The sequence below is a fragment of the Schistocerca cancellata genome, chromosome 10 (assembly GCF_023864275.1).
Source record: "Schistocerca cancellata isolate TAMUIC-IGC-003103 chromosome 10, iqSchCanc2.1, whole genome shotgun sequence".
Lineage (NCBI taxonomy): Eukaryota > Metazoa > Arthropoda > Insecta > Orthoptera > Acrididae > Schistocerca > Schistocerca cancellata.
In genome coordinates, this window is record NC_064635.1 from 115,492,260 (window position 1) to 115,614,155 (window position 121,896).

A 121,896-nucleotide genomic window follows, 5' to 3' on the forward strand; every position below is an offset into this window, starting at 1 on the left:
CTGTGGAGACCTCACGCCCCACGTGTTGAGCAATTCGGCGGTACGTCCACCCGGCCTCCCGCATGCCCACTATACGCCCTCGCTCAAAGTCCGTCAACTGCACATACGGTTCACGTCCACGCTGTCGCGGCATGCTACCAGTGTTAAAGACTGCGATGGAGCTCAGTATGCCACGGCAAACTGGCTGACACTGACGGCGGCGGTGCACAAACGCTGCGCAGCTAGCGCCATTCGACGGCCAACACCGCGGTTCCTGGTGTGTCCGCTGTGCCGTGCGTGTGATCATTGCTTGTACAGCCCTCTCGCAGTGTCCGGAGCTAGTATGGTGAGTCTGACACACCGGTGTCAATGTGTTCTTTTTTCCCTTTCCAGGAGTGGATGTTACTATACATCGATAAGGAGTGCTAACCTCCTTGACATGAACACATCTCAAGAAATCTTGTGCAGTTGGATGGGCAAGGACTCGGCAAGCTCCATTCATTCACGAGACGTGGAATGTAGCGGTCTACTTCTGGTCGGTTGCAGATTGAATCGGTACCAGTGCAGCAGGGTTGGTTGGTAAATGACAGTGTGAGGGGGGGGGGGTCTTTTAGTCTCCAATTTTACCCCAAGACTGCGAGAATGCTCTGAGACTCCTATCAGCATAGAGAGAGATCGTAAATTGAGCACTATGCTCGAGGTGTTAGAAATATGTAGAGCACTGATATACTTTGATGATGTATGTGTCCGAGTATTAACAATGAAGGGACATACTGCACAGTCATCTACCCACATTCGCAATGATACCCGCAAAGTGGAGAAGGGATGGTTTAGGTATGATACTGAAATTCGGAAACATGCTGGTACATCATTGGTCGACGTTGAAATTACTGTGAAACTGCTAAAATTATTTACACTACAAACTGTGATGCTTATTATTTCAGTACATCGGCCATGTCTTTTCTATCCCATCCGTCCACTGGCACACTGTTGCTTACTACATAATGATTGACTGACAGCGCTTGTTTGAGTTGAAGAAAGAGTTTTGTGGAGGGGCGACACCTTCTAGGGAAGGCTAGCACCGAAACAGTGATCGCTCACACGACTGCAATATGGAGGATAAGTCGAAACAGAATGCAGAGCCATCAGCTGTTCTGTCACAGTGACAGATGAGTTTAAATGTAGGGCTCGTGAATCACCTTGGTACTATGGTTTGTGAACTCCCCACAACGCTGCAAAACTCTTCCAATTTCCTTATGTTGTAACTGACTTTTATTTAAAAGCATCCATTGTGTGTGGTGTGTTATGATAGCAACAGTAGCAACATGATTTACACCGTGCGACGTCTAGTTTTCTGCGAGAGGCCGTGGATCAGAGTGTGTAAATGTCAGTTTATAACCTGACACAGACCTCGAAGTCGTGGCGGAAAAACAAAATGTTTGGCAGTGTACAAAGTGTGTTACAGCAGAAAAAAAACAACAATGTTTCAAACAACGGTACAGGATCAGAGGGAGCGTCTCTTGCGACACAGTATAGTTCGCAGGATACGATCATGCTCCTACAGTACAGGTGATGAAACATTAAACTGTTCTGTGCAGTCGATCCATACCCATATATATTTAATAGTATCTCCACATGTGCTCAATGCCGGCACACATGCGGTATATGTTTTCGGTATATGGGGGGAGAGAGATGTGGAAGAAATCTTATCAAGTTCTCTATCGGATGAACTTAGTGGAACTTTTATAGTTAGTAATTTTTCTGTGGTGGATGGAACGGAATAACAATGATAAAATATTGGGATGATAGACATGAATGGGCCCACAGGGATTTGGATCTATAGTACCTGCTTGTAGTTTGGAGAAGCACCACAATGCAGTAGCAAAATCCATGTCCTCCCCCAGTTCCCGCACTGTCTTTTGTACTACCTCATGTTGCAGGAGCATGCTTCGTTTCCATCGACAACAGTTTAAGAGGGTGGGTGAAAAAGACGAATGCGGAGGAAATGGCGTTCAAAAACATGTGAAATTCGAAAAATGTACCAGAAAATGATGGGAGGACATAACTAATTGGTATCAAAGGCGATACAATAGTTTAAGGAAATGGGGGTGACATGGAAAATCACTTAATAGAACTATAGGTTAAGTGCCGACAAAGGGCCGAACATTAGGTTAAGACACCCAGAGTACAGTGCCGAACATTAGGTGATGCAACGTGTTTGCCCCATGTAATTACTTCTTACAAGACCCACATGTTTCCAAACAGCAGAGAATGATGAGCAAGAGAAATCCAACCCCCACAAATTGAATTTTTTATAAATAAACAATATACCCTTGAATTTCTTGTTATGAGATCCTTCCTCTCCACCACCAGACCGCCATTTTGGATTACGTCACAGAAGGTACGACAGCGCCCTCTGGCGGCTACACTGTGTACTAGGTCAGTTGGGCTCTGAACCTCGGGGTGAATGCTTGATGGCTGTACTGCCTCTAATTGTTTAAATAAAGACTGAAAATAAAGGCTTATGTCCATCCTATCCAGCACACAATCAGTCCTTTTCCAGCCAATTCCTAGGAATGGGTGGTGGTCAGATGACTTAAGGTAGTGGAGGTAGCCATGGTATGTTGCATTGTCCTGCTAGTACCTGAACTTCCCACCATTTTCTGGGGAAGGGGGAGGGGAGGGGATTTACCAGTGGGTGAGAGGTTTATTGATTGATCAATTTAATTAAGTAGTCTACATCTACATTTAAATCCATACTCCGCAGGCCACCTGACGGTGTGTGGCGGAGGGTACCTTGAGTACCTCTATTGGTTCTCCCTTCTATTCCAATCTCGTATTGTCTGTGAAAATAAAGATTGTCTGTATGCCTCTGTGTGGGCTCTAATCTCTCTGATCTTATCCTCATGGTCTCTTCGCGAGATATACATAGGAGGGAGCAATATACTGCTTGACTCCACGGTGAAGGTATGTTCTCGAAACTTCAACAAAAGCCCGTACCGAGTTAGTGAGCATCTCTCTTGCAGAGTCTTCCACTGGAGTTTGTCTATCATTTCCATAATGTTTTCACAATTACTAAATGATCCTGTAACGATGCATGCTGCTCTCTGCTGGATCTTCTCTATATCTTCTATCAACTCCATCTGGTACAGATCCCACACCGGTGAGCACTATTCAAGCACTGGGCGAACAAGTGTACTGTAACCTACTTCCTTTGTTTTCGGACTGCATTTCCTTTGGATTCTTCCAATGAATCTCAGTCTGGCATCTGCTTTACCGACCATTGATTTTATATGGTCATTTCATTTTAACTCACTCCTAATGCCTACTCCCAGATAATTTATGGAATTAACTGCTTCCAGTTGCTGACCTGCTATATTGTAGCTAAATGATAAAGGATCTTTCTTTCTATGTATTCACAGCACATTACACTTGTCTACATTCAGATTCAATTGCCATTCCCTGCACCACACGTCGTTGCAGATCCTCCTGCATTTCAGTACAATTTTCCATTGTTACAGCCTCTCGATATACTACAGCATCACCCGCAAAAAGCCTCAGTGAACTTCTGATGTTATCCAGAAGGTCGTTTGTGTATACTGTGAAGAGCAATGTTCCTACGACACTCCCCTGCGGCACACCTGAAATCACTCTTACTTCGGAAGACTTCTCTCCATTGAGAATGACATACTGCGTTCTGTTATTTAGGAACTCTTCAATCACACAATTGGTCTGATAGTCCATATGCTCTTACTTTGTTCATTAAACGACTGTGGGGAACTGTATCGAACGCCTTGCGGAAGTCAAGAAAGACGGCCTCTACCTGGGAACCCGTGTGTATGGCCCTCAGAGTCTCGTGGACGAATAGCGCGAGCTGGGTTTCACACGATCGCCTTTTTCGAAACCCATGCTGATTCCTACAGAGTAGATTTCTAGTCTCCAGAAAAGTCATTATGCTCGAACATAATACGTGTTCCAAAATTCTACAACTGATCGACATTAGAGATATAGGTTCTGCACATCTATTAGACGTCCCTTCTTGAAAACAGGGATGATCTGTGTCCTTTTCCAATCTTTTGGAACGCTACGCTCTTCTAGAGACCTACGATAAACTGCTGCAAGAAGAGGGCAAGTTCCTTCAAGTACTCTGTGTAAAATCGAACTGGTATCCCATCAGGTCCAGCGGCCTTTCCTCTTTTGAGCGATTTTAATTGTTTCTCTATCCCTCTGTCATCTATTTCGATATCTATCATTTTGTCATCTGTGCGACAATCTAGAGAAGGAACTACAGTGCAGACTTCCTCTGTGAAACAGCTTTGGAAAAAGACATTTAGTATCTCGGCCTTTAGTCTGTCATCCTTTGTTTCAGTACCATTTTGGTCACAGAGTGTCTGGGCATTTTATTTTGATCCACCTACCGCTTTGGCATAAGACCAAAATTTCTTATGATTTTCTGCCAAGTCAGTACACTGAACTTTATTTTCGAATTCATTGAACGCCTCTCGCACAGTCCTCCTCACACTACATGTCGCTTCGTGTAATTTTTGTTTGTCTGCAAGGCTTTGGCTATGTTTGTGTTTGCTGTGAACTTTCCTTTGCCTCTGTAGCACTTTTCTAACTCGGTTGTTGTACCATGGTGGCTCTTTTCCATCTCTTACGATCTTTCTTGGCACGTACTCATCTAATGCATATTGTACGATGGTTTTGAACTTTGTCCACTGGTTTTCAACACTAACTGTACTTCAGATAAAACTTTTGTGTTGAGCCATCAAGTACTCTGAAATCTGCTTTTTGTCACTTTTGCTAAACAGAAAAATCTTCGTACCTTTTTTAATATTTCTATTTACGGCTGAAATCATCGATGCAGTAACCGCTTTGTGATCGCTGATTCCCTGTTCTGCATTAACTGTTTCAAATAGTTCGGGTCTGTTAGTCACCAGAAGGTCTAATATGTTATCGCCCCGAGTCGGTTCTCTGTTAACTGCTCAAGGTAGTTTTCTGGTAATGTACTTAAAAAAATTTCATTGGATTCTTTGTCCCTGCCACCCGTTATAAACGTTTGAGTCTCCCAGTCTATATCTGATAAATTAAAATCTCCACCCAGAACTATAAACATGGTCGGGAAATCTACTCGAAATATTTTCCAAATTTTCCTTCAGGTGCTCTGCCACAACAGCTGCTGAGCCAAGCCAGGGGGCCTATAAAGACATCCAATTACCATGTTTGAGCCTGCTTTAACCGTGACCTTCACCCAAATCATTTCACATTTTGGATCTCTGTCAATTTCCTTCGATACTATTGCACTTTTTATCGCTATAAATACGCCTCCCCCTTCACTGTCCAGCCTGTCTCCGCGGTATACATTCAAATCTGAGTTTAGAATTTCATTACTGTTTACGTCTGGTTTCAGCCAACTTTCCATCCCTAGTACTATGTGGGTATTGTGACCGTTTATTAATGAGAGTAGTTCTGGGACCTTTCTATAGACGCTCCTGCAATTTACTATTAGCACATTAATATTGTTATTCCCTGTTGTTCAAATGGTTCAAATGGCTCTGAGCACTATGGGACATAACTTCTGAGGTCATCAGTCCCCTAGAACTTAGAACTACTGAAACCTAACTAACCTAAGGACATCACACACATCCATGCCCGAGGCAGGATTCGAACCTGCGACCGTAGCGGTCGCGTGGTTCCAGACTGTAGCGCCTAGAACCGCTCGCCACACCGGCCGGCTTCCCTGTTGTGTTTTGCCTACTGCTACCTTGTCGCGTCTCAGCTGGCGTCTTGTCAGGCCTAGGGAGGGAATTCTCTAACCTGAAAAACCCACATGTGCACTCTACACATACTCCGCTACTCTTGTAGCCGCTTCCTGTGTGTAATGCGCGCCTGACCTATTCAGGGGGACCCTACATTTCTCCACCCGATAGCGGAGGTCGAGAAATTTGCACCCCAGATCTCCGCAGAATCGTCTGAGCCTCTGGTTTAAGCCTTCCACTCAGCTCCAAACCAGGGGACCGTGATCGGTTCTGGGAAAGATACTACAAATTGATAAGAGTGAGAGGAACTGTTCCAATAACTCAGACCTGAAAGTGTACCTATAGCAGCAAGGGGGAAGTCGGGGGTGGGGGGAGGGGGCGAGCAGAACAACAGATTAAGTACTTGGTCAATAAAATTCTTCTGGGTTTGAGACCACAATTGTTATCTGTAAAATTCCGACATTTCGCCGACTGTTGCAAACCACCTTCCTCAGGGTGTATTGTCAGTCAGCAATACACCCTGAGGAAGGAGCCTGAATATGCTAAGATCACATGACCTGCACTGCATTAATGAAAACCCAACAAGACAGTCTGCCTGCCTTGATAATGTAATCACAAATGTTGAGACAAATCGGTATGAACTAGGGCTATTCAATACTCATTTTTTATCAGACCATAAAGATATTTGGTTAAAATTGATAACAAAAGAGCCAGCATCTCTCTCCAATAAAATTAAGTACATTAGGCTTTTGAATGAAGAGAACATTGATAACTACAGAACACAAATAAAGATGACAAACTGGAATTAAATTCTGCTGGAAAGTAATCATATTGAAAAAGCGTTTACATTATTCATTAGTGCATTGTCAGATACATTTAAAACTTGCTGCCCTAAAGTAATGAGAAAAAATAAGGGAACTATGAGGAAACATGGTCTCACATCAGTGCATAACTGGTTCACACCTGACCTACAAAGGCTCAGAACTCTGCTAATGATTTCCTATGACAAATAAAAAAATAGTGAAGCCGAAAAAGCAAACTACATAAGTTTGAGGAACACATACAAGGCAGCAATTAGGTTAAGCAAGTGCAAGGCAAATGATGAATATATTAATAAGTCCCAAAATAAATGCAAAACAGCCTGGACTGTTATCAAGACTCATCTGGGTAGAAATAAAGATGTTAACAAAAATAATTCATGTGATGCTTCCATCGCACCAGATGATTTCAACACCTTCTTCATTAAAGCTGCCAGTATGAATAACAGTGCTGCAAATGAACATATCCATAAATGTGACAACAACCATATCTCAAATAATAGAAATTCATTTCTACAAAATTTTGAGGATATGGTTCCTGTGTTTAAATGGAAAGAAGTAAAGGTAACAGATATTAAAACTGCAATAGCAAAATGAAGTTACTCAAAATCAGAGGACATATATGGTCTCTCCAATTTTGTAATAAAAAAATAGCAGATGTAATAGCACATCCACTCTGTTCTCTTATGAACCAGATGTTTGTCAGTGGCTGTTTCCCTTCATCCTTAAAAAGGGCAGTCGTTACTCCACTGCACAAGAAAGGTGACAAGTCTTGTCCTAATAATTACTGTCCAATCTCCCTTGTACCCATCATATCAAAAGTAGTGGAATATTGCATACAGTTCCAAATCAGTCAACATCTGTCTGTGACAGATGTTCTTAGTGACTCTCAGTATGGCTTCAGGTCCAGCCTGTCAACGGCAAAAGCAGTTGAAGATGTTGTTTCATATATATTGCCATCATTCGAATCAGGATTATCAGTTAATGCCACTCTTGTGGACCTCAGCAAGGCATTTGACTCTGTCAGTCACAGGATACTACTAGAAAAACAGCATTGCTATGGTATTAGAGGCTCAGAACTACCTCTGATCAGATACTATCTGAGTGACAGAAAATAAATTGTGCATTTTAACAATATGAGGTCAAATGTCTTGGATATCATGTAGGGTGTACCACAAGGCTCTGTGTTTGGACCTTTACTTTTTATAATATATGTAAATGACATGCCCAGCACCATGTTACGTAAATCCACACTCTATGCAGATGATACAACTTTTGTTACAGCAGGGAAAGATTTAGGAAAATTAAACGAGGAAAGTGAGGCTCATCTCAGAGCAGCCATCAAGTGGTTACAACTCAATGACTTGCATAGAAATCATGATAAAACTGTAAATATTCTCTTTAGCTTGTGTGTTAAGATTGATAAGATTGATTGTGTCTCAGCTAAACTACTCGGGATCCATCTTGACTCATAATTAACATGGAAGAGTCATACCGATTATATTTGTACTAAGTTAGCACGTGTGACATACACTCCTGGAAATGGAAAAAAGAACACATTGACACCGGTGTGTCAGACCCACCATACTTGCTCCGGACACTGCGAGAGGGCTGTACAAGCAATGATCACACGCACGGCACAGCGGACACACCAGGAACCGCGGTGTTCGCTGTCGAATGGCGCTAGCTGCGCAGCATTTGTGCACCGCCGCCGTCAGTGTCAGCCAGTTTGCTGTGGCATACGGAGCTCCATCGCAGTCTTTAACACTGGTAGCATGCCGCGACAGCGTGGACGTGAACCGTATGTGCAGTTGACGGACTTTGAGCGAGGGCGTATAGTGGGCATGCGGGAGGCCGGGTGGACGTACCGCCGAATTGCCCAACACGTGGGGCGTGAGGTCTCCACAGTACATCGATGTTGTCGCCAGTGGTCGGCGGAAGGTGCACGTGCCCGTCGACCTGGGACCGGACCACAGCGACGCACGGATGCACGCCAAGACCGTAGGATCCTACGCAGTGCTGTAGGGGAACGCACCGCCACTTCCCAGCAAATTAGGGACACTGTTGCTCCTGGGGTATCGGCGAGGACCATTCGCAACCGTCTCCATGAAGCTGGGCTACGGTCCCGCACACCGTTAGGCCGTCTTCCGCTCACGCCCCAACATCGTGCAGCCCGCCTCCAGTGGTGTCGCGACAGGCGTGAATGGAGGGATGAATGGAGACGTGTCATCTTCAGCGATGAGAGTCGCTTCTGCCTTGGTGCCATTGATGGTCGTATGCGTGTTTGGCGCCGTGCAGGTGAGCACCACAATCAGGACTGCATACGACCGAGGCACACAGGGCCAACACCCGGGAGCGATCTCCTACACTGGCCGTACACCACTGGTGATCGTCGAGGGGACACTGAATAGTGCACGGTACATCCAAACCGTCATCGAACCCATCGTTCTACCATTCCTAGACCGGCAAGGGAACTTGCTGTTCCAACAGGACAATGCACGTCCGCATGTATCCCGTGCCACCCAACGTGCTCTAGAAGGTGTAAGTCAACTACCCTGGCCAGCAAGATCTCCGGATCTGTCCCCCATTGAGCATGTTTGGGACTGGATAAAACGTCGTCTCACGCGGTCTGCACGTCCAGCACGAACGCTGGTCCAACTGAGGCGCCAGATGGAAATGGCATGGCAAGCCATTCCACAGGACTACATCCAGCATCTCTACGATCGTCTCCGTGGGAGAATAGCAGCCTGCATTGCTGCGAAAGGTGGATATACACTGTACTAGTGCCGACATTGTGCATGCTCTGTTGCCTGTGTCTATGTGCCTGTGGTTCTGTCAGTGTGATCATGTGATGTATCTGACCCCAGGAATGTGTCAATAAAGTTTCCCCTTCCTGGGACAATGAATTCACGGTGTTCTTATTTCAATTTCCAGGAGTGTATGACAATCTATCCATCGCCATGACACCCGTATAAAACAGCAAATTGACATCCCAGTTGCTAGACTAAAGAAAGCTCAAGATAGTTACAGGTACATGGGAGTGAAACTATCTAACATGTTGCCAATAGAGGCACATAATGTGTCACTGAATGAGTTTAAAAGTGTCACAAAGAAATGGCTTAGAGAAAAAGCTTCTTATACAATAGAAGAGTTTATACAGTGCACTAAAGATAATCTTAAGTACCGGTACTAATATAGTTTCAATAAGATTAAACTTATACATGTAAATATAATGCAAATCCCTTGTGCAGCATCAAGGACAAATTTTTGTATCTTATTAGACAATAATGATCTACAATATATTATACCATTTCTGTTAGTTATGAAAACTGTATATGTACACAAATGCCAACATCAATTGCATTTTTAATGCCTAAAAATGGATAATAAATTAAATAAAAAAAATAAATGAATAAAAATTTGTAATTTTGAGAGAATGTTGAACTTATATTACAGGGTGTTACAAAAAGGTACGGGCAAACTTTCAGGAAACATTCCTCACACACAAAGAAAAAAATATGTTATGTGGACATGTGTCCGGAAACGCTTACTTTCCATGTTAGAGCTCATTTTATTACTTCTCTTCAAATCACATTAATCATGTAATAGAAACACACAGCAACAGAATGTACCAGCGTGACTTCAAACTCTTTGTTATCAGAAATGTTCAAAATGTCCTCCGTTAGCGAGGATACATGCTTCCACCCTCCGTCCCATGGAATCCCTGATGCACTGAAGCAGCCCCGGAGAATGGCGTATTGTATACGAGCATGAAGAGTCTCTACATTTGGTCCCGGGGTTGCGTAGACAAGAGCTTTCAAATGCCCCCACAAATGAAAGTCAAGAGGGAGTGTAGGTTGAAGAACATGGGGCCCAATCAAGACATCACCAACAACGCCTGCCCAAATGTTCACAGAAACTCTTGTGTCGATGACGTGATTGCACAATTGCGTGCGGATTCACGTCAGCCCACACGTGTTGATTGTGAAAATTTACAATTTGATCACGTTGGAATGAAGCCTCATCTGTAAAGAGAACATTTGCACTGAAATGAGGATTGACACATTGTTGGATGAACCATTCACAGAAGTGTACCGGTGGAGGCCAATCAGCTGCTAATATTGCCTGCACACGCTGTACATGATACGGAAACAACTGGTTTTCCCGTAGCACTCTCCATACAGTGACATGGTCAACGTTACCTTGTACAGCAGCAACTTCTCTGACGCTGACATTAGGGTTATCGTCAACTGCATGAAGAATTGCCTCGTCCATTGCAGGTGTCCTCATCGTTCTAGGTCTTCCCCAGTCGCGAGTCATAATAGGCTGGAATGTTCCATGCTCCCTAAGACACCGATCAATTGCTTCGAACGTCTTCCTGTCGGGACACCTTCGTTCTGGAAATCTGTCTCGATACAAATGTATCAAGCCATGGTTATTGCCCCGTGCTAATCCAAACATCAAATGGGCATTCGCCAACTCTGCATTTGTAAACATTGCACTGACTGCAAAACCACGTTCGTGATGAACACTAACCTGTTGATGCTACATACTGATGTGCTTGATGCTAGTACTGTAGAGCAATGAGTCGCATGTCAACACAAGCACCGAAGTCAACATTCCTTCCTTCAATTGGGCCAACTGGTGGTGAATCAAGGAAGTACAGTACATACTGACGAAACTAAAATGAGCTCTAACATGGAGATTGTTTCCGGACACATGTCCACATAACATCTTTTCTTTATTTGTGTGTGAGGAATGTTTCCTGAAAGTTTGGCCGTACCTTTTTGTAACACCCTGTATAGCTATGCCCCAGGGTCGGGTAACAGGACAGGAGAACGAAGATTGTAACACACTGTATATGCATCGTTTGGAAAGGGACTGTTAGTATTTCCGTCCTAGGGGTTTAATAAGTCACTGCTGCAAAATACTAACGCGAATTCTTTACACACGAATGGAAAAACTGGTAGAAGCCGACCTCGGGGAAGATCAGTTTGGATTCCGTAGAAATGCAGGAACACGTGAGGCAATAATTACCCTACGACTTATCTTAGAAAATAGATTAAGGAAAGGTAAACCTACGTTTGTAGCATTTGTAGACTTAGAGAAGGCCTTTGACAGTGTTGACTGGAATACTCTCTTTCAAATTCTGAAGGAGGCAGGGGTCCCAACATAGGGAGCGAAAGCCTATTTACAATTTGTATGGAAACCAGATGGCTGTAATAAGAGTCGAGGGGCATGAAAGGGAAGCAGTGGTTGTGAAGTGAGTGAGACAGGGTTATAGCCTATCCCCAGTGTTATTCAATCTGTATACTGAGCAAGCAGTAAAGGAAACAAAAGAAAAAATTGCAGCAGGAATTAAAATCCATGGAGAAGAAATGAAAACCTCAAGGTTTGCCAATGACATTGTAATTCTATCATAGACAGCAAAGGGACCTGGAAGAGCACTTGGATAATTCTAGTCGAATTAAATCAGGTGTTGCTGTGGGAACTAGGAAATGAGACACTTAAAGGTAGTAGATGAGTTTTGCTATTTGGGGAACAAAATAACTGATGATGGTCAAAGCAGAGAGGATATAAAATGTAGACTGGCAATGGCAAGAAAAGAATTTCTGAAGACGAGAAATTAGTTAAGATTGATTATGGGTTTAAGTGTCAGGAAGTCTTTTCTGAAAGTATTTGTATGGAGTATAGCCGTGTATGGAAGTGAAACACGGACGATAAACAGTTTACACAAGAAGAGAACAGAAGCTTTCTAAATGTGGTTCTACAGGAGAATGCTGAAGATGAGATGGGTAGATCATGTAACTAATGAGGAGGTACTTAATTGAGGAGAAGAGGAATTTGTGGCACAACTTGACCAGAAGAAGGGATCGGTTGGTAGGATATATTCTGAGGCATCAAGGGATCATCAATTTAGTATTGGAGGGAACCACGGAGGGTAAAAATTGTAGAGGAAGACCAAGGCATGAATACACTAAACAGATTCAGAAGGATGTAGATTGCAGTAGGTACTGGGAGATGAAGAAGCTTGCACAGGATAGAGTAGCATGGAGGGCTGCATCAAACCAGTCTCTGAACTGAAGACCACAACAACAAGAGGGTGAAGTAGGGGATGAAAGGTTTTTTGAAAACTATTTTCTTTGACCTTAATTAATTTAATAAAATAAGTTAATGTTGTCTGATACTGACATTTATTTCAAAATATATTACCCAAATTACTCTCAAAAATTTTTGATTTTTATGAGGGGGGAGGGGTGAAAGAAGGGGCGGCATATTCAAGCTTGCTCTCCTTCATAAAACTCCTAGATTTGGCCCTGGTTGAATAGGTGAAAGGAATGATATGGCATAAGCTAGCTTGAAATTTGTGGTGAAAAACTTTCTGCTGATTCTTGAGAAATTAAGAAAAATTATACAAGGAGAAAATCTTACTCCTGATGAACTGTATAACTGTGATGAAACAGGTCTAAATTATAAAATGCTTCCATCTAAAACTCTAGCCTTAAAAGAAGAAAAGGCTGCCCTGGGCTACAAAAACATGAAGAGAAGTTAACAGTTCTTGCTGCATCGAATGCAAATGGAGACCATAAAGTGTAGCTGTTGGTAATGGAGAAGTCTGCAAAGCCTAGAGCTTAAAAAAAGAAAAAATCACTGCTTCTGCACTGCCTGTTACTTGTGTTCACTAAAAATACCTTGGGTGGACAAAAATATTTTTAAGAAGTGGTTTTTCGAAGATTTTGTACCTAAAGGAAAATTCCTTACTTCCCAAAGCAGTCTTAACACTTGACAACGCTGGTTTACACACAGATGAGGAAGAATTACAGTGTGGTGGTATTCACACATTGTTCTTACCCCATGACATGACAAGTTTAATACAGCCTATGGAACAACGTGTTTTACAATACTTAAAAAAAAAAAAAAAGCTATCGTCATTATTTGCTTCAGATGCTTCTACAAACAACAGAAGGTGAAGGAAGTGTCAAATAATTTCTACAAAAACTGTGATAAAAAATGTAGTTACTGAATAGCTGAATCATGGTCTGAAATCTACATCTACATCCACATCCATACTCCGCAATCCACTTGACGGTGTGTGGCGGAGGGTATTTTGAGTACCTCTATCGGTTCTCCCTTCTGTTCCAGTCTCGTATTGTTCATGGAAAGAAAGATTGTCGGCATGCCACTGTGTGGGCTCAATTTTATACTCATGGTCTCTTTGCAAGATATACGTAGGAGGGAGCAATATACTGCTTGACTCCTCGGTGAAGGTATGTTCTCAAAACTTCAACAAAAGCCCGTACTGAGCTAGTGAGCATCTCTCTTGCAGAGTCTTCCACTGGAGTTTATCTATCATCTCCATAATGTTTTCACAATTACTAAATGATCCTGTGACGATGTGTGCTGCTCTCTGCTGGATCTTCTCTATATCTTCTATCAACTCCATCTGGTACGGATCGCACACCGGTGAGCACTATTCAAGCACTGGGCGAACAAGTGTACTGTAACCTACTTCCTTTGTTTTTGGAGTGCATTTCTTTTGGATTCATCCAATAAATCTCAGTCTGGCATCTGCTTTACAAACCATTGATTTTATATGGTCATTTCATTTTAAATCACTCCTAATGCCTACTCCCAGATAATTTATGGAATTAACTGCTTCCAGTTGCTGACCTGCTATATTGTAGCTAAATGATAAAGGATCTTTCTTTCTATGTATTCACAGCACATTAGACTTGTCTACATTCAGATTCAATTGCCATTCCCTGCACCATGCGTCAATTCATTGCAGATCCTCCTGCATTTCAGTACAATTTTCCATTGTTACAACCTCTCAATATACTACAGCATCATCCGCAAAAAGCCTCAGTGAACTTCCGATGTTATCCAGAAGGTCATTTGTGTATATTGTGAATAGCAACGGTCCTACAACACTCCCCTGCGGCATACCTGAAATCACTCTTACTTCAGCAGACTTCTCTCCATTGAGAATGACATGCTGCGTTCTGTTATCTAGGAAATCTTCAATCCAATCACACAATTGGTCTGATAGTCCATATGCTCTTACTTTGTTCATTAAACGACTGTGGGGAACTGTGGAAACACTGGAAATGTCTTGGAACAGTGGCGGATCATTGGTTGTAAAGGTTGGGGAGACTCCACAGTTTTATAGGGAGACAAAAAAAATACAATAAGCAATAATTTAAACAAATGAAGCAAAATGCATGAAACAAAACAACAACAACTACTACTACTGCTACTACCACTACCAAAACCACTACCACTAATAATAATAATAATAATAATAATAATAATAATAATAACTAACTAACTTGCTCAGGAAACGATGACCCATTTGGAAAACTCCAGCAGCGAGAGAAGAAGCCCTTATATTTTCTTGTACACAAGTGCAATGCGCCTGTCTTTTCTTTCCACGAAATAAGTTTATAACTCGGTCTACAAAGATCTGATCACTGGATAGCTCTCCAAGTAGTGTCTTTTCTATTGTTAACATGCTCAAACATGACAGTCGGGTGTTGGACATTGAATTCCTTAAATATTTCTTCACTCGTTTAAGAGTACTTATGCTTCGTTCAATGCTTGCTGTAGTTGCTAGGAGGGTCAAAACCTAAATGCAGGAACTCTGTTGTTTCTTCATAAACAGTGTCTAAATCATTGTTGACAATGAGGATCCTTGGAGATTTGTGTTTTTTCTCATCAGCGTTCTTTTCAAGTTGTTCTTGTTTGAAAAAAGGATACTGTTCTAATAACTGAAGCAGTTTCAACTTTGGGAATTCTTTTTGATACTTCGGAAAAACACTATTCGTTCAAAAGTTCAACAAACTGAAATTGGGGAAAGTCTTGAAATCTTCTTTCCATCTGAACAATTTGCAAATGCAGTATCTCGTAACTTAGTGCCCTCAGAGATGTCTTTTGACTGTCATAGAACAATAAGTTGCCATTTAGACACAATCTGCATTTAATGCATTCGTCAGCAAATGTTTCCCTTCTTAATTCTCGTATATTTCTCCAAACAGTTCTTATTTCGTAATGGCAAGCAGTTATACAGACAGCTTTTGACTGAGGAACATTAAAGAGATGATCAACATAAACAAAGCACGCTCGGTAGAAGCAAAGCAAGCAGACAATCGTAGGATCATCCGTCGTTTCATTCCCACAGCACAGCTCAAAGATTCTGGGTCCCTCTGAGAGTTTGTATCATCAATTATATAATTAAAAACACTATACAGCTCTGAGAAATGACTAGATGTTGTTCAAACTAACCTTGAACGAAAGTTCCAGCGAGTATTTCTTGCATGTGACAGTTTAAATCCTTCCTTAATTTGCAATACAGTTCATATTGATGATTTGCTGAAAAACGAATGGAATGTAGTAAGATCACTTACAACCATGCGTGCTTGTTGTACAGCTCGGAGACCGAGTTAACCTGTGGGCTCTCCATAAGGTATGCAAAATGTATGTGGAGTCTTTGCAACACTTGAAATATGAAGCAAAAGTAAGTTCACATTTTACTATGCCTACGGTATGGAGAGAACCCACAAACAGCACTACCTGTGCCACACAGTGAACATGTCCTCACACTGAAGTTAACTGCACTGCCTGATGAACCCTCGTCAGACAGTGACAAAATGTAATACACAAGTGGGGGCAGTGCAAGTGAATATCACAAATGCACTTCAGAAGTTCTGCCAGCAGGAACTGAACAGTCTGGTGTGAGACCTCAGTCTGTCAAAGCACGCCACCAGAGTTCTAGCTTTGAGACAAAAAGAGAAGAACCATCTAAGACCAAATGTTAAAAGAACAGCTTATCGGACAAGAGAAGAGCAACTTCTGCAACACTTCAACCAAGATGAAATTGATACTGCAATAACATTTTGGGACTTGTCCACAAATCGGTATTAGAGGAATATCAACCATAACAGAGGCATCTTTTCACATATGGGTCCACCAAAAAATTCATTTTACTGAACAACGGTAGCCATTACGCACCTATGTCAAATGCACACTCATCGCAAATTAACAGAAAATGTGAGAACATCAAACAGGTGTTCGAAAAGCTCTGTTATCAAGAGTACCAGCCGTTTGTGTGCGTTGATCTCACCTCTTGCTTGGCCAGTAAGGTGGACTCAGAAGATAGCTTTGTTTCATCTGCATGTGTGATACCAAGGTGAGTTGAGATTACTAGGAAAAGGTGACATGGTTCCCAAAGGAAAACATAACAGTGATTGCAGGGAATATAATCAATGAGCCATTGGTTGACAGAAGATATATGTCAAGCTAGGACTGACGAAGTGATTTGTTAAACCTTGGACTAAAGATGGCAGTTGCTACAGATACATTTGTTAATCATTCCCTGGTCTAAGAAAAACTAAAGATTAGTATCTCTGATGGTCCTAGAATTCAGAAACTCATCAATAATTCAAATTTCACACAATCTATGACAGATGTCGAAGTTTCTGCCTGGTGTGCTTTTGTTGCAGTTGTTAGAAACTTCTTGGGTAATTGGTTAAAGAAGCAGTTATGACGAATTGGTCCAAAACATGTTATTACACTTTAAAAATTTTGGTTATAATATGAGCATTAAAGCACTCTTTTGAGCATGAGAGGTCTCACCAGGCTGTAAATCTATGGAGGAAAGGTACCAAGGTAAGAGAAAAGACGTATGGCAGACTGCAGTAAGGGCCTACAACGTGATGAGCCACATAAAAGAAAATTTTACACATGAAGCTCTACCATGCAGTAGTTGTTACAATGCTTAACATTCTTGCACCAAGAAATTGTTCCTAATTTGGAAAAAAATGCACTGCTGCTGGATTGGACCATGCACTTTTGGATTATAGAGACCCTCCTATAGCTCAAAATCTACAGCCAGTCTGACAAAATGGATGATCTGTTCGACACTAGCAACCATAAATTACACTAAAACTGTTCAAACTTTCTGTTGGCCAGTCTTATCATTTTCTTACACACCTAAGAAATTCTGTATGGTCGTCACTTTGATAGTGTTGTAGAGATGGAGACCACTGTGAAAGTGGTTTCAGTCACAGAGACCAGACTTTTATGACATAGGAATAACTTATGTCTCCCTTCTGGTGAACAGTAGCTCAACAAGTACTATATCTATCCCAATAAATATAACGAGACAACCAATAGTTTCATTTTAGAGATGTATTCCTTAGACAACTCTCATTCTAATAAATTAGAGTTTTTTAAACCCTGCCTTCTGCAAAACACAATATATTTCTTTTTTTCCATGTTTCAGCACCTATGTGTCATTGTCTCTGGGTCTCAATATATTTTTGTAAAAATATTTTATGAAGTTTATAGTTGTTTCTCAACTTCAAAGCTAATAAATAAAATATGTGAATTTTGTATTTTGTTTTGGTAGCTCACCTGAAACTAGATTAATTGTGAAAGTTAATTTGTACAGGTTGGTTTGTTTTTATACCCTCTTAAAGCTTGACAGCACATCATTTGCAATTTAGTTGGAAGTATTTGTTTAAAGTGTTTGTATTTTTTAAAACTTTTTCTGAGAGTAGTAGTGATGTATGTGTTTCTTGAAGTCTTTCCAGCAGATACAATATTCCAACTTTCTGGTATGCATTTGGGACAAAATTATTTCTTTTTCCTATATTTCAGATGACAACTGTACAGATATCTTCAGGATGAGTTGGTGACTGAATTAATCCTTCAACACAAATGTGCTTGCTTGCTTGCTTACTAGGCTGCCCATACAAACTAGTCAGTTTCCTCAGTGTTCTTCAATGGAGTTAGTGACTCAGTTAATCACTCAACAGAAATATGCTCACTTTCTTGCTAGGTTGTCCACACAAAATATTCAGTTTCCTCAGTGTTCTTCAATCGGTGTATCCTTCTCCACTTGTCCCATTACACTCATATTCTCTCTGATCCCTTCATTCCATCACAGCCATATTCTTCCCATCAATGTGTTACCTCTATCACCATCTTCCACCACCCGCCTAATGATCTGGCCTTCTTGACATGTCACATGTCTGTACCACTTCAGTCTACTCTCTTTCATCACTGCTACAATGTCTGGTGATTAGTACAATTCCAGTAGTTGGAAGTTTTTCCTATTTCTCCAGTTGCCCTTACCATTCATTGGTACAAAAATCTGTATTGAAACAGCATTTTTAATGTCAATAGTTTTCCTTGTTTCTTTTTGCACAGAGTGCAGGTTTCTGCTCCTTATTGGTTTATGACGATAACAAGTTTGAAGGGATTAAACTAGCTCTGTACAGGATCACGGGTCATATTACAGTTCCGTAGATCCTCACGAAGCTGGGACTCAAGCAGCTTTCCGAGTGCAAATCTTGACATGTTCCCTTCTTGACTCCTTGCCATTACTTTCTGGTCTATCTCCTTTCACTGAGTACTGCTTCTAGATATCTGAACTCTTTTTATCCTTTCAAAGATTTCAGCATCCACATCTAAAGGCCTGTCATCGTTCTGCCTGCTCAGTATGAGGTATTTGGTCTTACCCATAGTCATCTTAAGACCTACTCTCATTGACTCTTCCATTAAAACACTTACTGTCTGAGCCAGATCTTGCCCATTCTGTGTTAAAGGGTATAGGGTAGGGTACCGATATTCTACCCATCTGAGCTGCTGTCTCCGGGCTTGTTACTTCTCTCAATGCTCATTATAGTGCCAGGTTAACAGAAGTGGGAGAGGCAGTCTCCCTGCTGCACTCCAGTCCTTACTTTGAACTTCTCCAAAATATTTACATTCATGGTGTGTGTTGTCTCTTGATGCAAATAAACTGTGGAGTAAATGCGCATTTGCCTGACATAAAACAGTTGGCACATGAGCTTCACTCGTAGAAACACTTTATGCCTATCTCTAAAAATAAAACATTACATGGGCTGAGTCAGCTAACCCATTGTGCTTATAAATAAGTGTGATTAATTACTAAACTGGAAACCACTCATTTCATGTCTGTGCTCTCAGCGGAATTAACGTTCTGAGTCTTCACTGTCTGTGGTCCCAACACAAACACCCTCCATTTCAATAATGAACCACTTTATTCGTAAACACTGGTCCATTTACTTTGCATTACATTTGTGTCGAGTGGGTTTTAATTCAGTCACCAACATACCTTGAAGGTGCTTTTATTGTTATCAGCCAAAATATTGGAAGGAGAAATAATTGTGCCCCAGATCCATGCTCAAATGGTGTTATATGGTCTGTACCTTTATTTAGACATTATCTGTCACATTGCACATCTTTGTTGGTTATAATTACATTCAATCCTTTTCATAGCTTTCAGACTTAACTCTCAACAAGTATCACTCACAAAAATGGGACCGGGGAGAAACTTAACTTGTACTCATTGAGAGTTGTGGTGTTACTGTTGCCACTGACTTGTTCACCACTTTGATTTTGTTCAGTGTGGCACTAATTCTGATAATTTGATGTGAGGTTTTCTGGCGCATCTGCTCGGAAAAACTTACTTGATGTGTTTGTAATTTAATTTGTAAACAGGGAGAGAAAGAAATAGTGGCAATAGGAGGTGCCAACTACAGCAAGATAATTATCTCATATTATAACTGAAACTTCTAGGTAGGTGAGGACTGTGTGTCGATCTGGGACTCCAATGCCAATCTTCACCATTCTCAGGCAACAGTCTTTACTGACTGCACTATCCGGGCACAATCGTGACTTGTCCTGCAGGCTCAATTGTGACTTGTCCTGCTGGCTCAATTGCACCTCTCCTATGTTCCAAACTCCACAATGTGGTACGCATTTCTGACCAGCCAGGGAGTTCCATATTGTTATACTCTTCACTGCAGAGTGGAAAGATGCAGGTTTGCTGCCCATCTGAAATGAATGGCTACAGTGCAGTTAAGCCACCAATCATGTGACTTAACTGCTGAGGCAAGAGCTGTATTTGCTCGAGACAGTTTTGAAATAAATTCTGCAGAGGACTTAATGCTTTTTGCTGTGGTACTGTAAAAAATATGCAGACACCAATGGTGTCAAAAAAGTATTTGATTTTTTACCTAATTTTGAATGCAATGTCATCTTTTGATGAAGTATGTATTACTTTTTACATACCTTCTCACAAGTGTTCTGATTTAAAAAAAAAAGAAAGAAACTCCCTGGTAAATGCCCTTTTATGTGTAAATGCTGTACTGACTGCTATCTGAACATGACTCGTGACCCATCCTCACAGCTTCATTTCCACTAGTATCTCATCTCCTACCTTCCAAACCTCACACGTTCTCCTGCATACCTTGCAGGACTAGTACTCATGGCTGACAGAATATTACAGAAAAATGGCTTAGCTAGAACTTAGGTGATTGCTTCTGGAATGAATTTTCACTCTGTAGTGGGATATATGCAGATTTGAAACCTCTTGGCAGATTAAAACTGTGTGCCATACAAGGATTCAAAACCAGAACCTTTGCCTTTCATAGTCAACTGCCACACTGAGCTATTCATGCATATCTTCACAGTTTTACTTGTGCCAGTGTCTCTTTCTTACCTTCCAAACTTTGCACATGTTGTTCTGTATGCCTTCCGGGTCACAATTTAGGCCTGAGTAACTCAGTCGGTAGAGCACATGGCCACAAAAGGCTAAAGCTCAGGGACTGAGTCCCAGTGTGGCAGACAGTTTTCATCTCACAGGAAAATGAAAATTTACTCTGGGAATTATGTTTAAGTTCTTATTGCTGCAGTCCTGATTTCTTGAAATTCAGGATGATGATCTGTGTCAATATTTATATGTCAGTATTCCTTTTGGCACAGAAAAGAACAAACTTTGCAAAATGACATAAAAAACACACAGTATTGACAATTTTACATTATAATATATCACTAGTACAAGTCGACAGAAATACGTCTTACTTCTGTGCATATGTGGCACAAAAACAATATATTGTACTATTGTACATGGTTATGCCAACTTAACAGATGTAACCATGTACAATGGTATATTATATTTGTGCCACATATGCACAGAAGTAAGATGTATTCCTATTGACATGTACGAGCGATATATTAGGGTGCTTTGAAGAGTTCTCGGAATCACCTCAAGTTGTTCACGTGATATTCATTGGACTGTTACCTGTAAACATGTGCCACGTCACTGCTATTGGAATAGAGCTGTGGCGGTGACGTAACTCTGCTGTAGTTCCCACATAGTGATTTGCGAAGATGGAAAAAGTAGAGTTCCAGAATACACTGGGGGACTCTGCTCCTTCATATTCAACTGTTGCCAAGTGGACAAATGAATTTAAATTTGGTTGGGAGAGCTTAGATGATGATCCGCGCAGTGGTCGGCCAAGATGTATCACTACTCCAGAAATCATTGCAAAAGTACACAAAACGGTCATGGTGGATCGCAGATTGAAAGTGCGTGAAATTGCTCACGCTTGCCAGATGTCATCAGAAAGGGTATATCACATTTTAACTCAGGAATTAGAAATGAAAAAATTATCTGCAAGATGTGAGCTGTGACTCTTGACGCGCACCCGCGCACATGTGCTGTCGCCATGGCAAAATTACACGAACTAAGGTATGAACTGTTGCTACACCCACCTTATTCACCTGATATGGCTCTGTCAGACTTCCATCTCTTCACAAAACTGAAAATTTTTCTTGGTGGACGAAGATTCACTTCAGATGAAGAATTGATAGCCAGCGTTGACAACTATTTTGCTGACCTGGAAAAACTCATTTTCAAGATGGGATCAAGGCACTTGAACATCGTTGGACCAAGTTCATTAATCTACAAGGTGACTACATTGAAAAATAGAAAAGGTTTCAGTGATGTAAGTACTTTTGTTCTATTCCGTTCTGAGAACGTTTCAAACCACCCTCATACATGTGACAGATAATGATTAAAACTACGAGGTCTAACATACCATTTCAACAAAGTAATATGTTGCACAGTGTTTATAGTACCGACAAATAATGATCTCCAAAAGTGCAATTAATTTTTATTAGTTGATTTAGTAAGTCTGGACACACATGTTAAGTGGAAAATTTTGCATTATCTGTGAAAGTAACCAAGTGTGGATGGAAGCAGCACTTTCTGCTTGCAATTCAGTCACACTTTGTAACACATGCCATTTTGGCAATTACTCCATGCAATTGTGCCCCTGCCTCAGAAACACGTTGCGTCCATGAAATAGTGCAGACCATGAGAATGCACAATGTAATGAAAGAAGGAGAAGAGGATCAGTCTGGTCTGGAGTCTGATAGAGTGTTGGCTCTGAATGGTCTATCAGTTTATACTACTTGGGAAAAAATATATCTAAAAACAAAGATGATTTGACTTACCAAACGAAAGCACTGGCACGTCGATACACACACAAACAAACACAAACATACACACAAAATTCTAGCTTTCGCAACCAACGGTTGCCTCGTCAGGAAAGAGGGAAGGAGAGGGAAAGACGAAAGGAATTGGGTTCTAAGGGAGAGGGTACGGAGTCATTCCAATCCCGGGAGCGGAAAGACTTACCTTAGGGGGAAAAAAGGACGGGTATACACTCGCACACACACACATATCCATCCACACACATATACAGGCACAAGCAGACATATACAGAGGCAAAGAGTTTGGGCAGAGATGTCAGTCGAGGCGGAAGTGCAGAGGCAAAGATGTTGTTGAATGACAGGTGAGGTATGAGTGGCGGCAACTTGAAATTAGCGGAGATTGAGACCTGGTGGATAACGGGAAGAGAGGATATATTGAAGAGCAAGTTCCCATCTCCGGAGTTCGGATAGGTTGGTGTTAGTGGGAAGTATCCAGATAACCCGGACGGTGTAACACTGTGCCAAGATGTGCTGGCCGTGCACCAAGGCATGTTTAGCCACAGGGTGATCCTCATTACCAACAAACACTGTCTGCCTGTGTCCATTCATGTGAATGGACAGTTTGTTGCTGGTCATTCCCACATAGAATGCGTCACAGTGTAGGCAGGTCAGTGGGAGGAAATCCTCCCCTCTCCACCAAGAGGGTCTTTCCGCCGTCCACCTAACCTTCGTAACCACTTAGTTCATCCCTATGAAATCCCCAGACCACCTTCCCTACCCTCTGGCTCCTACCCTTGTAATTGCCCCCAGTGTAAAACCTGTCCCATGCACCCTCCCACCACCACCTACTCCAGTCCTGTAACCCGGAAGGTGAACACGATCAAAGGCAGAGCCACGTGTGAAAGCACCCACGGGATCTACCAACTGACCTGCCTACACTGTGACGCATTCTATGTGGGAATGACCAGCAACAAACTGTCCATTCGCATGAATGGACACAGGCAGACAGTGTTTGTTGGTAATGAGGATCACCCTGTGGCTAAACATGCCTTGGTGCACGGCCAGCACATCTTGGCACAGTGTTACACCGTCCAGGTTATCTGGATACTTCCCACTAACACCAACCTATCCAAACTCCGGAGATGGGAACTTGCTCTTCAATATATCCTCTCTTCCCGTTATCCACCAGGTCTCAATCTCCGCTAATTTCAAGTTGCCGCCACTCATACCTCACCTGTCATTCAACAACATCTTTGCCTCTGCACTTCCGCCTCGACTGACATCTCTGCCCAAACTCTTTGCCTCTGTATATGCCTGCTTGTGCCTGTATATGTGTGGATGGATATGTGTGTGTGTGCGAGTGTATACCTGTCCTTTTTTCCCCCTAAGGTAAGTCTTTCCGCTCCCAGGATTGGAATGACTCCTTACCCTCTCCCTTAAAACCCAAATCCTTTCGTCTTTCCCTCTCCTTCCCTCTTTCCTGACGAGGCAACCATTGGTTGCGAAAGCTAGAATTTTGTGTGTATGTTTGTGTGTGTATCGACGTGCCAGCGCTTTCGTTTGGTAAGTCAAATCATCTTTGTTTTTAGATATATTTTTTCCCACATGGAATGTTTCCTTCTATTATATTCAGTTTATACTACTTGGTATGATTATCATATCAAAATGGCAGACAGTTACTGTACAAAAGGTTCTGAGATTGTACAAGATGGAAGAATATATGTAAGTCTTCAAAGAGCAACTTCAGTTATTTAGCAGCTTATTTGAAATAGATAAGCACAATTTCATTTCCAGCACCGCCAAACTGCACAGGAGACGAAGTCCACAAAAGGAAGAAAGAATATATTGAGAGGGGAGATATACTTCAGATAAACAAGTCCATAATTTCAGATCAGAACACATTGACATTAGAATTACTACACAAAATGCCCCTCTGAGCATCTGTCAAATACATCTGGGAGCACCCCAACTGACTAAATACTACCACATAATTAGTAGGCCTAAGAACTGCTCTTCCATAAAAACTGAAAGTGTGTTAGGAGAAGCTTAATGTGTTTACCTACTTCTTTTAAAATCAACTAGAAAATTTGTTAAAACATTTGTATCTGTCTCAAAAAGTGCTCTGGATAATTTCTGAGCTTTTGTTAGGACAGGTGAAAGTGTCTGTCTTCAATGTGGATTTCCTGCATTCAAAGGGTGCAATCCACATTCCTCCTTTCTGCTTCCCAATAACTTCCTTTTGCACCAACAAACCATTGTTATTATTGTCAGACAAGTTAGAAAATATCACTTTCATTACGTATGGGTGCAATGTGTTTGCACAACTAGCAATGTGTACTGGTGCAGGGTAAATGATCCCCGCAAGCAGGGTTGTGGTAATGGGGTAAACATACCCGAGATTCATTCTGGACATTAACCACTGTTTCAAAAAAAAACTTTTATACATGTAAATTATTGCCGAGATGACTTCACGGGCATAAGTTGATGCACAGTGTTTCTTATTCATGAATTTTTTATTTTTGTTTATTTTTCCACAAGAATTTCTCACATAGCACACTATTCAAAAGTTGTTATTTTATACTCCGGCCTAAAGCACACAATTTACCCACCTGCTGTGAGGACTTGGGGATAGAAAGATGGAGGAGGTCTAAATTCAGATGATCAGGATAGGGTGAAATGTAACAATGGATTAAAAGAAGGAGAAATGAAATGAATAGTGCAATTATGAATTAGGAGGAAAATGAGTCAATAATGTGTGGGACCCTTTAATCCTGAGTATGGAGATAACTGCCCTTTCTTTTTAATCTTCCCTGATGTATCCCTTTCCCCTCCATGAGGAAGGAAGTAATACTATTCTAGTCACTTACTGATTGCAGACTTAAGAAATTCTGTGAAGAGTCTGCTGTGGTGCAGGACACTGACTGTATTAATGTCCAGTATAAACATGATGGCTTCCAAGTAACTTAGGAAATATTCTTGTAAATGAGGACAATGTGTTGTTTAGCTCCACTGCTGATGAACTTCATCAAACATCCAAAGTGATAAATCAAGGTGGATACTCAAACTTGGGAGAGAGAGAGAAAATATATTTTGCCTGAGAATTCCAGGCAAGTATTACAAATCTCCAGGTGACTGTATTCATTAATAAATAATGGTCCTTGCCTACAAGAGAATGAAGCTTTAGTGCATAAAAAAAGTTTAAAGTATTACATATGTCTATAGTTTTACCTACAGCTTAGGGAAAAACGGTAGGCCTACTATTATAGGACGTTTATAACGAAGCCGTAAAAATAGCTGATAAAAGGCCACTCGAACAAAAACAAAATTATTAAATTGATAGAAATCTGTTTAAAATTAAGCAGGCTTAGACAAGATAACACAGTTTTCTTCCGAAAAATACTACAACAATTTCTTGAAACATTCAAGAACCAACTCTTAACACACAAAATGTCTATTTAGAAATTTCAAACAATGGAAAATCCAGTACGGATCTCTGTTATATTGCTATTTATAAATTTGGTAGAGGAGTGAAATTTTGAATTTTTGAGATAATTTCACTATTTATGAAAGAAATGCACTGTCACAGTACTGTTATCTAATTTTCTAAAGCCTCTATTTGTTCTTCAATTGCCAATGCTTCTTTTTTAGCACTTTCTAAAATTTTCAAACAATTTGTTTCCAACTCTTTCACTTCCATGTATTTTTACCGTTTTTCTAAAATGCTCTGTTCTTCTGTATGTTATTGTTCTCTGAATTGATTATGATACTCTGCGTAATGTGAGTGTGCATTCCTTGTACTGTGAATAATGGATTTTGGAATACCCAAAGTTGTCAGTGTCTCTTATATCACAGACACGATCATATATTTGCCTGTGTGTAACAACTGATTACTCCCTTATATTTTCAAAAAGGCGTTCACCTTTAACAGAAATGTCCCTTTCAATGTTAGCATATCCATGGGAAAGACTGCTAATTAATTTCATGAAAACCATCAAATTTTGGTATTTTATCACTAAGGATATCCCACCAGAAATCATCAACTCTTTTTTTCAGAATGACTGTATTCTTTAAAAGAATTAATAACATTTGGTAGAAAGTCAGGTCCTTCAATTCAAATATTACATTATCTGCTGCAGTTCAACTTACATTATTACTTTTTGGGAAAATATAAAGCAGCTTATTGAGGCGTCATTTCGCCAAACTGATGTTCGACACAATCAACCCCAGATCAAGAAACACTATGATGATTGTCAGTGGGTAGTTTGAGGGTGACCTGTTATTAAGTTTGATGACAAATGTATGAGGACTTGCCCTACATTATTGTCGAAACTTGAATGAACATATTGACTGTTCTTGCATCCAAATTGGTATTCTTTAATTCTTTGCGGGTATCAAAACCTACAACTACATTTTTTGTAGGTAACAGGTCTTTTCTTCCATGACATCAGCTAACTTGATTGAGGAGAGAGGAAGAGATTAGTGCTTAACGTCCTGTCAACAACGAGATCATTAGAGACTGATCACAAGCTCAGATTAGGGAAGGATGGAGAAGAATAGCGGCCGTGCTCTTTCAAAGGAACCATCCTAGCCTTTGCCTTAAGTGATTTAGGGAAATCACGGAAAACCTAAATCAAGCTGATTGGATGCAGATTTGAACAGTAGTCCTCCAAAATGGGGAGTCCAGTGTGCTAACCAATGCACTACCCTGCTCGGTCTAACTTGATTGACATGCTTTTCTCTAACATCTCTGGCTTCATAAAATGTTTTAATGCTGTCTGTACTATAGATACCAAAGCTGTGTGGAGACATGGAGTTAACGGATTGTCTATCGTGAACTGTGTTCGGAAAAGTTCAATATTTCAGGCTATCAACTTGAAAAAAAAGCATGTTTGGGACACAGCAATGGATCATTAATAAACTTACTCACCAACTTTCATTCTTATCTTTCTTCACAGGCTAGAGAAATTTCTTCATGTTTGGCGTTATATTAATTGCTCTTTGAGCAACTGAGGAATTCTCTAACCATCTGACACAACAAATGTTTCTTGGAAATGGTGGTGCCTGAACACTGAATATATAATTCTTTCTTGGCAGGAACATTTGTGAACAAATTATGCAAGGTTCTCAACAGTAATGAATGCCCCAATGTGTTGCATTGATTGCCTCTATGAAGGTATTATGCATATAATGAAGCCCACAGCTACCAATATCAAGCAGTTTCGACTCTTGCTAAACGTGTTTTATATTTTTTTCAGAAATGGCTAATTCAGATTTGGCCTGTCCATCGAAATCTGGAGAATATTTCCCTTTGGTATCTCTTTTGTCACATACGTGAAAGAAGATATAAGGTCAGAAACTCTGGAGCAACCAAGAAAAGAGGAAGTAATGTATCTTGTTATCTCTTTTTTCCATCTTCACCCCAAAATCTTGTATTTACATCTATTTGGGTGCCCCATACAGCTTTATTCAGTGATACATGAAAACTGAAAACAATATAACTGGCTTTCATCAGCAACCCACATAACAGTTGATTAAAGTTAGGTGCTATATCAAACATAAGAACATATCCTACCTTATCTATCTTAAGTTGTGTCTTGTTAGCTACAAAACTATTGTTACACATTCTCAAGATTACAGCAACATCATTTTTACTACCTGAAATAGCTTGTGTGTTGTAATTGTTTTAACACACCAGAGAATTTCTGCTATTGTTACAGCCTCTTTTAACATAAATTCTTCAACTCCATGTGGACAATTTGTTGTTGAAGGTAATGCAGATACTTTAGATTCTGAAGATGATGATACAAAGAAGTAAGTGGCTCAGAAGTAGTAGATGACACGGTAGCAGTTGACCTCTCTGGCTGAAAAAACACTTCGAGCTGAAATTACGTGCTCTTACTTAGTGCGTTGAGAATGCTTTTTCCCCTTCATGTGGCTAAAAAGCACCAGACATCTCATACTACTTAAAGATATTTGGCTACAGAAGTAACTGCAAAAGGCTACAGAAGGTTCACCAGGCACAGGTTCAAGCCAGTCCTTTAAATTTGGATGACTCTTCAGAATATCTTAATAAAATTTCTTTAAATTAGACATCATAGCACTACTGATCTTTAAAAGAAGAACAAAATACTTACACTTACACCACTTTACAAACCCCCCCCCCCCCCCCCCCCCCCCCCATTATTGTTGTTCTGTCCGCACTGGTGGCAAACATTTCTCGTAGTGTATTCACATCATCTGTAAGGCTGTTTGTCATATAGTTTCTGTATCATCTGCTACGTTACCTCCAGTGATGAGGGAACAGGAATGACACGTGCTACTGCACTATTAGTACTAAAAGCAGGTTCCTGCAATCAAAGTGAAAGGCTTTGCCATGACTGGTGGATGAAAACATACTAGAGAAGAAATGGCAGTAATAACTTGGTACAGCACCTAAATATAGCTCTGGTTTTCATAATTTTACTTGGATGTCATCCACCAATTTTGAATACCTGGAAATGTGGTAGCATTACTTTTTGCTAATTCAGAGCCTTGCATACCACACTATTTTCACATTTCAAAGCAAATCTCAAGTTGTACCTGAAGTTTGTGGAGCACTGGTGGAAGTCCTGAAGGCTTGTGTAATTAATCAAAAACGTCATTAGATACACATATTACCACATTTTTATTCAGTTGGTATGATTCCGCACAAATCATCAAAAACTATCGCCTCAACAATGTTGTTAGTTTCTGAATTGCTTATGAATGTGATGGGGAATGAACACCTGTTTAGCCACAGCATTTAGTTTTCTTTGGTTCATGAATATCATCACGAAACTGCGTGAATGCATAGCTGTACCATACTATGTTGTCCAACAGTGTCTGCACCACTGTTCATCACCTTCCTCTTTTCCCATCGATACTGGACGACATGCAACTATATTTATTTATTTTCAATGCAGTTGCTACTAGTACCAAACATAGCAGCAATTCTCTGCAGAGCATCTTTTCTTTGTGCTGTTCTTGTACTGCTTGATCCATACGGAACTTCAACCTGATGCAGTGATAACAACTCGACAGCCTGCTGCATTGTCTGCTCCACTCAATACTACAAATGGAAAGAAAGTATGAAACAATCTGTACAGACACTGCTAGATACTTGGTTTTGTAATTCAAAACATGTTTCGAGATGGTGTCCACGAGTAGCAACTGGAAATATATTTTGAAAACATGTTTTAAGCTCAGTGTGTACATGGCTTCACAACTCCTCATGACCATGAACCCTATCTACCACCCTTTCATTAAGGCAGAACAATAATGATCTTTTAATACAAATGATTTAAACAAAGTTTCTCAAAAACATAAATTTTTAATTACAAGCGGAGAATACACTAGGAGATAATGAACTAAAGGTTGGGAAAAAAGTATGTAAAATAAATAAGATCAGATTGAATGAGATTATACAATTTCATCAATTTTGAGATGCGTAATGCATTTTTATGTTGGCTTCAGGTCTGATGTTGAAAACACATATTTGCTAAAGTTGGCTGTGAAAACACCTTGTAAACATATAGTAATGTTATACTCAAAATGATATTTTTACCTTACTTTTCTTGTAAAATTCTAATTGTGAAAATAAAATTTAGTCACTGGCACATATCAATCTGAAGAAAACCATTATTTAACCAATCCAAATGTGAAAATAAAATTTAATCACTGGCACATATTAACCTTAATAAAATCATTATTTAACACTACACTTGTAACAACTACAAACCGTGTTGCAATTGAAGTCTCCATTACCCTTCATCCACATATTGATGTCAACATTGGTCAATATTTATGGTATAACACCTACACATTTGAGCCAATTTTCAGTTGAATTCATAGAGAGATGAAGTAAACATGTATGATCATGGATCGCAGTCAGTGCATTTGTGGAAGAAGTTGGTAGAGTATAGCACTCCAGGTACTTCGAAATTAGTTTTTAAGTACAGTATGAAAGCTTAGGCAAATATATCCATAAATGCATTTCTTCCTGGTAAAGTTCCAAAAAAACTGGAAAACTTTCATGTCACTCCACTGTTCCCAAGGCAATGTGATTTGAAGAATCCACCTTGGAAATACAAATGACATGCAGCCGATCTTAAGTTTCGAAACAAGAACCAAAATAGCATTGGAGACAATGTGTGGTCACCGTATCCATACTGGCCACAATGCCCTTTGATGTTTGATTAAAATACTGCCAAGTAACGGAGTTGTACCAAGATTCCCTGAGAATTCCAAGTTTTCCAGAAGAATTTACCTTTACTGAGTGTAATAATAATAATAATAATAATAATAATATTTTGCAAATGTATTAAGGAGAACAATGTAACGGAACAAAGTATTGCATGAGACAAAAGCCTAAGAAAAACTTGTGTGTGCGACTGTGTGAAAATGTGAACTATATAAACCAGATATATTTACAAACTTACTCAAATATCAGACTCATAAGCAGGAAAATCAATATAGATGCAAAGTAATATAGTATATAATTTATTACATCACAGTCTTGTACACATATACTAATAACATCAACAATAATGACACTGATATCTCACTCCTCTGAATGAATTTACAAAGTTGTAGACCTATAGGAACATATGAAAATAAATTCCATGCTTATGTACATATAGATACATCAGTTTTTGCAGTTCCATTTTTCTTCATTTACATTGGAACTTTCAGTGCAATCTTTAAAAAAGCTGCTAGCATTTAACGCAATGGTATTCCTCTACAGGACTAAAAAATGTCTTCCCTCACACTGACATAAAACACAAGTAAATTTTTAATAAGAAAGAAAGAAAATACCAATAAAAAGATCATTATCTTATTTCTAAGCATGCACTTTTTTATAGTTCTTCCATGTTAACTGAAGTGTGTGAGACAATGATGCCTCAAATGGTAAATTTTCCTTGATTTCTGTGTGCAAAAGCTGTCAGCAATTACACATTCAGGGGTGAAGCAGGGTCATTGTTTGTATTTCTTCCATCATTTCCATTCGTATCTCTGGCATGTCGTCCTGGGAGAACTCCAACTTAGCATCACGTGTAATGCATTCTGCATACTTGCACATGAAGACACCACAGTCACTGTTGTTGCTTTGTTTCGGGATATCCTAAACATAAAGGGAAAAAAATGTTACGAAGTTTCTAATATATGTGCAATCCAAGCATGAACCACAATTTTAGATCACACTCTGTACAGCACTGAATTTCAGAAACCACAAAAAGATCAAAAATTGTGCAGCCAACAGAAACTGTTTAACTAACACTGTCTTCAGATACTTATGGCTTCTCTGTAAACACTTATTTCTCATGCCGGACATGTTTCAGACAAAAGTCTATTTTCAACAGGTGTTCTCTCAAAGAGAAATGAAAACACAATATCACAATAAACATAATAAAAGCATTTATGTAGGTACAAATATTTGCACTATATCCAAATACTTTTATTGTATTTATTTCAATATTGTGATTTCGTTTCTCCTCAATAGGACAAGTATTGAAAATGAAAATGGACTATGGTCCAAAACATGCTCAGTATGAGAAATACAAGTTTCTAGAGCAATCTGTGTCACATGATACAGACAAAGTTATGGGAAAATCTAATATGCAAATTAGAGAGTCTATAACAAAGATGACAGTTTATGATACAGGAGGGCAGGCCAAAAGCTGAATACATGAATGTGACAAGCCACTGTAACTAGTTGACTCATTTACTTATTTAGCAAGCTAGATCACTAAAGATAGGAGACAGAAAGTAGTAATAAGAAGCAGAATTGTTCAAGCAAAAAGTGCCTTTGATAAAAAGAAGGAGATATCTTAAAAAGTAATCTTGCATGAATCAGAAAAAGGTACTGAAAGCATATATTCGGAATGAAGCAGTGTACAGCTGTGAGACTTTGACTCCTGGGACTGAGGAAAGGAAAAACAATAAATTCTTTTGACATGTAATGTTCCAGGTGCATCCTGAATATCAAACAAACTGATAATTTAGTAACACTGCTGGATATGCAACTGGAAGATATGGACATATCAATACGCGTAACACAACCTACATCTGGCGAGGGCAGTCGTGGTGAGAACAGTGCCAATATTGCCAGATACTCACGTGAAGCTCTGTATTGGGCAAATACACTGCCTGATAGCAGTTTTCTTTCTAAGCTGTCACGATCTGGCCCACCTCTACCTGCGAACTCTGACAGCTGTACTGTTTACCGTGTGTACAGTGCTACAAATTACAGATGTGTGATTTCATCTTCTGTTAAGCTTAATGGGACTTCAATTACTAAATGTGAGCTTATTGCCTTAGTGTTTGGATTGTCCATCCCTGGTAGCTGAATGGTTAGCATGAAGGATTGACAACCAGGAACCATTACTGTTTGGTTTGTGAATTAAAACACAATTTCAGTTTGGTATTACACACATTAATTATGTTCAATAAACATATTAATTATGTTCAATACACATTGCTGGTTCTAAGTGAGCATTATAACAGAGAAGTTCACAAATGAGGGCGAGTTCAGAATTCCGTGTACTGTTGACGCACGAGGGGGCTGCTAAAAACAATAACAGAGGGTTATGTCAGTGGAAGAAGAACTAGACGAACAGAAGTGAAGCCAATAGATCAAATTATAAAATACATCGACTTTAAGTCCTGCAAAGAAATGGAGGCAAGTGGATATAAAGGCTGAAGATCCTGCCAACCAATTTTCAGAAGTGAGGAGAGCTGCCTCAAGTGTCTGAAGATGGTAGCCTTTAATAAACCCAAGTTGGATTCTCACTTTGTTTTGCATTGAAGCAACTGTCTTAAGCAAAAACTACAACAGCAGCCAGTATTACAACCAAAGACAACTATTAAAAAAAGGTTTGAGGACTAATCTCTGACAATCAAGGACATTAGTGATACAGGGTGTTTCATTTTCTTGTTTTGGATTTGGCTGTTAGTTTCTAGATGTGCATATTATTGTAAAATATTGTTGAGAACCACAGGCCACAGGGATACTTAATTTGGGCTGCATGCAGCCTGCGGGTCTCCGTTCGATAACTGCCTTAGACAATTTGTCAAACAGACCTGCCATTCTTACATATGTGATAGCACAGCATTCCTTGCCTTCCATTTAACATTCATCAAGCAGAACTGGTGGTTTAAACCAGTACAATGCAATTCTTAAAACAAGTTGCTAAAGTTACCTCTGAAGATTAAAAGATTTCCAAGCACTGTTACAAATGAAACATTAGTAGTGCAGTGATCCCAGAATTTCTGTGTAAATTCTAGAGCCATTCAGCCTTCTACTGTCTCAAACACATGATATTCTAGATACAAGTGTGGGATGGTAAAACCATACCTACTGCACGTCACATTTGTGTGTGGAGGTTTAAAATCAGTTGCGGGAAGGAGGTAGATGTGGTGGTTGAACGGCACTGACAAGTACCTGTCGGGCAATCCATAGATGTGTTAGTGAGTGTATATGGAAGAAACATGGAACCTATATGCAGCTTTGTGCTTATTGTGTCACTGATTATTGTTATGTGATACAAGAACAGTTGGAAAAGTATTATTGTGGACTCTTGACTCAGCCTTGGTAGAGGCAAGACGTATTTTCCGATCATTCTAAGAAAGTCATGGTAGTCAAGCAAACTTTCTTTTAACTGTAACTCATTTTGTTTCTAATGTTCGACAGTACAAGGTACTTACAGAAAGTTACATATGTATGTTGAAAGTGTGAATTATATTGTGGATGAAAGTCAAATACATTGTAAACTGACAAAAAGGAAAGTTTGTATGTCTACTAATTTTATAAGTAGAAAGATGCTTAAAAGTTCCTGTACCTAGCGCTATTCGGCGGAGAAGTCACGAGATTTTCCAGCAGCTGACTTTCCCGTAAAGAAAAGGGGCTGCAAAATTCCAAGTAAGTCACCTCGTAAAGAAGTGGGATGTGGTTTGGGGAAATAAATCAGTATAACCCAGACCCACACTGACACTTTTATAAGTCAACAGAATGTTAAGAGTAATTCATTAATGAAGTGGTCAATAGCTCAGCATGTAATGTGTTTTGACAATAACATTACCTTATTTTGTATTGAAGAAAATGTTAAGTAACAAATGTGTTATCATATTTATTAATAAAAAAGTATAATTTTATTTTCAATTACTGGTCATATGAAAATAAATTAAATCAAACCTTATAAGCACAGACCCGAAAATGTAACATGAATTGTTTGGAAAATTTGCATTTTTTTTTTTTTAATGATTAGACAAATTTAAAAGTTGGTTTGCTTTTGCAAAAACTTCAACAGAGTTATTCTGAAGTGGCCTATGCTTGTTTTGTTCTTTGGGTTCCATTTTAGCTTTCAATGAATGGCTGCTTCTGTATTGAAAAGCAGCACCATTTTCAGCTTCTGATTTAAGGTCCCATCCACTTCAATATGAGACCCCAGTGGCGGGATTTTTGAAACCATTTATACGATGATGAAGATTAAGGTCAAGGTATTGCACACTGCAGGGGCATTCACTGTAGTGGGCCCTTGTTTGCAAGTAATGAATCGAAAAAAGGTCCAGAATTTCGCAAGATGCTCTACAGCTTTAAAAATAGCAACTGTACTGTTACCATAGCATAACAATTACTGTGCAATACTCACAGGCAAAAGACTGTGAAATGAATCTTGTCAGGTGCTTTGAAGTTTCTTTATTTTTAAATCTTTATCAAAATTACTTTGTTATTTTTATCTAATTAACTGGTATAAACGTATTTTTTTTATTTCTGTTACTTTGTCACATCATACTAAACAGCATATTAACTGTTTCATTTATTCTCACTTCTTCTTCCTTTCACTGTTTTGCTACCTGAAATCTTTGTGCATGTAAATTTAATTACAAGAGGTGTTTGAAAAGTCTGTGCAAAGGGAGATGGCATCACTGGCACATATCGAGGTCATGTTTAGTTAGTAGCATCTTTGGAAAGAATGTACACCAAGTTTCAGCCATATTGGTCTATTTCTTTGTGTTTGGCATTTGTGTGAATCAAGGAAGTCAAGTGATTGTCAAAAAATGGACGAAAAAGAATTTCGTGTGGTGATTAAACATTACTTTATGAAAGGCAAAATGCCTCAGGAGACTAAAGAGAAGCTTGATAAACATTACAGTGACCCTGCACCTTCGATTAATACAGTTTATACGTGGTTTCAAAATTTTCAGAGTGGCCATATGGGCACAAGTGATGCTGGGGTTACGACTCCAGAAATCATTGAAAGAATCCATGACATGGTGATGGATGACAGAAGAGTTGGGGTGCATGAGATTGCTATTGCTGTGGGCATCTCGAATGAATGGGTACATAATATATTTCACATACAAATTTGGACATGAGATAGCTATCTGCAAGATGGGTTCCGCGATTGCTCATGCTTGACCAAAAACGGAAGTGTTTCAAGGATGGGTTGCAGCTGTTCAGGAAGAATCCACAGGACTTTAAGTGTCGTTTTGTCACTGTGGATGAAACATAGATACATTACTATACTCCTGAGACCAAAGAACAACTTAAAAAATGGTTTACCAAGGGAGAATCTGCACCAAAAAAGGCGAAGTACATTCCTTCAGCCGGAAAGATTATGGTGACTGTCTTTTGGGATTTGCAAGGGATAATCCTCATTGACTATCTGGAAAAGGGTAAAACTATTACAGGTGCATATTATTCATCATTACTGGACCATTTGAAAACTGAGCTGCAAGAAAAACGCCAGCGATTGGACCGCAAAAAAGTCCTTGTCCATCACGACAATTCACCAGCACACGCCTTAGCAGCTGTGGTCAAAAAATTAATGGAAATAGGATTCCAACTTGTTTCACATTCCCCCTATTCTCCAGACTTGGCTCCCTCGGTCTACTATTTGTTCCCCAATTTGAAGAAATGACTGGTGGGACAAAGATTTTATTCAAACGAGGTGGTGATTGCAGCAACCAATAGCTATTTTGCAGACTTGGACAATTCCAATTATTCGGAAGGGATAAAGAAATTAGAACAGTGTTGGATGAAGTGTATATGTCTAAAAGGAGACTATGTCGACAAATAAAAAAGGTTTACCCCAAACATGTAAGTAGTTTTAATTTTTGCACGGACATTTCAAATGCACCTCCTTTGTTGTAATTTTCATAATGAATGATAGATTGCTCTCACCATACAGTTGTCATTTTCATAATGAATGATAGATTGCTACTCACCATACAGTGGAGATATTGAGTAGCATATAGACAAAACAAAAGGCTGTCAAACAAGTTACCTTACACACACACACACACACACACACACACACACACACGAGAGCACTGACTGGTTGTCGATGGCCTCAGCAGGCAGACACTGTGTGTGTGTGTGTGTGTGTGTGTGTGTGTGTGTGTGTGTGTGTGTGTGTGTCAGAGATGGTTGAAATTCATGCTGTATGAGGGCGTTGTGTGTGCAGCAAATATGCACTGGCACAGTACAGATGTAGAAACAGATTCAATTTGGAATGAGACTTGATTGTAGCCAGAAAGGCTGCAAAATAACAAAAGGTAAAAACAAACACAAATACAACATGAGAACTCTCTACATAAACATACCTTCGCACACCGTATTTGCCATATTTCTTCACTTAGTGGCTCAACTGATCTCTGTGCACATTCTTCATTCAAGTAACTCCATATGGTCTGCAATAAAATTTAAAAATTACTACATGAATGTACTTATTTAGAATTATTTTCCTGGCATTCCTGAAATTATATCTATTCATTTTCTGCATAAGCATAAGGCCGTGTAAGCCTCAGTCATACACCACACGAAATACAACTACTATGAGTGGCAAATTTTGAACATATAGTAAAGCTGTAAAGGAAAATTGTTGGTAAAACATGAAACTTCCTGGCAGATTAAAACTGTGTGCCCGACCGAGACTCAAACTCGGGACCTTTGCCTTTCGCGGGCAAGTGCTCTACCATCTGAGTTACCAAAGCACGACTCACGCCCAGCCTCACAGCTTCACTTCTGCGAGTATCTCATCTCCTACCTTCCAAACTTTACAGAAGCTCTCCTGCGAACCTTGCAGAACTAGCACTCCTGAAAGAAAGGATATTGCGGAGACATGGCTTAGCCACAGCCTGGGGAATGTTTCCAGAATGAGATATTCACTCTACAGCGGAGTGTGCGCTGATATGAATCTTCCTGGCAGATTAAAACTGTGTGCCCGACCGAGACTCGAACTCGGGACCTTTGCCTTTCGCGAAAGGTTCTCTCCTTTGCCAGTTACTCCACAGTTTATGATACATTTCCATACAATCTGTGTTTGAGATGTGCATTGTCAGTAATTCCTTTCTCAAGTTTATATCCATGTTTCATACCAGCAGTGTTATTTTCAAAAGGAATGCTGTCTTTGCCTGTGCTAGTTTGCTTCTTATGTCCTCTCTGCCTCATCCAGTATTCATTATTTTGCTACCTTCCCCCAATTCTGATGTTAAGTTTATCATTAATCTCATTTCTGTTAATCCATTCGACAGCACCTGTAATTCTCCATCTCTTTCAGTAAGTATCCTTTCCTTTCCCTCGAATTTTAATTCTACTTACAAACCTTTCTCTTAGTTCCTTCAGCACTACTTCAATACACAGTTTGAATAGTACAGGATAAGGAGTACATCCCTCCCTTATGTCTAAAACTTCTCTTAGTCTCTCATTCTTGTTGTCCCTTCTCAGCCCTGGTATATATGGTATAATATCTGTCTTTCTCCATAGTGTATACCTATTTTTCTGAGGATATCAAACATCTCGCATCATTTCACATTGCCCAGCAATACTACTAGGTCAACCGATCCCATGAAGCTGTCTTGATTTTTCTTAATCCTATGAAAATACAACCAAAAGCAATAAACACGTGGGAGTTTGGATCACATCTGCTAAGATTCATTATGGAAGCCAACAAAATTATCAGTATACAATGAAGTGAAGACAGTATCGTCAGACTGAGTCTCACATCCACTATTGAGTGCAATGTCAGAAGTGTCCGTCCAATGCCTTCACCTTTATGCTGATGTGTTGTTGTTGTGGTCTTCAGTCCTGAGAAGGGTTTTATCCAGCTCTCCATGCTACTCTATCCTGTGCAAGCTTCTTCATCTCCCAGTACCTACTGCAGCCTTCTGAATCCGCTTAGTGTATTCATCTCTTGGTCTCCCTCTACGATTTTTACCCTCCACACTGCCCTCCAATACTAAATTGGTGATCCCTCGATGCCTCAGAACATGTCCTACCAACCGATCCCTTCTTCTAGTCAAGTTGTGCCACAAACTCCTCTTCTCCCCAATTCTATTCGATACTTCGTCATTAGTTATGTGATCCACCCATCTAATCTTCAGCATTCTTCTGTAGCACCACATTTCGAAAGCTTCTATTCTCTTCTTGTCTAAACTATTTATCATCCACATTTCACTTCCATACATGGCTACACTCCATACAAATACTTTCAGAAACGACTTCCTAACACTTAAATCAATACTTGATGTTAACAAATTTCTCTTCTTCAGAAACACTTTCCTTGCCATTGCCAGTCTGCATTTTATATCCTCTCTACTTCGACCAACATCAGTTATTTTGCTCTCCAAATCTGGGTATTTCTCGTGAGGCAGGGTAGTCCTTCGGAGGCTCACTCAATTCACTAGTGAGGAATCTCTTGCGGGATTTAAGTCTGCTACGTCCACATGAAGAACCATGCAGCGGGTGGCACTAGTCGAAAATCTGTTTAAATTTTTCTGTATGTTCGTGCGCAATTCTTCGGGATTCAGGGGATGAGAATCCAGCTGCTTTGTATATTTTCCCAAGTGGAGTGGGTTTCATGCAGCCTGTTGTTAGCCTGCATGTTTCATTAAGGACTGTAGTGACTTTTTTGGCATGTGTGGATCGGGACCATACAGGGCATGCATATTCTGCCGTGGAGAAGCAAAGTCCTTGAACAGTTGTTCGTAATACAGTCGGACTAGCTCCCCATTTACTATTCGTCAGTTTTCTTAGAATATTGTTCCTGGCAGCAAGTTTTTGGCAGGTTTTTTCACAGTGATATCTGTACATCAGTGATCTATCCAGCACGACACCAAGGTATGTTGGTTTGTCCGTATGGTCCAGTTTGTTGCCATTCCAGGTGACATTCAGCTTCCTGTTTGCCTGTTTTGTGTGGAGGTGGAAAGCGCTAACCTGTGTCTTAGATGGATTTGGTTTGAGGGAGTTCTCTTTATAGTATTCAGACATTACGTGTAGCGAGCTTTCTAATTTCCCTTCTACTTCCTCAAAGCTATTTCCTTGCGTTGTAATGGCCAGATCATCGGCATACAAGAAATGGGTAGTACGTTCCGGTGTTGGTTGATCATTGGTGTATAGGTTAAATAGTAGGGGGGCCAGCACACTGCCCTGGGCGAGACCGTTCTTTTGTCGACGCCATCGGCTTTTTTTTCCGTCCAGCATTACATAGAACTGTCTGTTTTGCAGCAGAGATTCACTGATTTTTGTGAACTGATGATCCTTAAATGTGCAGTACAGTTTTTCTATGAGCTTTCTGTGGTTGACGGTGTCGTATGCAGAACTTAAGTCCACCAGTGCTACACCTGTTATTTGTTTGTTTTCAAACCCTTCCTCTATGTGTTCTGTGAGTGCTAGGATTTGACTGGTGCATGATTTCCTGGGTCTGAATCCAGCCTGTTGGGGAATGAGCTTTCAGTCTGTGATATTTGCTATGCGGTTTAGGATTATTCATTCGTACAGTTTGTACGGATGGCACAGGAGTGCTATTGGGCGGTAGTTTTTCGGCTGACCTGCGTCTTTCGGAAGGTACTCAAAAGTTGATATGTTTGTAATATTTCTATATTCTTGAATATTCAACATATAAATAAATAGTAGCACTCCCAATAGAAGAGTTCACAATAAAAGTGCTTTCAATGCCAAGTGCTGTTCTTCACTGATGACCCTGCTTTCGGATTTGGACTAGAGAGTGGTTACAACACAAAAATGTTTTCTCTTACCTTCAGACATGACTCATTCTCTCCTCCCATACTGTCGTAATACACAAGTGTCTGCTTTCGGAAATCCACAGCTGCCATACACCAATGCGTTCCCAGGTGAACCGGAATTATCAAAATGTCATGTTTGAATACATCTACCTGTAAGTGGCAAAATAACAAAACTTAGCATTTCAGATCACACAACAGAGGAATTAAATCCCATTACCAAATGATAGCATTATGTTGGGAAACAGATTTAAAATACACACACACACACACACACACACACACACAAGCACCCCTCCATGATGAAAATAAACCTGTAATAAGAATGCTATACTCAGACAATACATCTGCCCAAGACTGGTCAAGCATTTCCCACTGGTTATTTTGCATGTTAAATTCAAACAGTTGTAAAAGCTACACACAACTGCAGTGAGAATCATGGAATCTCACCAAAACAAGGATTTTTATCAAGGGTTTCATATTTGTGGACCAATCAAATGTAAAAACCCCCATCCTCTTCCATTTTCAGCTGTTAATGTAGAGTGCTGAAGATGGAACTTTTACATTTAAATGTGAAAGTTGCACGGAAAAAAAATAAAAAAGAAGAAGAAGAAGAAGAGAAGGAAGGAAGATTTAGAGTTAAATATCCCCTTGAGGAAGAAGTCATTATGGGCAAAATGGAAACAGAATCAAAGTCAAATGGCTTGAGAAAGGTGAGTTTTCTATACAATTTATTTAGATCTACATCTACAACCATACTCTGCAAAACACTATGAAGTGCATGGCAGAGGGTATGTCCCAATTTAACAGCTGTTAGGACTTTTTAGCATTCCATTAACATATGGTACAAGGGAAGAATGACTGCTTAAATACTTCTTTACATGCTGTAATTAGTCTTTGCCTCTGTGATCTCCATGGGAGTGATACAGACGGGGTTGTAATATATTACTGGATCCATCATGTAAAGATGTTTCAAGACACTTTCTAAGTACGTTTTTGGGAGACAGTTTATGTCTAGTGGCCATTTGTACCGCCCTTCTTCATAACCATCAAATATCCAAGTCAATCCTATTTGATACAGGTTCCACACCCCTGAGCAACATTCTAAGATGGGTTGCACGAATGTTTTGAATGCAGTCTCCTTTGTAGATTGATTGCACTTCCTTACTATTCTGCCTGTGAATCACTGTCTGTCACCTAATTTATGTGTAACTGAGCCTATATGGTTGTTCCATTTCACATCCCCATAAATTTTTACACTCATCTATTTTTTTGAGTTGGCTGATTCCATCTGTGACTCACTTGCAATAAACACTATTTCAGGTCACTTTTGTCCCACTGGGCATTATCAAGCAATTTGGAGGTAAGAACAACAACAAAAGTTGTGGACACTTCAATTAAAAGAAGAAGTAATAATAAAACACAGGACAGTGGCCACAAGCAGATGCAAAGTTCCTGTGACAAAGCAGAAAACTGATGATGAAAATGGCTACAAAAATATCCAACACTATGTTCAAGAATCATTTAAGCAGTACGTTAGGAAAGGCTCAAACAGCAGATCTGGTACTTCTAAAGGTAGGGTATGGTCAATAGCATATGCAAGTCTGACAAAAATCATAATACGAAAAATATACTATTGTATGCACTCACTTTTCTTATTAAGATCTCAGGACTAGCAAGCTACATTAAATCTCTCCTCTACACAGAATCTATGGCTGCCATTGGAGTTAATCAACGAGCCAGCAGGACGTTGGTGAGATACAACAATTTGTGATACTATCACAGTGTGGTGCTAACAGATTATGTCCATAATGGGCAAACTGTCATGGGAGCACACTACAGAAATCTCCTAATGCATTTACAGGAGCCTGTTAAGACAAAGGCAACTAAAGCTGTCCGAAGGAGTGGTTTTGCTGCATCACAATGCCCCAGCTCATTCTGCACAAAACACAGCCCCCTATGCTGCTTCTTTTGGCTGTCAAATGTGAACTCCCCCTCCACCTATTCTCCTGACATGGCACCCATAAACTAGTGACTTCGTCCTCTAGGATAAAGAAATCATTATGTGGTGGCAGTCATTCCAGACTGATAATGAGGAAAAAATGAAGAAGTCACTAGGTACTGGGTGCTGTGTCAGGAAAATATGGGGAGGGGAAGTCCACATTTGATAGCCCAAAGAAGCAGCACAAGTGGCTGTGTTTTGGGCAGAATGAGCTAGGAGAAAACCAAGTCACAAAAAAACTTTGGAAAAATATCAACAAAAATATCAGTGTGTCTCTACAAAATATTCCTGAAGACATATGGAGAAATGAAAGAATCTCACAATAATGGAAGAGGGCCATCAACCACCCACTCCACAAGAAAGGGTCCAAAACAGACAACAGCTACAGAGAGATCTCACTCACTTAGTAAAATACGAACAAGATATTCTCTAAAATCCTACTAAACACAGCAGAACCCAACTATATTATCAACTTGGAGATTACCAGCAAGTTTAAGGAAAGGAATATCCAGTCCAGAAAAAAAAAAAAAAAAAAACTAAACCTAAAAAACATAATGGCCCGCCAAAACTCAAGTGGAAGACAATATGTGTCCATTTTCGTGGACTTGATAGACCAGAGACAAGAAATCCCTCATTCCTGTACTAAAGGAACTAAATGTAGACAATATAACCACACCCCCAGCCAGAGAAACCGTTACCAACGTATACTCGAGAGCTATCTTTGGCTCTTTTGAGATAAAAAACTGGTGTACAGCAAGGACACAGACTCTCCCCACTGCTAATTAACTACATCCCAGAAAAAGTGACAGTGGAACACAAAGTCCTGTAGTGGAATCCTTCTAGGAACAAAACACAAAAGCATCAAAGTCAACTGCCTAGTTTTTTCAGATGATGCGGGCCTACTGACAGAGACCTGGAAAGATGCCAAAAAACAGACACCTTCAAACTACAAAAATGGACACAAAGAATAGATCTCAATAGCTTCTTCAAAAAGACCAAGATAACAAAAAATCAAAACATTTTAAGGTGAGAGAACAACAAATTTCTAGGAGAACTGATCAGCTGTAATGGTCTCGAGACAACAATGGAATCTACAAGAAATAAAGCTTAACTGGCCTTCCACCTCACCAGAAACACGTTCTCTTATGGAATGCAAAAATAAGACGTTATATAACGGTAATCAAAGTGAAATGCCTTACAGAGAGTTAAAACATTGTCCATACCAATTGTGGCCAAAAGGCTGGAGATCAAAGAAAGGAAAATAGTAAGAAAAATCCTAGCCCCTCAAGTGCCATAACAACAACCTAATCCACATTCAAAATGAAGCCTTTTACCAAATAAACCAAAATCCCTCAAACACAATGACGAAAAGAAAAAGAAGATGGATTTCATGGACATGTCCTAAGAATGAATCCCGAAGACCAACCCCTGCCCCTCCCCTTGGCTAAAAGAAAAGCAATAAATATTAAAAACTTACAAAGTGGTTGATCTAATGTACTCCAAAGTCAGGTGAAATGAAAAAGGAAGAAAGTAGTAACTAATAAAACCTCTCACAATTGCAAAATGCTGTTGTAATCAGTGTCTACACCAGGGCTTCCAAACGTGTGGTCCGCAGACCCCTTAGGGGTCCGCCGGCTCTTTCTAGGGGTCCGCGGCCCCCTTTCACCAAATCGTGTAAAATAATGAGTACAATTATTGAATAAAAATGTGAAAATCAAATCCGTCACTATTTTTTTTCGTGTGATAAACATGTGTACTTTTACTTCAGGTCGTATTCCTAAGCAGCCTTCACGGTTCCTAAGTGAGAATGCTTACTCGTTTAGTGCCGGAGAATGCGGCTTCTCTGATCGACTGTTTCGCAACAATACGGGGGTCGTTTGTGCGCCGGCTCACGACGCTAGATGCGCTGAAACCTTTTACGCATGCGCAGAGCGAGCTTTGTCGACCAATCACAGTGCTCGCTGGCACGCATGCGGCCCCGTGCATCATTAAATGTTAAACTTGCTTTGTCAGTGTACTACCTATTTCATAAGTCGATTTTTGACCATTTTATTACTTCTAACATGGATCGGTGGCTGAAGTCAGGATCATTGAAGAAGGGTGCAGTTTCTCCATCGCCTTCACAACAAGGGAAGTTTCCATTTGAAATGAAGGAGGAGGGAGGACAACCAAAGGAAGAACAATCACACGAAGCTCCACAGCCAGATTTATTATGTGAAAATGCTGCAAATACTACCAAGAAGCGTGAATACAACGAAAGCTATTTAGAAATGGGCTTTATGGAGACAAAGGAGGGTAAAGCTCAGGGTGTAATTTGTGCGCAAGTCCTTCCGAACAGTTCAATGGTTCAAGTTAAATTGCGCCGTCATTTTGAAGATACTCACCCGGATTTCCAGGCTAAAGACATCGATTTTTTTTTTCAAAAAGAAGAGACCTGAACTAGCTGTTTCTCAGCATTGCATGAAAACTCATGCAAAAACAATTAACGAAAATTCATTAAAAGCTTCTTTCTTGGTTAGTTATCGAGTGGCAAAAACAGGCAAAGCTCATACCATTGCAGAAAATCTAATAAAGCCATGTGTTAATGATATTGTTTCTTGCATGCTAGATGAAAAGGCAGTAAAGCTTGTATCTTCAGTGCCATTATCAAACAATACTACCAAGAGACGTATTGTTGACATGTCAAATGATGTGAAAGACACTCTTGTTTCTTGCATTCAACACAATTCATTTTCTCTGCAGATAGATGAATCCACTGAGGTTGCAGGATTAGTGATTTTATTGGCTTCTGTCCATTATGAATATTCTGGATGTTTTGAGGAGGACCTCTTATTGTGCAGACCACTACCGGCCAACGCAAAAGGTGCTGAAATATTCCGTCTACTGGATGATTTTTTAAGGACTAACAAAGTTTCATGGTCTGATTTCATAGATGTGTGCACAGATGGTGCAAAAGCTATGACGGGTCCTACGGTCACAGCAATAACGAAAATAAAAGAAACGCCAAGAGTTGCAGCAGCAGTCATTGTGCTCTCCACAGATATGCTTTAGCTACGAAACGAATGCCTGTTTCGTTCAAGAAAGTTTTAGACAAATCTATTCAAATCATTAACTAAATAAAATCAAGGCCATTGAAGTCAACACTTTTCACATTACTGTGCGAAGATATAGGAAGCCTTCATCGTTCCCTACTTCTCCACACAGAAGTGAGGTGGTTCTCACGTGGGAATGCACTCTCTCGGTTGTACGAATTAAGATTGGAAGTCTTAGCTTTCCTTTTGGAGCATAACACCAAATTAGCAGACCTTATTAATGACGAAAACTGGCAGTGTATACTTGCCTATTTGTCAGATATTTTCTCCAAAATGAACTAAATGAATATGTCACTCCAAGGGAAAAGTGAAACAAAGGTCACTGCTATCGACAAAGTTCGAGCATTCAAGAGGAAAATCATTTTTTGAGCAGAGAATGTTGCGGAAGGGGATGTCAAGTGTTTTCCTCTTCTCAAGGAGTTTTTGAAAAACAAAACATTGACGCTTGGAAAGAATTTGTTTCATCAAATCTTGGAATATCTCCGAAGCTTGATGTTATTGTTGGAGCATTATTTCCCAACAGCTAAAGATGAGAAGATGCAGAAATATGAATGGGTGGTCAACCCATTCACTGTATCCAAAAGCTGAACATTCTATAATCAAATGAATATGAGTTGTTGATAGAAATTGCCACAGATCCTACCTTGAAATCAAGTTTTGACATTGATGGTCACTCACACTTTAGGATCCGTTTGGATAACAAGAAATACTACCCCCTTGTTGAAGAGGTGAAACGTGTACTTCTTCCGTTTGCCACAACGTACATGTGTCAATCTGGATTCTTGATCTGTGCTGCCCACAAAAGTAAGTACCGAAGCTGTCTAGATGCGGAACAGACATCCATCTCCATTTGTCAAGAACTGAACCCAACTTTTCAAAATTGTGTCAGCAGAAGCACCCTCAACCATCACATTAGGATTCCATTATTATTCCTACAGAGTCATCTATAGTAAAGAAGAAAGCATTTTTCTTTGTAGATGCTCAGTGAACGTACCTGAACTATGACTCTGTAGGAACTTTGTTTCTGTCTTCTATCATTTACAAAATAATTATTAATTGAATTCTGTTGGCATTGATATTTTTGTTACAAAAATTAAAATGATCTCTAAAGCTAATTTCTTTTCTTTACAATATATTCCATCCTCTCAGTTACAAATATGGCCTGCCTATACTTCAGTTACAATTACTTGCTATTATTCTGACACTATATTGTGCCAACTGGCTGCGAGCGTAAACAAATGAGGACTTTTCACGTGCCACCTTGTAAAAGGTAAACCTCCTCTGCCAGAATTGTTTCCTTTGAGAAAAAAAGTCTTATGTTCTGTGAAATGCTTTGTCTTCTTATATAAAAATAAGAGAGTCTGTTTGTTTGTTTTCCTAATTTGTTTACAGTCGAGACTGACTGCCACGATATAGTGTCCAAGTAGTAGTTGAAGTTGTCAGCTGTGGCTAAACTGTTGCCATGCCGCCTGTCAGTTGCCAGCTACCAACTGACAGTACACTGTTGCAATGCCGCCTGCTTGCTGCCGGCTATGGACCGACAGCTGCCGTTCAGTAGATACGCAAAGACGTAAAAGTAACTAGACTTTTCGAGCTGTTTACATGAGTAAGAAAATCGATTGTGGAACTGGAAAACGGCTTTAAGCAGATTTCCAGAATCAATTTTGAAGTGTTTACCTGACCAACCAAAAGTGGAACTGAGACATCGGCTTATGAAATCTGGTTTCGGAAACGCATGCAAACTGGGTGACTGTATTCCCACACATTGCACAACAGATGTCATAATAGTCCTTTAAAGGCAATTCATTGGACTCTTTTCATTCGTGATGTGTTTGTATCCCGAATCATGAGTCTGCTTCTTTTCTTCACAGCCGTGCGGAATGGCCGCAGAGTCTTAGGTGCCATGTCGTCGTGGATTGCGCGGCCGCTCCCGCCGGAGGTTCGAGTCCTCCCTCGGGTGTGTGTGTGTGTGTGTGTGTGTGTGTGTGTGTGTGTTGTCCTTAGCGGAAGTTAAACTTAGGTTAATAGTGTGTAAGGCTAGGGACTGATGGCCTCTGTAGTTAAGTGCCATAGACATACATTTGAACATTTTCACGAAAAACCACACACACTCACACGTTACGAAATATGCATGCTCCTTACACAACAGTAGCGAAACAGAGGAAGTGAACAGAACACAAGTGGTAGCTTGTCAACAGCGAACAGTTTGGACGTGACGTTGATTGCTCTTGGAGGAAGGCAGCTCCAACGTGTGAGATGTCAGTTAGCAAGTAATTTTAATCAGGCTATAGTGTGTTGAACAAAGGGAGTAAATCCACTAGTAAGTGTCTGGATAGAGTGGGAATTCAAATTGGATCGTTAATTTCAAGTCGGTCATCGGAAACATGGCACTTGCATTAAGAAGCTTTCAGTTCCCATGGGTTTCGCTCTGAAATTTGAAGTTACTGTGCTCTTGACTGACTTGGGGTCCGCCATGGATTTTCGACTGAAGAAGGGGTCTGCCAGCTGAAAAGGTTGGGAAGCCCTGGTCTACACAGTTAATACTGAACATTTAATTAATAAAGTTTATGATTCTCAGTGAAAATGAAAGTGAAGCACATGCATTTGCATGTTGACTGAATAGGGACTATTATTGCAGTATATTAGAAGGACCAATGAAATTATACATACAGTGCTCATGTTCATTCCTCATAGATCAACTGAGAATTTTATAAAGCCAACATTTCAAGAGCATAATAAATGTTCAAACAAAATCTTACCACTCTAGTCCATTTCTTGACACTTTCATAGCCACATTTAATCAGTTTTGGGAAGAAAAATGTGTCATACGCATACACTTCTGGTTCCCTATTCTGTCTCCCTCTTTCTGTTAAAAGTTTCAAGTAGAAATTCACAATCTGAAAGAGAGGGAATAGTTGTAACAAGTCAGTTAACATACTGATCAAACAACAACACATCTATCTATGTAAGTGGCAATTGGAATTGTCAATACATACAATAGCAACTCTTAATGGTATTGGACGAACCAAAAAACCAATGGGCACTAACAAGTTTTTAAATTATGAAAATGGCACAAATATTAAATGACAAATGTGATTAAAAATAATACTAACATTGTGGTGAACATATATACAAATTTAATTAAAGAACATTACTTTATCATTCAGCCAGTTCGTCCCAGATAAAGTAGCTAAATCACCACGAGTTATCTGCAAGCCAAATCCTTCAGCCACCACCTCTGCATCAGTGTCCCTGCGTTCGGCATCCAAATCATCCTGCAAAGTTAAAACTGCATTACTTATCACAATTCCTTGTTCAACATAGCTCACTTTAGTAGCTGCAGAAAATTTACATCTTAGCAATTCTTTTGACAAGCAGAAGTTAAAATAACACCAAAGATAATAAAGTGGGAAAATAATAATTGGTGATATGTTTTCAGATGTCCAGTACAGTTTTCATTTCATATTTTGGACAGCTGACCTAGCCATAAGCAGTGCTTTTATATATAAACTGCCTGTCCAAGAACTTCTGCGTGTGACTTTATTCCTGTCATGTAGGGGACATTAGTGCAGTAACTACAGTGGCAGCTTCAACTACTAACTGTAAACAATGGATGTACGAAAATGAGTGTGCGAGGTTTTTCCCACATACTTTGACTCCTGAACATAAACAACGTGCGGACACCTGCTGTTGACTTGACTGAAATATAAAATGCCAACAGTTCTTTTCTGGAGAGGGAGGGTGGATTGAGAGACCATGAATAAGAAGCTATAGTGTTATCAACATAAACCAATCACACAACATCCCAAAGGAAGACTTTCCTGACATTTTTACAGGGTTGCACGAACATTCCGTACATCATACTCAAGTGGCAGAGACTACGCAGAATATCTGAAGCATTAAAACCATCATAATATTTCTCTACTTTTATTAATCCAATCTCGAAACACTTTGGGCTGACGGTGTACTTTATGTCTGAAACCCAAGAACCCTGTGAGATATTGATAGTGTCATGTTGCTACTTATATTCGGTTTGACTTACTTTGATGCACGTTTGTTTTCCAGCATGAACATACCACGAAACCCCCTTCCCCCAAATACACACACAGTGTTATTTGGCTCTAGCATTACTTACTATCTACATGCCTCTGTACAGGCTCTGATTTCTCATTTACATAGTCCTTACATGAGGTGTACATTGATGGCAATAGGTCTGTTGCCAATGCCAGTTCTCTAAATTCTTCCAATAGTATTACACAAAAAGAATATTATCTTCCGTCCAGGGATTCCCAGTCAAGTTCAAGAGGCATTTCCATTGCACTCTCACACTGATCGAAACTACTGGTAACAAATCTAGGAGCACCTCTGAATCACTTCAATGTCTTCCTTTAATCTGATCTAGTGGGAATCTCAAACACTTTGGAGCAGTATTCAAGAATGTGTCACATTCTGGATGTAGTCCTCTTTACAGATCAGTTACACTTCCCTAGAATTCTCACAATAAATTGAAGTACACCATTCACCTTCCCAACAACCGACCCAATGTGCTCACTCCGCTTCATGTTGCTTTGCCATGTTATGCCTAGATAATTAATCTACGTGACTGTGTCAACCAACATACCACTGTGAAACTTCCAGGCAGATTAAAACTGTGTGCCGGACTGAGACTCGAACTTGGGACCTTTGCCTGTGAACCTTCGCAGAAGAGCTTCTGTGAAGTTTGGAAGTTAGGAGATGAGGTACTGGCAGAATTAAAGCTGTGAGGATGGCTCACGAGTCGTGCTTGGATAGTTCACACGGTAGAGCACTTGCCCTTGAAAGGAAAAGGTCCCGAGTTCGAGTCTCGGTCCGGCGCACAGTTTTCATCTGCCAGGAAGTTTCATATCAGTGCACACTCTGCTACAGAGTGAAAATCTCATTCTGGAAACATACCACTGTTTTTGAATATGACTGGTTTTCCTACTCTTCTTCATTAATTTACATTTTCTGCATTTAGAGAAAGCTTCCATTCATCACACCGAGCTGAAGTTCTGTAAATGTCATCCGCCATCCTCCTATAGACCTTAATGATGACTTTTATGTATCCTATCCATCAGATTGTTTATGTAACCAGAGAACAAGAGCAGTCCCAAGACACTTTCCTGGCGCACTCTTAATCGTATCTTTGTCTCCGTCAAACACTCACTGTCAGGGACATCATACTGGATTCAATTGCTTAAAAAGTTGTCAACCCACTTATTTATCCAGATGCTTAGACCTTCTTTAACATTGGCACTGTAAACATTTTCCAGAAATCTACGAATATGGACTCTGCCTGTTGCCGTTCATCTGTGGTTCACAGGATAAATTCATGCTTACAACAACACACAGACTATTCTCTTCTCAGAATCTTCTGCAATTTACAAAACACGCAGGAGCCTCACAAGCTGGAATTGAGTCACTCGAGTGTTTTACAAGCCTCCAGGAGTAACTGGAGTCACTCTGTCCGCAGGGCTTTGCACTGCTGCTGATGTGGCAGAACAGGGGATTCGTGCAGTGAACACACCAGAAGTGGTCTCTCGGATGTACAAACAGAGAATTTACATACTTTCCATCTCAATTCCAATACCTTTTTCCTTGATACTTTTCAACTGATGCATTTACTCCTATAGGAGTTGGACACAAATGTGGAAACACTGCAAGAATTGCATGCTTGAACACAAATGCAGATTCTAGCCAAGCCTGCACGTTTATCTGTTCTATTTGACCACAATGGCACCTGTCTGAGTGTCAGTCTTAGTCAGAACAGTGTTCTGTGTAGTTGCAGAGTGCATTATGTCAGAGCTAAGTGGTTTTGAATGTGGGTGAACCTATCCCAGTATGTATATGCAGACAAGAATTTAAAAAATTCCCGGATTTTACTTGAATTTCACCATTGAAACTACACTTTTTACCAGGTGAAAATAAACTTCTTCCCAGGGGCTATTCCATGCCAAGTGGTCTACTTTTGGAAAAGTTCCCGTTGGTCATCAAGGATTTTGCTGAAATTTTGTGCGAAGTTTTGCACATGTTCCAAATGTACTTGCACAGATGTAGTCATTTGTTTGACCCCATAGTGCAGCCATCAACAGTGCAGCCATGAGTTTTCATCAACTTTGAGACGTAATATCTCTGGAAATATTTTTTTTTATATAAAACTGTAAATTATAAACATAATAATGTATCAACACAAGGTCTTCAAATATAAAATTTCATTCTCTTACTACTTTCCTATAGTTTACAAACTGGAGGCAAAGTTCAGGATTTTTCTAAATATGCCAAAAATGTCTATTTTTGGTATACTCTTACAAAAAAGTGTGTTCTGCAAATTCTTTTAAACCATTTTCATTAGAAAGGCCATGTTCTAAAACTCCTAAAAAACTCTATTTGGTTTTGCAATGCAAACATATAAGACCCTAAAAAAAGAACGAGAAAGGGTCCATATTCCAATGGTACTCAAATCTGGCATTTTTACTATGTTCTACATTTGTTTATCACACTCTGTGGAAATAATATCAAAAGTCCTGACAACTAGGAAATGAGCTTAAGTCAGAAAAAATACAAGTAAGTAGACTTACTTGTTGTTTTTGAAGTTGTCTACAACATTCAGCTCTACAAAACACTCTTTCTATAAAAAATGTAGTGAAATAAGGAATCCAATAAAAAGAAAAGTTTTATCTTTTTTGTGGCTCTAATAATCTGAGGTAATCACATTTGAAAAATGTAATTTTTTGGGTTCTACCTTATCAAAATTAATTCCGACATCTGGCCAACAGTATAGTTTTCTTTGAGACATTCTACAGCTAATTAATGAAACTTGTAAAAAATGCAAGTAGCTTGAAGCAAACGTAAGTTTAGGATCCTAGCTCTCCTAGCTTTGGCCTCTGGCACTTATAGAAATGTATGATCGGTTTGGGATCCTGTGTAAAGAAGCCCTTATCAGGGTTGGGAACCTATGGTGAAGAAACTCACTTTAGGCTGCTGTTGCACAGCTACTGGATGTGGCTCCTATGGTGATGGAGATGCTCGTTTTCTAACTTTTAAAGGAACCAGCAATGGTTAAGCCACCACGGACCATAGAAACACATTTATATGGTTTTTCATGTGTACACTGATATCCCATATCAACTGCAAACTAAGCTAACACGAAGTACGCTATACCATAAACCAGAATTAAAGTAGTACATCACTAGCATTACACAACAAAAAGACACAATAATTCTCTACAACATGGATCAATTCAAAAACACGTAAGGCAGACTGCTGTGAACTAGACCAAAATTTTCCACAATGTATGCTGCAGATGTTACGCAACAATTTTATTACAACAATCTCCACTGCTTTGGTAATGCACAGTTAAATTGTGAAGTTAATAACCAGTTTCATTCTGTAGCTATAGCAGAAAAACCAGATGAAATATGTCACAATGAATTGTGACAAAAACACCCCTTTCTTGGAGTTTTTAGAGTTATTCGGTATTTACTTCACTTCCTAGTCATAGAGACTTTTGATATATTCCTCGCCAGACAGTACCAAACAATTGTAGAACATAATAACAGATTTCAGATTTAATTTGAGTACCAGCCGAATTGGGACATTTTCAATGCACCTGCAACTTGTTGATGCTTTTAAGGGTCTTATATGCTCACATTTCAAATGCAAATACAGATTTTAGGTAGTTCAGAACATGGCCTTTCTTGTGAAAACTCTTTAATAGAGTTTGTAGAAGACACTTTTTTTGTAAAAGTGGGTCAAAAATAGCTTTTGTTTAAAAAATAAAAGAAAAATCATCAACTTTGCACTCAGTTTATAAACTATACAAAAGCAAAATTGCCACATCATTCAACAGATTCATAATAATGTAAAGAGCAGCGGTCTGAAAAATACCAATCTCCTGCTTACAGATGGTAAAATATAAAAACCCAATAAATTATTATTTTAGAATAATTTTATATAATGCTAATAATAATTATTATAAATATAATAATAACTTGTCTTTACAGGTCCTCTGGCAATACAAAAAAAAAAAACTATCAGGACCTCCACATTTTGAAGGAATGCTCCAACAACAAGCTAGAGTGACTTACACAAGCCTTTTACAGTAGGCTGAGAAGTGCACTTTGCGACAAAGTGATATTATATTTTTTCTTATTACCACTTTATCACCTAAAGTTCAAACAGAAAACATTAATTGTTTAATAAGAAGAAGCTTTCTTGTTTCAAACATTGATTTTCATTAAAATATATAATGACACACAATGTTTAGCAAAAAATACAGTTTTACTTGCTATCTTCTACCGCACTATATACAAGTATCACTTTTTCCTTGTAATGAATCGTATGACTTTAAATGTTATGCCAATAAAACTACAATTTAAATACACAAGGTACCTATTTATATTAAATTTAATGTATATAAAAAGTGCTCCCAAATGACTTAGGAATTCTTTAATTTTATCCATTAGTGCACTCGAAATTAAGTTTCAAACTTTAAAATTACTCTCCTAAACAATTCAGAACTGTGGACGCACCATGATCTTTTCGTGCGCTCTACAAATGTGTCAGTACAATTTAAAATAATGTCATAAATAGCTGGTTTTCTGATCCTGAAATTTTTCCAAGTTGCTGGTCCTCCAAAGTGTTTAGTTTTGCACGAAACTCAAATGCTCCTCAATTTAAGAAATCCACTGGACATTCTCACGCGTAACATAACTAGTCTTGCATAAAAGGAAATTTATTCTAAAATTAGCAGTTCTCAAACCACAATTTGCAATATTTTCCCACAATCTGTTAAAAATCTAAACAGTTGTGACACCATGCTCATCGAAAACAGTCTGTCGTTACAAAATATCGCATAGTTTTTGTCCTAATGCCTTTGACACATTTTGTTGTTGGCAGAAGCTTTTATGTATATTGTCTTTTGTTGTTGTAAATGGTACATTTTCTTTGCCACTAAAGTTTTACTTCGGAGTTATTCTCTCATATATGTGTTTTATTGCTGCAATATTATTCTGCAGTAGTGGGCTAAAGTAATATTCTCTGTTAGTGTATCAGTTCTTACCAGTCAAAATTACCACAATGAAAACTAAAATAATGAAAAATTCTTGGAATTTTAAAAAATTCCAAGGTTTTTTCCAGATTTCCCAGTTGTCCCATGGTGTATCTACCCAGCCTTAACTGAGGTAGCCAAACTGTTTGGTGTTTCGAGAGGTACGGTATCAAAAATTTATATTGCATACAGGAAAAGTGGAAAAACATCATCTGCTAGGCCACGACAAGGACGAAAGTGTGTGTCGGTCACGGTCACAGTCACGGTCACAGAAGAGGATTGTGACGAAAAGTAAGAGGGTGGCAGCTACAAAAGTTACTGCAGAAATGAATGTTGCACTGCACACACTGTCAGCAACAAAACGACACAAAGGGAGCTCCAGAAGCAGGGAATCACAGGCCGAGTTGGAATTCCAAAACCAATTGTCAGCAACGCAAATGTCCACACTAAAATGCCTCACAGTATAAAGCTTGTTCCCCAATGGTGACACTGTATTCCAAGATGATAGGGACAAAGTTCACACAGCTCGCATCATCCAGGACTAATTTTGTGAGCACAAGGATGAATCGTCAGATTCTTCACAAAGAGCTGCACTGAGGAGAAGTATCGATGTCGGTCAGTGAGGCCTAGCACAAAGTCGCCATTCCAAAACATTCCAAAGGTGTCCTATAGGATTCAGGTCAGGAAGCTGTGCAGGCCAGTCCATTACAGGGATGTTATTGTCATGTAACCACTCCTCCACAGGCCATGCATTATGAACAGGTGCTCAATCGTGTTGAAAGATACAATCGCCATCCCCGAATTGTTCTTCAACAGTGGGAAGCAAGAAGGTGCTTAAAACATCAATGTAGGCCTGTGCTGTGATAGTGCCACACAAAACAACAAGGGGTGCAAGCCCCCTCTATGAAAAACACAACCACACCATAACACCACCGGCTCCGAATTTTACTGTTGGCACACTGGCAGATGACGTTCACTGGGCATTCGCCATACCCACACCCTGCCATCGGATCGTCACATTGTATACTGTGACCCTGTCTCCACACAATATTTTTCAACTTTTCAGTCGTCCAATGTTTATGCTCCTTACACCAAGTGAGGCGTTGTTTGGTATTTACTGGCGTGATGTGTGGCTTATGAGCAGCAGGTCGACCAAGAAATCCAAGTTTTGTCACATCTCGCCTAACTGTCATAGTACTTGCAGTGGATCCTGATACAGTTTAGAATTTCTGTGTGATGGTCTGGATAGATGTCTGCCTGTTACACATTACGACCCTCTTCAACTGTCTGCGGTCTTCATCAGTCAACAGACGAGGTCGGCCTGTACGCTTTTGCGCTGTACGTTTCGCTTCATGTTTCCACTTCAGTATCACATCGGAAACAATGGACCTAGGGATGTTTAGGAGTGTGGAAATCTTGTATACAGATGTACGATACAAGTGACACTCAATTATCTGACTACGTTGGAAGTCCGTGAGTTCTGCGGAGCACCCCACTCTGCTGTCTCACTATGTCTAATGACTACTGAGGTCGCTGATATGGAGTACCTGTCAGTAGGTGGCAGCACAGTGCACCTAATATGAAGAACGTATGTTTTTGGGGGTGTCTGGATACTTTTGATCACATAGTGTATCTTATCAAATTATTCTAGTAACGATTTATCAAAGTGCTATTATTTACCCAAAATTTTGGAAGTACGGGTCAGTTACAACATTTTCCTCAACTGAACACGCCAGCACTACAGGCCGACAACTGAATAAGTGCTGATTATGTATTGTGCTTAAACCAGTTCAAGTGCAAGGATTACGAATCAGCAGACAGAATGGTACCTACCAAAAGTGAAACTCGGCAGTATTTTGATAAACTGGACAATAATGGAGTGAGGTGCAAAATGTGTTTCAAAATTTGAAGTCTTCAGGAAATACTACATGCACCAATATGGGTTTAAGGTAATGCCTCACAAGTACATCAAGGTAAAATTATTTACTTAATCAGAGTGTGAATAGAGTGTTAATTATTTGTTGCTATAAATACATAACAACACAGATGGAAGTAGTGCATAAATCAAAGACTTTACTTTGTGACAATAAAGCTTCAAAAATTTTGATAATAGAAAGCTGTCCGAGGAAATTATATCTAAGCAACGCAATGTGTCATGATAGTGATGGCCAGAAGAATTTACTTTAGAAACTTTTGGGTATCAATCAATCATTTTCCTGATTAACTGTTCCATAATTCCAAGTTTCATTTTTTTTTTTTTTAATTGTAACCTGTAATGAAAATAAAGACATTGCTCAATTTAATGCTTACACTATTCTTAAAAAAGTTGTGAAAATAGATTATCTCTCTCTACTGTATACAAGGTGAATCATCTAAAACTTGCACCACAAATATTGCAGAAATGGAAAGTGCTATTGATGCGTTGATTTTCACAGAGTGGATTAGTAGTCAGGGGCTCTTATTGTTAGCCAGTCAACAGATTGTAATAAGTAAAATGTATTTTTTTCCACAAAGATACACTTTTTTAAATGGAACAATATCTACTGACATTAACAGATTAAAAGTATGGTAAATTACAATGTCAATATTGTTTGTTGCAGGACTCTAGTGCAAGTAGTTTATGAGAAATTGTATTTTGAAAAGTTTCCATAGCGATACTTATTTGCACTGTTCAACCTGCGTAGTTGCTAGCTACTATGTTGTTCTGCTTGCTTATAATGTGCTTGTGTGTTCCTCGAGTGCACTGCAACCTGATCGTCAGTCAGTGTATAACAGTCCACGCAGCAGGTCGTCAGGAAGAGGAATTTACCAATGCAGAAATAGCCAATATTCGTGTGGTTTATGGAGAATGTAGGAAGAATGCAGTTGGTTCTTGTACCATGTATGCGGCAAGGTATCCCAATAGATCTCAACCATCTCGGCAATTATTTTTCAATCTCTTTAAACAGTTACGTGAAAGAGGTAATGTAACACCTAGGGAACATAATGAAGAAAACAAGTGACAACAGAAGAAGGATAAATTACTGTTCTTGCTGCTGTTGCAGTTGATCTGCATGTTAGCTCCCATGCTCCTCTGCAATCATATGAGGAAGTTGCATCAGTCAGGCAAGTGTTCTACACATTCTCCATTGACATAGGTTCCATCCCCATCAAATCTCTCTCCATCAACAGCTGCATGGAAACTACTATACATGGGCATTAAAACAGGATACTCCAAATGTATCACATATCTTGCTCAATGATGAAGCTGAATTTACCAATCATGGCCAGGTGAACTGCCAAAACATGCACTATTGATCTGTTGACAGTCCACGTTGGCTTCGTCAGGTGGAATGTCAGCATCTGTGGAGTGTAAACATGTGGTGTGGGATAGTGAACCATCGGTGCATAGGTCCATTTTTCATAGATAGAACACTGAACGTGCACAAATATTGCAGCCTCCTAATAGACCATCTTCCACAAATGCTAGAAGATGTTCCTCTGCAGACTAGGACACACCAGTGGTACCTATATGATGGCTGATCAGCCATAGTGCACGAAGTACTACAGCTTGTCTTCACAAATAGTTTCCAAATTGTTGGATTGGGCACATAGGATTTGTACATTGGCCAGCCTGTTCCCCCGATTTGACACCTGCAGACTTTTTCTGTAGAGAAAGCTGAAAGACGCTGTCTAAAAGCATGTACCACCTACATTCAATGATATCCAATGATGTATTACTGCAGCCTGCTCAGGCATCTCCTCTGAAATGCTAGCATGTGTGCAGCAATCGTTCCAAACCAGACAGGAAGCGGTGACCATTTTCAATGTAACCAGTAATGGTCAACTGTCTCATTACTGGTCAGAATCAACGTAACTAGTGTATGCACTTGTGTGTGCTACCACATGTATTGTTCAAGTGTCGGCGTAGTAACTTTTCAAAATATGATATCTCATAAACGGTTCGCACTAGAATCCTGCAACAAACACCACTGACATTTAAGTTTACTTTTAGTTTGTTAATGTCAATAGGCATTGTTCCATTCAAAAGAAATGTAAGTTTGCAGAAAAAAACGCTTTCTAAGAATTATTAAAATCCATTGACTGACTAACAATACGAGCCCCTGACTGCTGAGCCATTCTGTGAAAACCTCACATCAAAAGCACTTTCCATTTCCGCAATATTTGCAGAGCAAGTTTTAGGTGATTCACCCTGTATGAACTTTAAAAACAAAGACAGAGAGATTGAAGCTGATAGAAGGCATCTACTTTAATCTTTTTAGTAAAGGTATGTATTGATACCAGCAGTGTCTTGATACTTTCATTTGTGTACTACTGAAAGCCAGTCAAAAGCAGGAAAGCACAACAGAGTGAACAAAACAACAACACTCTGCAACAATTGTACATGATAAAGATGTGGTAAACACAACAAGAAAACTTTATTATACTCCAAGAGTGAAGTACATTCTGAAGAAAGTGATGAATAATTTTTATCAGAAACTGTTTGGTAAAGTATTTTAATTTTAATTCAAATATTTGTGATATTTTTCAATTGTACTAAGGTTTTCTTCTAGTGTTCTGTAGAGGCTTTTGCTACTAATTCAAATAGACATTAGTCAAGATGATAAGATTAAATACGTATAAATACAGAATGTGTTTTTGAAGACAGTGCTAAACATATTTTCTGGTTCTGGACCCTACTTAGAGATCAGTATCTTGTGTGTTGTCAAAAAAAAAGAGCAATTAACTTTTTTCATGCATAAAGTAGCAACCCCCCCCCCCCCCCCCCCAACTGGTCACAGGTAGTATATGTTACTGAAAACGTGTTTGTATTGCTAAGAGTTAAAGCAAGTACCCAGATCCATTGCATTACTGTGAATAGGGACACTTAGGGTAGAAAATACTACTCCTTGCATTTGGAACACATGTATGTTCATTCTCCTGATAGGGAAGAGGGATCTGTCTGAAAGGCATGAGGGACTGGGCTCAAACCACACGATGAAGGACACCCACCTATTGAGACTACGAATGTCGTAGTGATCCATTCCACCCTCAATGTTGATGCTGCACAACTCTTACGACTCCTAGCTACCTAATGATAGTGAATGAGGACCTGACACATAAATAGTAAAGCCAACTCAAAATTATTGAAGGAAATAAATTATCAGATTAATTCTGTCAACCATTTATTTTCTCATTTTTAGTGCATGTTCTGGGGGCACCTAAGGATGATGCACGGCTTCCACACTTGTCATGTATATCGGGAGGGCGTGTCGTGGAGTGGGTATCAAACTTCCCAGGACTACAGCATTCCAGAACTGGGGTTGTGTTGGGGAGGGGGGTGGGGAATGGAAACAGTTCAAGTTTGTATCTGAAAGAAAGGGAGTTGGCTGTTGCTTGGTGATAATCATATGTAATGAACAATAATGAGAAATGTATTTTGAATGGTTAACTGAGTCGAAAGTACTTTATTTTGAGTGAATGAGGAATACGAAAACGACAGTGTTGACTACATGTCTACTGTAACAGAGAACTGCAGGAACTGAAACCGAAGTTTGTGGTCATTTAAAAACTGTGAAGCCACATTTCACATTAGTAAACAACCAGGATTATACAGCAAAGGAAAGCAAAACTGGGGAGGCCATTTTGTGTTTCAACTGACAGCACTAGGAATTTCATATTGTGAAGGTGAAGTATTGACCAGCCATTCTAGCTCCATGTAATTTTAACACTTTCTTGACATTCCTTTCATATGAACCAGCTGCCATATACAAAATATCCCACTTTCAGAAATATACTTAAGCCTTATCTCTCAAAATACAAGTAGGTCGTCCTTTTAACAAGTCCCTGTACACTAATTACAACTAAGGTTTAGTTTTTCTAAGGTCTAGTTTTAGCCACAGATGTCATTTCCGTGTTTCACTAGTTCAACATACCACACACCTGCCAAACAGCAGGCATTCTCAATAGAGAAATCCATTGCTCCCCGCAGGCATTGCGTAAACCGAGTTAACTTACCGATTCGCCAGATGACTGAGAGCCATCGACGCAGATTGAGACGTTTCCAGCAGACACCGAATCTTCTTCCTCCTATGACAGAAATTTTTACAATAAGATTCCAATTAAATGCTTAAACATTATTCAAAACACAGTTCACTGTACAAAGGTGGTCAAGAGATCAGTCTAACAAATGTAATACCACAGGCAGGCCACTACAGACCTAAGCTCTTATCTTCAGAGCAATCAGAGGTGAAGAACAATACTACAAAAGGGCACAGCTCCGAGGTGGATCTGCTTCACAATATACGAAGGTCATTCAATAAATAATGCCCTATTTTTTAAATTTATTGTTATTTTTTTATATTTTTAATGCAATTAATAGATATGAAAAAATCTTTTAGGTGTTTGAAGTTTCTTCTGGACACATGCGAAGTTGCAAATAACTCTGACAGAAGCTGCAACCATAGTGAACCATCAAAATGGCTCTACGCAATACACTGAAAACACAAGCAACAGTTGCAGAAAAATATACTGTGGTGAACATCCAGTGTTTCATACCTATGCAGTTACTAGGAGCACAGTTGGGCAATAGGTAAAGACAGTTAAAGCATCTGGAAAAAAAACAGAGTTCTGCAATCATTCTGGATGTCACATCACAGACACAACAAAACACTAAGAAGGCTTTATTCTTGATGGTGCATCAAAATTTGACAATTGATGCTACAGGCACTGTTGAGCATTTGGAGTGCACGTGCAGTGACTTGGATATTCAAAAGTGTGTTAGAGGTGGGCTTCACAAATGCACAGAACAGACCATAATGTTCAAAGAAACGCCATTTCATCTAAAATGCTGAAGCAGTTTGAGGCCACCGGAGAGATCTCGGAGGAGGTGGAGGAGATTGGCGTTTAACATCCCAATGACAATAAGGTGATGAGAGATGGATTAGGATTAGGGAAGAATGGGGAAGGAAATGGCTGTGCCCTTTTAAAGGAACCATCCTGGCATTTGTCTGAAGCAATCTAGGGAAATCAAGGAAAACCCAAATCAGGATGGCCGAACACAGGTTTGAATCGTTGGCCTCCCGAAAGAAGAGTCCAGTGTGCTAACCTCTGCACCACCTTGCTCTGTCTGGGGAGACCTTACTGTCACAGATTGTTACAGGTGACAAAACCTGTGTGTATCACTTTGATGCTGGAAACAGGAAGGGTGCCATGAGAGTGGCACCCAACACCTGAGATCTTTAATGTGGTCTATCACTTAAAACTGCATATCTTCGTAATACATAAGCATTAATTTGAAAATCATCAAATACGGCAAGTTACTGTCTCGAACACTTAAATCGACAAGGCCGCTGCTCAGTTTGCTCCTGACAGCCAATCACACACAGGACTCGTGACGTCACACAAACATTGCCGGTTTGTTGAAAGATCTCTTAAACGCCACAGACTGAACATAGGTGAAAAAGTTTGTGTGTCAGAATTTGAGAACTGAAAAAAATGAAAAACATTAAGCACGAAGTGTAGTTAACACACCACTTTTGGCGGTTTCCACGTTTAAACTCATGTATTGCAAAAATAAGCAGTTTAAGTAATGTGCCAAATTAAAGACCTATCAAAAACATGTCATTTTATTACAATTTGGAGTGCTTAAGTACCACAAAATGTATCCTTGGTGGATAAACATACTATCTATAGATCTTAACTTGGACTTTTAGTGCTGTTTAGTAGTATATTATGAAACAGAAAGCAGATATAGCCTGTAAACGTTTTTGAGAGCCACAGCACCACACCTCTGATTGATAAATGTTGCAGCCGTCCCCAGTGCAGAATCAACACACCACGCCTGATATGGTATAACAATACGAATTGGGACTGATTGCCAGTCACCACGTAGAAGAAATGTTTAGAAGCAGACAGGTAGATTTAAAAGTAAACTATTGGATAAGCTAACAGACAGAGTTGACCATTGAATGTTAAAAAGCACACACTCATACACACCTGTACAAAGCACACACTCATACACACCTGTACATGCACAAATCACATGCACTTCCGGGCCCTGAGGCTAGCTCAGATGAGTACCAATCTCAGCTGTGGTGGGTAGTGGGGATACAGAACGTGTGAGGAGAGAACAGACACACATAGCTGGATAGGAGCAGGGAAAGGTGCTGTAGTGCAGTCTGTGGGAGTGTACGCTACAGTAGCGAGCCAGTGGGTGTGTTGGACCTTCCATCGACCTACGGACCCCCTTGAAGATGTCTCCCGCAGTCGGAGACGAAACGTTGGGAATTGAGACAAAATTCATCAACCGACCACGGCATAACAACCCAGATAATTATAATGGACATAACAATGATTTGCTGATGACATTGCTATCCTGAATGAAAGTAAAGAAGTATTACATGATCTGATGGATGGATTGAACAGTCTAATGAAAACAGGATATGGATTGAGAGTAAATCAAAAAAAGACTTAAGTAATGAGAAGCAGCAGAAATGAGAATATTGGGAAACTTAACATCAGGATTGACGGTCACGAAGTAGATGAAGTTAAGGAAATATACTTACCTAGGCAGCAAAATAACCAGTGATGGATGGAGCGAGGAGGACATCAAAAGAAAACAGACAAGGAGAAGGGACAGGTTGATAGGACATCTGTTAATACAGCAGGGAATTACTTCCATGGTAACAGAGGGAGCTGTATAGGGTAATACTGTAGAGGGAAGACAGAGATTGGAAAACATCTCCAGCAAGTAACTGAGGACGTAGGTTGCAACTGCTACTCTGGGATGGAGAGGTCGGCACAGGAGAGAAATTCGTGGCGGGTTGCATCAAACCAGTCAGAAGACTCAGAAATCATCGAAGGTTAATTAAAGTACGCAAGTTCCTGGGAATGTAAGTACTTACGCAGAGGTGAGAATGCCTGCACAGGATGGAGTAGCACGGAGAGTTCATCAAAGTAATTTTTGAACTGAAAACTACCATCACTACCACACTAATAAGGAGTAAAGACAAATCAATGCATTTGGAGCTATTGAAAACTATGGGGGGAAAAGTTACACACACACACACACACACACACACACACACACACGCGCGCGCGCGTGCGCACATTGCTTCTAAATTCAGACTTGGGATACACCCAAAACTATGGTCCTTGAGATTATAATTGACGTATGTGCAAAACTGACCCCAAAAGTTTTGAATGACAACCTTAAGTCTAACTGAGTGCTTATTTGAGAACTTCTGGAATTGTATAGAAATGATGCTACTATTTTCAACAATGTTATAACAGGGGAAGAGTTGTGGATTTTCAATTATTACCCTGAGGTAGAGAGAGAGAGAGAGAGAGAGAGAGAGAGAGAGAGAGAGAGAGAACTCTGTATGGCACACCTCACAGTCACTACACCCTAAGAAGGCACACATGGGCGCATCCAAAGTGAAGGCAGTGCTGACTGTCTTTTCTGATGATAGTGGTACTGTACACCCTGAGTTTGTACTTGCCAGACAGACCACCAATGCTGCCTTTTATGTACAAAAGTCAAAGGCTGGTGGAAAGGAGGGGGGTGAGGCCTGGGGGAAGGGAAGGTGGGACATCAGACAACATATTGCTTGTTCCTGGAAGTACCAGTGAGACAATGATCAGCCACACTGCCTTTAGTTGAGGGATTGTCCTATCAAAAAACCACATGGTAATGTTGTAATGTTGCCCTCTCTGCCTCCAATAGTCTCGAATTGTACCGGCAGTCATCCCCCCCTCCACCCTGCCTTCAGCTTGACGAAGAGACGTAGTTTTGAGATAATGTTACATGTGCCCTTAAACATATTTCAACCCGGGCCTTCTGGAACACCTACTATGATGCTCAGAAATATCATTGGCAAAAATATACTGAGGCACAGGGGACCTATCTTGAAGAACTTTTATGCACTGTACCATTCAGATCAATAAACTAGTTTTTGTACATTTAGTCACATTACTTTCCAGGCGAACCTTGTATACGGAAAGTAGCTATTGTTTTCTCCACCCACTGCTCATATTCCAACCACGATTTTCTTACTAATACCAATTTTTCTCCACCCACTGCTTGTATTCCAACCACGACTTACTTACTAATACCAATTTATGTTAAGAAACCTTTAAATCTCATTTTATATAATTGTGAAATGAAATGTGTTCCACTTACCACATTATATACTTTAAAAAGTACTTACATCTCTCTCGATACCCTTCTCCAACTGTGGCATTGTCCGTATTTCGTCGAATAAATGTAATAACATGGACTTCTCCATACTGCTTACAGAATGCTGAGAAAGAGACATCTAATTTGTAGATAATTACACAAGATACACCGGCAACAAATTAAGCAGGTGCTGTGGGGGAGAGGTGCTACTTACCCGCCTCTCCATAGAACATTCACTGCTCTGCTCACCCGGTGAAGAAGGAGGGCCGTAGCAGGTCTCCATAGGAGACAGTGACGGCAGCCTCCTAACATGCAATTCTGTTGGCGTCTTCAGATTTCCCCTGACTGACTCTTTTTCATTCATACTATTTATGTCATTCTGCAAAGTGAAACATTTATGTACAGTTGATTGGTGAACCAGGAAAGACACAGAAATCTCAATCTTAGAGAGCCCCTTACCTCTAGAGACAAACAGTCTTCTATTTCCTGCACACCATCTGTACGGTGGCAGAAAACTGTAGCCATTCTAGCAGCTGATATAGATGGAGTGACTAGCTGAGAACTGTGTCCTCGCAATGGTACTTCTGGGTCTTTACTGACTGAATCTAGCAGTCCGTTGTGTTTTGCACTGTTTACACTACCCTACAAAACACAAAATGTAATAAAATTCAACAGATGAACCTTTTTAGAACATTATATACAAAATAATTTATAAAAACCTTATAGCAAAGCAAGAACATACACAGTAAGAAGCCATCTGCCTAAAAATACAAGCTGTCCATCAAACATATCGTGGAAAAGCAAGTATGGCTTTCTGTACTTACTATTTATATTTACAATGTGCTTTGTATTCGTCCACACCTTGAAATGGTTTGATCATGAAAGCAAGCAAACCCTTGAGCCATCCACACCCATTGCAGTTGTATTAAGCAATCACTTACCAGTAATAAGTATTTCTTTTTTATAATAGCTTGTCTCTCACTAAATATGGCAGATGGTAAGAAATAATATGCATCAAACTTTCAAAAGGTGAAGAGAGTGAGTGTGTGTGTGTGTGTGTGTGTGTGTGTGTGTGTGTGTGTGTGTGTGTGTGTGTGTGTCAACATTGTGCCCACCATTTGTAAATATTATAATCTGTAATCTGGTAATGTCAGGTGGCAGGGGTCAAATACAGGGAGTGAAAGGCGATTTACAATTTGTACAGAAATGAGATGGCAGTTATAAGAGTCGAGGGGCATGAAAGGGAAGCTGTGGTTGAGAAAGGATTGTGACAGGATTGTAGCCTTGTTTGCTTTAAAGAACAATTTGGAGCAGGAATTAAAAGCTATGGAGAAGGAATAAAAACTTTGAAGTTTGCCGACGACATTGTAATTCTGTCAGGGACAGCAAAGGGCCTGGAAGAGCATTTGAACAGAATAGACAGTGTCTTGAAGGAGGATATAAGATGAACATCAACAAAAACAAAATGTGGATAAAGGGATGTAGTTGAATTAAATCAGGTGATGCTGAGGGAATTATATTAGGAAATGTGACACTTAAAGCAGTAGATGAGTTTTGCTATTTGGGGAGCAAAATAACTGATGATGGTTGAAGTAGAGAGGATGTAAAATGTAGGCTGTCAATGGCAAAAAAAAGTGTTTTTGAAGACGAGAAATTTGTTTACATCGAGTATGGATTTGTATGTTAGGAAGTCTTTTCTGAAAGTATTTGTACAGAGTGTAGCCATGTATGGAAGTGAAACATGGACGGTAAATAGTTTGGACAAGAAGAGAATAGAAGCTTTCGAAATGTGGTGCTACAGAAGAATGCTGAAGATTAGATGGGTAGATCACATAACTAATGAGGAAGTATTGAATAGGATTGGGGAGAAGAGAAGTTTGTGGCACAACTTGACCAGAAGAAGGGATCGGTTGGTAGGACATGTTCTGAGGCATCAAGGGATCACCAATTTAGTATTGGAGGGCAGCGTGGAGGGTAAAAATGGTAGAGGGAGACCAAGAGATGAATACACTAAGCAGATTCAGAAGCATGTAGGTTGCAGTAGGTACTGGGAGATGAAGAAGCTTGCACAGGATAGAGTAGCATGGAGAGCTGCATCAAACCAGTCTCAGGACTGAAGACCACAACAACAACAACATCTGCTCTCTCCTCTGCATTTAACAGTGGAATTCCCGTTGCACTCTTAATGTTACCACCGTTGCTTTTAATGTCACCAAAGGTTGTTTGGACTTTCCTGTATGCTAAGTCTGTCCTTCCGACAATCATATCTTTTTCAATGTCTTCACATTTTTCCTGCAGCCATTTCGTCTTAGCTTCCCTGCACTTCCTATTTATTTCATTCCTCAACGACTTATTTCTGTATTCCTGATTTTCCCGGAACATGTTTGTACTTCCTCCTTTCATCAATCAACTGAAGTATTTCTTCTGTTACCCATGGTTTCTTCGCAGCTACCTTCTTTGTACCTATGTTTTCCTTTCCAACTTCTGTGATGGCCCTTTTTAGAGATGTCCATTCCTCTTCAACTGTACTGCCTACTGCGCTATTCCTTATTGCTGTATCTATAGCGTTAGAGAACTTCAAACGTATCTCGTCATTCCTTAGTACTTCCGTATGCCACTTCTTTGGGTATTGATTCTTCCTGACTAATGTCTTGAACTTCAGCCTACTCTTCATCACTACTATATTGTTATCTGAGTCTATATCTGCTCCTGGGCACGCCTTACAGTCCAGTATCTGATTTCGGAATCTCTGTCTGACCATGATGTAATCTAATTGAAATCTTCCCGTATCTCCTGGCCTTTTCCAAGTATACCTCTTCCTCTTGTGATTCTTGAACAGGGTATTTGCTATTACTAGATGAAACTTGTTACAGAACTCAATTAGTCTTTCTCCTCTTTCATTCCTTGTCCCAAGCCCATATTCTCTTGTAACCTTTTCTTCTACTCCTTCCCCTACAACTGCATTCCAGTCACCCATGACTATTAGATTTTCGTCCCCCTTTACATACTGCATTACCCTTTCAATATCCTCATACACTTTCTCTATCTGTTCATCTTCAGCTTGCGACATCAGCATGTATACCTGAACTATCGTTGTCGGTGTTGGTCTGCTGTCAATTCTGATTAGAACAACCCGGTCACTGAACTGTTCACAGTAACACACCCTCTGCCCTACCTTCCTATTCACTACGAATCCCGCACCTGTGAACGAAAATTGCCCCATGGACAGCTGAGGAGAGTCACCACAGCAGTCAGCACAGCCTACAAGTCATTCCATACTCTGCCTCTCACGTAATGCAACTCTGGCATATTTTCACTGTGGACTGTATGAGACAGTCTCGGAACTATGTTGTAACAATTGAGTGACTCAATGTGAGCGACTTAACGGTTGTCTTTCATAACCCCATCCACATTAAATACACATGGTGAGTTAAGTGTTTTGCACACGACTGAGTGATTTTTATTATTATTGTCGATCAATATATTCCACTTATGGTGAGCAACTTGGCCAACTGAACTGCATCAAAGGTGAGTGTCCACTAAACAGTTTACTCGCTGTACAGTAGTAGGCACTTACATTGAGGACATAGAATGTTCAAAATTGGAACAGATCAAAATGTACAAACATTATTTCATTAATCATTCAGAATCACTCAGATAATGGTCCAGCAATGAACACAAATTGCCAGTGCAGCTGAGACAGAAAAATAAAGAAATAAGACACACTAAAAAGAACATTAGAAAACAGTGTGTCCTTACTGCACTGAATGAGTACATGTCATCTACCAATACGTTGCGCATATCGTTAACAGTTCTATATCCACCTGGTTAGCTGAGAGCTCTAATGCACTGCTTCCTGGACTTGGGCAGGTGCGCCAGCCCCAGATCGAATCCGCCCCGAATCCGCCCGTCGGATTAACAATGAGGGTCAGTGTGCTGGCCAGCCCAGATGTGGTTTTTAGGTGGTTTTCCACATCCCCTAGGTGAATACCGGGCTGTTCCCCTTGTCCTGCCTCAATTACACGACTCGCAGACACTTGAAAATGTTCGCACTATTTCATGACTTACACTAGATGCAGACAGCTGGGATACACTAATTCCTTCCTGGGGGGTACGGCGTGACGACAGAAAGGGCATCTGGCCATCCTCGGACACTAAAATTGCCAAATCCATAGCAACAGGGCCGACCCCCGTTGAAGAGGGACGAAGGCCCAAGACAATGATGATGATCATTAGCAGTTCTATACATAATAATGGTTCAAGAGCCACTCTGGAGTTACATTTACCAAAGGAAACAAACAAAAAACTCAAAACAGTATTTTCTATCAGTCAATAAAACTGTATAGTAAATTACCAGAGGAGATAAAAAAAGAGACTGCTGACGTATATCTATTTAAAAAAGCAGTTAAATCATAATGCATACTACACAATTAAAGATTATTTAGGGACCACAGAGTAGGAATTAAAAACAAAATGGGACTGCTGCAACACCCTGTCATCTACTAATGATAGCAGTTCGCGCATGTCGAGGCATGGATGAGGATTGCACTGTTTATGACTCCCAGTGACAGATGCAGTACACACATGCGCATGCTTTCTGCTTGAAGAAAGCATATATACTGCAAATTAAGTCTCTCCCTTGCTCATCATCCTCATCACTCAGCACCACCATCAGCAATGACAACTCTTAAAAAAATGGAATAAAAATTCACTAAACAATTTGCTACGATCATGTTTAATGCACACATTAGCTACGGCATTCAGAGCAGAGGGCTCAGTACACTACTGAACACTCACTCATCGGCTAGCAGAGAATTCGCGATGTAGGTGTGCTGAACAAGCCCAAACTCAACTGCCAGCATTCGTGACTCCAAATATAACACATGATAACAAAGAAACCTTTTTACAACAAAATCATTCACCCGATGTATAGAGCATAACAGGGCCATTCCATGACAATTCAACCAATTTGAGAAAATGTTCCAGCTGATAGTCTCAGATTTGGCTGAAAGTTAGCTCACCAATGCTACCAAGTGTGGAACACTTATGTACAAAATTTTAAGTTCCCCTGCCAATTAGTTACTGAATTATGACTTGTGAAAGAAGGTGGTGTGACCCAACTTCAGGTCTTAATAACTTTGGAACTATTCCGCACCGTCCAGTGAAATTTTTACAACCCCATAACATCCACTTAGAGAACACACTCTATTAGTCAAAACACCAACAACATATTTCTGAGGGAAAATAAAAAATTCCAAAATGTGATTAAAAAATGTAATTCGTTAAAAGGTACATATTGTACTGCAAAGGAATTCAATGTTTCTACATATATGGTAAAGCAAGCTAGGAAAATAAAAGCAACCCAAGGAGTGCTTCTACAACTTCAGCAGGCCCAGGGTAAGCAATTGAGTCCAGAAATAAAGGTGCTAGTGTCAGAGTTTTATGAAAATAATGATTACAGCCGAATAATGCCTGGAAAAATAGACTAGGTAACGGTGAAAATGGGAAATGTACATGTACAGATGCAAAAAAGACTGTTGCTATGCAACATATCGGAACTATATGTAGAATTCAAGGAAAGGTATCCCAGTACCAAAGTAGGTTTATCATCTTTTTTCAATCTTCGGCCAAAATGGGTTGTGCCTGTAAGTGCAAGGGGCACACACAATGTTTGTGTATGTGAGACCCATCAAAATGCTAAGCTGATGTTTGCTGCTATAAAGGATTCTGGTCTGGATTACAAAGGTGTAATGAAGCTGTTTGTGTGTGACATCAGTTCCTACCAGTGCATGATACACAGGTGTGAAAAAAGTCCTGGTAAAGCAAATCTTGCCGAACACATGAATAACAAACTGTATGGTGAACTTCTTATGGATGATGATGAACTTGTTTCTTATAAACAATGGACACACGTGGATCGCACAAGTCTTGAAACAAAGCAAACTACAGTGGAAGATTTTGTTGAAATGTGTTGTCAAAAAACGGACAAATTGACCACACACAGCTTCACAGCAATAGCACAAGTGGCTTATCTCCAGTTTTGTAAGGATAATTTGAAACAAGATGAAATTATAGTAATACTAGACTTTTCTGAAAATTATGCATTTTTTGTTCAAGATGCCATCCAAGGATATCATTGGGACAACAGTCAAGCAACTCTCCAGCCATTTGCGATTTACAATAGAGGTGAATGAGGTGATGTGCGTGTCATGAGCCTGTGTGTTTTTAGTGACTGTTTAATTCATGATGCCACTGCAGTTCATGCCCACATTCGCACTGTCATGACATATGTGACAAACACGCTGCCTCACATACATTTTGCAAAATACTTGAGTCATGGGGCAGCTAGTCAGTACAAAAACTGTAAAAATATCAAAAATTTATGCATGCATTACCACGATTTTCAGATTCATGCAGAATGGAATTTTTTCACGACAATTCATGGTAAAAATGTATGTGATGGTATTGGTGCTACCATTAAGTGCATGGCATCACGAGCTAGTCTGCAGCATCCTACAGAAGGTCACATTCTAACACCTCTTCAATTATTTGCCTGGGTACAGAAAAATATCTCTGGCATACAATCATTCTATGTTTCAAAAGATGAGGTGAAATCAGTCAAAGAGTTGCTAAAAAGGAGACTAGATCACGTTAAAACTGTTACAGGCACAAGGAGCCATCATCACTTCTCTCCAGTGGACTCTGACAATATGCAGATGAGCAGACTGACCGGTTATAACTATAGGTTCATGCACAACAGTGTGTCTGACTCAGGATTCAGAAGCAAAAGCAGCACCTGCTCTTTATAATGACAAATGGTACTTAGGATGTGTTGCAGAGTGCTGTGAAGCAGAAGGTGATGTATTTGTGAACTTCCTGGCACCAGCAGGCCCAGCAAGATCATTTCATTGGCCACGTTTGGCAGACAGATGTTGGATTCCTTTTGAACATATTCTTATGACAGTTCCAGTTCCTACCACAGTGTCAGGAAGACAGTACAATTTGCCACTCAATGTACAGAGTACAGTAGCTAAAGTGTGGGAGAACTTTTGTTCGAAGCACATAAACAGTTGTGGGAGAGGATAAGAAGAGGCAGAACAGTTTACGATACGTTTTTACAAAACTGTGTTGTGGAACAATGGCCACATCACAAAAAACATCTGTCAACTTCCATTGTACACAAATGTCTTGCAATAACAGGCTGAAATTTTGAGATATATATCATTATGGTCTACTTATGCAGTGTGTGAAATTTTCCTTGGATACCACTTGTCCCTTTTGAGCTACCACACATCAGAAATCCATGTTTTCCAGGTAATTTTTCAAATTTTTGCATTTTCGTGTGCATGTAACTCAGTTTTTGTGACTGATATGGGCATGATGAGTTCTGTGTGTGTTTAGACCACATTAAGCTTACCACAAAAAAATTTATACCCTTTTTGAGTGAATTATATTTGGCATAGAGGGCACCTACAATATGTACCTTTTAACGTATTACATTTTTTAAATCCCATTTTGGAATTTTTTTTATTTTCCCTCAGAGATATGTTGTTGGTGTTTTAATTCATGAAGTATGTTCTCTAAATGGATGTTACTGGGTTGTAAAAATTTCACTGGACTGTGTGGAATAGCTCCAAAGTTATTAAGACCTGAAGTTGGATCTGAAGATAGATTGCCAGTTGTGGGTTGCAATTTCCCAGTCACGTCACCTTCTTTCAGAAGCCATAATTCTGGAACTAATTGGCTGGGGAAACTAATACTTTGTACACGAGTGTTCCACACATGGTAGATTTAGTGTACTGAATTTCAGTCAAATCTGAACTGGGTGAACTGACATGGAATGACCCAATAGTAATGCCTTGTGATTTTCCGATCTCATGCACTATGGGGGGGAGGGGGGGGGGGGGGGGAGGGGGGGGGGGTGGTGACTCAATTTTTCAGAAGGAATGAAGGGAGGACACAAAGACATGCATGTGGCAAAGTTGGATATTTAGGGCCTGGAGTCAATTTTCTGGACAGACTGGAGTGCAAGAAGCATAACAGCACATTTGTGGTCCAGGCGTCACCAGTGTGCACAGTGATAAGTTATGTGTTGTACAAGGATAAGTCAATTATTATCTGCAGTTTAGTTATATTTTTGTTAATTTGTCATTTTCAGTCGATGACACATGCTTTGTTTATCTGTTGTTATATCTTTGCAATTTTCAAGCTGCTAGGTTAGTTTCGTTATCACCGCCATCCTGTTAATCATGGCTGCTCCGCTATCTATTTGCACCAAAAAAGAGCAACATTCAGTGATCCGTGTTTAGTGGTCGGAAGACGTATCAGGGGCCAAAATTCATCGAAGACTTTCAGTGCTGTACGGGAGCACTGTTTCGCCACAACGGAGTGTCTACTAATGGATTGAAAAATTCTGAAATAGTTGCACAAGTGTTATGCACAATGAAGGAGCTGGATGACTGTTTACCAGTACAAATGAAGAAACCACTGAGCATTCACATGAAACGATTCTCTTAGAGAGACAATTAACTATTGATGAAGTGGTACATAATCTGCAAATTAGTCACAGTTCTGCCTACATATCATCCAAAACAGACTTGGGTTTCATAAAGTTTGTGCAAGATGGGTCCAAAAACACCTCTCACAGTTGCATTAACAAACATGCTTGGACATCTGCAAAAAACATGTGGATCACTATGGTAACGAAGGGGACAACTTCGTAGCCAGGATTATTACTGGTGACAAAACATTGATCCATCATTAAAAGCTAGAGAGTAAACGGAAGAGTATGGAATGGAAATATCCATATTCCCCACGCAAGAAAAAGTTCAAGACCCAACCGTCCGCAGGAAAACTGATGCTTATAGTTTTCTGGGACTCACAAGGTCCATACTGGAACATTATGGGGAAAGGTGCACAGCAATAAATAATGTATGTTACAGTGAGATGCTTACTGCCAGGCTAAAGCCTGCAATTTAAAGCAAACGCCGAGGATTGCTGTCAAAAGGTGTTGTGCTGTTGCATGACAATGCCCATCCACATACTGCTGCCCACACTGCTGAAATGCTCCAGAAACTCAAATTTGAAGTACTGGATCATCCTCCTTATAGTCCCGATCTTGTCCCCTTACTATCACTTGTTTGGTCCACTCAAACAGGCATTAAGGGACCATCGATTTGCCTCAGACGAAGCGGTGAAAGAAGCGGTGCATTTCTGTATCGCCAACTCAACCGAGAACCTTCTTTTATGAGGGCATCAGGAAGCTTGTACAACAATGGACCAAGTGAGTCGAAAGGCAAGGAGACTATGTTGAAAAATGATGTTCTTGTAAGTTTCCTATTTGATTACAATAAAATTTTATAACTACTTTGGGGATAATAACTGACTTACCCTCGTATTATAAGTTATCTGATGGAAACTTTGTATGATCAAAAGAACACTGTGAAATAGGGACCAACCGAATGAGGCAGTACAGTTGTTATGACATTGCCCTCATATTTGGGTGGATGGAGTTTGCTCTGTCTGGCCATTCTTCTGCATATTTTTAATAGTTTTCCTAAATCGTTTCAGGCAAATAACTGGACAGTTCCTTCAAGCAAGGTCATGGCCGACCACCTTTCCTATCATCATACACTAAAGAGTCAAAGAAACTGGTACACCTGCCTAATATCATGTAGAGCCCCCACAAGCACGCAGAAGTGGTGCAACGCGGCGTGGCATGGACTTGACTAATGTCTGAAGTAGTGATGGAGGGAATTGACACCATAAATCCTGCAGGGCTGTCCATAAACCCATAAGAGTATGAGGGGGTGGAGATCTCTTCTCAATAGCACATTGCAAGGCATCCCAGATATGCTCAATAATGCTCATGTCTGGGGAGTTTGGTGGCCAGTGGAAGTGTTTAAATTAGGAAGTGTGTTCCTGGAGCCACTCTGTAGCAATTACGGACATATGGGGTGTCACATTGTCCTGCTGGAATTCCCCAGGTCCAGCGGAATGCACAATGGACATGAATGGATGCAGGTGAACAGACAGGATGCTTGCGTACATCTCATCTGCCAGAGTTGTGTCTAAACGTATCAGAGGTCCCATATCACTCCAACTACACACACCCCACACCATGACAGAGCCTCCACCAGCTTGAAGAGTCCCCTGCTGACCTGTAGGGTCCATGGGTTGATGAGGTTGTCTCCATACCCGTATGTGTCCATCCGCTTCATACAATTTGAAACAACACTTGTCTGACCAGGCAACAAGTTTCCAGTCATCAACAGTCTAATGTCGGTGTTGATGGGCCAGGCGAGAGATAAAGCTTTGTGTCATGCAGTCTTCAGAGGTACAGGAGTGGGCCTTCGGCTCCAAAAGCCCATATCGATTATGTTTTGTTGAATGGTTCACATGTTGACACTTGTTGATGGTCCAGCACTGATGATTATGATGTGTGCTTTGTGGGGCACTCAACTGCGCGGTTATCAGCGCCCATACAAATTTCCAACCTTTGCTCAGTCCAATCTTGGCAGTTTCGTGAATGATGATGAAATGATGAGAACGCCACCAACACCCTGTCATCTCAAGGCAGGTTAAAATTCCTGACCCCATCAGGAATCGAACCCAGCCCAGCACTGAAATCTGCAGAAATTTGCAGAAGGGTTGCACTTCTGTCATGTTGAACGATTCTCTTCAGTTGTCATTGGTCTCGTTCTTGCAGTATCTTTTTCTGGCTGCTGCAATGTCAGAGATTTGATATTTTACCGGATTCCTGATATTCATGGAACACTCGTAAAATGGTCATATGGGAAAATCCTCACTTCATTGCTACCTCGGAGATGCTGTGTCCCATCGCTTGTGTGCTGATTATAACACCACATTTAATCTCGCTTAAATCTCGATAATCTGCAATTGCATCAGTAACTGATGTAACAACTGCACCAGCCACTTGTGGTCTTATATAGGTGTTGCCGACCGCAGCGCCGTATTCTGCCTGTTTACATATCTCTGTATTTGAATATGCATATCTACAGAAGTTTCTTTGGCACTTCAATGTACATTCTGCATTTCTATATATTTGAGCGATTGATTTTCACTGTATTACGATGACAAATCCTACTGCAATACCCAGACAAATAAATAAGTAAAACAGAGATACATTTGCAATGACGAGTGTGGACCCTCAGGTGATTTCATTAACTAACGGTTATCAGTGTTTGTTGCTGTGGAGGGAGAGATGTTGCGGTCTTGGCATCCCTCACTTATGTGCTGGAGAACCAACAACATCAGGGCACGGATTTATTTGGTACTACAGGGCACAACCTGCAAAAAGAACACCGGTCTGTGCCTAGCAGAAGATACGATGACACTAGTTGCAAGCTCTGCTCCATATGCGGTTATGCAAATTGAAGTGTGCATGCATTATATGGGGTGATTCAGCTAAATTGTTTGACTGAAATATTTCTGAAACTGTTTAAGATATTGTTATTCTGTTTCCATCCAGATGAATTGTGAAACAGTTCTCATAAAATAACATATAGTCTCTTTTCATACCTATGTTAATTACAGAGATATTGGCATCAACTTTTTTTTTGTGTACTACAGTAATTTCTAATGCTAGTATCATAGTTCTAAAAAAGACTGAATCAATACTATTCCATTCTTCAAAATTCTATTACTAGTATCAGAGTAATTACAGTATTTACAGGGTGATGAGGCATGCTGGCACTTGGAAAAGGTGAGAAAAGTGACAAAATATTTTTAAAAATGTGATTAAGAGATGATAAAATATTTTTGAAAGGTAACAAACTGTTTCAATAAATAGATATGGCACAAATGAATTGTTTTCATTTTTGATAATCCCCTACCAAAATTACTGGTTGAGACCATAATAAATTTCTCTGTTATGATCCTGGATGAGGTACGGCCAATTTATCCTTCATACAAATTTATTGATATATGCAAGTACACTGGTAATTTGATATTGGTAATTCAATATTCATATCCATAATTCACACACAAAATTTACATCACACTTTTCCAACTAATGACATTCTACACTTCAGTACTGGGTTTCTATTTTTAAGGAATCTTGGGAAAAAAATAACCATACTAGATTTTCTTCTCTCAAGTTTTCCTGAATGGTTTCCACCTCCCTTCCTTTCACACATTCTTCTACTTTCATTTGTGGACCCTCAAGCATATACTGGGCTGATTTTGATGCTGTTAACACCCCCACCCCCTCCCCGAGTGCTTTCTTCAGTTTAGCTGAAGTTTGAGACAGAAGATCATCTTGTGGGTCATTATTAATCAGTGTACTTTTTTTTCTTTTCTTTCAGAGCAGTTGTGTCATAGTCAGATGATTTTTTTCGTGTTATTCATGTTTTTAATCTGCTCTTCAAGATAATTTTTGTTCTCTTCCTCTTTTTGCTTTTCTTCATATTCCCCTTTCCTTTCACATTCTTACTTATAAGAAAAGCAATTTTGATGCGCTTGCTGTCCATAACTAATGAACTGTGAGTCAATGGACACAGAAAGAAAATGTAGTTATTGTCCCAAAGCCTCCCTCACAGTCAAAACACCATTTAAAAATATTTTGGCCACTGCTCTCTCTGTCAGCATTTCTGTGGGACAATTTAAGACATGTCTTTAAGTTTTGAAACATTTGGAAACTTTACCACTGTGGATGATGTCTCTTTTTGAGTTCTGCTGCCAGTAATTGCTTGTTACCTAAAACTGTGTCACCTTTTTCAAACTGCTGAACCTTCCACTCATCCAGTAAGTAATCTTGCCGAAGATTGAATACGATTATTTTTGATTGACTGATTAATTAATTGAGAGGGTTTATGGGACTAAAGGGACCAAATGGCGAGGTCATCAGTCCTGTGATTCTGAAGATAGTCAGTGGAGAATGAGGGTCCATTAAAAGTGGATGGATCCAGGCAGGGGAACCAAATTATATAAAATAAATGAAGTTGAAAACACATACACACAGTGAAAGGCATAAAAGGTGAGACTAAATCTAAAAACTGGAAAAAAAGGGGCGGTCTTTCCATGGGGAAGTGGTCATGGGGTCCCAGACCGAGAAGACATGAAGAGAGGTCCTAACCACAACCACCCTGCCCCTGCTCCAAAAGTAAAGTAAAACCTTATATCTCGAAATAAAAACCACTTTCACAGAGGAAACTGACAACCAGTTCAACCATCTGTGAATCATCTGCTAATATTAAATCTGAGGAATCAGGAAGACTATATTTAGCATGAAGGGCCAAAAGAAGGGGACATTCCACCAATATGTGGGATATCATCTGTCTGGCTCGACAACCACATTGTCAGGGTGGTTCGTTCTGTAGGAGGAAACAGTGGGTGAGCCTGGTATGACCAAAACGTAGACAGCATAGAACAGTGGACTCCTGAGAGGAGTCGAAGGAAGAGCAACAAACTGCAGTAGACTCCTTGATTGTGCAGAGTTTATTACTATGAGCAGTTGCGGACCAGAAGTCATTCCATTTTTGGACAAAGAGAGATTTGACGTAGATCCATATATCCACAGCTGGAATCATTAAAGGAAATGGGGCGTAAGTATCTGCTTCTCTAGCCAAACGGTCAGCCAGTTCATCACCTGGGATTCTCAAATGACTTGGGACCCACAGAAAGACAACTGAGCAGGCGGCATGGCCAAAAGCAGAGAGAAGGTCACGGATAGCAGAGACCAAAGGGTGACGATAATAGCATCGGTCGATAGCCTGCAGGCTGCTCATTGATTCTGAGCAAATTAAAACACAGTGGAGGGAGGCCTGAGGAACAAAATATAGGGCTCTGTGAATGGCTAGAAGCTTTGCTGTCAACATTCTACATGGTCCCGGCAATAAGTTGTGTTCTAAGCCAGTAGGAGAATTGAAAGCATATCACCTTATCTATTGTCTTAGTGTAGAAGATGGTGACGCCCTGGAACTCTACAAGGATGGCACATACAAAATGCCTGAAAAACATAGGGGCAACAGAGATCTTAGGACCCAAGAGTAGATCGGTCCCAATCTGTGGTATAGGCACCATCCAGGAGGAAAAACACAGGGTGCATTTCAGTGGAGATGGAGGTCCCGACAGAGTGAAGTGAGACACACGCCAACTAGCAATCCCATCCATGGGCGGGTGTCTGGAGGGAGACACCCCTCGTTGGCAAAGACAACAGGGTACACGGCATGGTCAGGAAATTGGAGAATAGTGATTGCGTAAGAAACCAGGAGTTGGCTCCATCGTATTTGTAGAGAGGGGAAATCCCCACTTGTGTGAGGAGACTGTCAACGGGACTAGTGTGAAAGGCACCAATCGCCAGATGCACATTAGAATGGTGAACGGAGTCAAGCAGGTGCAAAGTGGAAGGAGCAGCTGAGCATTAAAACTGGTTACCATAATCTTTTCTGGATAAGACCAGAGCACAGTAAAGGTAGAGAAGAGTGGTACGGTCTGCATCCCAAGAGGTGTTGGCCAGGAGATCAGAGCATTAAGCTTCCTCATGCATGTAGTCCTTAGGTGGCGAATATGGGGCAACGAAGTCAGCTTCTTATCAAAAACAAGGCTCAAGAGATGGGACTGTGCTACAACATCGAGTATCTAGTTGCCTAAATAAAGTTCGGGATCGGAGCGTACTGTGGGTCGATGACAAAAATGCATAACCCACATTTTGGAGGGAGAAAACTGGAGGTCATGAGAGGTGGCCCATGCAGAGGCCAGTCAGACTGCACCTTGGAGCCAGCACTGAGCAGATGCTACTCAGTGGAAGCTGCATCAGATGCAAAAATCATCAATGGACAACGCTGGGGTAACCAGAGGCCCGACAGATGTTACATGTCCATTGATGGCTATGAGGAAAAGTCTGACAATTAGCACTGAACCCTGTGGGATACCATTCTCATGAATCCGAGGGGCGTTGAGTGAAGTGCCAACTCAAACCCGGGAGAGCCGGTGAGGTAAAAACTAGCAGATATAAATCAGAAGGGGCCCATGGAAGCTGCAGTCATGGAGGGTAACTAAAATGTGATGGGGCCAAGCCATGTCGTACGCCTTACTTAGGTCAAAGAAGACCACAACAAGGTGCCGGCAGTTAGTAAAAACCTGTTTCCAGTCTGAGTATATGGTCAGTGGGAGATCATGCTGCCTAGAAGCCACACTGATACAGGGACAAAAGCCCTGAGATTTGAGTACTCAAAACAATCTGAAGTCTGAAGCTAACTAATCTCTCGAGTAGTTTACAATGTTCGTCAGGCTAATTGGACGGTAGTTGTTGAGAGACGTTGGGTTCTTCCCGGGCTTAAGGACGGGATAACTATACAGGTTTCCCATTGTGACAGAAAAACACCCGTGAGCCAAATGTGGTTGAAGACCATGAGGAGATGTTGCCTCTGTGGAACGCCCAAGTGTTGGATCATCTGGCTGCAGATGGAATCTGTGCCTCGGGCCATGTCTCATGAAGAGGTAAGACCCTGCCAGAATTCCCATTCAGTGAAGGGTTCATTATGGGGCTCAGTGTGGTGTGGGATGAAACGGGGGCGGGGTCTGCGTTTCTGCAGAGAAAGGTAGCAGGATAGGAAGAGGATGCCAATGCCATCGCGATGTGTGTCCTGAGGTGTTCTGCAAGGACCAATGGATCAGTGCACAGAGCACCTTTGAGGTTAAGACCCTGGACCAGTTGGCTGTCGCTGGCGGCCCAGATAACTACGGAGCTTTGACCAAACCTGCGATGAAGAGGCATACATCCCCAGAAGGAAACATCGTGCTCCCAGCACTCCATTTTATGCTGCTTAATAAGGCAACAAGCCTTAGCATGGAGACACTTAAAAGTGAGGAGGTTAGTCAATGAAGGGTGTCGTTTAAATCGCTACAGCGCCCGTTGGTGGTCCCGAGCAGCGACTGCGACATTCTTGGTCCTCCACGGTACCAGTCGGCGACGAGGGGGACCTGTGGATAGGGGACAGCTGTGCCAGCAGCATGAAGAATAGTGGCCGAGACGCCATGCACAACTGCATCAATGGGATTTGAGAGGGAGGTCTCCAAGTGCACAGCAGACATATATAAAAGCCAATTGGCCCTGCAGAATGCCCAACATGGGGGGCTGTCTGCCTGGCAGCACCAGGGGAACAATAGAGTCACCGGAAAGTGGTCACTGTCACAATCATCATCATGGGGTGATCAATGTAGGGAAGCCACGAAAGCAGGGGAGATCGTGAGATCAATAGCAGTAAATGTGCCATGAGCGGCGCTGAAGTGGGTAGGGGAACCATCATTGAGGGGAGACAAATCAAGGTCCGTAATAAGTTGGTCAATTAGGAGACCCCTACCCACAGTGGGTGGTGGGCATTGAAGTCCCCAAGGAAGAGAGATGGGGGAGGGATGTTGCTGGATTAAGGTAGACAGTTCAACATAGAGAAGTTGCATATTTGGAGGGAGGTAGACATTGCAAATTGTGATTGCCGCCCCTAGCCCTAACTGCTATTTCTTCCAAGTTGTTACGTAGGGGGATCCAGTCACTAATGAAATTGGAGCGAACCAAACTGCAGACCCCGCCACATGCTACCCTGGGGCCTGCACGGTTCTGACAGAATGCCCAATAAGCACAAAATGTTGGAGAGTGGTCAGTATGGAAATGTGTTTCTTGAAGAACAAGACAGAGTGCAGAATAGGAGGAGACAAGACGTTGTATTTCCGGTTTCCGATAGGTGATGATAGTATCCACTGCAATTCCACTGGATGATCATGTGGCGAGAGTCCAGCTTACACATGAAGAAGCCAAAGGAGGCCATGTCACTCAGTCAGTGGCCATCATCAACAAGGATGACATGACATCCATAAATAAGATGTCAGACTCTGCTTGCGAGGGGTGAGATGGCACCTCCGGGGGCACCAGGCTGGAGGGAGGGGAGAGGAGGTGTGGGGTGCCCTGTCTTGAGACTGTTGTTTCTTCTTCTTCTTCTTCTTCTTCTTCTTCTTCTACTTCTTCTCCTCTTTCAGATTTGGCGGAGGGTGACTGCACAATCGGGAACCAAAAGAGAGTAGGTGACCTTTGGAGCACACAGATGGTGCGTCTTGTGGCTGAATGGTGGTAGGGCTCTTCCGACCTGAGTGAAGACAGGGAGAGGGGTCTCAGGAGGGAGCCCAATCACCAGCAGGTGCCGAAGAAGAGGGGCACATCTTCAGGCAGGGAGAGGGTGCGGCTCCCAGATGTGGGAACTGCAGGGAAAGGGAGGGGGGAGGGGGATAGGGCTGGTGTAAGGAAAAGATAGGAAGGGGGAAAGGGTGTAACAGAGGCAAAAGTGGAAGAAAGTGACACTGGACGGGTTTCCCTCATGGAGTGGGTGTCCACAGTCACCACACAGAGGGGTCTGCCGTACAGTGGGAAGAAATACGCCCAAAACGCAAGCAGCAAAAGCACCTCAAGGGTGGTGGGAGGTGGTGGGACGTATGCCTTCACATCACATCTGTAGCACATAACTTTGACCTTCTCTGGGAGGGTATCCCTCTTGAAAGCCAGAATGAGAGCACCAGTATCGGTGTGGTTGTCTTGGTGACCCTTCTGCACATGTTGAACAAAAATAATGTTGCTTCACTTCAGATTAGCCCAGAGTTCCTCATCAGTTTGCAGGATGAGGTCTCTATGAAAAATCACTCCCTAGACCATATTCACAGATTGGTAGAGAGTAATAGACACTGGGATATTGCCAAGACGATCACAAGCACTAACAGCTGCAGATTGGGTGGCAGAAAAGGCTGTGGTCAATAGGGAGCCTGACAGCATCTTACTAATAGATTCCACTTCACCAAACTTGTCCTCGATATTCTCCACAAAAAACAAAGGCTTTGTCTAGTAAAGACGGGGCACCAGAGGGGAAGGCTGCGAGGTCATACCACCCACTCCAATCAGGAGCTCTCCCCATGGGTGTCATACACCCATAGCAAGGGCCGCATGGCATTGTGCCCATTGCTGGGAGTTCCAGTGTTCTAAGAAGACAAGCAACCACTCCTTGGCATACATGGGGAGGTAAAAGATCAGGTATCAGTAGCGCAATGCCCGTGTAGTCAGGGGCTCAGCCCGACAGGTACACAAAAGCCCCACCACAAAAAAATGGTTCAAATGGCTCTGAGCACTATGGGACTTAACTTCTAAGGTCATCAGTCCCCTAGAACTTAGAACTACTTAAACCTAACTAACCTAAGGACATCACACACACATCCATGCTCGAGGCAGGATACGAACCTGCGACCGTAGTGGTCGCGTGGTTCCAGACTGTAGCGCCTAGAACCGCTCGGCCACTCCAGCCGGCAGCCCCACCACAGAGACTGGCTATACATGCTGATGACCTAGCAGGGTGGAAGGGGGACTACAGCAGGGAAGGAAGGGAGGAGAGGAATCCACACCATAGATGATGCTAGGAAGGGAGTTCTTCCCCAAATGGCTCACACTAAAAATAGAAAATTTAGAAGTGGAGGCCAAAACCTCAAGCGGGGACCTAAATGTCAAAAAGGATGAAAGAAAAGGCAGAAGGAATAGAATTGCAAGCAATACAGGGAAGCAGGTGATAACCAGGTTGATATAAATCAGAACACCAAGAGAGGAGAAGGAGGGGGGCCACAGGGAAGGAGCGAGGATAGGAAGGGAGGGCACAGTAAAGGAAATGCAGCCAGGGAAGGGAGAGTTGGCTGCAATAGCTCGGGGCCCCGGGTGCGTCACACACGAACTCGTGAAAGAGCCCTGAGCTCCATGGGGGGAAGGGGGGGGGGGCATCATTTTTGGAAACCTTAACACGGCACTGAAGTTTCTGGTCTTTTATTCTTTCTTTAAGGTTTAAAAATGTAAGAATTTTTAGAGGTGCACTTGATAAGCATGTCTCTTCCATCACATTCTTGTAAGCTGTGATACAATGTTTTTGGCCATTCTTTAGAAACTATAACTTGTCATGTTCTTCCAGCAACTTAAAATGTATGACTTATCTGTTTTGGGCATAAAACTGGCTGCTGTCTTATGCAGAAGTTCTCGATTTTGTACCCAAATAAGGATATACAGCACGCAGGATGAGGAGGAAATGGAGAGTAGCACATTTGTGAAACTGAAAGAAAAGGGACACAGAGAGAATGTAGCTTCCATTCTTTCTGTGTCATTCACATGTAGTGAATGTTGTTTAGATTCAAAAATAAATTTCTTTCACGGGATGAGAGAAACCAGATACACTACTTCTTCACACAGTATTCAGAAGGAACGCGAAGACGACAGCTGAGTTGTATGCAGAAAAATATACGACAGACACGGTCCGACAAGAATTATGAGTTAGTGAATTTGCAAAAAATTGTTATTGAAAAAGCATCGGAATAGTAGACAGAGGGTAAAGAACGCGCCTGCAATGAGCGGAGTGAATGAAATTTAACTTGCAGGCTATTGTTTATAATCCACACGTCAGCTCCAGAGAAACTGAGCATGTCTCTGGAAGTCAGTACAGCATTGCTCGTATTTTGAATGCTGTTTTACAGATGCATTCAAATTTTTATGTGCACCTATCTTTCAAGTCTATGGAAGGAATGAGATAAAAATTGTTACCACAGTTAACTAGTGTGTCACTCCAACCACATGTAGGCAAGTGTGATTAGTATCAGTTTTAAATTAAACTTTCCTCCACTATTGCACTTTTGTAAGTAGACACTGTTACCTGCGTCACACTGTAGCATCCCATCAGCCTGACACAGCAGCTCCATATAGCATCATCCGCTGTTCTGAAGATTGTAATTTCTTCGCAACTACTAATCAAATTTTCAAGTATGAAATACTATCTAATTCATCTCTTTTAGAACTGAGATTGTATCTGCATAAATTACAATAGTTCCATTGTAAAAAAACAAAGTTGATACCAATGTTTCTGTAATTAATCTACTAACAAAAAGAGACATACGTCATTTACCGAGAAGCCAGTAAACCATGGATCTCTAAGAATCGAACAGCATTGTGTAAAACAGCTTCAAATGTCTGTCTACTTTACAAATGTGTTAAAATGTTAAATATTTGCCTTTAAGCAAGTAACTGAGAAAAAGTTTCGAAAAGGCTTTAAATTATGCTTAAAGTTTGTTGGAAGTAGCTAAGTGCTCCCATTCTCAAATACTAGAGGAATAAAGTCTGGGTATTTGTGCACCATCAGTTATGCTGCCTCTAGATAAATACAGTTTCTAGCTGTGATACATGTTTCATTGTGCTAAACTTGTAACGTAAGATTATACCTCAAAATGAGTAAATTACGACAGCATTTTAAATTTAATCAATAACGACAGCAAATATTGAAAATCATATTTTTGTTGCTCCTGAAAGTCATTGGATAGGCAACTTGCAGCTAGTGCTGCTTTCCAGGATAGTGTCTTCATAATATACCGTATTTACTCGAATCTAAGCCGCACTCGAATCTAAGCCGCGCCTGAAAAATGAGACTCGAAATAAAGGAAAAAAAAATTCCCAAATCTAAGCCGCACCTGAAATTTGAGACTCGAAATTCAAGGGGAGAGAAAAGTTTTAGGCCGCACCTCCAAATCGAAACAAAGTTGGTCCATTGTAATATGAGACACAATTTAGGTCGAATGAATGACGATACAACTACAGTAGTTTGGTTCGAGTCGTAAGCTTAGCAGTTAAGCTTTACCAGGTAGCCATTGCTATGCGTCAGGCGCTCCGTCCGTATTTATATGGATACCCTTCCTTTTTCACGTGCTTCGTCTGGTTTGAATCGATTGCTTATTTTGCTTTGATCTGATAAGTGCCGTTTCTATGTTATAGGTGTTTACGTCAGTCACTCTAAGCTGAGAATGCATTACTATACTGTGTCATGCATTGTTTGTCGCATTCTGATAGTGCGTGTGTACGACCTGTCGCTGCTCGCGGCATGGCTTGCTTTTGTGTGCGCTACCGCCGTCTACAATTAAAAAATGAGAGGAATCGTCTCATTAGCGAAACAATGGCAAGAGAATGCTATTTGTTGTTACTTACACTGCTGCTTTCTTTGATAATGATCAACAAGAACCAAATAATAGACTGCGTACGATAGAACATGTTCTGAAAGAGAGTTCGGCGAAAATTTTTCTCCGTTTGAAAATCTTTGCGGCCGCTTCTTTAGTACATCAAATTCTGCACAGAAATTAATCATCTTAGATTTAAAAATCTAGTCAGTTGCTGTGCTTCATTTCTGACTATATCACTATTAGGCATAAGAATAATACGAATATAAACATGACACGATATGTATATTCTTCCGCGTTTGCTGTTGTTTCACTCTAGTTTAGTAGTTTATTAGGCAGACAGGATTTAAATGAGAGCAGCAAACACGAAAGAATACATGGCAAAATGTTTATTTTCGTATTATTCTTATGGTGAAGAGAATACTGCATGTGATTCACATTTCATCAGGTTCCTATTAGGAACCATCTCTTCTCACAGGTAGGAAAATATTCAGAACGTAGAGTTGGCCATATTGACAAAAATCCCAGTCTTGCCAGTCGGATTTTCGTAGTACATTGAAATTCTGCTACATTCGAAGATGAACAATACGGAATTTGTATTTACTTCGTTGGATAATGTATGAAAATGCAGTGGTCGAAACTCGGGCGGAGAAAAAAAGCTCGTCTTCAAATTTATTTATTTTTTTAATTTTATTTACTGACGCAGAGGTTTTGGCGCCAGTATTTATCTTTGTGCTTACAAAGGATGCCTGTGTGGCGCTACATATATTCGACGGCAGAAGTTATTTGTGGCGGCACCTACCAACATTTTTCAGAACTTCCGCTTGCTTTGCACTCCATTCTAAGCCACAGGCGGTTTTTTGGATTACAAAAACTGGAAAAAAAATGCGGCTTAGATTCGAGTAAATATGGTATATTTTTCACAACTTATTTTGGTGAAAACCGAATTATAATATTTTAAACAGCTCACAAAATATCTGAGATGAACACTATGGTCAGTCTAAAAGTATTTGTGCCCTACAGTTCCAACTTTTTTTTTTGTTATAATTAATATTACCTCTCTTCTATAATATTTTATAATACTAATTTATTCTGGGGTATTTTATCTGAAACAAGAGTTCACTTCTGATTTCCTTCCACGTCCAACAGACTCCCCTCAGTTGGATTCTCTAGATTACATACAAGAGATAATCGAACTTCTAATTGTCACTTGGAAAATGTGAAGTTACATAATTAATATTTTATTTATTTGCAAGAGGTTTCATTGTGAACAATGAAACCTCTGGACCACAGTACTGTAGCACACCATGAACCGAATCAAAAAGGCACAAGCCTGGTAATAAAAGTACACCATTGTATAGCACTGAATTTTTGGTTTCTGCAGAAATGTCTAAGCTGTATCAGGCCAATCCAGACAGTTAAATGTGTGCTCCCAAAAATGAATCGTGGTATGATACCCCGCTTTATCAATGTGATGTGCCATATTGGCTCATCTCCTCTAGCAGCGTGCCGTGGTACTGCGGTGCGGAGTTTTCATTGCGTACTGGGATTGCATACAATACTCAGAGGAAGAATTCTTTTTTTTCTACTGAGGTGGTAATTAAAATTTTATGAATACTCCTGGCAATGTAATATCAGGTTATACATCACCATCTCGGGCCTTTACTTACTTTAAATGGTGGATTCCTCCTCTTGTTCAAAACAGGTGAAACTTCATCTGTAACACAACTCGCCGGGGAAGCAAACAGATGTATCATTTCTGCACCGTTCCTCTGTTCAATGACAGTGTGGGTTTTTGTAGCTGAGCACGTTGGCAAATCTGTCCTGCTATTATCCTCCTACAAAGCATATGACAAGTTAGTGAATTTAAATTAAATTATGCAACACAAGACTGCAAGTACCAGAATCTGTCACTCACATTCCGCGACGAACACCTCGATCTGCTCTTTGTTGTAGGAGAGAGGCATGGTGAAACACCATTTGTCCTGGGTGTAGAAGCCTCCGTAAAGGAAGGCTCCCGGTCCAGTCCTTTCCTTGGCGTCACCATACCCCTCGAGACGCAACAGACTGACGCACCGTCGTCTGAATCACTCAAGCCACACTGTGAACAACAACAACAACAACTCCTTACTAACTTAAAAATAGAAAAAAATATGAAAGCTACCTTTTGAAACTGCCAGTTTCTCCCTAAAGAAGGAAAGAGTGACAGATAGGGGAATGCTGGATGTGAAGGGCAGGTCACACATCTCTCAGGATCAGAGAAAGCCTCCTGTTCTGCCAAACAATGAAATCAGATCACCAACCAATGGTAATACATCGCTACATCTACAACTACAAGACTATTTCACAAATCACACTTAAGTAGCAGGCAGAAGGTTTACTGAACCATCTTCAGGCTATTTCTATACTGTTCTGCTCTCTAACAGTGTGCAAGAAACACGAACACTTAAATGTTTCTGTGCTAGATCTGAGTTCTCTATTTTAATGACCATTTCTCCCCACACAGGACATCGCAGGAGGAATGGTCAATATTTATGGATACGACAACAACGAACATATGAAGGAAAAAACTCTAGTATACCTGGGCTGTAAAATGCATACCTCAAGAGCTACGAGCACTTCTACATGTACAATACTGAAAGACAAATCTCTTCTACTACTTCATTTTAATACTTTCCAACCCATCTTCTGTATTATATCTGTGACACTTGCTCCCCTATTTTGCAATAATACAAAATGAGCTGCAGTTCTTTGAATTTTTTCAATGTGCTCCTAAATTCTATCTGGTAATGATCCTGTAGTGTGCAGCAGTACTCAAAAAGAGGACAGACAAGAGCAGTGTAGAGTGCGTCTTTAGTAGCTCTGCTGACATCTTCTAAGTGTTCTGCCAATAAAACGCAGTCTTTGGTTTGACTCCCCCACAATATTTTCTATGTGATCATTCCAATTTAACTTGTTGATAATTGTAATCCCTAGGTATTTAGTTGAACTGATAGCCTTTAGATTTATGCAACTTATCATGTAACCAAAATTTAAAAGATTCCTGTCACTACTTATGTGAATGACTTCACATTTTTCGTTATTTCATTGAATTCACACTTTCCATTATTTAGAGTCAATTGACATTTTTTGGACCATACAGATGGCTTGTGTGATTCATCTTGCAATTGGTTTTGATCTTCTCATGATCTTTGTACTCTACAGTAATGGACCCTTACCTAGTTAGCAGTTATTGCAAATCTCTTGCCCAGCACAAAGTCCCAAGTGCCTGGGAAAAAGAACAAGTGTCCTGTATATTAGAAGGGCAAAAGAAAGGACTCGCAAAATTACAGACCAATATCCCTAACATTGGTTTGCTGCAGAATCCCTGAACACATTTTCAGTTAAAATATAATATATTTTCTTGAGACAGAGAATCTCATGTCCATGAATTAGCAGGGTTTTAGAAAGCACCACCCACGGGAAAACTTAGCTTGCCCTTTTCTCAGATTTATACTGTGAACTATGGATGAAGGGCAACAGGCAGATTCCATTTTTCTATATTTCTGGAAAGCATTTGACATTGTGCCCCACTGCAAGCCGTTAAAGAAGGTACGAGTGTATGGAATAGGTTCACATGTACGTGAGTTGCTGGAAAATTTCTTAAGTTGTAACTGCTTGTATGACATCCTCAATAATGAGTGTTCATCAGAGACAAGGTTATCATCAGGAGTGCCCCAGGGAACGACCACTATTATTCTCTATAGACACATATGATTTGGTGGACCAGATGGGCAGCAATTTGCGGTTGAAGGTGTCGAAGTTCAGTGACTGTAGGAGGATACAAGATGACTTGGTCAAAATTTCTAACTGGTGTGATGAATGGTACCTAGCTCTAAATGTGGAAAAATGTATGTTAATGCAGATCAGTAGAAAAAACAAACCTGTAATGTTTGGATACAGCATTAATAGTATCCTGCTTTCACAACAAAGAAATTTTTATTTTCTTTGCTGTGATTCATAATGTCCTTCGGTGAAGATGAGATCACTTCCCTTGACGTTGATCTCATCCTCACCAAAGGTCAGCTACAGAGTTCAGTTCACATTAAACATACTAACAAACAACATTATTCAATATGACAGCTGCCATACCTTCCATGTCAAGTTCTCCCTCCCGCACAGCCTTGGCTTCTGGGCCAAATGTATTTGCTCCGATGCAGACTCTTTACAGCAATACACAACCACTCTCATCTCCGCCTTCACTGGACGTAATTACCCCACCAGCCCAGTTCAGAAGCACATTTCACAGGCCATCACATCAAATCTTGGTACTGCTGACCCCTTGAAAAAACAGCTGAGGACACCACTTTTCACTCAGTATTATCCTAGCCTTGAATGTATTAATCCAGCTACTTCGTTAAGGCTACAACTCCCTGAAATCATGCTCTGAAATGAGGTCCATTCTGACCAACATTTTTCCACCACAACTAGAATAGCTTTTCATCGCCTTCCCAATTTCCGCAACATCCTTGTCAAACCCTATGCATCCTTCTGCACCCATCTCCCTACCCCATGGCTTCTACCCCAGTGACCATTCCCATTATAAGACTTGCCCTATGCACCCTTCTACTACCTGCACCAGCCCTGAAACTGGCAAAACACGTACTATCAAAACAACATGTCATATAAATGACATGACAGCCACCAAGATATCAGCTAGGATGAATGGGCATAGGCAGAGGGTGTATACAGCTAACACACAATGCCCTGTTTCAGTGCAAGCTCTACAACATGACAGTCATGACCTCAGTGCCTGTTCCACTACACCTGCCATTTGGATTATTCCCCCAGGCACCAGTTTCTCAGAACTCCGCAGGTGGGAACTGGAGCTAAAACATGTCCATGGTTCTCACCACCCACCTGACCATGATCTATGTTAACTTCTTCAGTCTCAGCATTTCTTCACTCTGTTTTATCTTCCATTTTTTGACCTGTCTATTTTTTGTTGCCCCTCGCCCACCTCTATTGCAAACAATGCACTGTGCACAATGTTTTGGCAGTAACTCTTTCTTCTGTATTATCCCGTATTCCACTTTTAAGCTCTCAGGTTTTCAAATTTCGTCCAGTGCAGTCCCTAGCAATCAATCTTTCCTTGTCATCCTGTCTGGTAAGTCTCTCGTAGTCCATGGTTCTGGGTGGCTGTTACAAATTCTTCCCCTTTTCCTAAGCCTCTCTAGTCCCTTTCCTTCATGCCTCTTCCTTAACCTTCAACCCTTCCGGAAGTAGGAGCCACAGGCTCCAATAACTTGCAAACTTCAATATCTTTTATATGTGTGTCTTCCCGCCACTTGGTGGGTAGATTTTTTATCTGTCCACTTATGTTATACATTGAAAAATTGATTAGTTTCATCAATATGCCTCATTAGTCGTATCTAGTATGGGTCCTAAATGTTCTAGGATGCATCACTACGGCATTTGTAAGTGACCTCTTTTGTAGACTGACTGCATTTTCCTGTCGTACCAGTGACCCAAAGTCTGCCACTTGTATTACCAACAACTGAATCTACGTGACCATTCAATTTTGTATCCCTACAAATGGTTGTTACATCCCAGTTTTTGTGAGGGTTAACCGATTTCAACTGTGACTCACTGATATTGTTGTCTTAGTGTACTGTGTTACTTTCTTTCTTTTTTTCTTTTTCTTTTAAGTATACAATGTCATACTTCTGAAAATTTAAAGCAAGTTGACAACGCTTGCGCCACTTGAAATCTTTTCCAGATCTGACTGAATGTTTGTGGAGCTTCATTTCAGACACTCCTTCATTATAGATAACTGACACATCATTTGTAAGATGTCTGAGATTATAATCAATGTTGTCTGTAAGGTCATTTATATATGACACGAACATCAGGATTCACAACTTGCTTCCCTGGAGTATACCTGAAGTTACTCACATATCTGTCCATGACTCTTCATCCAATCCAACTTCTTGAGTCCTCCCTACCAAGAAATCCTCAACCCAGTTGCAAATTTTGCTTCATACTTTATATGACCATACCTCTGTCAGTAATTGTAGCTCAGATACAGAGTCAAAAGTTTTTCAGAGGACAAGAAATACTGCTTCCACCTCGATCCCTGGCTTTTTCTGAAGACTATGTGAGATCTTGTAAAAAGATTTTCGGCACTCAACTGTTATGGGAGTGATCAGTCAATCACACACACACACACACACACACACACACACACAGTGCTCCACTACAAAGGTCCAAGCATATGGAATGCATCCTCAACTACGTGAGTGGCTCAAAGTCTTTTTTACTGACGACAGTGTAGTGTATGGGAAATTGCCATTGTCGAATGGCTGTAGGAGGGTACAAGACAACATAGACAAAATTTCTATTTGGTGTAGTAATGGCACCTTGCTCTACATGTAGGAAAATGTAAGTTAATGCAGATGAGAAGTAAAAACAGTCCTGTTGTGTTCGAATAAACTATCAGAGATGTCCTGCTCAACACAGTCATGTCATTTCAATATCTAGGAGTAATGTAGTAAAGCAATATGAAATGGAACGAACCCATCAGGTCGGTTGTAGAGAAGGCAATCAACTACAGTTTACTGATAGAATTCTAGGAATGTGTAGTTTGTCTACAGAGGCATATATGACACTTGTGTGACCCATTCTCGAGTACTGCTTGAGTATCTGGAAGCCCCACCTGGTCATATTAAAGGAAGACATTGAAACAATTCATAGACTAGCCGTTAGATTTATTAAAAATGGTTCACATGGCTCTGAGCACAATGGGACATAACTTCTGAGGTCATCAGTCCCCTATAACTTAGAACTACTTAAACCTAACTAACCTCAGGAAGTCACACACATCCATGCCCGAGGCAGGATTCGAACCTGCAACCGTAGCGGTCGCACAGTTCCAGTCTGTAGCACCTAGAACTGCTCGGCCACTCTGGCTGGCTTAGATTTATTACCGATAGGTTCAATAGACAAGCAGGTATTATGGAAATGCATTGTGAACTCAAATGGAAATCCCTAGAGGTAAGATGTTATTCTTCTAGTGAAACACTACTGAGAAAATTTAGAGAACTGGCATTTGCGGCTGACTCCAGAATAATGCTATTGCCACCAACATACACTGAGCATAAGGACCGTGAAACTGGGGCATGTACAAATGCATATAGACAGTCGTTCTTCCCTTATTCCACTTGCGAGTGGAAAAGGAAAGGCAAAGACAAGCAGTGATACAACATACACTCTACCACACACTGTATGGTGGCTTGTGGAGTATGTGTGTATATGTAGATGTAAAATGAGTTACATCTCCAGAAAGTATCAGCCCATCAAGTTCAGAAGTAGCTGAAATCTGTGCGAAATGTAATTTTTCACACGGTTCTTGCAAAATACAAGGAAGGGTGTGATGTTATTTTTGACAAAAACTGCCACATGCGGTGTGACGTGGGCACACCATTATCCCTTAAAAAGGCAGTTGGAGTGGTAGGTGAGCTGTGAAGAGGCACCGACAACATCCGAGACAAAGCTGTATGCTGGTCATCTCACAGTTATCCATCTGATTTTCTTTGGTGCCCAAAAGACAGTTCTAATCCCATGTCCACTTAAGATTCACCCAATTCTGGATCCGTGCCAAAGATGTCGTGTCATCCAGCTGGACTCTGATTTACATCTTCAAGGGAGAGAGAGCTGACAGACATTTGTAATGAAATAATTCCAGAAAGGCGACTAGAATCATTAAAGCAGCAACCCCACTGTGAAAGAATTTGTGGTTACAATTCTACAATATGACTTAAAATAGTTTGTCAGTTACCACCTTCAGAGATGCATGGCACCAAAAGGCATAAACAGTGTCTTAACCTTAAAGTGAGATGCTTATTTACCACTACTGCTGTAAAACAGTGCCAGTATCATTTGCAGCCATAAAAATACAGTCATACATTAAACATGTCAAGAATGTAATTAAAACAGAGAGGAAATAAGCTTCTCGCTATATATTAAGATCCATGGTCAAATGCTTACCATTGACAAAGACGATGATGAGGATGGGCCAGAAATACTATTCTTCAAGAAATTGTTATGCTTAGCAACATTCTCAACTGTCAAAGACCCACACTGTTCAGGACTCGATCTCTTAGCTCTGAGATCCGGGGGTGTATAGCTCGGAGACCTCGGACTGAAGCACGGATTTCGCTCGTCGAGAATGATGACCGATTTGTCGTCATCCTCACTGTCCTCTCGGTAGCCATCTGACTTTACCTGTAAGGAAACGTAGAAAGTAGTTAGTTCTCAAAACAAACTATTTGCTACACTGAGATTGACAAGTGTGTGCAGACATGCAGTATCGTATGGAGAACACAATCACAGATGTGCAGGAAACTATAGCGCCATACGTCTCTCCTAAAAGTCATGCCTTCTCCGTCATTGTTTGGAACATATTTTCAATTTTGTTTACGTAGGTTTCTTGGAAAACAGTTGAATGGAATCTATACACCAAGATGAAAAAAATAATGGGACACCAATACGCACATATACATATGGCAACAGTATTGTGTACACCAGGGCTTCCCAACGTGTGGTCTGCGGACCTCTTGGGGGTCCGACGGCTCTTTCTAGGGGGTCCGCGGCCACCTTTCACCAAATCGTGTAAAATAATGAGTAAAATTATTGAATAAAGATGTGAAAATCAAATTCATCACTATTTTCTTTTTTCGTGTGAAAAACATGTTTACTTTTACTTCAGGTCGTATTCCCAAGCAGCCTTTGCAGTTCTTAAGCGAGAACGCATACACAGTTTAGTGCCGGAGAATGCGGCTTCTCTGATCGAGTGTTTCGCTGCAATACGGGGGTGGTTTGTGCGCCGGGTCACGGCACTAGATGCGTTGAAACCTTTTACGTATGCGCGGAGCGAGCTTTGTCGACCAATCAGCGAACAGTTTGGGCGTGACATTTATTGCTCTTAGAGGAAGGCAGCTCCAACGTGTGAAATGTCAATTACAAAGTAATTTTAATCAGGCTATAGTGTGTTGAAAAAAGGGAGTAAATAGTAAATCCACTACCAAGTGTCTGGATACAGTGGGAATTCAAACTGGATCGTTAATTTCAAGACTATTCATACATTGAGGGGGGGGGGGGGGGTCATTTGGAACATGGCACTTGCATTAAGAAGCTTTCAGTTCCCATGGGTTTCACTCTGAAAGATAAAGTTACTGTGCTCTTGACTGATTAGGGGTCCGCCATGGATTTTCGACTGAAGAAGGGGTCCGCCAGCTGAAAAGGTTGGGAAGCCCTGGTGTACACCATGTGTAAAAGGGTATTGCATTGGCAGAACTGTCATTTGTACTCGGGTGATGCATGTGGATAGATTCGTGATGTGAATTAACAGATTTTGAAAACGGACTGGTAGGTGAAACTAGATGCATGGGACACTTCGTTTTGGAAATCATTACGGAATTCAATATTCTGAGATCCACATTTATTACCGGTAGGTTCGAACAACACGTCAGTGTTACAGAGATGCTTCAGGAACTCAAATGGGAATCTGTGGAGGGAAGGCGATGTTCTTTTTGAGAAACAGTATTGAAAAAATACTGAGAGCCGGCACTTGAAGTTGACTGCTAAATGATCCTACTGCTGTCAATATATATTACGCATAAGGACCACGAAGATAAGATACACGAAATTAGGGCTCATAACAAGGCATACACACATTCGATTTTTCCTCCCTCTATTTGCGAGTGGAACAGGAGGGAAAATGACAAGTAGCGGTACAGGGTACCCTCCACCACGCACTGTATGATGGCTTGTGGAGTATCTATATAGACGTAGAAGTACCTCTTACCACAGACAACACAGTAATCGATGGCCTTCACTTAACGACCAAAAGCAGTAGCTCTTGCGTGGAGTTATCAGTGCTCACAGACATGCAACACTGTGCGAAACAACAGCAGAATTCAGTATGAGATGTACAACTAATGTATCTGTTAGGACGGTGTGACAAAATTTGGTATTAATGGGCAATGGCAGCAGACGAATGATGGAAGTGGCTTAGCTAAGAGCATGAAGTCGCCTGCAGTGCCTCTCCTGGGCCCGTGACCATATTGGTTGGAGTTCAGTGGCATCTACAGTGGGGCAGAGACAGGGGAGGGATAACACGGTACGGGTGGGGGAGAAAAGTGCACTGTTTGGCAGAGCGTGCAGCGGCTATCCCTGAATACTGACCACTCCTCCTCAGTTTTTAAGACTATTTTTTCTATCCAGAACATTACTCTGGCTGTATATACACCACTGAAGAGCCTACAGCATTCACAGTTACGTATATCTCAATTATTAAGTGTAACTATTGTAAATAAACTTATTGTGTTACTTTGGATGTCTGATTGTATTTAAAGACCACCTCAACTGCCAATACAACACACACACATTATTTTATCCATCTACATTTTAAAGCGTATTTAGAAATCAGATGTCGAAATTGCGAATGCAGATATACAAGAAGTGATAATTGATCATGGCCATTTGTTTCATTCTAATGACATAAATGTCTCAAAAAATAATTTACATACCACCTGAAACTTTCTACCTACCTTATTCACACCATTTCCTTCTAAAAGTGATGCACGATTCCTTGTTTTACGCCTCCATAACGGATTCACTTGTGGTGTGCTGTTCTCCAAAAGCTACAATGAAGATTAAGAGATCAGTATAAATATATATTTATGCTGAAATGTTACATGTAATCAATATATAGTACACATAAATATTGCAAATGCAGTTTCAGTGCATTTTAGTTATTATTCAAGCACAAATCAAATCTAATACATAATGAGAAATGGAGCTGTGGAACACCGCAATCCAAACACACACCTCCTGCTTATTGAGAACAGTCACTTTATCTATCACCAGACTATTTGAGTATCATCCAGAACTGAGTTAAAATTCAATGACTCAGGCATGGCACTCCATTAAAAGCTCTGACATGAAGTCACCCCGAAAGAGAAATTGGAATATGTTTCTCAATAATGTATTACAGAATTTCAATTATAAAGATGCATTTAAAATATTAATATTTAAATAATGACAGATGGGCATTTTTAGAACTGTAGATATCAAGTGATGTTTCACAAACCGTTGGTAGACTTTAGGCTGTACCTTAACATGCCAGTTAGCTCCATACAGCAGGGTTTTCAAGGCATGGCAGTATGTTATTGACTTTCAGAAGGCCCAAACAGCTGAGCATAATGGAGACGAACCAACCTTTACACAATTTACATGTTGCACTGCTTACAGCAAAGGGAAATTGGCAGAGCTGCCAGACTTTCACTTTCAAATCCCTGTCACTGCATTAACTATTGTGATTTGTTGAGTCTCAATTCACATTTAATATTTATCTTTTGATAGAGTTAAAGACACTTGTTTAATTTCTGGAATTTGCAATTTTACCTACTGTAATAAAGGCCATCTAAGTTTACAAATGTCTCAGTAGAGTGCATTACAATACGGTAAAGTAAGTGTCACAACCTAATGAGAACTCTGCGAATGAATAGTTGTAATGAGGGAGCGAAATATGTGTCACTGCTTTCAGCTGCTAACAAGTTCCTTGCTTGCTAATGGCGTGTTATCTGCAAGTTTCCTCAATGTGCATTGTGACAGTTTTCATGACAAGTGTGATTCATACAACTCCCCAAAACATGCCTTTTGCATCAGCTGAAGAGAGGAAAGAATCAACAGGACTCTCAGACATTCAAGACCATGACCACACTGGCAACAGACTCACAACTCCACTTTGTGTTGAAAACTTTGTGTTGAAAACCTCAAGCTGCCTCTGCTCTGAATACTTAATAGCAATACAACCAGAGGTTTTCCCATGGGGAATGAAAGAACAGTGCCAATGAAGAATGGATCTGATGAAGGACCACGGCTTACCGAACCTTAGCAATACACAGTGCAGAGAGTTCGTCCTAAGAGGCATCATGAATGTTGTCTCTGGTGTTTCGGCAGGTATTTGCAATTTCATTTTTGCAATATGTAGCTGGAGTCATCCCAAATAAACACTGCTCATCACTTCTTTCATCCAGCACTCAGTGTTGGTTTGTTGCCCATTACAAACAAAATGATTTTTAAAACACAATTTTGTGTGTCCATTTGACAGAACAATCCCAAGTTAGTGTAGCGTGATATTCGGTTTAGTGATATGTTGTAACAAGGGCAGAAAAGAATGAAGAATAACCAGTGCTCCAGAAATGACTACACTGCCTGGCCCATGATGACTGCTACCATCATGCAGCAGCACTGCTCAGTTGCTGGTGAAATACTTGTTATCCTTTGTGTTTTACTGTTAACACATAATGCTATATTGAATGTCACACTATGCTAACTTGGGACTGCTCCATTGAATAGGCACATAAAATTCTATTTTAAAATCATTTTGTTTGGGAAACAAATCAAGGCTTTCCATCAGCACTGGGATTGCATGAAAGATGACGAGCAGTATTTCTTTGGCCGACTACAGCCTTTAAAAAAAACACACACACATACACATCTGCCTAAACTCCAGAGAAAATACGCCTGCCAATTCTTAGGAAGGACACCTGATATAGTAGCTGTACAATATCAGTAACATTGTCACCTAGAAAAAATAAACTTACATAATTCATTTTTTGTATGTTTGCAGGTATAAGTCTGCAGTAATGGTACACACACACACACACACACACACACACACACACACACACACACACACACTCCCCTCCAGTAATAAAAAATTTGTGATTCCTCGATGTCTCAAAATGTGTCCTCTCAATCGATCCCTTCTTTTAATCAAGTTGCGCTACAAATTTCTTTTCTCCCAAATTCTGTTCAGTACCTCCTCATTAGTTATGTGATCACTACCTAATCTTCAGCATTCTCTTGCGGCACCACATTTCAAAATCATCTATTCTCTTATTGACCAAACAGTTTATCATCCATGTTTCACTTCCACACAAGGCCACACTCCAGACAAATACCTTCAGAGAAGACTTCTTAACACTTAAATCCATATTTTATGTTAACAAATTTCTCTCCTTCAGAAACACTTTTCTTGCCATTGCCAGTCTACATTTTATACCCTCTCTACTTCTTGCATCATCAGTTATTTTACTGTCCACATAGCAAAACTCATCTACTGCTTAAAGTTTCTCATTTCCTTAAATTCCCTCAGCATCATCTGACTTAGTTCAACTAGTTTTCAGTATCCTTGTTTTGCTTTTGATTATGTTCATCTTATATCTTGCTTTCAAGACAATGTCCATTCCGCTCAACTGCTCTTCCAGGTCTTTTGCTTTCTCTGACAGAATTATATCATCATCAGCAAACCTCAAAGTTTTCATTTCTGCTCCCTGATCTGTGACCCTTCTACAAAATTTTCTTTGGTTTCCTTCTCTGTCTACTCAATGTACAGAATGACTAACACCATTAAGAGGCTACAAGCTTGCCTCACTCCCTTCTCAACCTCTGCTTCCCTTTCAAGCCCTTCGACTCTTTATAACTGCCGTCTGGTTTCAGTACAAATTGTAAATAGCCTTTCACTCCTTGTATTTTACTCCTGTTATCTTCAGAATTTCAAAGACAGTATACTAGTCAACAATGTCAAAAGTGTTACATAAGTCTACAAATGTTGTATCATGTGATATTTAGTTTTCTGCATTTGATGGGGTACCATACTGCAACAATCTATGACAACGTGGTGGAAGTGTTTGGTATCAGTGCCCCATCACATGTTAATTGGTGAATATGCTTCGAGTGTGGCCAAACAAGTGAACAACCAAGCTGCAGACCCTTTCTCTGCGGAGAAACAGGAATTGTAAGAGAAGCAGAGGCCCCGCTGGTCGTAGACTGACGTACAACAATAGCAGAAAAAGTACAAATCAGTTGTGGACGAGCTTCCAATAACTCGCACGATGTTCTGAATGTGACATTGGGCGCAGTTCGGTGGGTTCTGTGATTGTTCACAACCATTCACAAAGCCCACCAAACTGCAGAAGCAGTGGAAATGTTGCAGCCATGCCACACCAATCCAGGACTTCTTCAGCTGCCTAATCACAGAGAATGAGTGCCGAGTGTATCGCTGTGACCCGACAACAGTGGAGGAAAGAAGCAATGCACACACGGTTCCACCACCACTAAAAAAAGTGAAGACCTGACTTTTCTGGGTAATATGACAGTGAATGCCTTTCAGGACTGCCAAGGTGTGGCACTAAGAGATTACGATCGTAAGGGGCAAAGTGTTACAGCAACAAACTACTCGAGGTTATGGGAGGACCAAGGAGACAAGAGCGTCACGGGAAGCTGTCCGAGGTGGCTCATTCTGTACAGGACAGTAACACGTCTCACTTCTTTGGGTTATCAACCATTACCTCGCTCCCTGTATTCCCCTAATGGCCATCCAGTGCCTGCTTCCTCTTTCCTCGACTTGATGAAGTATCGGATGTCAGGCATTCTTAGAATGATGATTTTTGAGTTGGTTTGTATCATGAACAACCAAAATACTGTTCAGATCGCTGGTAGATGTCCTATTATATGGAAAAACATGAAGGATGAATATGTAGAGTTGGGCTAACACCACCAACAAATTTCACAATCACAGCTTGATTTTTTTTAATGTAATACTTTATCAATACCCTCTCTTATGTGTCAGTCTGCAGTTCAACAGCTTCACTCTTCAGTGTACAATTATCTATATTCATGCAGACATTTAAAAAAGGTCATAAAATCCATTTAGATAATATACTAACGATTACTTACCACTAACCCCTTCAGTTATTTAAAGTACCAAACTTCCATTGAAACGAGTGATTACAAATCAGTTTATGCATTTATTTGCCTTTATGCATGCAAGTGAGAAAAAGTTTAAGGAAAGGTTTGAAAATAGTAGATCCCTCGAACGAAAAACTGCACCCTCTTCTTGGAAAAAAGCACAGATCACACTGTTCCAAAAGAAGGGTAGCACAAGTGATCTACAAAAAATATATCTGACACCGATTTGTTGTCAAATCTTAGAACATATTCTGAGCTCAAACATAATCAGGTATCTCAAACAGAATGTCCTCCTCAATGCCACCAGTGAGAATTTGAAAATAATCAATCATGTGAAACACAACTTGTACATTTCTCACATGGCATACTGATAGCTTGCTTATTGTCAAAAGTACAATCGTATGGGGTATCAAGTAAAATTTGAGACTAGATTGAGGAATTTTTGGTAGGGAGGACACAGCACATTATCTTGGATAGTGAGTAATCGTCAGATGTAGAAGTTACTTCGGGTGTGCCCCGGGAAAGTATGTTGGGACCAGGGGCGGTGGCAAGGGAAGTATCATATTACACTGGCAAAATGACTTCAGAAATCAGTGAATATATTACTCCAACAGATTCAATAATTTTTTTTAATATAATTACGTAGCAATAATGGTTGCAATGTATTTCACATACATTTTAACAGAAGAATAAGAGGGGCAAATACCTTACTATCCAAACCAATAAATATCATTTAACTTAAAACGGCCATCTTATTATTTATTAACACACTTTTTTATCCGGAACTCTGCAACAGTTACAACAATCTACTTTCAGAAAAACCAAATTTTACAGATTTGTCAGTCGAGGACCCCAATTCTCCTTTTGTTGAGAGATATTCCATTCCCCAACCCCCTCCCCCCCCCCTCCCTTTCCCATTAGCCCCTCCTTGACCGACTTCTAGAATTGCCCCCGGTTGCCCCTCGCCGTAACAGTAACCTCAGACATTTTGCAGCTGCTGCAGTTATCTACGATGAAGTACTGTTTGAAAGAAGCTACAATGTGGTGCAAAAATTTGCAACCTGCTTTAAATGTTCAGAAATGTAAAATTGTGCACTTAACAAAACAAAACAAAAACGTTGTATCCTATGACTATAATATCAATAAGTCACTGTTGGAATTGGCCGACTCGTACGAATACCTGGGCGTAACACACTGTAGGTATATGAAATGAACTGATCACATAGGCTCAGTTGTGGGTAAAGCAGGTGGTAGACTTCACTTTATTGATAGAATACTGGGGAAGTGCAATCAGTCTGCAAAGGAGATTGCTTACAAATCACTCGTGTGACTAGTTCTAGAATGTTACATAGCTGTGTGGCACCTGTAACAAGTAGGGTTAACAGAGGATACTGAACATGTGCAGACAAGGGCAGCACGAACGTTCACAGGTTTGTTTGATCCTTGGCAGACTCTTGAAGACAGACTGGAAGACTCTTGAAGATAGACGTAAACAATCTTGAGGAAGACTATTAGCAAAGTTTCAAGAACCAGCTTGAAATGGTGACTCAAGAAATATACTACAGACCCCTACATATCACTCATGTAGGGATCATGAGGATAAGGTTAGAATAATTACTGCATGCACAGAGGCATTCAAACAATCATTCTTCCCATGCTCCATACGAGAATAGAATAGCAAGAAACCTCAATAACTGGTACAACAACACACCTGACAGAGGTTTCCAGAGTACAGATGTGGCTGTAGGTGTAGATTATGAAACACTAGATGAATATAGTCTGGGTAATTTTCATTACATTTTTTTAAAAAGCTCCACTTTTGTGTCACACAGTTACATAATTTTGCAGTACATACAGTGGTATATGTAAGTACTGGCTTCAAACTGTGTTGTGAATAGTGTTAGTACTGCTGAAGTTTGACTGCGCAAACAGTGAAAATGTAGTAAGTGACAAACCTTTTTTTCATTTCATCATTTTGTGGTGGGTGTTGGTGAGAAAAAGCTTCATAAAGGTTTTGAAATTATGTGTAAAGTTTGTTGCAAGTTGCAAAGTGATTAAACGGAAAAAGTGCTCTTTAGTACTTGTACACATAAATTTTAGTTTTTAAGACAATATTTACAAATTTGAAAAACAGACTAAGTCTTGTGTATATTCCTTGTTACCACATGTTGTCGTTTTCTTGGTTTTTTTTTATTGCACTTGTTTTCTTTCACAGTTTGTCATCTGCAACCATATAGAAGTAAATATAGAAAAGTTACTTGCATCAAAATTTTACAACTCAAAATGTTACAGTTAGGCCAAATATTAACTAGCCATAGCATTCCCTGATATAAATGTCAATGTAAATAATTTTTCTATGTTAAGTTCTACATGGTTGTAAATGACAAACTGTGGAAGAAAACAAGTGCAATAAAAAACATAAAAAAACCAAGAAAACCACAGCATGTGGTAAAAAGGTATACATACAAAACTTAGCCTATTTTTCAAATTTGTACATAGTCTTCAAAACTCAAATTTATGTGTGTACAAGTAGTATACAGCATTTCTTCCTGTTTAATAGAAATAAATGAGTTCACTGATGACACTGAAAATTCAGCAAAACATGTCTGGGAAATAGCAAAAAGATGAAAAAAATGTGTTTTGCTCAAAGTTGGACCCCCTCTAAAAAAAACTATTTTTAAGCAAAAATGCACAGAAGAACTTAAACCTCAAGATGATTATTGAGTAATATAGATCATTGCTATAGACATGGCTATTTTATTTCAGAGGTGTGTTCAAACTAAAGGGATGCCACTGCCAGATGTATGTTGGCTCAGACATTCCAATTGTCACCTGTTACAGTCCAAAATGTCAATTATACTCTGGTCTTTGTTTTGTTTCCTTCAGTTCATTTCATTTATTTTTCCTCAAACTGCAAAAATGAGGGCCTTAAATTGCACATACTTTAATGCAACTGGAAAAAAGTGGCACAAATAGCAGATGTTTACCATGTGGCCCTGATTCATGAACACTATTTATCTGAAGGGGCAGTTGGAGAAAATGAAGGTGAGTCGATATATGCTAGACTTCTGAAAAACTCCAGAATGTGCATTTAAGTCAAAAATGGAATTTCATTCATGCTGATGGTGGATTTTTGCCCCAGGGGCTCGGCCACTATCAGAATGAAAGAGTGTGAGGAAGGAAGCACAAAAAGGAGACTTTTCTTACGAGGACAGTACTCTCCTTCCCAGGAAATGAGAAGAATGGTAGACAGCTGCCCACAGCAGAATGAATAACTGTTGGCCAGTTGTGGTGCCAACGCCCACAACCTGGTGTGTGCAAGCAGCAACAATGACAGCAGATTTGAGTTGCTGTTGTTGTTGTGGTCTTCAGTCCTGAGACTGGTTTGATGCAGCTCTCCATGCTACTCTATCCTGTGCAAGCTTCTTCATCTCCCAGTATCTACTGCAACCTACATCCTTCTGAATCTGCTTAGTGTATTCATCTCTTGGTCTCCCTCTACGATTTTTACCCTCCACACTGCCCTCCAATGCTAAATTTGTGATCCCTTGATGCCTCAAAACATGTCCTACCAACCGATCCCTTCTTCTAGTCAAGTTGTGCCACAAACTTCTCTTCTCCCCAATCCTATTCAAAACCTCCTCATTAGTTACGTGATCTACCCACCTTATCTTCAGCATTCTTCTGTAGCACCACATTTCGAAAGCTTCTATTCTCTTCTTGTCCAAACTAGTTATCGTCCATGTTTCACTTCCATACATGGCTACATTCCATACAAATACTTTCAGAAACGACTTCCTGACACTTAAATCTATACTCGATGTTAACAAATTCCTCTTCTTGAGAAACGCTTTCCTTGCCATTGCCAGTCTACATTTTATATCCTCTCTACTTCGACCATCATCGGTTATTTTACTCCCTAAATAGCAAAACTCCATTACTACTTTAAGTGTCTCATTTCCTAATCTAATTCCCTCAGCATCACCCGACTTAATTTGACTACATTCCATTACCCTGGTTTTGCTTTTGTTGATGTTCATCTTATATCCTCCTTTCAAGACACTGTCCATTCCGTTCAACTGCTCTTCCAAGTCCTTTGCTGTCTCTGACAGAATTACAATGTCATCGGCGAACCTCAAAGTTTTTACTTCTTCTCCATGAACATTAATACCTACTCCGAATATTTCTTTTGTTTCCTTTACTGCTTGCTCAATATACAGATTGAATAACATCGGGGAGAGGCTACAACCCTGTCTTACTCCTTTCCCAACCACTGCTTCCCTTTCATGCTCCTCGACTCTTATAACTGCCGTCTGGTTTCTGTACAAACTGTAAATAGCCTTTCGCTCCCTGTATTTTACCACTGCCACCTTCAGAATTTGAAAGAGAGTATTCCAGTTAACATTGTCAAAAGCTTTCTCTAAGTCTACAAATGCTAGAAATGTAGGTTTGCCTTTTCTTAATCTTTCTTCTAAGATAAGTCATAAGGTCAGTATTGCCTCACGTGTTCCAACATTTCTACGGAATCCAAACTGATCTTCCCCGAGGTCGGCTTCTACCAGTTTTTCCATTCGTCTGTAAAGAATTCGCGTTAGTATTTTGCAGCTGTGACTTATTAAACTGATAGTTCGGTAATTTTCACATCTGTCAACACCTGCTTTCTTTGGGATTGGAATTATTATATTCTTCTTGAAGTCTGAGGGTATTTCGCCTGTCTCATACATCGTGCTCACCAGATGGTAGAGTTTTTTCATGACTGGCTCTCCCGAGGCCATCAGTAGTTCAAATGGAATATTGTCTACTCCCGGGGCCTTGTTTCGACTCAGGTCTTTCAGTGCTCTGTCAAACTCTTCACGCATTATCTTATCTCCCATTTCGTCTTCATCGTCCTCAAGTACATCGCCCTTGTATAAACCCTCTATATACTCCTTCCACCTTTCTGCCTTCCCCTCTTTGCTTAGAACTGGGTTGCCATCTGAGCTCTTGATATTCATACAAGTGGTTCTCTTCTCTCCAAAGGCCTCTTTAATTTTCCTGTAGGCAGTATCTATCTTACCCCTAGTGAGACAAGCCTCTACATCCTTACATTTGTCCTCTAGCCATCCCTGCTTAGCCATTTTGCACTTCGATATCATTTTTGAGACATTTGTATTCCTTTTTGCCTGCTTCATTTACTGCATTTTTATATTTTCTCCTTTCATCAATTAAATTCAATATTTCTTCTGTTACCCAAGGATTTCTATTAGCCCTCGTCCTTTTACCTACTTGATCCTCTGCTGCCTTCACTACTTCATCCCTCAGAGCTACCCATTCTTCTTCTACTGTATTTCTTTCCCCCATTCCTGTCAATTGTTCCCTTATGCTCTCCCTGAAACTCTCTACAACCTCTGGTTCTTTCAGTTTATCCAGGTCCCATCTCCTTAAATTCCCACCTTTTAGCAGTTTCTTCAGTTTCAATCTGCAGTTCATAACCAATAGATTGTGGTCAGAATCCACATCTGCCCCAGGAAATGTCTTACAATTTAAAACCTGGTTCCTAAATCTCTGTCTTACCATTATATAATCTATCTGATACCTTTTAGTATCTCCAGGATTCTTCCAGGTATACAACCTTCTTTTATGATTCTTGAACCAAGTGTTGGCTATGATTAAGTTATGCTCTGTGCAAAATTCTACAAGGCGGCTTCCTCTTTCATTCCTTCCCCCCAATCCATATTCACCTACTATGTTTCCTTCTCTCCCTTTTCCTACTGACGAATTCCAGTCACCCATGACTATTAAATTTTCGTCTCCCTTCACTACCTGAATAATTTCTTTTATCTCGTCATACATTTCATCTATTTCTTCATCATCTGCAGAGGTAGTTGGCATATAAACTTGTACTACTGTAGTAGGCATGGGCTTTGTGTCTATCTTGGCCACAATAATGCATTCACTATGCTGTTTGCAGTAGCTAACCCGCACTCCTATTTTTTTATTCATTATTAAACCTACTCCTGCATTACCCCTATTTGATTTTGTATTTATAACCCTGTAATCACCTGACCAAAAGTCTTGTTCCTCCTGCCACCGAACTTCACTAATTCCCACTATATCTAACTTTAACCTATCCATTTCCCTTTTTAAATTTTCTAACCTACCTGCCCGATTAAGGGATCTGACATTCCACGCTCCGATCCGTAGAACGCCAGTTTTCTTTCTCCTGATAACGACGTCCTCCTGAGTAGTCCCCGCCCAGAGATCCGAATGGGGGACTATTTTACCTCCGGAATATTTTACCCAAGAGGACGCCATCATCATTTAATCACACAGTAGAGCTGCATGTCCTCGGGAAAAATTACGGCCGTAGTTTCCCCTTGCTTTCAGCCGTTCGCAGTACCAGCACAGCAAGGCCGTTTTGGTTAATGTTACAAGGTCAGATCAGTCAATCATCCAGACTGTTGCCCCTGCAACTACTGAAAAGGCTGCTGCCCCTCTTCAGGAACCACATGTTTGTCTGGCCTCTCAACAGATACCCCTCCGTTGTGGTTGCACCTACGGTACGGCCATCTGTATCGCTGAGGCACGCAAGCCTCCCCACCAACGGCAAGGTCCATGGTTCATGGATTTGAGTAGCTACTCCAATATCTACTCAAACTTGGAAATCTTGAACAGGGGTAGGGAACCTACCTTCAGGAACAGAAGAAGGGAAGAAGTGGTTGACATAATTCTAATGGGTAGGTATGTCAAACAATGGCATGTGGCATTGAAGGCATTTTTATTTGATCAAATGTATATAAAATTTGAGGTTGAAATGGGTGTTACACAGAAAACAGCCAACTTGAATCCTAGGAAAACAGACTAGGAGTTCTATAGGAAAGACCAAAACTTTAAACTTACCTGAAGCCAGAACTTTGGTAAGAAATTCTCATTGAAGAGATATATACTAGAGGCTATTTTTGCCAATGATACACAGTACCATTTATGAGGAAGCATCCAGAAAATGTACTGGAACATCAAGCTTCTTGGCAAAACTCTGCCAGTGGAGGAGGTAGTGAAGTGAATGTGAAACTACCAATGGACCCTCACACGTTCCAAGGCAAGAGTTACTCTTGCGAGCACAAGAAAGGTGTGTGGTAAAAACTGAGGTCTAAACCCCTGGAGTATGGGTTGGATATAAACCACTGTAATATGACCTACAATAATTTGCGAAGCTACAGTAAGGTAGAATAAAGTACAACAGGAGGTGGCTGCTTAGGAGCCTGGCCTGATTAGCCTTGACAGGCAGAATTAGCAGCACACCCACTTTTGGGATGGAGACCATGCTGCACATCCCCCATTACATCTTGGGTTATAATGGAGGCAGCAGGGGGCAAATGGATTAAAAACTGGAAATAACTGGAGACATTTAGGATATCTAGAAGCTCTCACCAATATGCTGAGTATGGCAAAAGTAGGAATGGTCAGGGAAATGCCATCTGACCATACAATAACTTTCAGCTGCTTCAATAATCCTTTCCATCTATTAATTTGAAGAAATGAACAGTGGAGGAATGAATGACATCATCATTCAGGAGGCGAGTCTGGTTTACTGATGGGTCAAAAACATATGAAGGTGCTGGGATCAGGGTATACCGTGTACAGTCTGGACTAGAGAGAGAAATACCTCTAGGGAAACTGGCCAGAGTATTCCAGGGGTAAATATCCACCATCGGAATGTGCACAAAGGAGTATTTGCCTGTGTTCTACAAGGATCGTAGCATCTTATTCTGACAGCAAAGTGCTCTGAAATTGCTATCAACCCCAGAAACGAGATCAAAGATCGCAGCAGAATGCCATGATAGCCTTATGAGACTAGTGGAAAGCAACAGGATAAATCTGCTGTGGATCCCCAGTCACTCAGGAATCAGTGGCAATGAGCATGCTGATAGGTTGGCCAGGACACGTGCAATGACTCCATTTATTGGACTGCAACCTGTCCTAACAGTCACCAAGGCGATGGTAAAATCAAAACTACGTAGTTGGTTCAGGAGGCAGCACATATAGTATTGGACTATGATCCAAAAATTCCAATACAAAGCAATGGAGGTCAAAAGAATATGTGGGTCACTCAGTCCCGAAGAAATCGTGTGTAATAAGGAACTAGTAAAGAGTTTCCTACTACTCTTTAGGGATAGTTGTTCACTTTATTAGATTCACAGGGAGCAAACTGTTACAACATACTCAGTTTCAGTGTGGGCAGTAGTGGACTAAGACCACTGTTGCTTTTGTCTCGCTGCACAAATCGAATCAAATCAACATGTAACATATAATTCAAAACATGTATGCACATAGTCATCGCTCACCTAGAACCTACAAGGGTGGTTTGGGAAGTTCTCAGAATCACCACACGAGGTCAGCACTAGTGCTATGAGTTGCTCACGTGATGTTCACTGGACTGTCGCCTATAAACACGTGCCACATCAGTGCTCTTGGAAGAGAGTTGAGGTGGTGACATGGTTCTGTTGTCGTTCCCACATAATGATTTGCAAAGATGGGAGGGGGGGAGGGCAGGGGGGGGGGGGGGAAATCGAGATTTGAACAGTGATTAAGTACTTCCTAAAGAAACGTATGAAAGCAAAGGACGTTCATGCCGATTTCCAGAATACACTGGGGGACTCTGCTTCTTCATATTCAACTGTTGCCAAGTGGACAAGTGAACTTAAATTTGTTGGGGAGCACTTAGATGATGATCTGTGCAGTGATCGGCCAAGATGTGTCACTACTGCAGAAATTATTGCAAAAGTGCAAAAAATGGTTATGGGAAATCTCTGATTGAAAGTGCGTGAAATTGCTCATGCTTGCCACATGTCACCTGAAAGAATATATCACATTTTAACTGAATAATTAGAAATTAAAAAATTATCTGCAAGATGGGTGCCACGATTCTTGATGCTGGATCAAAAACACATGGGAATGGACATATCAGAACAATGTTTGACGCGTTTTAGGAGAAACAAACAAAATTTTTTATGCAGGCTTGGACCACAGATGAAACTTGGGTGCACTACTATACCCCAGAGACAAAACAACAGTCAAAGCAGTGGACACGCGCTGATTCTCCGCCATCAAAGAAAGTAAAGACAATTCCTTCGGTGGAAAAGGTCACGGCATCAGTGTTCTGGGATGTGAAGGGGATTCTGTTTGTAGATTATCTCCCCACTGGGCAAACAATTACTGGAGAATACTATGCTAACCTCCTGGACAAATTGCAACTAAAGATACGTGAAAAAAAGGCAGGTTTAGCAAGGTAGAAACTCAAACTCATCTTCCACCAAGACGACGTGCACCCGCACGCGTGTGCCGTAGCCATGACAAAATTATGCTAACTAAGGTATGAATTATTGCCACACCAGCCTTATTCACCTGATATGGCTGATATCCATATTCGTATTAACACGAAAAGACATTACTTTGTATACACTGATGAAGTATGGTGATTGCTGAGGCATAAAAGTAATTTATCTTAAAAATACTAAATGGACATCACCCATTAAATATAACACGTTTCAAGTGTATCAAAACTGGAAATTTTAGTATTACACCCTCCCCCCCTTCTCAAGTAAAATTTATGCAGAAGCCCATATGTACACACACATGTACAAAAAGAAGCACCCATAATACATAGCCAGATGTCAATGCAACTTTGTACAAATACTCATACCATCAGTAGGCGTGTAAATGATCGGGGCTGTAATTCTCTGTGATATGTAGAACAGCCACCAGAGTGCAATAGTATTGCTCATATGTAGTGTTGTCACCAGGCCAGGTAGGGTGTAAATAACGTGTTAAAGGTGTATTGATGTTGAGTGAGCAATGGGAAGAACACGGACATACTGCATACTCGTGTGAGATGTGGTGCATCCAGTACGACAGCGGCCCGATGTCAACCGCATGAGAATGTGACGGGAGTGAGCACATCATAACCCCCTCAAATCTGTGCCTGCCGTCTCTCAGACCAAGTACTGGACCCTCTGAAACATTCTCTGTCATCCCACATGGCTGGTAGGAGACTAGCAGCAGCCGGACTAGAGAATTACCGCCCTATGTATAGGCTGCAATAACATCACAACACAAACGGCTGCATCTGGAGTGGCACCGCCACTGGAAAGCACGGACTGCTGACAAATGGCGTCACACTGTACTGAGTGACGAACCGCAGTCCAGCACTACCCCAGACGACCACCATTGGCAATCATGATGGTGACCTGGGTAGAGGTCGCATTCTTCCAAAGTTTTGGAGAGGCACAGTGTTGTTAATCTTGGCATCACAGTGTGGGGAACCATCGGGTGCGATTTCAGATCGCAGCTGGTAGTGCCCGAGTTAACTCTGACGGCACAACAGTACGTCACTGAGATCCTGCATTCTCGTGTGGTATGTCTCACGTGACAGTTTCGTGGCGTCATTTTTCAACAGTACAACAGTTGTCCAACCGTGGTACGTATCTCTCTGATCTGTCTGCATGACGTTTAGGTACTTTCATGGAAAGTCAGATCTGTCCCAATAGAACGTATGGGATCAGCATTGACATCAAATACATTCCAGAGCCAGTAACCAGGATATCAAGGACCAATTACAACAGCTGTCAGTCAGTTGGCTCTGGGAGAGGATATAATGGCTTGAGGACACTCTTCCCAATTGAATCAGTGCATGCATCCAAGCCAGAGGGGGTGAAAGTATGAGGGTGCTCATACAGCCATGTCCTTTGAAAATTTTACTTGATAAGGTAATCACTCAAATAATATCACACAACCCCCTGTGACGTTTGTGTGTGTGTGTGTGTGTGTGTGTGTGTGTGTGTGTGTGTGTGTGTGTGTGTGTCCATGCGCATGTCGATGTATACCCACAATGCATCTTGAATCTACATAGGTGTGTACTGTGATATGGCATGCCACAACAGGTAAAATAGAACTGCGCACAGAATTTGACCCGACCGCAGCTAAAGCCTTACAACCTAGAATCCAGGCATAACTCAGGAGCCAATTCAGAACTAGAATTTGTGTGTGTCTGTTCTAACTCAAAATTTAAAAAAAAAATCATCAAAGATCTTCTACTTGAGTTACTGGATAGGTACCTTAAATCACAGAATATCAAGGTAACAATCTACTCTCACCCCCTAACAATGAAAGTACCGTGAGAATGGTGATTTGTCAGTTCCCTGTTCAGTTTAACTCAACTTACGAAATTAACTGCTAGATCTAGTATGTTCAGTATTGACATTTGACATTTCGGTTTAAGTTGTTGTTGTTGTTGTTGTTGTTGTTGTGGTGGTGGTGGTGGTCTTCAGTTCTGAGACTGGTTTGATGCAGCTCTCCATGCTACTCTATCCTGTGCAAGCTTCTTCATCTCCCAATACGTACTGCAGCCTACATCCTTCTGAATCTGTTTAGTGTATTCATCTCTTGGTCTCCCTCTACCATTTTTACCCTCCACGCTGCCCTCCAATACTAAATTGGTGATCCCTTGGTGCCTCAGAACGTGTCCTACCAACCAATCCCTTCTTCTTGTCAAGTTGTGCCACAAACTCCTCTTCTCCCCAATCCTATTCAATACTTCCTCATTAGTTACGTGATCTACCCATCCAATCTTCAGCATTCTTCTGTAGCACCACATTTCAAAGGCTTCTATTCTCTTCTTGTCCAAACAATTTATCATCCATGTTTCACTTCCATACATGGCTACACTCCATACAAATACTTTCAGAAACGACTTCCTGACACTTAAATCTATACTCGATGTTAACAAATTTCTCTTCTTCAGAAACGCTTTCCTTGCTATTGCCAGTCTACATTTTATATCCTCTCTACTTCGACCATCAACAGTTACTTTGCTCCCCAAATAGCAAAACCCCTTTACTACTTTAAGTGTCTCATTTCCTAATCTAATTCCCTCAGCATCGCCCAACTTAATTCGACTACATTCCATTATCCTTGTTTTGCTTTTGTTGATGTTCATCTTATATCCTCCCTTCAAGAAAGTGTCCATTCCGTTCAACTGCTCTTCCAAGTCCTTTGCTGTCTCTGACAGAACTACAATGTCATCGGCGAACCTCAAAGTTTTTATTTCTTCTCCATGGATTTTAATACCTACTCCACATTTTTCTTTTGTTTCCTTTACTGCTTGCTCAATATACAGATTGAATAACATCGGGGAGAGGCTACAACCCTGTCTCACTCCCTTCCCAACCACTGCTTCCCTTTCATGCCCCTCGACTCTTATAAGTGCCATCTGGTTTCAGTACAAATTGTAAATAGCCTTTCGCTCCCTGTATTTTACCCCTGCCACCCTCAGAATTTGAAAGAGAGTATTCCAGTCAACAGTATCAAAAGCTTTCTCCAAGTCTACAAATGCTAGAAACGTAGGTTTGCCTTTTAAATCTAGCTTCTAAGATAAGTTGTAGGGTCAGTATTGCCTCACGTGTTCCCATATTTCTACAGAATCCAAACTGATCTTTCCCGAGGTCAACTTCTACCAGTTTTTCCATTCGTCTGTACAGAATTCGCGTTAGTATTTTGCAGCCGTGACTTGTTAAACTGATAGTTCGGTAATTTTCACATCTGTCAACGCCTGCTTTCTTTGGGATTGGAATTATTATATTCTTCTTGAGGTCTGAGGGTATTTCGCCTGTCTCATACACTTTGCTCACCAGATGGTACAGTTTTGTCAGGACTGACTCTCCCAAGGCTGTCAGTAGTTCTAATGGAATGCTGTCTACTCCCGGGGCCTTGTTTCGACTTAGGTCTTTCAGTGCTCTATCAAATTCTTCACGCAGTATCGTATCTCCCATTTCATCTTCATCTACATCCTCTTCCATTTCCATAATATTGTCCTCAAGAACATCGCCCTTGTATAGACCCTCTATATACTCCTTCCACCTTTCTGCTTTCCCTTCTTTGCTTAGAACTGGGTTTCCATCTGAGCCCTTGATATTCATAGAAGTGGTTCTCTTCTCTCCAAAGGTCTCTCTAATTTTCCTGTAGGCAGTATCTATCTTACCCCTAGTGAGGTAAGCCTCTATATCCTTACATTTGTCCTCTCATTTGTCAATTTAAGTGTACAGTGATAATTATTGACTTTTGAGTGTTGTTGCAGTGAATTATCACTGAATGATAATTCTGATTTGTATTGTTTGTTTGTTGAGATCGTGCTTCATAATATTTTTTTACATTCTGTTATTTCATCCTACATTGTCGTTTTTGGGCAACATTCTTATTTAATATTGTTTCTCAGCTATTTTTTCTTTAAGTTAGTGTTTGCAGTTTGTTCATTTCATGCACTTTTGTGTTAAAAATTGAGTCCAACACCTAGCATAAGTAGCGGACTTAATGACGATGAATTTCATGAGTTATTGGAAAATATTAGTGGTACAGAGTGTTTTAGTGAAAGCAGGAGAGATTCACAATGTGACAGTGATGATCTTGCTGATATACCGCCCACCTACAGTCTGTAATGGTCTCAATGATTTCTGATGACCACTAAGGTATTGTCTTCCATCAGAGCGGGTGTGAGGAACAGGGGATCAAGGCAGGAGTACCATGCAGTGACACAGAGAGAGGGACAGGAAGATCAAGAAGTGGTCACTATCACACAGGTTATATGGATTCTTCAGTGGATGGATGGGAGAAGACAAGGGCTGCAGATGGGAAGATCAATGGCCAAGAAAGTACTGTGAACACAATGATGTGTGTGGGGGGCATCAGTATTCATGAGGCAACGGTCAAGTTGTACCAGTAAGTTTTCAAAGTCTTGACCGCACCCAGTGATAGCGATTCCATCCCCCAAAGGGTTATGGGCAATGAAATCACCCAAGATTAGGAAAGGTAGGGAAAGCTGAGAAACCAACACAAACAATACATTCTGAGACTCTTCACCATTGGGGGAGGGGGGGGGATGACTGCTGCAGATGGTAGTATCCTGAAATGCTCTTACCTGAACACAGCCACAGCCTCCAAAGGGGTATTAAGAGACCTAAGTTCATTAAATAAGAGTGTCCAGGACCTATGTGCAAAATACTGGCCAACACCCTGTCATAGGAAGCATGATTCTTATAATATCCCCCCAATATCCATGTAAGGCCGGTTTCTGCATTGCTGGAAACCAATTCCTGAAGGGCAATGCAGAAGGCACTGGAAGTATGTACTGTGAGGTCGTGAAGGGGCCAAGCAGGTGGGTTATGTCACCTGCTGTCACTGGCTGAGGTGTTAAGGCATCAACACACACAGGTTTCGGGTTCCGTTGCGTGGTGCAATCCAGGGTCTCAGGGGCCGCTGGTGCCTCTGCCTCAACCACAAGTGGAACAGTCGGAATCTGGTGGTTTGGGCGCAACTGGAATCTCCTTCTTGGAGGACTTGTTCTTACCTTTCCTCTCCTTAGAAGATATGGCAGTTGTAGACTGGCAGAAGCCTCCGATGGAAGTGCCCCAAGAGACCCCTACCTGCCGAGATAAATCAGAGGAAGGTGATTTATCTCTGGGTGCAAAATGGGGACCAATGCACCAGTGGGTGAGAAGCCAACAATCCCATAGTAGATGAAAGGAAAGCAGCATGAGGAGAGCCCCCAACCATGAGGGGGCATGTTTGGTCGAGCAGCCCTTGAAATGAAACAAGCGCTGTATTGTGTGAGATACAGAGGCGAGCAAGTGTGCTGGGACTTGCCCCAGTTCACTGCTAGTAGTGCCACGTCACCTTAAGGCATCTACGTGTAGCACACAAGTATTGCACCACAATTAAATGTAAAATTAAAAGTCAAACTTTCTGTTTACACCTTGTCAACGTATATCTTATTGTAATAACGTTTTAAATATTAAGTGTTAATGTAATTAAACTAATAGTTTCCATAAAAATGCAGTTTTAAGAAAAAAATAAGTAGCGCTAAATAATAAAGCTAGAAAGCCAGAATTTGGTCAGAATGTGCCTTTGGAGGTAAGAAATACAGTTCTGATCAAAATTGATCTACTTTTCATTTTAGAGATGGCTGCCACTTCCCCAATCTTGTCTTCTAATTTCTTCACAAAGAATAGAGGCTTTGTGGCGAGAAGGAATCCCCATCAGTCCTGCAAACTAAGTATTGCAGGGAGAATTGCTCTGCTTGCTACTTAGCCCAAGGTTTATCTCATGGCATAGAAAGGGAAGAGAGCATTGTAGGGTTATATCTGTCTATAGTAAAAGAGGACTTTCATTCCATAGAGACATAGAAGAACTGGTTTAAATTTTCAGGCAATAAGCTGAAAATGTAGCCCCATTGAACCCACATAAAAGACATGTCTGGTGGAACTCAGAATGTGACAAAATTCATGAAGAAAGACATCATGTATGGTTAAAATTTCAAACACACAAAACAGAAGAAAATGCTACCAACCTCAAAAATATCAGGAAAAAGTTCACACAAGTTATCAGGCAAACCAAGAGACAATCACAGAAAGATCTAATCGACTCAATAGAAGAAAATTACCATAAAATCAATCCCACAGACTTTTACAAAATGTTTGGAAGACAATTACAAAAATTTGCCCCTCCCACGTTAATGCTGAAAAGGGAAGACGGGAAAATGGCAAATAATGACAAAGAAAATGCCGAAATCATGGCAAAAGCATCCAGTAAACTTTTGAATTGTGAAGAAGCCCAGGAACTTTTAGCAATTAATACAGACACACCCATCAAGACTCTACCTGATCTCATAAATCCTCCAACAATCCAAGAGGTGGAAACGGCACTCAGAGAGATGCAAAATTATAAGGCATGAGGAGAAGACCAAGTTCTTGCAGAAATGTGGAAATATACCAGTGATATAGTTCGAACATTCTTACACATAGCCCTAAAAAAAAGTCTGGATAACAGAAAAGTTTCCCAAACATTGGACCACAGCCATAACCCACCCACTCCACAAAAAAAAGATAGAAGCAACCCAGATAATTAAAGAGGCATCTCTCTTAGACTGTACATACAAGATTTTCTCCAGAATCCTATACAAGAGGAACAAAGAGCAACTAGAGGAAGAATTAGGTGAATAGCAAGGAGGCTTCAGACCTTGGAGAAGCTGCATAGAACAGATCATCACTTTAAAATTAGCCATAGCATATTACAAGAAACGAAATAAACCTCTTGTAATAACCTTCAAGAACTTTAAAAAAGCATATGACTGTAGCCATAGACCTTCAATGTTAAAAATCTTAAGAAATTTCGGGCTCCATACAAAATTAATCAAATTGATAGAACTCACCTTAACCAACACTGTATCAAAAGTCAAGTTCAGGGGAGAACTCTCTGAGCCATTCATCATAAAAACAAGTTTAAGACAAGGAGATTACTTGGCACCCCTGCCGTTCAACTGTGCTTTAGAATATATAATGAGGGAATGGTACAAGATTAACCCAAAGAACATCCAAATTGGAAGACCCAAAGACAAAATAAGTTTAAATTGCCTAGGATTTGCTGATGACCTAGCTCTCTTGCCCAACAGTATTCAGAAAACCAGCACAGAAAATTGGTCTTGGAATGTCCTTTGAAAAACAGTCAAATCGTGTTAACTGACCCACCACTCAGCTACAGATTACACTGGAAGACCTAAACAAAACTGACAAAACCAGGAAACTCACAGACAAACAAACCAGACTGCAAATGAGAATCAACAAACAGACAATAGGAAGGGTGATTTCTGATGGAGAAAGAAGGGTAAGATCCGAGAGAATGAAGAAGTACTGAGCTGACAGAAAACTGGAAAATTCTTTGTATAAAGTTGGCTAGAGTGGTTCCACGAAGGCCATAAAATCCGAGAGAGAGACTGCTGGGGCCTTATTGCCACCAATGGGAGATAACTGCATCTGCTTCATTTGCGGCTCATCCAACACGACTGGGGCACCACACACACTCACAAATGGCTACCTTGCCAGAAATCTATTGCTTGGAGAGCCCTGCACAATCTGCACTTCTGGAGAATTCTGAAAATTGGTGGCAGGTCAAATCCAACAATTGGAACATGTGTTATGAAAAGTTGTAGAAAATACCAAAAGTGGAAACTTGAGTCCCAAATCATAAACCAGGTCCAAGCAGGGTCTGCGCCAAGAAAACCATCCAACGAAGAGACAGGGGGGGGGGCGGGGGGGGGGGGGGGGGGGGAGTGGAAGTATAAGTTTGCAGCATGGAAAGGAAGTAATGCTGCAAAGGCTGGGGGCCCGTGGTAGCCAAGCATGTACTCACAAAAGAGTTGTGAGCCCACTAGAGGGATTAAGTGAAGGCCATCGAATACTGCGTTGTCTGTGGTGAGAGGTAATGCCTGAAATACGGTATTCTCTGCACACTCTTGGCACTGGGCATCTCAGAATATTGAATACCCTACTGTTTTCCAAAATGGAGTGTTCACTGCATGTAACTCCAACTACCAGTCCACGTTCGAAGTCTCTTCATTCCCATCATCTTTCCTCTTCAATCACTTGACTACGAATGAAATCTCTGCCAATGCACTGCACACCTCAGTGTATATCATCACTCAACATTAATCATCTCTGACTCAAATAATTACAAAGCTTTTTTATAAAAGTGAAAACATCCAACCTAGAAACAGTGTTCAGTTCTCAAGTTAACATTTGTCAGCCAAAATTGCATATTTACAAGGAAGAGTACTTCATTGTATAAAATACATGTTTCACTATCAGCTGCTTTAATTTTAAAGCCAAATATTAACTGGTTTCAGTCATGGGCCATCATCATGGATAAGGTTAAAATTGTTTAAGCCCCAATATTACATTTGTCATAACTTAAATAATGTGTAGAGCATATCATGAACATCAATATACGACACAGGACTTTCAGTAGCAAGCATATTAATACACACACATACAAAGCGTACACAGAGCAGTACTGAAGAAAAGATGAGGACTGTGACACCTCCACCAGTGCATTGCCCTTTTATACCTTGTGTACGTGATACTACAGCCATCTGTATACGTGTACATCACTATCCTACAACTTCTATTATCTCACCTCAGTGTATATCCTCAATTCAACCATAATCATCTCTTACTCCAATAATTATGAATTTTTTTTATACAAGCAAAAACAATTAGCCTAGAAACAGTGTTCAGTTTTCAAGTAAGATAAGTCAGCCAAAATTGCATATTTACAATATAGTACTCCTGATCTTTTCTTCAATACTACTCTGTGTACACTTGGTATTAATGTGCTTGCTTCTAAAAGTCCTTTGCCATATACTGATGTTCGTGACATGCTTTACACGTTATTTAAGTAATTACAAATGTAATGCTGTGGCTTACACCATTTTAACCTTATTTGTGGAGATGGTCCACTGAAACTGGTTGATATTTGGGTTTAAAATAAAAGCAGATGATTCTCAAACTTGCATTTTATACATTACTTGATGGCTATTGATAGCCACTTCCCAAAAATGATTAAAGTACCTCAAAACTATAAGGGAGCTAACAGTTTTACAGGGGGGGCAAAAAAAAAAAAAAAAAAAAAAAAAAAAAAAAAAAAAAAAAAAAAAAGGTATAAAATTCATTTCAGATACTTCCACACGTGCGGTGTTTCATCAAGTTCCCAAGTACAGTGCCAATAAATTAATCAACCAACACCAATTTACAGTGCTTTCACATCCGTATATCAACCAATAGGGGGCATCTTAGTTTCTACACCACTGAGGAATTTTATGGATAGTTTTACTCACCTCTATCTGCTTGTTTATCTGCTGTAGACGTGTGACGGGATCAAAATCATACTTGTCGTCGTCGTAGTCATCATCGTCTTCATCATCGTCATCCTCAGTTCTGTAATAATCATTGACACTGCACAGCCTCGGGCTAGCGGAACGACATCTTCGCTGGACGCGCTTGGAACGACAATGGCATGCACTAAAGGCACTGCTCTGAAATTGTGACTTATTACAATGCTGCCATTTCCTCGCACTAGAGGTACGGTTGACTCCAACTACTGTTAACTCATTAGATTCGCCTATTTGCTGCTCTGGTCTTATATCTGTAAGCGATTTACCCAGATTTCTTTGTCCTGTTACTGTTGTACTAGTACTGGAGTTCTTCCTTATACCCAATGGTGGGGTTTTGTGGAGAACACTAGAAGGACTACTACAAAGCCGAACATCAGTAATTATGCAGTCCTCCTCAGAATCATTTGTTCCACCATCACTTGTGTTGAGAGGTCTTGTTGCTGGGGACTTGTTGCTGGGGACACAATTTGATGGAGAGTGCAAATCTTTCCAACCTAACAGAGCTAGTTTGTTCGGTACAACATTGTGCTGTTTGCAATTCATGGGAGAAGTAGAACTGAGCTTTAATTCTTTCCCATCGTCACTGGGAGTTGGCATCTCATCAAATGTTTCTTTGCGGCCTTTGTATTTCTTGGAATATTTAGGTGCAAAACCAGCCTCTGCCTTCCGGTCCGCTTCTCTTACACGTTTCGTCCACTCTTCATAAAAGGAAGCATCCACCTCGTGGCACGGAACCACATTTCCATCATCCTCTGCTGCAACCAAACATTTCAGCCTCTAAAACAAAATACAGAAGAGTGTCACATAAACTTCACTTTCATACGTTACTTATCCAATTAACATGAATGCCGTGTTTACACACCATACAATATTTTCAAGAAATTAATTCTTTTTATTTATTTACACAATAACACTGAAAATAAAAATTACAAACAAAAAAGAAAAGAAGAGAAGAAGGATTTTAATTACAGACTAGCTGCGCCCAGCACATGTCATGCCTCTCTCTCTCTTTCTTTCTTTCTAAGTGGTTACTGCCATACAAAACAGACACGTTTACCCGTATGACATAAATGAAAGACCATTATTGTTTGTGCATTAATTATTTTGAAGAATTTTTTGCAAGTGCTTTAGGGCAAACAATATTCCTCGTCTTTCCATCTTCTGGAAAAATAAAAATCATTTTTAGGCTGTCCTCCTTGTGAGCAAGAAACTCATGATTGACCATGTGAGATGCATCAATTTTCCCAATTTAATCCACACAATTTCTTTCTGCCTGCAGTTTTGACCAATGTACAAATATTTCACATACATACGGTTATAATAGAAGGAAACATTCCATGAAGGAAAAACATACCCAAAAACAAAGATGACGCGACCTACCAAACGAAAGTGGTGGCAGGTCGACAGACACACAAACGAACACAAACACACACACAAAATTCAAGCTTTCGCAACAAACTGTTGCCTCATCAGGAAAGAGGGAAGGAGAGGGAAAGACGAAAGGATGTGGGTTTTAAGGGAGAGGGTAAGGAGTCATTCCAGTCCCGGGAGCGGAAAGACTTACCTTAGGGGGAAAAAAGGATGGGTATACACTCGCACACACACACACATATCCATCCACACATATACAGACACAAGCAGACATATTTGTCTTTCCGCTCCCGGGACTGGAATGACTCCTTACCCTCTCCCTTAAAACCCACATCCTTTCATCTTTCCCTCTCCTTCCCTCTTTCCTGATGAGGCAACAGTTTGTTGCGAAAGCTTGAATTTTGTGTGTGTGTTTGTGTTCTTTTACATACATACATACATACATACACATACACATACACACATACAATATTTCAGACATATTTAATATATTTCGCATAAATTTAATATATTTAACACAAATTTAATACATTTCACACACATTTAATATATTGCACACGTTTTATCCCTATCTCTGGCCAATTTTGCCATGCACCTTCATCTGAATTCTGAAGAAATTGATGATTCTGTCAGTAACTGATTGTTGTTTCAAGAAAATGTTGTTATCTGGCCATAAGTAGAAGACGAGCTATAGAACTTCCACCAAAACCTCAATCAACAGCGCACTGCAAAATCAAATTTGCTACGAAAATAGAAAAGAATAGGTTATTATTGTCTTTTCT

General features: G+C 40.4%; 1 protein-coding gene across 1 annotated transcript; it reads right to left on the reverse strand.

Moving 5' to 3' along the window:
• Nucleotides 1-31,391: 31,391 nt before the first annotated feature.
• On the reverse strand, nucleotides 31,392-120,301 carry LOC126106372 (uncharacterized). Its single transcript, XM_049912635.1, has 14 exons — nucleotides 119,687-120,301; nucleotides 96,780-96,872; nucleotides 94,216-94,452; nucleotides 88,109-88,291; nucleotides 87,861-88,028; nucleotides 65,680-65,862; nucleotides 65,435-65,599; nucleotides 65,252-65,344; nucleotides 61,059-61,130; nucleotides 49,150-49,269; nucleotides 48,754-48,891; nucleotides 40,916-41,053; nucleotides 37,484-37,570; nucleotides 31,392-32,000 (listed from the first exon to the last, which is right to left on the reverse strand). Exons 1-14 carry the CDS (start codon nucleotides 120,284-120,286, stop codon nucleotides 31,836-31,838), a joined length of 2,442 nt encoding a protein of 813 aa, XP_049768592.1. The 5' UTR covers nucleotides 120,287-120,301; the 3' UTR covers nucleotides 31,392-31,835.
• Between the last annotated feature and the right edge of the window lie 1,595 nt (nucleotides 120,302-121,896).

Coding starts and splice junctions, on each gene's coding strand:
- LOC126106372 (XM_049912635.1), bottom strand. CDS start 120,286: ATGAATTGCAAACAGCACAATGTTGTACCGAACAAACTAGCTCTGTTA. Junction 48,892..49,149: donor CGAACTGGCTGAATGATAAA/GTAATGTTCTTT, acceptor CCTCTCTTTCAG/ATTGTGAATTTCTACTTGAA. Junction 41,054..48,753: donor TCAAGAAATGGACTAGAGTG/GTAAGATTTTGT, acceptor TGCCACTTACAG/GTAGATGTATTCAAACATGA.